Source organism: Lathyrus oleraceus, chromosome 5, assembly GCF_024323335.1.
Source record: "Lathyrus oleraceus cultivar Zhongwan6 chromosome 5, CAAS_Psat_ZW6_1.0, whole genome shotgun sequence".
In the NCBI taxonomy this organism is placed as follows: Eukaryota; Viridiplantae; Streptophyta; class Magnoliopsida; order Fabales; family Fabaceae; genus Lathyrus; species Lathyrus oleraceus.
The window spans coordinates 382,755,406-382,899,584 of NC_066583.1; the positions used below are offsets into that span (position 1 = coordinate 382,755,406).

Below are 144,179 nucleotides of genomic sequence, written 5' to 3' on the forward strand. Positions count from 1 at the left end.
ATATCCAGTAGATGCTCATCCGTGAGATCAAAGTCGGGTAGTGAATGTGTTGGTTGTGTGAAGGTGTTGGGTTGGGTGAGTTGGATTGGAGGATAGTAGACAACATCAGGGTTACATGTAGAAGTGGGTTGTGCGAATGTAGTGTTAAATATTTGGGGTTGAGATTGGGGGTTTGAGTTATCAAAGTTTGGTTGAGGAATTGTAGTGTATTGTATGGGAGGGTGTAGGTTGGTTTGTTGTTGATATTGTTGGTTGTGATAATAGTTTGTTTGAGGGAATCGAGTGTGGGGATTTTGGTGTTGGGATGAGGTGGCATAAAAGGTGTGTTGTTGTGTGGTATGGGTGTGATGGAATGTTTGCTGGGCGGATAAAGATGGTTGGGCCCCTAATTGGGATGTGTACTTCGGTGGAATGTCATGATGTAGGGGCGAGGTAGTTTGTTGGGTTGAAGAAGAGACACGTTGATGGGGATCATTCAAAAATTGTGTTGGAGCAACGTACATAAAAGGAATTTCCAAAAACCAATTCATATATTCTCTACCTGGCTTAGACTCACCAAGTACTGAGTTTCCTTATAATACTAAATGCCTTCTCTTTTTCCATTCTTTGACCACTTCTTTGTTCAAATCTTGCCAATGCGTATCCCAAGCTTGGACCATAGTTATATTATGATGTTCCCTTAGATATCTTGGTTGAGACGGGATGTGTTGTTCAAATCCAAATTGGAGTTTGACCCTATCTGTCTGATGCATCTCAACGGTAAAGAAACATATTATATATGTTGTCGCACTCCAGACTCGACTGTCACTATAATCAGGCACTGGGTATTGTATTTACGGCCTCCATATAAACTGTCATAAGTAATATAATTGTTATAATATAAATAAGAAGTTTAGATAAGTTGAAGATTGTAATGTACCATACTTACATCATTTTCTTCCATGTGTTCAATTGCAACTCGGTACCCACGTAGATGATGAGGAGGATTATTTCTATAGCGCATACCTCGTTTGCACCATCTTGCGTTTACAAAAAAATATTAATGTTATGTATAATTTACTGTGCAATCAATAAAGTGCATTCAATGAAATTGAGCACCTTAATGCATACGAATGTGATGGAACCTCGGTACTAACAGGGGCAAACAACGGTATATGTGTGAATGTCCAGACACTGAGTAATACAACACAATTTCATATGCTCTTCACTCCTTTCTGGGATGTCTTGCACATATGTCTATATAATATTGTCATTCATTGGCCGAGACACTACAAACACAAAACAATTCCTCGGTCAATGAATGTCATGGGTGATAACAATATTATTTAAAATCAATATTAATTAATTAAATCTATTAAAATAATTTTTTAGAAAATAATGACTTCATTCACTCGGCCATCCATTGGCCGAGTTCACACACGGCCAAACAATCTCTACAAGACTCGTCCAACCGATGGCCGAGTCAATACTAGCCAGAAACCTCCTTCAACAACTTGTCCATCCATTGGGCAAGAGGATACTGCAAAATAGGGCATCCTGGGAATTTAATTTCAGAGTGGGGTATATTGGGAATAAAATTTCAAAAATAGGGCAAGACAGTAAAAATTTTGAATTCTGATTATGATATATAGTTACAAAAGGTTGTGATTGATTTCTTGAATTGAGTTATAATTCATTTTGAGTAATTGTAATATTATTTAAAATCAATATTAATTAATTAAATCTATTAAAATAATTTTAAAAAAATGACTTCATTCACTCGGCCGTCCATTGTCCGAGTTCACACACGGCCAAACAATCTCTACAAGACTCGTCCAACCGATGGTCGAGTCAATACTAGCCAGAAACCTCCTTCAACAACCTGTCCATCCATTGGGCGAGAGGATACTGCAAAATAGGGCATCCTGGGAATTTAATTTCAGAGTGGGGTATATTGGGAATAAAATTTCAAAAATAGGGCAAGACAGTAAAAAAGTTTGAATTTTGATTATGATATATAGTTACAAAAGGTTGTGATTGGTTTCTTGAATTGAGTTACTATTCATTTTGAGTAATTAGTTTCATTGTTGATAAATAGCTTCTATAGCATAGCAAAATTTGAACGAATTTATTTTTACGTGATACACTATTTATCTTACTACTATTGGAGAGAGGTTTCAGTTATCTGATAATGCTGAATCTGAATGTTTAATGAAGCAACTCATGCACATGAAATATGATAATAATGGGGTGTCAGGGAGTTCATCCTTAAGATGGTTCATGTCGAAACCAAACTGAAATCCCATGACATTGACCTGAATGAGAATTTTATTGTGTCTCATGCCTTAAACTGTCTACCTGCTGAGTTCACTCAAATCAAAACTGCTTATAATGCCTTTGGTGATAAGTGAACTGTCAATAACTTCATTACCAAGTGTGTAGTTGAAGAAGAGAAATTCAAGAAGGAAATAAGTGATATATCCTTCCTAACTTTTCATGCTAAACCCCATTCTAGTAAGAATTCTTGGAAAAAAAGAAAAACACTTATAATGTTTCGTATAAATATTCTGAATTTAGGAAGTTAGGTAATGGTCAAAACCATAATACGGGAGGTCATTAGCCTGTTGATTTTAAGAAATCATTTTGGTGCTCTTGGTGTAAGGAAAAAGGGGATAAGAAAACCGATTGTCATGCTTTTAAAGCTTGGTTAGACAACAAGAACAAATCTAGAGGTAATCATTTAGCTATTGTCTGTTTTGAGTCTAACTTAGTTGACGTTTCCATTAATTCTTGGTGGTTTGAGAGTGGTTCCATAACCCATATTATTGTGTCTTTATAGGGGTTCAGAAACCAGCGGAGACCAACTCTGAGGGAAATGATCTTAGAGTCATTATGGAGGTAGTGATAGATGTTAGCTTAGTTTTAAGAACTAGTTTTAAACTTGTTTTGAAATATACATTTCATGTACCATCACTCATGATGAATTTGATTTCCGTATCTTGTTTAGATAAGTTTGAATTTTAATTTACCTTTTATGATGGGAAAAATAAATTTGATGTTAAATTCTCAAGTTGCTTATAATGATATCTTGTTGGATGGTTTATATAAGTTATCTTTGGATTGCGATATGATTTCCTCATCCTTGAATGTCGAAAGCTTCATTGTTAAAAAGTCTAAAATTTGAGAAAAATCAGCTTTGTTGTGGCACTAGCGTTTAGGCCATATCTCTAAAGAAGTAGTTGAAAGATTAATTAGAGATGATATTTTATCTTCTTTAGATTTCAATGATTTAGGACTTGTGTGAATTGCATTAGAGAAAAATTTACTAAGACCAATAAGAAAGGTTCAACTAGAGTTGTAAAGATTTTGTGAAATAAAATGAGATATCTTTTCTAGACACATTAATAAAATAAGATTTTGTCAAGAAAAAAGTTTACATTATTTGTGCATAAGAGTTAATCTCACATAAAACTAATAATATTTTACTTAATTAAAATTTATTTTTAATAATTGGTTTTTAAAAATCTTTATGGAAAATACTTTTTAAGAAAACATTGATAAGAACTTAATTCTTTTAATACTAAAATTTGCTTTTTAATTTATTACAAATAAACTAAAAATAAATTTCACTTTTATAGTAAATTTTCAGTAAAAAGGAATTTAAAACATATAGTATTAACTATTTAAAAAAACCATAAAAGATTTATAAGTTAAATAGTTAAAAAAAATATAAATAATGAAATGAAAAACCAATCTTTCTCGCAACTTTGTGAAACCCTTGTTCCACTCTTAGATTTACACAAACACCAAACCTTTTCTCCCTTCTCGATTCAAGGTCACTTTACTTCGATTTTATTCATAATTTTCTCTCGTAACTCCAAAAACTCCTCAACTCTTCATCATTTTCATTTAGTCTCATAAATTTATTATATTTACTTTTATTTTGAAGAGTCTAAAATTAGTGAGAAATAATCGAAGAAGAAGAAGAAGGATGAAATAATATTAGAGTAAGAAGACGAAGGATGGAATAATAGAAGAAAAAAAATAGTACCATCCAGTCCTTGCGGAATGAGTTTGTTTCTCTTATGGTGAGATTCCTTGAGATTATACATGACTAGAAAAATGTCAAAATTAGGGCTTTTTCATGTAATAAATAAGTGTTTATCTTTGTCGGGTGATGGAACTTAGTTATATAAGTGTTCAACGGTTATACCAGGAAGGGCATTTTACTCTTTGATTTATTAATGTAACTTTTCTTTTCCTCCATTGTCTTGATTTGTTAAGGAATTGGAAATAAAGCTGGACAAGTTTGTGGAGGTATCTGATGTTGTAAAATCTGAGGTGAATAATATTTTTTCTAAGGTAATGTCCATGTGAACTTACTTGATTGATCAACTTAGGAAACAATTCTAAAAATTTGTTTAATTGATTTTCCTTGTGAAGACTAATAATAGATTGTAACTTGCAAGCTTAATTCTTTAAATGTGTGTGGATTGTATGATTATTGTAAAGTCCTTTAAATATCAAATACATGTGATTTGTTTGCAAAGAAACAAAGAAAAAGGAGAATATGAAACTTGCTCCAACGAGGAAAGAGCATCTTTGACTCCTTTTTCTATTACTATTTTCAAATTGATAAAATTTAAAACACCAAGTAAAAATACTAAGAATAATATTAATATTTTGTTTTATTTTTTAAAATTTTAAACATTAAAAACTAATAGAATATTAAAAATGCTAGTAATAAAATTATATATTTTTGTGTTCGAATCCAGTCATGGGTATTGACTCCAAAGAAACAAAGAGAAAAGAAAAAAATGTTAGACGATAGAAAATGATCTAGAGGGGGTGAATAGATCTCAAGTTAAAAAACATTACAAAAACTGTTTGAAAAATTTAACGGCTAAAGGAAGTGACCTGAATCAAATCTTTTAAACTAAACCTCTATCGACAGGCCTGAATATACGTATATAGAATCAAGTTATGATAATGAGAGATAATTGATAAAAATAAGTTTAGTTACAATCACTTGAATGCTACACTAATAGTAAAATCTATTTCCAATGACATAATACACAAAAATGCAATTGACACAAATTATCGAACACCTGGTGTGCAATCAATTTAGTTTAGAGTTTTTATAGTTTTGTTGATTTGAAAATCCAACCATAATCTAATAAATTATGATCAACTCAATCAAACATTTTCAAAAGTTTATCAAAAAGTTTCACGAAACGTATTGATGGCGCAATCGACGAATTCAACAATTTGCAAATGAGAAGTATATATATATATATATATATATATATATATATATATATATATATATATATATATATATATATATATATATATATATAGAGAGAGAGAGAGAGAGAGAGAGAGAAAGAGAGAGAGAGAGTACACAAAAATTTGTTTAGACAATTCCCCAATCGGCCTTGCTATGAGTACGTCTGACCCCAATTCGAACTCGAATTGAGATAGTGAAAACTAACCTTACTTTGCAAAAGTCAGTTACAAGAGAAATGTAGCAATGCAACCCTACATACCTTATATTTGATGTTGATTTTAACACTTTCTCTTTTCTTCATCTGAGCTTGATCAAGTCACCCAACAATACTAATTTGATCCACCTCCCACGCTACTCCTTTCCAATAAACCCTTGTTTTTAAAAGTTTTCACTCGATCGAACCAAAATTGAGAATTTTTGTAACCTAAGATTTACCAAGCTGATCCACCGTCTCACGCTACTTCTTTGCAACAAAACGTCGTTCTTCAAAGTTGTTAATCGATCGAACCAAACTTGTGTAATCTAGTATAAAACCTAAAATCCCCAACTGATCTTGAAGGAAAACTTCAGCTTGATTTTCTTATTTGAAACCCCCAAAGATCCTCAACCCAATTTACAATTCAACAACTTAAATTGAAAGTTATCAACACTGATTCTAGATGGCATCCAAACAAAAATTGATTATGTGTAGTTTGTTTATGTGTTCACATAGAATGTAGGTTGAAGATGAAGAGAACTCTTTGATATTCATGGTTTCGTATTTTAAAATGATGCATGTATGAAGTATATATATATATATATATATATATATATATATATATATATATATATATATATATATATATATATATATATATATATATATATATATATATATATATATATATATATATATATATATGCAAGTTGGAGGCAAAAAGGAATGCAAGAGGTTTAAAAAAATGAAAAATTTCAAGATTTTTAATGCATGTGTCGACCTATGTAAGTCATGTATCGACACATTCAATGCACGTGTCGACTCATACAGGCGGCACATCAAACAAAAGCTACAGGCTTTAAAAATGACTTACATGTGTCGACTCATAACTTGTATGTGTCGACTCATAGAAGAATTTTTCTTTTATGCATCGACATAAAATGCTCTATGTGTCAACATATCAAATAAAAGCTATAACCTTTAAAAATGATCCACATGTGTCGACTCATAGCATGTATGTGTCAACACAGACCTATTTTTCACATAAAAGCCTATTTTTAATGCATGAAACCTTTTCTAAACCATGTCCAACCATGTCCAAAATGTTTTTATACTTCATAATTCTAAGATGCATATTAAGACTCAAAGGATGCAGTCCAATATACATAAACCCTAAAGTATCCTAGTTTTCACATCATATAAAATAAATCTAACGGGTAGTTGCACTCACATACTCCCCCTTTTTTATGAAGGAGAAACTTAAGACGATGTGTTTTGCGTCTTCATGAAGGCTCCCCCTGAATGTATGCATCCCAACTTCATCTTGCAGATACTTCTCCCTTTTGATAACATAAAAAAGGGACCAATCAATCCATGAAAAGTATCCATTTGCAAAGATAAAGTCATCAATAAAAAACACTCACATAAAATGATTTAAATACTGAAAATTCCTAAACACAAATAAAAGCAATTGAAGCAACAATGTAACATAGTTTCCACAAATCATGTCAAAGAAAAAATATGATAAACATGAAAGATGAAGGATACAATGCAATAAAAAACTCTTGATTTGCTTCAAAAGAGACACATTTACTTGACATATACTTTTGGTGCTCCCGAATGCTACACACACATGTGCTTTAGCAAGGCGATTATTTAGATATATCACCACTTAAACCCAAACAAAAATGTTATCATAACAATGACACACTACAAGAATTTGGGTGACATTATAACATGTTCAAGCATATTTCATGCCAAAATAGATTAACAACAACCTCACATATGTCATGTAATAACTAATAATAGATAACATGCTTATACCCAAAGAACATATTTCAAGTATGGAAGAAGAATAGAATGAAGTCACTATAAGCATATAAATTAAAATTCATCAATTGAAGTTTTTGGAAGTGAACATTCATGAAAAATTTCATACATCGAGTATATTAAGCATTTGGAATATGGAGAACATGCAAAAGTAAAAGACTTAATTTCAAAGAGAGAAAATGGAACAACATTATCTCGCATATGAATATAACGAGGATGCACTGGTATGTGATTAAACTTAAAAGGAAGGTTAGAGAAAAAGTATATCAAGTGCATGCAACAAGTCATATTTAGGCAAGAATTTTGATATCAAGTATGCCCAATTCCTTTCGAATATTGAAAAACGGTTTAGTCGCAATAGGTTTTGTAAAGATATCCGAAAGTTGATTTTTGCTATCAACATGCTCAAATATGACATCCCCTTTTTCAACATGGTCACGTAGGAAGTGGTGACGTATCTCAATATGTTTAGTGCGAGATTTTAATACCGGATTATTAGTTATATTAATAGCACTAGTGTTGTCGCACATAATAGGAATACATTATAGTTTAATATCAAAATCAAGTACTTGTTGTTTGAGCCACAATATTTGAGTATAATAACTACCAACTGCAACGTATTCCGCCTCGGCGACTGATAAAGCAACAAAATCTTGTTTCTTTCTATGCTAACTTACTAAGAAATTTTAAAACATGTGAAAAGTTCCACTAGTACTTTTCCTATCCGATTTACAACCGGAAAAATTGGAATCGGTATAACCAACCAAATTACACTTGCTTCCCTTGGAATACCAAATCCCATATTTAGATATACCATGAAGATATCTACGGATGCGATTTACGGCTTTTAAATGTGATTCCTTAGGAGTCGATTGATAACAAGCGCACATATACACGCTAAACATAATGTTTGACCTAGATGCAGGAAGATATATAAGAGATTTAATCATACCTCTATACTTCTTGACATCAAAATCCTTAACATTTTTATCTTTTTCTAAGTTTCCATTTGTGGGAATTGAAGTGTCAATTGATTTTGCATCTTCCATACATAATTTCTTCAGCAATTTATTGAAATATTTTTTTTGGCACACAAACAACTCTTCCTTAAGTTTCTTGATTTGACGACCGAGAAAGTAGTTCAACTCCCCCATGAGACTCATCTCAAACTCACCATACATTAGCTTAGAAAACTCTTTGACTAATTTCATGTTAGTGGAACCAAAGATGATATCATAAACATAAACTTGAACTAGAAGATATGTTTTCCTTGACACTTAATGAAAATTGTAGTATCTACCTTCTCTCTAGAGTATCCTTGATCGATTAAGAACTTACTAAGTCGCTTATACCAAGCCCTAGGGGCTTGTTTTAGACCATAAAAAACTCATTTTAGTTTATAAACATGATTAGGATACTCATGATTTTAAAACCGGGAGGTTATGAAACATACACTTCCTCATTAATATATCCATTAATGAAAGCACTTTTCACGTCATTTTGAAATAACTTGAAATCTTTTGAGCAAGCATAAGCTATTAAAAGACATATAGCCTCGAGGCAAGCTAATGGAAAATAAGTTTCCTCATAATCAATGCCCTCCTCTTGGTTATAACCTCGAGCCACTAGCCGGGCTATGTTCCTAGTAATCACTCTGTTTTCATCGAGTTTATTTCGAAAAACCCATTTAGTGCCAATAACTTGATGATCTCACAAATGAAGGACAAGGTCCCATACATAATTTTTTTAAACGGGTTTAATTCATCTTGCATGGTGATAAGCCAATGCTCATCAAGTAAGGCATCTTTTGCGTTTTTAGGTTCAACTTGTGAAACAAATGCAAAGTGATAACGAAATATTACTTATCATGGAGCATGTTGTCACATCTTTGGTGATGTCTTAAACTATGTTGTTGATTGGATGATCCTTGGAGGTCCTCCAATCTAAATGAAGATCGTCCACTGCATCTAGACTTTCAACCTTCTCCTTTTCATAATCGTTATCTTCTTCTCTCTCATGTTCCACCGTTTTAGACTGATCAGTTCCTTTTTCGAGTTCTTTGAGAATGTCTTATGAAGATACACCTACATCATGAAAATAAATACCTTTCCCGACATTTATCGGTTACATCTACTGACTCTTAAACAATAAGTAATATTTTGTTATAAACCCTATAAGATTTGCTCGATTGAGAGTATCCAAGGAAGATACCTTTATCGGCTTTCGCATCAAACTTTCCAAGATTATTATTTCTATTATTCAAAACAAAACATTTGCATATGAAAATGTGAAGATGCGATAAATTTGGTTTTCTACCCTTTAGAAGTTCATAAGAAGTATTGTCTAAAATATGACATATTAGTATCCTATTTAAGACATAACATGTCGTGTGTCGTGCCGTGAAAAATACAGAGTCACGATCGGATTTTATTTTTTCCAAAGGAAAGGGAAAATAGAGATAAAAAGCTCCAAGAGAATGGTCTTCGCAACCAAGATCGGATTCAAAAGTCGATTATGTAAGGGGAAGGGATTATCACTTCTCACATCTATCGTACTCGATGGGAACCACTATACTTGTATCAATGTGTATGGATGTTGTTTATCTAAATTCTACTTACTATCTTTTGATGGGATGAGAAAATAAGTTTTAAATTAGTGTGCTCGCCAAGGATTTGAACCCTTGTGCCTACGTATCCTCATTCGTGTAATAAGGAAGCCAGAGCTCCATAGTTCCGATCACAAAATGGAGTATGTTTTTTTTAATGAATAGTGTTAACATTCGCGTTCTATAATCAACTTGCTTGTATGCTAAAGCATGTGAGCTTTAAACGTTTGTTTGTTTGCGATAGAATGGATGCACTTGGATCACACTCTAGCAGTTAAATATAACTTTTATGCTCACGAATGGAGGCTTAAGATTTGTTCATGGTAGAACAGAAGTAACATGCCTTTTCTGAAAAGGAGGTTTAGCAATCCCTAAGGCAGAAAATGATTTGATTGGTTGGGGTTGATTTTAGTATGAATACAAGCCTCATACCCTTGTCTAAGCACGACCAACAATGTGAATACTTAACAGTTGAAAGGAAAATTGCATCCTAACCACTCTTTTTCATCCAAAATAGTTTTGTTTGTGAAATGGTTTAGCGTGTTTAGTCATTTCCACTTAGAGGGAGATAAGTATCTAACCCTTGGCGAAGTACGATCAACAATTAGAATACTCGGTAGTTGAGAGGATAATGACATCCTAACCATTCTTTTTTCTCTCTCAGAGCATGTGATTGAACTAGTTTTATTGTTAAGTGTTTTAAGGAGAGTTTCAAGCATTGAGCCACTAGCTAGGTATGACCGACAATCCAAGTACTTGAATATTGTGTAAAAGTACGTACATCCCATTTTTGCATTCAAGTTTATTGAGAAAAGATTTGAAAAATGAACTTGACGTTGGATCAAGGATTTAGAATTTATTGTGAAAAAGCGTGTGAAGAAATCATAGAGATAGAGATAAAGATAGATTGGGAAAAGATGGGGTAATGAAATGGATAATGATGATGAGATACTTGACATTGGATCAAGAACTCGCATTTCTTTGAAGTGAGTTTGATTTGGAAAACAACATGCCTAAAATAATAAAGTGACATGGTTTCCTCAAACAATACAAGGAAAATCATGAGTAATGATGATAATAGGAATGTAATTTGGATCAAACTTGAAGTCACAATTGTAGCGGTAAATTCATGGTCATCATGCTATGGAAAAGCAAGACATCAATAAAACCAGAGTCACCACCACGCTTTTATTGTTTCCAAGGGAAAAGGGAAAAGTACGAACAAAACCCAAAAATAAGAAGTTTTTAAATCAAAACTAATAAAATGCCAGAGATTACAGGTAAGGGGGTTGGTTACACAGAGGGAAGGTGTTAGCACCCAAAGTGTCCTAGGTACTCCTAGGGAGCCCTATTTTGTGTTCATATGTATTTTGTACAAAATGATGTTTACAAGCAAATAGAATGGGGGGGTGAGAAAAGAATTCATTAATTATATTTTTGTGTTTCACAATACCTTCGGACTTGTGCCTACGTACCAACATAAAATGAGGGATCAAAACCTCGTAGTTCGTGGTATAAATTTCAAAGTGGATGCATTGATTTTAACAAAAATTAAGTTTGAAAGGCACCAAGGCCTAAAAATGGTTTGAATGAATTAGTTCTTTTTTACTTTTAAAAAGTTTTAAGTCAAGTATAATTAAGTTTATTTACAAGTTTGATTGAGAAAAGAAGTTTTAAAAAAAATGCAATGGCATAAGGCCGAAGTTTATAATTTGCAATATGGTCAAAGTTTAGAAAAAACAAACATAAGCAAAGAATATTTTTAAAAGGAGGGAGAGATTTTGAAATTAAAGAAGTGGAGAAGAGATGAAGAGACTAATCCTAAGCACAAATTTAAAGGTTAAGAGTTGAAAAGATCTGACCAATGGGCTGCAATCCAATAGACAAGAATGTCATATAGAAACCCAAATTCTCTTGGACATTAGAATCAAGCAACAAACAATGCAAAATATATCAACTTGAAGAGCAAGGCATCAAATAAAGATATCCGCATCCAAGCTTAGCAACTCCATGATCTTCTTCAAATTTGCCTAGGCAGCAGATGAATTCCACAAGTCACAGGCTCAAAATAATAGCTTCACAATGATCATGTTACAGATGAACTCAAAGGGATCTTTAATGATGTATTAGATGAAGTTTCAAATTTCAAGCACTCGGTTTCATAAAAGTTGTCATTGGCCAAGTCCTTTGCATAGGGAATGTTGCCTAAATTCTAAGTCAAATTGTCTCAGATCAAACCAACAGTCCACACAAGATTTTTGTTCTTATTATGTACATTAATGGTAAAAGACCACACAAGCAAACAAAATTAACACAAACAAGATATATCACACAATATGGTCGATGTGGACAAAGTGAAAATGACATTAATATAAATAATTAGAAAGATATGAATAATGGAAAATGAATAAAGCTTGAATTTAAATTGCATTAAGGTAAATGACTTGAAATTAAATGTTAGTTGCTAATGAATTAGAAGTTAGTATTGCTTTTGCTTTTGCTTTTTATTTAAGACATTGTTTGGAGAACACTTAACCCACTTATCACAAGCATGGATCCTTGAACCAAGACATCTTCCAAAGGAAGGAAAAAGGCCAAGTTTCCACATAATACCATGAAAGTGGGGAGACTTACAATCTCACTAACTAGAATGCTATGCCTTTTGTGTCAAAAATTTAGCGTTATGTTAAGCAATCGTAATTGGACTTATAAAGAAGTCACAGCTATTTGAGGTCGGGCAATAGAATTTTGGTGTTAATGCATGTTAGAGACATAGTATAATGGACTGTGCTCATGAAACATACCACACACAAAAAGAATATGCAAAAGTGGTGGCCTAATCTCTCGAATGAGGTGATAATGCCTAAGTATGTGTTTGGATCGTTGGTGAGATCTAGCTTCCTTAGCTTGAGGGATAGCACCATTGTTATTACAATAGAGACCAATGGGATCCACATTGCTATGAACTATGCCAAGTTCACTAATGAACTTTTTGATCCAAACAACTTCCTTTGCTGCACTTGAGGCAGTAATATACTCGACCTCGGCTGTAGAATCAACAATTGTATCTTGCTTTGAACTTTTCCAGCTCACATCGCCACCGTTTAAGCAAAGCACATAACCAGTTTGCGATCTAAAGTCATCCTTATCTGTCTGGAAGCTAGCAACGGTGTATCCAGTTACAGCCAACTCTTCCTGAGCTACCCAATGAGCATCACCAGGATCAGATTGGTACCTACTTGTTGCACTTAAAGCATACGAGACATCTGGTCGAGTACATAACATGGCATACATGATAGATCCTATTGCAGATGCATATGGAATCTTATTCATGTGATCTCTTTCTTCCTTAGTTGAAGGGGATTGTGTTTTTGATAGACACATTCCATGTTGCATAGGTATGAATCCTTTCTTGGAATCATGCATATTAAAACGTCTCAACACTTTGTCTATGTACATACTCTGACTTAGGCCAAGAAGTTTTTGTAATCTATCTCTATAGATTTTGATTCCTAATATATAGGCTGCTTCACCTAGGTCCTTCATAGAAAAGCATTTCCCCAACCAAGACTTTACTTGTTGCAGGGTAGGGACATCATTTCCAATGAGTAATATGTCATCTACATATAATACCAGGAAAACAATCATGCTCCCACTAACCTTATTGTAGACACAAGGTTCATCTTTGTTCTTGATGAATCCATATTGTTTTATTGTTTCATCAAAATGAAGATTCCAGCTTCTGGAAGCTTGCTTCAATCCATAGATTGATCTTTGTAACTTACATATCTTTTGGGCTTCTTCTGGTATGTCAAATCCTTCAGGTTGTGTCATGTACACATCCTCAAGAAGATTCCCATTAAGGAAAGCAGTTTTGACATCCATCTGCCATATTTCATAATCATGACATGCAGCGATATCAAGTAAAATCCGAACAGATTTAAGCATTGCAACTGGTGAAAAGGTTTCATCATAGTTATCATACCCCAATTTTGTCTGGGTAAGGAAAAATCTTTCACCAGCATTCACTACCAGATGTCATAAGGCATGAACTCTATCTTAAGGCATAAGTTCTATCTTAGGGTTTCTCAGCCCTTAGTGACATCAAATCTTTAGTGACATTTTCATCTGTTGAGATCCTTAAGAAGACATCTGTTGCATTTGGCTCTTATTGCTATTACTAAAGCATGGGATGGTATGTGCATTTTGGGACTTTTTGGTTAACAAGACCCATTTTGGTTTATCCATGAGATCTCTTGGTTTTAAAAAGGGTCATTCACATAAACATGTCCATAATTAATATTGCAAAGTGTGGTCCAAATCTTTTTACATTACTAATCCAAAGTCCATTTTCTTATGGTCAATTGTTGGAAGAGATTATGGTGATGGACAACATTTAAGGTTCATTTTGGTTGAAATTGAACTTTTAATGCTTATGGTATGTGTTGTTCCTTAATAATTATTTAAGCCAATAATGAAAGGGGCAACCATTTGTAAAAAGTCCATTTTTTGCATTATGGCCTAAACCATTTTCAGATTGAGATAAAGTTTAAGCATTTTTTATTAGCACAAATAAAATATTAAGGCAAGTTTTGAATGATTAAAAAGGATTAATTACGGAAATGAATTCTAATCCAAAATGTTACAAATAATTCCCAAAGTTACATAATTATCCAAAGGCTAATACATTATCCAATACATTCCAAAAGTCCAAAGTACATCTTAAATGACTAATTTTGAAAATTAAAAGTAGTTGCATTGTTCAACAGTGTCAAGACGGAATTTCCAAAAAAGCCAGCGGCCAAAGTCATCTCTTGGGCCAAAGCACTCTAAAAATCCCAACCTCTTCTTAGAACCAACAGACATCCGCTCCCTTTTCCTCAATTGATTTTGTGACCTGCGAAGGAAGTGACAATCTAAGTTAAAAGCTTTTTCAATAAGCGCTTAAAAACTGAAGGATAATTAACAAAATGCTCAGGTTAATGTTTTGCCTAAAAGACTACCACGAACACCCAAGAATGTGTTTCGTTAACTAGTTCAAACAACAATGAAACCACAAAACAACAATCCCATGAAATTTGAGGATAAGAAAAAAGAAACCTAACAAGTTATCTCAAGACTGAATAAATTCATCATGAAAAGAACATAAATACCCAGAATAAAGGACATTGAAGAGGACAGTGAATCAAGAAACGAAAAAGAAATCAAAATAATCTTTCATCAACACAACCATCTAAAGGCGCTCAAAGTTAAAAAAGAACAGAGTAAGACGAAGGGAATTGGATTATTAGAAAGGAACTTATCTGGAAACGACCGCGGAGAAGACGTCGTCAGCGACCCACTTCCGGTCAAGTACTTCTTCTTTCTCCTTCGCTTTAAATATTTGCACCACCTTGTTCGTCTTGATAAGCCGACAAAAACCCCCATGTCAATTGCTTAAAATCTCCGTCGTTGTGGCTTCATTTGTAGACTTAGGGTTTTGACTCTGAATGTTGGTGTATATTTTCTTTTGTGTTTGTTTTGGCTTGAGGAGAAGATTTATGTGGTTTGGTTTGAAAAGAACTCTGTTTAGATTTTTGTGTATGGTTAGGGTTTTCCGATCCAAGGCTTTAGGTTAACCTTTTTTTTGGTGTTTTCGTGACCGGATCTGTGATCGCGAGGTTAGAATAGGTAGGGTTAGTGTTTGGAATTTAAGCTCTGAGGTAGAGGTTCGCCGAAGAAGAAGGCGCTGCCGCCACCGTTGACCGGCCGCCACCGTTTTCTCCGGTGGGATTTGGCTGTGGGTTGGGTCGGAAGTTGCAGAGCACATTGTTGCTCTGAGTTAGAGAGAGAGACGATTTGTTGCTCATGTAGGAATGGTATTTGCTCACATTGCTTTCATTTTTATTAGTTATTTATTTCTAAGTTGTGATGCTGTGTGTTGGGAAGAGGGAATGACAAGTGTGTCATTGGGTAATGTAATGCATCTTTATCCTTTCAGTTTTGATTCCATGTGCGTTTAAAATCTATGGCTACTTTAATTCTTTTGTCTGTTGGTTACTGTGCATGCTTATGTTAGTTTCAAGAGTATAAATCCCGTTGGCGGCCCTTCATGCGTAATGTTGCCTCACCTTGATTAATGGCTCTAGGTACTAGTAAACTCTGAAAATTATCATGACCTTTTCTTTTAATTATGGGACAGTAGTGATAATAAAATAAAATAAAGTGTCTGATAGTTTACATTGATCCAACTTCTTTAAAGCGGTCACTTTCTTTTTATGGAGCTTGGTTTTATTTCCAACTCATTTCTTGAGAAAGTAACATCTCGTGGCCTTAATAAATATCAGTGACTAATGATGATAGCTAAAGTTAAAAACAGGGACACTATACATCTTTTCTCTAGTTTTGTAAAGTGATTATAATATTCTTCCAAAGATAAAACATTGCTACAGAGCTTAATCTGTAGTTCTTGGTTTCATGAAATTTATCATATTTATAAACTATACTTAGTCGTTCTAATATCATATGATTAGTAAAATATAATAATCTAGTAATCGTAGTTAGTAGTTTGTTCAATTAAATTTTAATTAATTATCTTAATCAATTAGTATTTATATAATCAAGCCCATTTTTACTTTACTATTTATTGTTTACCTATTTCTTTATATATACATGTAAAACATATATACAGTATTATTGCTATGAAATAATAATATCTTTTCATTTTATTTACTTAACTATTATTTTAATACTTTACTCATTAATTTAAGATTAATAATTGATTTAATTTGTAGAATTTGTTTGAGCTATCATTTTGTATGTGCTTGATTAAGACTCATTTATGCAATTTTTAGGTTCATATAAATCATGTTTTAAGTTATATTTTCACAATGACTTTCATCCTTTTATCACCCTAAAGTGTTATATTAAGCCATTTAAAAATCACATGATTCTCAATCCAATATCCGGTCCCGGTTTCAAATACCTTTGTAAGTCGATCGCTTTTAGCATCGCCATCAATCTCACATAGCTTACTCTTGGGCTTTCTTACAATGAGACCTTCTCAGTTGGTAATTAATCGGATAGATGATTGGTACACTAGTAATAATCCAATTCACTCATAAATACAAACTTAAAACCCCGATTCAATGTCGAGTATTTTTATTCAAAATTAGTTAAAACGCCTAATTACGTTTATCACTTCATTTAGAAATGAAAAGGGGGATGGTTTTGAGTCTTCAACTCCTCTTCTCGATTATTTGAATACGAGTTCTCTTACTCGGTTAGTCAAATAGTTGTCATTTCTATCCACCTAAGCACAATCAAATCGAAACACTTTCATAATAAGCGAAACAAAAAGGGAGATGACTTTGAGTCTTCAATTTCTCTCCTCGATTATTTGAATACGAGTTCTCTTACTTGGTTAGTCAAATAATTGTCATTCCTCTACAAATCTCCAAACCCTGATTAAATCAAAATATTTTCACAGTAAGATAAGTGAAAAAGGAGTCGACTTTGAGTTTTCAACTTCACTCCTCAATTGGTCGAATGCGAGTTTTCTTACTCGGTCAATCAAACAATTGTCATTTTTCTGCAAACATACAACTTAATCAAATCATTTTCTTAACAGTTATACGAAAAGGGAGATGGTCTTGAGTTTTCAGTTCCTCTCCTCAAATGCTTGGATATGAGTCGTCTTACTCAGCCATTCAAGTATTTGTCGTTCATGCTAAAATACGTCAACCTTATATAGCCTTATCTTCATAAATATTCAGATGACACAGAAAGCGGTCTACAGTCTTCTATTCCCTTTCTCGATTATTAGGGTACGAGTTGTCTTACTCGATTATCCGAGTATTCGTCATCCTTCCAAAACACCTTAACTATTATCAGATCTTTCTTATAATTAAAGATGAAAAAGAAAATGGTCTAGAGTCTTCTACTCCCTTTCCCGACTGTTAGGATACGAGTTGTCTTACTCGACTATCCGAGTGATCGTCATCTAACCAAAATATCTCAACCAATCAAAACATCCAACATATTAATCCAACTTTCCATCCCTGTGTGACCCAAAACTCTTTCAGAAAGAATGCTGTTAATCCTTTCTAATGCGCACAACAAACTAGCGTTTAAGCCTCTGCCGAGAGTAGACAAGTCAATGTTTAGCCTTTAGAACGCAATCTAAATAGTTGTTCACTAAAAGACACCAACCAACCATAGTCTCCCGAACTACGAATGCTCTGATTTCCTTATTATGCCATAAGGATACGCAGGTAGGAGATTGTTGTATCTTCGCGAGCACACTAATAAAAGACCTCCCCTTTCCCTTTCTGAGGTTCTCATCCCTTTCAATTTCTAATAATTTTATAACCCAAAGATAATAAACAAACATAAATTAACACTCGAAAAGCAAATTAAAACTAAAAGGTTCCCGCTGAGTACAACGGACGTAAGGGGTGCTAATACCTTCCTCTTGCGTAATCCACTCCCGAACCCGAATATGGTTGCGACGACCATTATTCCATTTCCTAAAGGTTTTATCGATATTTTCCTATTCCTTCATTGGAATAAATAAAGTTCGGTGGCGACTCTGCTGGGGACTAGCTCCAAGCAAAAGAGAGTGAAGCCTAATTTAGTTCAGTTTCTGTATTGTGTGTTAATCTTGTTTGTTTATCTGTTATTTATTTTTATTCTGCTATTATTATTCTGTCATAATTATTATATTGTGATTTATTGACTATGTCTTATTGGGGGTTCTCTGGTTGGTGATACTTTGCGAGATAGGCTCTCCACCCGAGTCTGAGGAAAACCATAAGATTAAGTTGGTGGTTGCAGAGTGGGTGCCGACAAGGAGTCTTCCTTGTTTGGAAGAAACGAAGACCCCGCCTAGAGGAGATTTTCTTGAAATGTTATTGTCCGACGAGTTTTCGTCATGACGATAGTATTCTCAAGTTGGATCAATGACTCTAGGGACCTTTTAACCCATTATATCTGGTGGTTATGTAGTATCTACCTGAAAAGTCCCAGACTTATTGGGTTAATACGAAAGCCCTAATCAGATGAGATCCCTTGGGCGTATTACTACCTTACAGTGGTATTCCCAACATCGATCTATGACTCTGAGAACCTTGGACTCGAGAGTTGTATGACCCACTAGGAGTCTTCCTCTTTGGGACCATACGAAGGCCTCACCCAAACGAGACACTATTTAGGGATGTTATTAGCAGATGAGTTTTCATCATGACAATAACTTTTTTAAATATTGATTGATGACTTTGGGAACCTCTTACCTTTAGCATTCTCCCAAAAGGGTTTTGTTTAGTAACCAAGAATACCCACTCTCATGACCTGTATATTAACCTACATGTGACACGCATAATATCATTCATAGCATAACATTTATACTATTTTATTTCCAAGGAATCTGAGTATCATGAGTTGCAGGAATTCAAGAAACATGGAATGAAGCAAAAGAAACATTTACGCCTTCAAGTTTAAGGATCCCGATCTAAAGAACTTACGTAACTTGGTCTCTCAGATGCACCCTGTATAACGAATCAACTTTGGAAAGAGTTATGGCAATTTGCTCAGCATCCTCAATCAACAAGTGGACCATATAGCCTTAATCACTTTAGCCCAATTTTATGACCTACCTTTAAGATGCTTCACATTCTAAGACTTCCAGCTCGCACCAACGTTGGAAGAATTCGAGCGTCTTGCTAGGATTCCTATGAAGAACAAGTCACTTTTTGAAGGGACAGATGAATCTTTGCCCCTTGAGGTCATTGCTAGTGCGCTTCACATGGATGAAAAGAAAGTAGAAGCTAACTTAGAGACCAAAGGGAATACCAAAGGATTTTCACTAAGTTTTCTTTTGGAAATAGCTCATACCCTATTGAAGGCAGAAAGTTGGGATGCTTGTTACTCTGCTATTGAATTGGCCATCTATGGCGTCGTCCTGTTCCCGAATATGGATGGTTTCGTAGACATGACTGCCATTTGTGTTTTCCTTACTGGGAACCCATTACCCACTTTGTTAGCTGATGTCTATTATTACATAAGTCATAGGTATACTAAAAAGAAGGGATTGATTGCTTGTTGTGCTCCTTTATTGTATCAGTGGTTTCTAGAACATCTTCCGAAGACAGGTGCTTAGGTTGAATAGACAGATGTTAGTTGGCCTCAAAGATTGGGATCGCTCCGATCTGAAGATCTCTCTTGGTACTCCAAAGAATAAATCAACATGGATATCATATTCAATTGTGGAGATTTCCCAAATCTACCGCTTATTGGAACTCAAGGATGTGTGAATGCTAATCCAATATATCACTCAGACAACTTGGCTACCCAACGGAAGGCCCTCCAGAGGCAAATTCTTTGGAAGATTTCTTATTACTTGACTTTGGGGTTGAGAATCCTAGCTTATTCCAGCGAATCAAAAAAGCTTGGAAGAATGTCAATCGAAAAGGGAAAATTGAGTTAGGGAGAGCAAATGGGATTACAAAAGAACCATATTTTCAGTGGATAAAGGAAAGGGTGCAGATGATTAAAATGCCATTTGTCATTCGAACACCTATACCTCTTCCTGAACCTAAGCTCACCCATGTCCCTATTGAAGAAATGGAGGAACTCAAGACCACCATGGCAAAGCTAGAAAAAGAGAATGAAGAGTTGCAGATAAAGCTCCAACAAACCCTCAATGAGAAAAATAATATGAAGTGGGATCCATCAAGCTCATATCTAGGGTTTGATACCCTCAATGCAAATAGCTCAATCAAGAAACATTTCACATTGGATCTAAGCATCATATATGGATCCCCATGACCTTCACATGTCATTTTGATCAAGAATTCATCCAGAGTTTGGAGATTGTTTGCCTTGGAAACCCTAATTCATTTGGGTATCTTATGTGACTTCCTCAACAAGTTTCTTCAACATTTAATCAAATATTTAAGGGATAATTCATATTAGGAGGTCATATGAAAATTATTCCAAGATAAACATTACTCATAATGAAATTACAAAAAAAATTCATTTTGAAGTCAAAATCTAGTTTTTCTTGGAAAGTCATTTTTTATGGTGAAAGATTATAGGTCATTTTGTATGAACCCTAGTTAGGAGGTCAACTTCCAAAGACCATAACTTTCTCAATTTGTATGAGATAAAAGACATTAAAGTTTCATGATTAAATTCAAGATTTCCTTTTCAAATTTTATGTTTGGAAGAAGTTAAAATTCAACTTGCAAATGCATGTGCGAAGAGGAAAGATTATAGGTCATTTTGGGCCACTACCATTGAACAACTGATTTTTCTCAACTTCTAAAATGAATAACTCCTTCATGCCAAATCCAAATGGGGTCCACTTTGTGACCAAATTGAATATATTTGAAAGAGCTACAACGTTTATGAAGGAAGTTTTTCCATTTGAAGTCCATAACAAAATTTATTCAAGGTGGAAGAAGTGAACATATGACGTGGTACTTAGAAAATTTTCAAACATGTATGATTTTCCAAACTTCCACCTCAAAATTAATTATGAATCAAGCTTAAAATTAAAACGTTTTCAACATGAAAGTTGTTCCCCTTGATCTCACCTTTCCATAAAGTCCAAGATCACCTCATTTGGACAAAGAATGAAGGAATTGCACATGGGTGGAATGTGAGTTACCATTTGGAAGAATTTCATGATCCAATTCAATTCAACAACGCATGGCTTAATGCAACACTTTCAGCATGACCTATGCATGACTTTAGACCTTTGCAAATGATTGTTTGGGATTTGTGCACGCCCATGCTATCTCATGAAGACACTTTCTATTTTTGAACTTTGGAATGGAAGTGTGTTAACAGCACATGCATTGGCCATAAATAGAGAAGCAATATGATCAGAACTTCATCAACACCTTGCCCAAGCTTTGCCAGACCTATCCATACCCTCCAATGCATAGAACTTTTAAAGATTTCTTTTAAATCGAGCTTGAACTTCATCTTCTGTTTGGAAGTTCAAACTCCAGAAATTCACTTCCCTTTTCATCTCAATTGATTTCTGAAAGCAAGAGGAGGAGAAAGCAAGCAAATCCAGATCAAGATCAAGTGAATTTGAAGCAACTCGAAGGTAATTTTTCAGAAACTTCATCTCTTCGATTCTCTCTCAATTCTTCACCATTCTTTGTGATTTTTGGTTGGCTAAAGTCCTACCAATGTAGGCAACAAGATTGAGTTGCTTTGAGGTTAAATCGAAGCAACTCAGTTCATGATCCTCAAAATTCAAATCCTTGTATCTTTTTATATACTTGGAATTGGAGAAAATTGAGGCCAGATTCGTGCTCCTGAGCATTTTTCCTTCAAATTATTGTATTCACTTTTCATTTTTCATGAAGTTAAGCCTGAACCATACTGTTGGTGATTACCGAAGAAGATGACTGGAGTTAGGGCTCCGGTGGTGCGTTGGCAAAGTCCAAGTCATCTGATCTGATTCAAATGTTTTAATCTCAAGCGTTCATTGTGATCACCACGCGTACAACGCCTTGACCAAGGCGTATGATGGAACGTGCGCGTGTGGCCATCAGATCTGCGACCTCATTAATAAGGGAGATCTGATGGCCCTTGTTTTTTTTTGTATTTTCTGATTTTTCATTTAATCCACTTATTTTGATTAATTTATATTAATTTCATTTTTAACCCAAAAAAACATGAGACTTTCACAAAAAATATTTAAATATTTTCCTCTTCCATTTTCTGAATTAAAATTATTTTTTGGATTATATTTGATATTTTTTATGAATTAATTGTTTTTGTGCATATTTTTAATTGTTTAAAAATACTTCTGACTTTTCAAAAATCATGAAATTTTTTGTCTAAGGTCTTTTGACCTTCATTGACCTAGGATAAATCTCTTGGGCATTTATTTGGTGTTTTGAAGAGGTTTTAGGTTTTGCCCAAATTAAACTTAATTTAAATGAATTTTTAATTTGATTTTTAATTGATTAATTGTATAGAAATTATGTTGAGCCATTTTTATTGACTTGTGATGTTTGACTATGTGTTTGGGCCTTGGTCAAGTTTGATTTGACTTTTTTAAGTGAAAACCATTGGATTTAGGGGATTGATGAAATGTACATTTCATCTCCCAAAATGAATGAATGATTTTAATTTGATAAAATTCCTCCCATGACCAATTTGTGTTTCTCTCATCTCCCCCCCCCCCTCCCTTTTTCCTCTTCAATCCCTTTCTTCCCCATCCATTTTATTGACCAATGAAATCTTAACATCCTAAGGCTAATTGGTTCATTAATAACCTGGTTTTAGATGAACCAATACAAGTATGGATGAGATAGGTCCATCCTTTTGATATTTTCTTTTAGTGTGTGGTATGTTTTAGGAGTTTGGTCCATTATAACAAATCTCTAACATGTATTAGCACCTAAATTTTTATTGCTCGACCTCAGATAGTTGTGGCTTCTACATAAGTCAAATTACGATTGCTTAACATAGAGCTAAATTTTGACCCTAAAGGCATATCATTCTAGTAAGTGGGATTGTAAGTCTCCCCCCTTTCATGGTATTGTATGGAAACTTGGCCTTTTTTCTTCCTATGGAAGATGTCTTGGTTCAAGGATCCATGCTTGTGAATAGAGGGTTGAGTGTTCCCTAAAGAATGACTTAATCAATTGAAAAGCAAAACACCACTAACATCTAATCAACTAACATTTCACTAACTTGTATTCATATTGCTTTTATTTTCAAGTCATTTACTTTATACAATTTAATTTCAAGTCATTTACCATTCATTTTTCATTTACATAACATTTAATTTGTTTATGTTTATGCCATTTTCACTTTGCTCATTTGAGCCATATATTGCGATTGTATATATTTGTTTGTGTATTTTGTTTGTGTTTGTGGCCTCAGGACCTTAAAATACTTAATAAATAAAAAACCCTAAAAAGTCTTTGTGTGGAATGTTAGGTTTGATATGAGCTTTTGGACTTAGAATTAGGTAACATTCCATATGCAAAAGAACTTGGCCAATGCCAACATTTCTGAGACCAAGTTATTGTGATTTGAGCTTTCATCTGATGCAAGTATTAGGATCCACTTGAATTCATCTGCTATATGGTCTTGATGCAACAATTATTTTGGTCTCATGCTACACCTCATTCTGAGCAAAAATAAAGAAGTATTTCATCTGATACATGAGAAGACAGAGAAGACTGTTAGCTATGGATTTGTTTACTTGGATGTGGCCATCTTTATTTGATGCCTTGCTCTTCATATTGCTAAGTGTTTGCTGATTATTGCTTGATTTAAAAGTCCAAAGGGAAAGCGGGTTTTCTATATGACATTCTTGTTTCTTGGATTGCATCCCATTGGTCAGATCTTTTCAACTCTCAACTTTTAATTTTATACTTAGGATTAGTCTCTTCATCTCTTCCCACTTATTAAATTTAAAAATATCTCCCCCTTTTCAAAAACTTTCTTTGCTTGTGATTTCAAAACTTACAACTTATTTCAAATTAGAAACGTTGGCCTTATGCCATTGCTTTTTTTAACTCCCTTTCTTAAATCAAATTTGTACATAAATCTAATCATATTGACTTAAAAATTCAAAAGACAAAAAGAACTAACACTCATTCAAACTTTTGGGCCTTTTGTGCCTCTTTTAAACTTAACTTTTAATTAAAAGCAATCCACCTATTTTGAAATTGATACCACAAACTACTAGGTTTTGATCCTTCATTTTTATGTTGGTACGTAGGCACAAGTCCGAAGGTCTTGTCAAACACAAAAATATTATTAATGAATTCTTTTCTCATCACACTTTATTTGTCACAAACATCTTTTTATACAAAAAACACATACACACATAAAAAAAGACTCCCTATGAGTACCTAGGACACTTTGGATGCTAACACCTTCCCTCTATGTAACCAACCAACCCCCTTACCTGTAATCTCTGGCATTTTATTAGTTTTGATTTGAAAACTTCTTATCTTTGGGTTTTGTTTGTACTTTTCCCTTTTCGTTTGGAAACAATAAAAGTGCGGTGGTGACTCTGGTCTTATTGACGTTAAGCTTATCCCTAGCTTAATGGTCATGAATTTACCGCTACAGATGTCATTACTAATGTTGTTCCTCTATCGATGGTACCTGGCCATGCAATCCCTATAAGGAAGGCTATAACATCTACTTCAAGGAAAGGCAAACCCTTTAAAGTAAGTACCTCTTCCTCTCCATCCATGACTGCTAGAAATGTAAAAATTCTTAAACCCTCTACTGCTGTAAAGAAACCACACTCTATGACTAGCCTGTACCTTGATCACATTAATGTCAAACCTAATGTTTTTGCTTCTGAAAAATGTATTGTTATTCTGAATGTTATGTAAGATGTTGAAGCCTCTAAAACCCGTAATAGACCTAAGTTTGTTACTACTTTGAGTAAATCTAGTATGATCGTTGCGGACAGAGACGACGTAGATAAGAATATTCGTGTGCTAATCTCTCAAGTTTTTGGTATTGAACCCAAGACTGGTGTCGTGCCGGATGTCTCCACATCCTTGGCCCAACTTGATAACACTACTGAAACCCCTCTGATAAATCTGATGTCAATGTGTCTACTCTGTCTCCTAAAAAATCGAAAGACAAAGAGGAGTTTGAAGGGATAACTAGTCATTTGGCTGACAAAGATGAAAAATCTATAGAGGAAAAGGTTCAATCCACTAACATAGTGAATATAGAGTATCTGGACTCTAATGATGTTCCCATTGGTAAAAGACTGGCTCCAGTATTACCTAAAAGGTTGAAGAAAAGAAAAGGTCAAGTTTTTGAATCCTCCAGCACGCCTTCCAAATCTCTCAGGAAAAGAACTAGTGTTAACCCTACAAAAAGATAAGGCAAGGTTGTTACTCATTTTTCTAAGAAGAACTTCTATCAATTTTGATGAACAAGATTGCTATCAATCATACAATGACAAAGCAAATAAAATAATGTTTGGGAAAGAAAGAAAAGAACGATGGAGAAGAAGAAAAGTATTTTCTACAGAATTTTTCTCTCTGCCCACAACCTGTGGAAACCTTCTTTATTCACTTTGCAACTGCAGATTTCTGTGAATACAATGTTATGAGTTTATAATAAGAATAGAGATTACTCCCTCTATTTATAGATTTAGATTAGCTTACTCCCTAAAACCAAACCAAAAACTATAAAAGCCCAAAATAGTTAACACTATTAAAAATAGGTCTACGTAGAAATCATGTGTGAAGCAACATGCTTTGACACTTTGACACACTAATACAACTCGACACATCCTTGTTCTGTCGAGCAACCTGATTCGACACAAGGAATTACAATTCAACACACCACCTACTTTATCATGTCTAAGCTATCTACATTCATCATAGCTCTTAGTCTTCTAAACACTTTGACTTGCATTCCTTTCGTCACGATGTATGCAATCTGATTCTCAGTTCGGCAGTGTTCCAAATTCACCTTCACATCTGCTACTTGCTCTGAAAGATAATGAAACCTCATTTCGATGTGCTTGCTTCAACCATGTGTTGTCGAATTCTTTTCCAGATTGATAACTGACATGATGTCGATCTTCAAGGTAATTGCTCCGTGACTCTTCGTTGTTATCTCTTCGACTAGATTCACCATCCATGTTGCTTGACATGAACAAAGGGAAGCAATTATATATTCTGCTTCGTACGATAATAATTCCACAACTGGCTCCTTTCTCGAACTCCAAGAAACTGGTGCACTATCCACGTTGCTTTACATGCACAACGGGAAGCAACTATATATTCTGCTTCGCACGATAATAATACCACAACTGGCTCCTTTCTCAAAATCCAAGCAACTGGTGCACCACCTAGCATAAACACATATCCCACTAGTTTGCATTATTTTCTTTCATCAGTTGCATAAAACTAAATGTCATAGTCAAGAGTTCCTTTAAGATACCTCAGTATCCTCTTCGCTGCTGCTAGATGTGATACCTTTGGCTTCTGCATGAATCTACTCACCATACCTACATTGTATGCTAAGTCAGACCTTGTGTGACAAAGATATCAAAATGACCCAATAAGTCTTCTATATTGGGTTGGATCGACATCATCTTCATATGAATCTTTCAATAGTTGTAATCTGGGCTCAACTGGAGTCAAAGTTAGGTTGTAATCTTGCGTCTCAAATCTCTTGAGTATTTCTCCTGCATACCTTCTCTGATGCATCATCAAACCCCTACCACTCTTGTAGAATTCAATGCCAAGGAAATATGAAATGTCACCCATATCTACCATTTCGAATTCCTTGTTGAGATCACCTTTGAAGTCTTTAATCTTCTTCTTGCAGCTACCTTTTATCAATAAGTCATCGACATAGAGACATAGTATAAGAAATTAGCTTTTACTTCTTCTTACATATACTCCATGTTCATTTGTGCACTTCACAAATTCCTTCTCCCTTAGAAATCCATCTATCTTCTAGTTCCAAACTCTTGGAGCTTGTTAAGTCCATACAGGGCTTTCTGCAGCCTGTACACCTTTCTTTCTTCGCCTTGTTTCACAAACCCATCCGGTTGTGCAACATAAACTTCTTCTTTAAAGGGGCCATTCATGAATGAACATTTCAAATCCATCTGACACATCTTCTAGTTGTTCAAGTTTTTTAGACCAATAAGCAACCTGATTGTTTTGATCCTTGCAACAGGTACAAAATATTTGTCGAAGTCGATTCCTTCTTTCTGAAGAAACTCTTTTCGCCATAAGTCTCGCCTTGTGTCAAGTCATTTCTCCTTTAGGATTCAACTTCACCTTGTATACCCACTTCACATCGATTGCCTTCTTTTCTTGGGGCAATTCGATAAGTGACCAAATGTTGTTGACTTCATTTGACTTCAGTTCTTCGTTCATTGCTTTCACCCACTTCGAACCTTTTAATGCCTCAATTGTTGACTGGTTCGACATCTACATAGAAATCATAGCGTACCAGCTCACCTTCTTCATTGACCATATCATTTGATGTAATCACACGTTCTTGCAACCTTGCAGGCATGTGTCTAGTTCTTTGAGGTCTGCTTGGTCCTACTTCACCTCTGACTTATTGTCGGACTTCTCTTTCAACTTCACTAGTTGGTTCATCATATAAGATTCTCACTAAATCCTTCTTAACATTCTTAGCCCAATCCCATTCCTTAAGCTCATCTATGATCATGTCCCTGCTGATCACAACTTGCTTGTTCACTAGGTCGAACAACATGTATCCTCAAGTCGAATGATATCTTATAAGGATCAACTGACTCGACTTATCATCAAGTTTTCTTCTCAAATGACCTGGAACATGTCTATGTGTTATAGATCCAAACACCCTCAGATGACTCAAGCTAGGCTTGGCACCAGACTAATATTCTTCTGGTGTGATTCCTTCTAGCTTCTTTCTCGGACATCTGTTTAGGATATATGTTGTACTCGATACAACTTCTCACCATAATTCTTGCGTAGATGCTTTCCTTTGAATATACTTCTCACCATATTCATGATGGTTCTATTCTTCCTCTTTGTGACTCCATTCTACTGTGGAGTGTAGGGTGGCACTACCTCATGCATAATCCCTTCTTTCACATATAATGCATCAAAGTCTTTCGACACATATTCTCCACCACCATCGGTCCACATATTTTTGAGCTTTCGACCGCTTTGTCTTTCCACCATAGTTTTAAACTTGGAAAATACCTCGATCACTTCACTTTTCTTCTTTATCATGTAAGCCCATAATTTTCGACTGAAATCATCTATGAATGTAACAAAGTATCAACTACCTCCAATTGAATCCACCTGGATAGGACCACATACATCGGAGTACATGACTTTAAGAATTTCCTTTGACCTGCTTCCTGCATCCTAACTAAAGATGTTCTTGTACTGCTTCACTTGTACACATTCTTCACACACTTCGTTTGGAATGTCGATTTCTGGTAATCCTGAAACCATATTTCTTCTCTTCAAATCTATGATGTCTTTGAAATTGAGATAGCCATATCTATAATGCCATGCCCATTCATCTATGCTATTTGTTGTTGCAAGGTATTTATGCTCCATCACATTAAGCTCAATCTTGAAGGTTCTATTCCGGGACATTGGAGCCTTCAAGATCAACCTTCCATTTGAGTTGAGAACTCTCATCATCTTGTCTTCGATCGACACATTGTAATTCTTTTCGACTAATTTCCATATGGTGAGCAAATTGCTCTTCATGCCTGGTATGTATAACACATTTGAAATTAATGACCTCTTTCCATCTTTCCTCACAGTCAGAACATCACCAACACCTTAAGTTGCTAGAGTATTGTCATTTGAAAATTTCACCATGTTCTTCATTGAGGGATTTATGTTGACAAACCAATCTTTCCTTCCAGACATGTTTTATGAGAATCCTGAGTCCAAGTACCATTGGTCCTTGAATCTCTCGTCATCTATCGTCGTAACCATCAGCAACATCTCTTCTTCTTCATGTTTCCCCAACTTTGCATCAGTTTCTTGATTCTTGTGCTTTTCTGAATAATCACTAGAATAGTGACCATGCTTCTGACAATTGTAACACTGAATGTGACTCGTGTCTGGCTTTTGACCATCATATCTTCCTCTACCTACAACACCACCTCTTTGGTTGCCTTAGTTTCGAGGTTTTCTCTAATTCGACCAGTTTCCTTCTTGCTGATTTTGACCAGTCGAATTGTTGTAGCCTTCTTTTCCTCTATTTCCATTTCAACTTCATTTTCCTTTCCTTTTTTTTTGCTGATTGAGCTTGCAAAGCCACATCACTCTTCGACTTTCCTACAGCTCTTTCAGCCATTCTTTGTTCATGAGATTCAAGTGTCCTTTGAAGCTCTTCCTTTGTCAGTTTTGACAAATCTTTTGACTCTTTTATGGCTACTACCACATGGTCTAACTTTGGATCCAACGACCTCAAGATCTTTCCAACAACAGATCTTGATGTCAACACTTCTCCACATACCTTGATTTGATTCACCAGTTTCGTAACCTTAGTGAAGAAATCAGTTATGCTTTCATTGACTTCCATCTGAATTAATTCATATGTCCTTTTGTGAGTTTGTAACCTCACCTTCTCCGCGCCTCCAAAGGACTTCTCTAGAATTTCTCATGCTTCTTTTGATAACTCTACATCACTAACCTTTTCAAAGTTATCTGAATCAACACATTGATGGATTATAAATAAAGCTTTATAATCTTTCTTTTTCAATTCTTTATATGCATCCCTTTCTTGACCTGTCGCGTTGTCTGCAATGATTGTTACTCCTTCCTTCACAAGATCCCAAAGAACTTGATAACAGAAAATAAGCTTTATCTGCTTGCACCAATTCTCATAACTATTGTTCTTGAGAATCCGAGAATTCTTCGGAAAATATCCATTTGGATGATTCATTTCCGTCGTGATTTTTTCCCACAAATCGCTCAAACTGGAGCTTTAGATACCAGATGTTGGAAAATTCACCACAACCTATGGAGAATTTCTATCAATCTTGATCAACAAGATTGTTATCAACCACACAATGTCAATGAAAATAAAAGAACGATTGAGAAAGAAAGAAAAGAACGATGAAGAAGAAGAAGAATATTTTCTACATAGTTTTTATCTCTACCCACAACCTGTGGAAACCTTTTTTATTCACTTTACAACTGCAAAATCCTGTGAATACAATGTTATGAGTTCATAATAAGAATATGGGTTACTCCCTCTATTTATAGATTTAAGTTGACTTACTCCCTAAGCCAAAACCGAAAACTATAAAAGTCCAAAATAGTTAACATCACTAAAAATAAGCCTAAACCGAAATCCTGTGTGAAGCAACATGCTTTGACACTTCGACACACTAATACAACTCGACATATCATTGTTCTGTCGAACAACCTACTTCGATACAAGGAATTACAATTCCACATCCTCTATAAGAATTCCAATGAAATCTTTGAGAATTATATACATAGGGAAAATGATTGTTAAGTATTTTTTTCAATTTAAATCATATCAAGTTCTTATGATTAATTAGTATACTAGTAACTTGTTTTGACTTTAGTTATTGCATTAAATTTTAACATTTTGTAATGATTTCCTTTCTTAATATTTTAAAAGAGTAATATCATTCTAATATGCTTAGAAGTATGACAATGTATTATTATATTTAAATTATTACATAGAAATACAAATATTAAATGACAACTTCTGAAATATTTCAGCGTATACGAATCTTAATTATGAAACTAAATACAAAATCATTCCGAAATTTAAGCTATGATGACTTTAACACGTAGACATTGTTTATTAATACAAACTACTTTAAAGATTTTGAAAAACGAACAAGACGACCTATAAAATCAGAATCTTCTGTACATTTATATCTAGTCGCAGTAAAAAAGAGAATAAAATAACTTAAATAATATATGATGAAATATAATGTACGAAGTAAAGAAAGAAGTTTATTAATAATAAAAAATAAGTACCTTCAATATTCAGTGCAAGGAGAATTATGAAAATAAATATAATTATAACTGAAACAAACTTAGAAACTAGAGCCATTTATTCCTTTATGGATGTAACAAATTGTTCTTATCATTTTATAATTTATAAAGTCCTATCATCTCCTTACATCAATTAAGTAGTTTTTAGCGTTTATATATGCCTCATTGTTTTAATAATGATAGTTATTAAATATTCTTTAAGCACATTACTATACTGTTTGTCCCTTTAATATACTAAATAAACATGTCATAAAATAAAAAAATAGTTTATAACCTTGCATGAAGTGAATAGGTAAAATAAAAAATATGAATAATATTTTTAAAAGATATATTTACGAATTAGAAGTGTGTTGTTTGAAATAATTTAACTAACAGAGGTAATGTAATGTTAATTCAAAGTAAGTTGTCCTTTTTTTAAAAGGAAAATATGGTATATAAATAAAACATATAGATAATACAACCACAATACAACGACTCCTAAGAAAGGCACTAGAAATATCAAATTTGGACTTAAAATAAAAAAGAAAACAAAATACAACTACTACTAGTACAACAATCCAACCACCAAGAAGAAAGTAGAAACAGAATAAGCAGCAAGCATAGAAACACAAAAACACTAATTTTAGGAAAAATTAGATATCTCTGATATGAAAAAACATAAAAAGAGCAACAAAACCATAAAAGACGAAACAAGAATACATTCAATAAAGGTCGAAAGCACTCATCCCTCTATTAGCTTATAAATAAGATAGGGTTCTCAAGTTAGACCGACAAATCACATGAGTTTTCGACGGACCTACCAAGATATAATTTCCAAATCAATAAGATGCTCATCTCTTCCCCATTTTTGATGTCACTGAAGATGCAGAAAAAACTATTGCAACATTTCATCACATATCATATTAGCAACCGTAGTGAAAGATGTTACATATTTATGTATAAGCAAAGTTATCTCTCACTTCAATAGATAACAACCATCTCTCTCAAAACAAAATTCTAACATGTCTTCCACTCGTCTCTCTAAAAAAAATCCTAACATCTCTGTCACTCATTTCTCTCATATGGAAACCACAAACTTATGTAGCGAACTCATCTTCTTCGAAGGGTTACCTTTGTTGCATCAAATTTTAGCAAATGACTACCTTACAGGTTCGTCTTCACAGTAGTTTATGTTTCAAAATCTATTTATTATTGTATATGTTTCAATAGCTTAATTCATAATGTTTAAACTTTCTGATTATTTTAACTTGTAGGTAGGGATGATGAATGAAAAAAGTTAACGAGGATAATGCTAAAGTTAGCGCTGCAAACTTGTGTGAATTTGGTTTAATTGTTCTAGTTCTTCGACCACCCTTTTCTCTATCTCTAATTTTGTTTTCAAAGTAAATAATATTTTACAAAATGAACTAGAGATGAAAGAAAGGGATGTTGAAATACTATAAGCATTAAACCAAATTCTAACTGTTAAAGAAAAATATGCGGATAATGAGTTGAAGAATTCTTGTTTAGCATTGAAAGTGTAACTTGTTCTTCTAAATTCTAATATGACTTAATTTGTCATAATATAATGTTTTAGATCAAATTGAAAGGTTATAAGCATTTCACATAATTTATATAAACTCAGTGTATATATCAAACAGTTGTTTAGAACGATCGTCGTTAAATGTTATGCATTAAAGAATATCAAAATGGTTATTTGAAGTAACCGTTGTGATAGGTAGCACGCTACATATCTTATAATCAAGATTAGGCGAACGTGGTAGAAAGCATCATACATAGAACCGCTATTTACCTCACAACGATTGGTTAGACGTTGTGGTTTCCCTTTTCCAACCGTTATGAAGTGGATTTTACGTAGTAGTGTTTTCAAATCGATCAAATCACGATATGCCAAATCATCCTCAAACCCTTCTAGTCCTAGCATCCCCAAAGAAATGATAAACATCTAGGAAATGGTCAAAAAAATATCTAAGCAAAACTTCACACCATCTCGACCACCTGAAAATCTTGTATCAAACAAGGGATGCAACCTCGCAGGTCACAAAGATATGGGAGGAGGACTCAATGTGCAACGAGCATAAGACATGGGAAAAAGTCTCAGATGTCAAGGGGACTCCCCTCTTAAGTAAGTTTTCTCTGATTCAGATATGATCCTAAAGAAGTTGTCAAGAGAAAAAAAATAACTTTAGAGGGGGTCCAACTACACCAAATGGCCGAAAGAACTAACTCTATGGGAGATGCCTAATGACCTAGGAGAAACACGCGAGTCAAAAGATAAGAGTAGGCGGAAGACATGGAATAAACCCCACAGCTTGAGCCACGCCACCTCCATTCATTGCTCTCAACAAAATGGATGAAATCTCTAATTAAAGACGGGAGATCGCTAAAAAAATCCAACTCGTAATAAAAAAAAGGTCTCATCCACTTGAGATCCCATATCCAACTATCCTTCTCCAATCTATCGACCTCCCTAAAATTAAAAAGAGACGAGGGAATCTATGGCGAAGGGTGGAGTCTCCAACCCATATATCCTCCGAGAAGAAGGTTAGGAGACCAAAACCCATAGAGATCTTCCCACTTTCAAAGAGATGTCTTCTTGGAACCCATTTTCAAAGTAAGCTATCTAATTTGATGCATTAGTTTTGATTACTTTATGTGACCTCTCATAAGATATAGCAACTATATATGTTGGTTTTATATTGATAAACAACTCCTTAAAGCATCGTGAAGAGTTTTCTATTAGTAATATTGCATGGTTTAATGAATGGAAATGTAAGTTGCAACGACTAAATATAAAAGAAGATATTCCACAAGCTAATCCTTTGAGTTATTTTCCTAAATTTTAAGATAAACATTTTATTTAAATATTTATTTGAATAAAATGTATTTTTATATGATACATAAATGTAATTATAGAAAAAGAATAAAGTATTTGAGAGTGATAAAAATTTGACAAAAGTTGTAATAGTTTAAAAATTTCTCTTAAATTTTTTTTATGAAGACCACTTATTGATATGCTAAGTTTAAACGTTTAGATTATTTAAAATAATATTTAAAAAAATCAAAACCAAAGGGAACCCAAGGTTTAGCTTAAGTTAAGTATATAGATTAGTTAAGTATATTTTAAGTTTATGGATGAAATAAGTTGAATAAGAAACACTTGTTGATATGTTAAGTATATGGATGAAATAAGTTGAATAAAACACTCAAAAAAATATTTGTGCTGAAGATATTTGAATAATAAGCAAAAACACCAAGGTTATGGTAGTTAAAAATTAAAGAAAATACCTATGACACTACAGGAAAACATGAAATTACTCAAAAAGAACTACCCACAAGCTTTTCTCCATCGGTATAAAAGTTTGAATCGTTGATAAATCATAGGTAAAAATGTCAAAATTGAATGAAATATTTCATATTTTACTCACGTATAGGGGGCATACTCATGGCCACACCTTTGATAATCTTCTAATTATTTTCACTTTCTTTTCAATTATCTTCTAATTTATATATATACTTTAAAATAAAAAACTTATGTGTAATATTTTAATTTCTACACTAGAGTAATTTCCAATTTTTATTCCCTCTGAGAACTATATAAAGTTTTAAAATAGTCAGCTTTTCTTATTCCATGCCTTTAACCAAAAGTCTTACCTTTACTCAAAACATGCAAATTAAAAACGTATATGTCACCAAAGGATTGTTGGCGTGAGGTAACGAAGTATATACTAAAAAGCGCGCCACTGAACATGTATCTCAAATTTTTTTTTTTACTATTCATTATTTCGATCTTTAATAACAATATTTTCTATGTTCTTGAAAACGCACTATTTTTTCAAACGGTTGTCAAAATAATATATATATATATATATATATATATATATATATATATATATATATATATATATATATATATATATATATATATATATATATATATATATATATATATATATATATATATATATATATATATATATATATATATATATATATATATATATATTCTTTGAAAAAAATATAAACTTATTACTTTTCTATTCTTCAAGTATACTAGATAATTTAATAAGATATAAGATAATATCTAAATTCAAACCAGTAATGTAAAAAATAACAAAATAAAAGGCCAATATTACCTTCAATAGTCTTTTCAGGTTTGATAGTATTTCATGTTGATAACGTATTATAAAACAAAATAATATAAGAGAAAAAAGAGAAGAAAATAATGTATTGTATTATTTACATTTTAAATTTTGATTTTATGAGTCATATTTATAGGACATATATAATGAATAAAATATAAATTTGAAATCCATTCATTTATGAGCACATATATTCCCCATTTATAACACTAATTAGATTATTGGTTTTTATTCATATAATTGATTATTTTCTATCTTATTTCCTGTAACTACCATACCATGAAACAAGAGAAATAAAAATATTAAATGACAACTTATGAAATATTTTAGCAGAACATCTATGCCCAAACTTAAGTTTAAAACTAAACACAAAATCATTCATAAACTTAATCTAGGATTTTAATACGTTTACATCGTTTTTCAAAACAAATCGCTTTAAATGTTTTTGAACAATAAAGATACCAACAATCAGAATCTTCTGAACATTTATTTCTAGCCGCGGTAAAAAAAAGAGAATAAAACAACTTAAATACATATATATGATAAAATATAGTGTACGAATTAAAAAATAAAAATTATTAAAAATAAAAAATGCATACCTTGAATGTTCGGTGCAACTAGAAATATTAAAATAAATATAATCATAACAAAAACAAACTTAAAATCTAAAATCATTTATTCCTTTGTGTATTTAACAAATTGTTCTATCATTTTATAATTTATAAAGTCTGTCATCTCCTTACATCAATTATAAGAAAACGTTATTTTAATAATAATAGTTATTAAATATCCTTAAAGTACATACGTGTATAGTGTTTGTCCCTTTAACTTACTAAATAAACATGTTATTAAATAAAAAACTAGTTTATAACCTTTAGTGATATGAATGGAAATGCATATTTATTAGTAATATATGATTAACAACACCTTAAAGTATCGTGAAGAGGTTTTTATTAGTAATATTGTATGTTTTAATCTATATTTTTTCAATTTTACTAATTATTTTTTTCGTGTTTTTTAATTATTTTTAAATTTAATTTCAATCTTAATTTTTTAAAGAAAATATTACTTTTACTCCATATATCTTTTTTTCTTTAACAATCACTTGAATTATTGGTTTTCTTTAACAAATGTTATATATATATATATATATATATATATATATATATATATATATATATATATATATATATATATATATATATATATATATCTTTTAAGGTTAGATTTTCATAACAACTTTGTTTAGCTTTATTGTATAACTTGTAAAAAAAATCATTCACGGTTCAAAAGTTGAAGTTCACAAAAAACTTTAAGTTCTCCGACTATCAATCGAAATCGCTCCAACTCAATAGTGTCACTGCGGAATACTCTTGAGCATCAGCCTCATGACTCTCGCAATGGCAACCATTGATGGAATCTTCTAACCCTTGCTTGTACTATTGCCCTTTTAACTTAGGTAAATTCATTATTTATGTTATTGATTCAATGAATCAGAACATTGCTGCAAAATCAAGTAATATATTACATACATCAATAATATAGTTTAACTCTGATCTTTGTTTTCTTTGACAATAGTGTGTTCTAGTCTTTAATAGTTTTAAATTGTTGATTTTAAAATTCTATGTTATTCATTTAAGAAGTTTTTGTGAGGAAAATGGAATTGAGCATGAGTTTATTGCTCCATACACTCCTCAGCACAATGGTTTTGTTAAAGGAAGAAACATAACTTTTCTTAATATGAAAAGGAGCATGCTGAAGGAGAAGAAGCTCGCTTACACCTTGTAGGGAGAAGTTGTTGTCACTGCAACATATGTGCTCAACATGTGTCAAACTAAGAACGGGAAGGAAATTGTTCCTGTAGAAAAATGGACTGGAGATAAGAAAAATGTGAGTAATCTGAAGGTGTTTGATTCATTTTGTTACAAACATGTTCCAGATGCTAAGAGAAGGAAGTTGGATGACAGAAGCAGAGTTACGTTGCTTGTAGGGTACCACAGTACAAATGCTTATAAGATCAACTGTCTTGTCACTAATAAAGTTGAATTCAACAGAGATGCCATTATGAAAGAATCAGAAGTGTGGGGTCAGAACAAGTCTAAATCCAACTCTAGTGCAATGTTAACACCTGAGTTAACTTGTGAAGATATTTCAGATTCTGAATGAGAATCTGCCTCTAAAGGGGATTCTATTTCTGAAGATGAGTTACACTGTGAAGGTGACTCTGATGTTGAAGAAGAGTCTAAAGGTGAATTTGACTCTGAAGGTGAATCTTATTCTGATCCAAATTCTGATGATGATCCCGACTCTGGGGATAATCATGATTCTGATGGTGGTCATGCCTCTAAAGGTAGTCCAATATCTGATATTGTTCCATCATCTGAAGAAGATCCCAAACAAGTTCATAGACTATAAAGAATCAGACAAATACTAAGAAGATTTGCAGAGTTTGACATGTTGCAAGATACTGAGATAGACTCTAAAGGGGAAGTCATCCTGTGTTCCATGTTGGTATACGATGAACCAGTAAGTACTGAAGAAGTTGTCAAGGAGAAAGTGTGGCTGAAAGCCATGAAGGAAGAACTTGAGACTATAGAAAGATATAAGACTTGGGAGTTGACTGAGTTTCCAAAGCACAAGAAATCCATTACCGCAATATGGGTTTACAAGGTGAAACTAAATCCAGATAGATCAACTAGCAAACACAAAGTAAGGTTAATAGCTAAAGGATTTCTATAGAAATCTGGTTTAGACTACTATGAATTGTTTTCACTTGTAACTAGACATGAGGAAGTTTAGATATGAAATATGCCTCTGATGCATTTAGATGTGAAATATGCATTTCTTAATGATCTTTTAGAAGAGGAAGTTTATGTATCACAAACTCCTATATTTGTGAAAAAGAATCGGGGAGGGATGATGTGCAAGTTAAGTAAATCCATGTATGGACTGAAATAAGCTCTTAGAGCCTGGAATTTGAAAATTGATTCATTTTTCAAGCTTCAAGGATTCAAAAAATGTGAGATAGAGTATGCTGTATATGCTTAGCATACATATAATAACAATATGATTATGGTGTGTCTCTATGTTGATGACATATTTCTAACAAAGAGTTGTTCATAAAAGATAGTTAAATTCAAGAAGGTGTTGATGAATGAGTTTGAGATGACTGATCTAGGAAATATGACATATTTTATAGAGATGAAGATTTTGTACTCTGAGAAGAGTATAATCTTGCATCAGCTGAAGTATGAACTTTAGCTTCTGAAGATATTTGATTAGATAAACTGCAAATTTGTAGTTACACCTTGTGAGACAAACCATAAGTTGGACTCGGATTCTGAAGGTGATGATGTAGACGCTACAACTTTCAAACAGTTGGTTGGCTGTTTGAGATATTTGTGCAATATCTTACCTGGCATTTGCTATGGACTCAGAATGGTGAGTAGGTTTATAAACAAACCAAAATGGTCACATTACCAAGCTGATGTCAGGATGCCGAAGTATATTAAGGGGACTCTGAAATATGGAGTTATTTTCCCCTCTGATGTTGAATATGATTCAAAGCCGATGTGTTATTCAGACTTTGATTAGTGTGGAGACAGAGTTGACAGAATAAAAACCTCTGGATATTTCTTGGAGTATCTGTGAGGTCCTATTTCTTGGTGCTCCAAGAAGCAACCAGTTGTTGCATTGTCAACCTATGAAGTTAAGTACATTGTAGTTGCTTTGACTGCTTGTCTAGCTGTGTCGATTTTGAACTTGTTGTAGAATCTGAAGGTCAAAGTGAGCAAGCATATGCAGTCGATGATAGACAAAAAATCAACTATAAGTCTTGTCAAGAATTCAGTGTTGCATGGAAGGAGCAAACATATTTACAAGAAGTTCCACTTTTTGAGAAACCAGGTTCATAATGGAGTGTTTAAAGTTGTGCACTGTAGCATCCAAAAGCACCTGGCAGATGTGCTAACTAAAGTAATCAAGATTGAACACTTTATTCATTTTAGAGATGTAATTGGTGTTGTTTATTTTGATTAGTTGGATATGAATTAAGGGATGGTGTTAGATTATAATTTAGATTCATTTACATTTAGGTGTAATTTAGCTTACATTTGAATTTCATTTAGCTTGAGCTAGTGTATATAAACTAAAGCGAGTAAGAGATTTTAGTAAGTAACATAATTTTCATTGCAATCAATCTTTCTTTGAAAGTTTGTTATGATTCAGTTTCTCTCTTTTCTTTTCCATCTTCATCATCTTCATCTTCTTCCTTCTTGTGCACCAATATTTTCTACATTTAATTTTTCGTGAGTCTTATGCAAACTCGAGTATAAGTTTAATTGTTCAAGATATTATTACGTAGAAATTCTAAGATATTTAAAAATGCTTGAAATACTATAAAGAGAATGAATCATTCACGATTTTAGTTTGGATCCGTTCAATCTAACATTGATCACCCGCTTTAGTAGTTTAATTAGTTTGTTTTTATTCCATCTTATAAGCAAAATTAAAATTTGCTGACACGCATAAACATAGATAAAGCTTAACAATTTGACACAGGTTTTTATTTATAAATATTTTTCTTATGCATCAGGGAAAGGAAAATAATGTTTGAATTTGGGATCTCATGCAAACTACTTAAACACATCACTATTAACCTTATCCTTGCGGCTTGGCATATTTTGTAAATTCATGACACGGTATGTTTTAACGACTAAGTGATATTTAAGATGAACATTTTTTGTTTGTAATCTAATCAATCTCTGAATTGAATTGTCTAAAATACATATAATCATGATTTTTAATAGTTTAGAGCAATTAAATGGTTTTTAAAAATGTAGATCAATTGGTTAGACATAACCTCTTTCTTGATTCCATCTCTAAAGCTACTTTTCCTAATTAGTGCGGTTTCACAAGTATCCTTATTACCCATTTTAGGAGTACATGGTTATATATAGATTGGACAAGTCTATTGTATTTATACACATAATATGATGCAGTTTTTTTATCTTTATCATAAATGTAATATCCTTAATAGGGGTAGTTGAGCTGAAGGTTCGCCGTAATTCAATAGTCATAGAAAAAGCAAGTAGCACAAAATTTGTATTAGAAGCAAGTTCATTTAATAGTTTATATTTCAGAGTTAGAATTATTCCTTTTAAAGTTGTCAATGGTCCATCATTTATAAAATTTTGGTGTGCAAATTCTGGATGTCGTATACGATGTCACGACACCAGGGTCAGCACATAGTCACAAACAAATAATAATAGGATTTAAATAAATGCACGAAAGAAAAGAATACAAGCAGTTGTTAATCCAGTTCGGTGAAACGTCACCTACATCTAGGGGCTACCAAGCTAGGAAGGAAATCCACTAACACAAAATTAGTTTGAAGTTTTAAATAACATCGAGTTTTACAAACTTCTCACCTAATTTCTACTCGTGGACGTTTCTATCTAAGACTCTCCTAGATATGAGACCCCTCTCATTTTCCTTCAATCATACAACAAAGACAACAACTTATAACATAAAACAAAATTCACTCTTACTTAAAAGCTTTTGAGTGATTGACAGTTACTACTCAATAAACCAGGTCCAACTCATGTATCGAGGAGATACTCGAATGGATCACACAATTCAAATACATTAAACCCTAACACAAACAATATTCAACATTGCTTCAATGCCTTCTTAGGTTTAGAAACGATCTATAAGTAGCATTTGAACCACATGGGCTTCAGGTTGTATTTATAGCAGATCGAAGGACTTTACATAATTTTCTGCATATTTGATTTCAATCAGATCAGATGTTTTCTAAAATGTTTCGACATTTTTACTTCGTAAACAAGTAAAGGAAAAACAATCTTTTTTCTTTTCAAAAAATGCTCTACTTCACTCACATATTCTGTGAACTAAATCTTCATTGTATTTTCAGATGTCTCATAAAAGGAAACAAATATTTCAAGATACTAAAATAGGTCATACTCCAATATTGAACCAACATGTCAGGACATATTGTTCAACATATATCTAGAATACTTGTTTTACTCTTTAGTCAAGATGTCAAGACATTTTTATTGAAATAATTAACACCGGCAACCCACTCGAAACTAGTCTATCATCATAGGAAAAAAATGCTCCCCCTGAGTAGCAGAACCAGTGGTAAGAGCTACTCCCCCTCCATACGTGCTTCCCCTCAGTGGGCAAGAGACAAGGCATGGCTAATAAACAAACAAAAACAACTACATAACTAATCAATCACAACCACATCACAATAACTACTCCCCATTTTTAGCCAAAAAGTTGACAAACACAACCAAACATGAGACTTAGCAGAGTAATCAAAAGATAGGTTACATACCAAGAGCACTATAAAATGCATAAATATTCAACGCATAGCCCACAAAAAAAAACATAAGTGCAATTAACTCACAGAAGAACCAGAGCTCGAGTGCTTCAGTCCTCATCACTGCTGATACTTTCGTCATCATCACTTGCATCAATACCTTCTTCATTTGCATCTTCTTCACCTTCTCCATCACCTTTCAAATCTCCTTCTTCTTCAGACAAGGACTTTATCAAAATTTCAAGCCTACTATTCCTCTCACTACAAATTTTAATAGTTTCATCCAAGGTCGTGCATGTATCTTTTAGATCAGCAATGATGCATGTTCTAGTAGTAGGCCTGGAGGATGTATGGCCAGATGTCATGACAATGTCTGGAACATGTTTCCCAGTGAACAACCTATAATATAATGAGAGAGGAGGGTCTATTTTTGAGATACCATTATAAATGATCAAAATACTTGGGTGTTGACTCAGAATAACACCACAGATCAATGAGGAAAAAACTATTGGCATCTTCACAACATAAGAGGCAACATGCTTCATAGTTTGATCAAAGACATAAGACCCAAAATCAAAATTTGACTTGGTCCCTACAATATAAATGAACTTACCCAATCCTGTAGCAATGTTGGAAGTGTGATTAATTGACACCCAATTAGCAGCTTCAATTCTATGAAGTACAACATACTTCACACTCAAAGCACTTATTGATAGCTTCCCTTTCCTTGGCCATTCCTTTACTAGTTTAACGGTAATCTATCTGCAGGTAACATTTTCAGAGACTTCCATTTCAGTTTGTTCTTCTTCATTCATGCCCAAAAACCTATTTATGATTTCAGGAGAAAAATCCACACACCTTCCTCTAGCATACACTTTTCTAAACTCCTTGCTCATTTTGTTATCACATTCCTTAGAGATATTCACAATAAAAATTTTAACAAGCATTTCATAACACTTGCAAAAGCCAGTTAGATTTTTCATTAATCCAACCTCTTGAATCAGACTCATCCCCTCTTTGCATTCAAAATCATCTTTGCCGGTTCCCTTTCCAGTTCTAATCTTATTTGATAAACAAATTTCTATTTTTCAACATTCTCCACAGAGTGAAAGGAAATGTTGTCAATTGAAACTTCGGGAATATTTGTTGGAATCTTCTTCCCATAAGCTTTCTTTTTGGCAGTAGAAACGATGTCCTGAACATTGTGTTCGACATCTTGGTCAAATTCACTAGACTTAGAAGGAACTTCCTTCCTCTTAAGAGATTTCTTCTTAGAAACAGGAGTAACAACCTTGCTTCATCTTTTTGTAGGGTTAACACTAGTTCTTTTCTTAAGATATTTGGAAGGCGTGTTGAAGGATTCAAAAGCTTGACCTTTTCTTTTCTTCAAACTTTTAGCTATCCCTGGAGCCAGTCTTTGACCAATGGGATATCATCAGAGTCCATATCCTCTATATTCACTATGTTAGTGGATTGATCCTTTTCCTCTATAGAGTTTTCATCTTTGTCAGTCAGATCACCAATTATCCCTTCAGACTCCTCCTTGTCTTTCGATTTTTTGGGAGAGAGAGTAGACACATTGACATCAGATTTATCCAGAGGGGTTTCAGTAGTAATATCAGGTTGGGCCAAGGACGTAGAGACATCCGGCACGACACTAGCCTTGGGTTCAATACCATAAACTTGAGAGATAAGCACATGAATATTCTCATCTACGTCGTCTCTGTCCGCAACGATCATGATATATTTACTCAAAGAAGTAACAAACTTAGGTCTATTACTGGTTTCAGAGGCTTCAACATCTTCCATAACATTTGGCATGACATGACATTCTTCAGAAGGACCAACATTAGGTTTGACATTAATGGGATCAAGGTACATGCTAGTCATAGAGTGGGGTTTCTTTACAGTGGTAGAGGGTTTAAGAATTTTTACATTTCTAGAAGTCATGGATGGAGAGGAAGAGGTACTTACTTTAGAGGGCTTGCCTTTCCTTGAAGCATATGTTCTAGCCTTCCTTATAGGGGTTGCATGGCCAGGAACCATCGAGAGGGGAACAACATCAGTAATGACATCAAAGAGATCTATCTTAGTACCGACATCTTTAGGGTTCGATTGCTCCTTGGTGTGCTTGTTGAGAGTTGAGACAGAAGTTTGAGACATTTTAGAGATTTGAGGTATGGACTTCAAAGAGAAGATAAAGAGATGAGAGTGACTAAGATTAAGGTTGATATATATATATATATATATATATATATATATATATATATATATATATATATATAAATATATATATATATATATATATATATATATATATATATATATATATATATATATACAGAGAGAGAGAGAGAGAGTAAAAGAGATAGCGCGAATGATGTTGATATAGTAGCTAGGTTGGCGCGTTGGGAAAAAAGGAAGTTTTATAATGATATTCCTGTAGTTTTGTGCACCATTAAATGGAGGGAAGAGAAAATTTGATCTCCATATCTCCATATCAATAATTTCTATAATTCTTCAAGCATTCAAATGCCCAATTCACCCATTAATTTATCAAATTGATTTGCATCTAAAGCTTTAGTGAAAATATCTTCCAGTTGCTTCTTAGTGTTACATGCTCAAGAGTAACAATTTTGTCTTCAACAAGATCCCTGATAAAATGATGATAAATATCTATATGCTTAGTTATGATGTGCTGAATAGGATTCTTGGATATGTTGATAACATTTAGGTTGTCACAATATAATGTCATGACATCTTACTGGACATTGTATTCCTCTAACATTTGTTGCATCCAAATTAATTGAGAATAGCTGATTCCTGCTGCAATATATTCAGCCTCAACCATAGATAAAGACACACTATTTTGTTTCTTGCTGAACAAAGATATAAGATTATTTCTCAAGAAGAAACATCCTCCAGAAGTGTTTTTTCTATCATCAACACTACTTGGCCAATCTGCATCACAGTATCCTATAAGCAAGGAATTTGCATTATGAGAATACAACATTCCATAGTCACTAGTTCCATTGATGTACTTCAGGATCCTTTTCAATTGAGTAATATGACTCATTTTGGATTCAGACTGATACCTTACGCATACTCCTACAACAATTTTAATGTCAGGTCTGCTAGCTGTAAGATACAGCAAGCTAACAATCATACTCTTGTGTAGACTTTGATCCATATTTACACATTTTTCATCTTTAGTCAATTTCAAGTGGGTTGGTGCATGTGTCCTTTTATGACTAGCATTTTCTATGCCAAATTTCTTTACTATACTCTTAACATACTTGCTTTAAGAGATAAATATAGTGTCATCCATTTGTTTGACTTGGAGCCAAAGAAAGTAAGTCAACTCACCAACCAGACTTATTTCAAATTCAAATTGCATCTGCCTGATAAAATGTTGGACCATCTGGTTCGACATCCCTCCAAACACAATGTCATTAACATATATTTGAGCTATTATGAGTTTACCATGCTCTTCTTTAATAAATAATGTCTAGTATGTTCCTCTTTTCCTATATCCATTTTTGACAAGGAACTCAGTGAGCCTTTCATACCAGGCCCTATGTCCTTGCTTTAATCCATATAGAGCTTTCCATATTTTGTAAACATGATCTGGAAAGTTAGGATCTATGAACCCCTTGGGTGGTTCAACATATACTTCTTCATTCAAGTAACCTTTTAAGAAGGAAATTTTCACATCCAATTGAAATAGCTTAAATTTAAGAAAGAACACAAGCAGTTGTTAACCAAGTTGGGTGCAATGTCACCTACATCTGGGGACTACCAATCCAGGAAGGAAATCCACTATTACAAAATTAGTTCGAAGTTCTAAACAATCTCAGGTTTTACAAACTTTTCACCTAATCTCTACCCGTGGACGTTTCTATCTAAGACTCTCCTTGATATGAGACCCCTCTCACTTCCCTTAATCATACAACAGAGACAACAACTTATAACAAAAAACATAATTCCCTCTTGCTTAAAATCTTTTGAGGGATTGAGAGTTACTAGTCAATAAACAAGGTCCAACTCAAGTATCGAGGATATACTCTAATGGCTCACATAATTCAAATACATTAAACCCTAACACAGACAATATTCAATGTTTCTTCGATGCCTTCTTAGGTTTAAAATTGATCTATAAATAACATTTGAATGACAAGGCCTATGCACAATATTCTGCAAATTTGATTTCAATCAGATCAGATGTTTCCTAAAATATTTTGACATCTTTACTTTGTAAACAAATCAAGGCAAAACAGTCTTTTTGCTTTTTAGAAAACCTTCTACTTGACTCACATTTTTCGCGAACTAAATATTCATTGTATCTTCAGATATCTCATAAAAGAAAACAAATCTTTCAAGATACTAAAATAGGTCATACTCCAATGTTGAACCAACATGTCAGGATATCTTGTTCAACATCTGACTAGAATACTTGTTTTTCCAAAATATAGCGGGTCACTACATACCAGACTTAAAAATCTAATAAGTGTTTTGAATATGACAAGGTAAAAAGGTTAACGATCTCATATATTGCACTCCTTGTAAGCTTCAACTAGCTGCAAAGGAAACATCTATTAAGAAAGTTGTGGCAAAATAAAAAAGGTATCTTTTGAATCAATTTTTGATAAGTTTCCTTTATGTGTATTCATTCTTTGATCATTTAAAATAATCTATTATTAGAAAGGTATATTCATTTTTGCAAGTGTATGAAATATTGGATGCCACATTTTTTTTTTGATTTGGCGGACTTTTAGTACTCTTTTTTGTATGAAATTAAAAATGTGAGTGTAACTTTTTATGTGAAAGGTTTCGTCATGCACCAGCTTCTAGACATGTATAAATGCATTCGAAAAAAGTGTAAAATGTTTGTTAGATTAGATTTTCACATTGAAGAAACTATTTGATACATTTGACTTGTAGCGCACCAATGATGCATTATTTCTTCCATAGTTAAAAGAATATTGCTTTCATATACATACAACTATTAGGAGTATAACATAACATATGAAAAATGAATGGATATAAGCCTCTAACGTCTTAAAAGCAAATTCTGAATAGAAAAGGAACCAAGAGTTGTATACCATAGAAGTTACAATCAATTTTAAAGAGTATCTTCAATGATTGTTTAATTTATTATTTGTGGGATCAAACTACCTGATAACAATTTTGAAGACAGTAAGCTCTAGATATTAGCTTTAAGGGATCTTGGAGTTACAATAGAACTGGAAATTTGTTCCCATTGAGCATGGATGTAAAATAGACTTCTTTCTGACCCGAGTGGACATGCATATGAATTTTTAGAAGGCGTCGAAGAGTTTATAAACTTTGCTTGTCAGCAAAAAGAGTATGTGAAGGATGGTGTAATAAGATATCCATGTAAGATGTGTAAAAATGTGGACCACCTCACTCCAGATGAAGCAAACACTCACATTCACCCCAAATGATATATGCTTTCTGAAATAGTCATATATGAAACTCAAAAGTACCACTTTTGATGGTTGGTATTATTGTCTCACATCAAAAGTCTCACATTAAACTTATGTGTTTTATTGATGTTGTTACTGTTATTGTTACTGTATTATAATTATTTGATAAAGGTACCAGTGAATCTCAATAGTATCCATAGGTCATAATTCGACGAACTTTAGCTTTCCTTTTACCTTGAATAGAGGTTGATGCTCTCATTTCCGTACTGTCATGGCATTAGACAAGGTTCAGTCTCATGTCATTATTCAGTGTGTTTGTTTAAATAAGTTGAATTCTGGACTTTTTTTTAATGTCTTCCTCTGTTTTGACATTTTATTTTTAATACACCTCACTCTGAAATTAAATTTCTAGGATATCCTTTTTTTCAGTATCCTCTCGTTTAGTGGATGAACGAGTTGTTGAAGGAGGTTTCTGGCAGTATGAACTCCGCCAATGGTTGACTGAGTTAATGAAGGAATAATTTTTTTTTTAATTTAAATATATTTTTAGTATTATTAATAAAAAAAATTATAATAATTTCTGGCAGTATGAACTCCGTCAATGGTTGACCGCCAATGCTTTTATAATGATTTTATTACTTAAATAATATAAATTATATTTTTTTTCTAATAATTTTTTTATAAATTAAATTTTGTTTTAATAATAAAATTATAATTATATTAATTAATCATATAAATAATTGTAAGAAATAATAAATTTTTTATTGATTTACATGGAAAAAATACATTTTATTTGTTATAGTGACTGTCTGTTCCACATCTTGTGCCTACTTTTTTGCATTTTCCCTTGCCTAAGTCTTCAGCTCTTTGTCTTGGGGGATATGGAGATGAGTCGGAAGACAAATCTTGATATTGATCTTGTTGTTGATTTTGGTGTTGCTGTGATGTACTGGGACGCATTTCCATACCGTCGAAATCTTAAATGGAAAAAGAAGGGATATCCAGTAGATGCTCATTCGTGAGATCAAAGTCGGGTAGTGAATGTGTTAGTTGTGTGAAGGTGTTGGGTTGGGTGAGTTGGATTGGAGGATAGTAGACAACATCAGGGTTGAATGTAGAAATGGGTTGTGCGAATGTAGTGTTAAATATTTGGGGTTGAGATTGGGGGTTTGAGTTATCAAAGTTTGGTTGAGGAATTGGAGTGTATTGTATGGGAGGGCGTAGGTTGATTTGTTGTTGATATTGTTGGTTGTAATAGTAGTTTGTTTGAGGGAATCGAGTGTGGGGATTTTGGTGTTGGGATGAGGTGGCATAAAAGGTGTGTTATTGTGTGGTATGGGTGTGATGGTATGTTTGCTGGGCGGATAAAGATGGTTGGGCCCCTAATTGGGATGTGTACTTCGGTGGAATGTCATGATGTAGGGGCGAGGTAGTTTGTTGGGTTGAAGAAGAGACACGTTGATGGGGATCGTTCAAAAATTGTGTTGGAGCAACGTACATAAAAGGAATTGCCAAAAACCAATTCATATATTCTCTACCTGGCTTAGACTCACCAAGTACTGAGTTTCCTTATAATACTAAATGCCTTCTCTTTTTCCATTATTTGACCACTTCTTTGTTTAAATCTTGCCAATGCGTATCCCAAGCTTGGACCATAGTTAGATTATGATGTTCCCTTAGATATCTTGGCTGAGACGGGATGTGTTGTTCAAATCCAAATTGGAGTTTGACCTTATCTGTCTGATGCATCTCAACGGTAAAGAAACATATTATATATGTTGTCGCACTCCAGACTCGACTGTCACTATAATCAGGCACTGGGTATTGTATTTACGGCCTCCATATAAACTGTCATAAGTAATATAATTGTTATAATATAAATAAGAAGTTTAGATAAGTTGAAGATTGTAATGTACCATACTTACATCATTTTCTTCCATGTGTTCAATTGCAACTCGGTACCCACGTAGATGATGAGGAGGATTATTTCTATAACGCATACCTTGTTTACACCATCTTGCGTTTACAAAAAAATATTAATGTTATGTATAATTTACTGTGAGAACAATAAAGTGCATTCAATGAAATTGAGCACCTTAATGCATACGGATGTGATGGAACCTCGGTACTAACAGGGGCAAACAACGGTATGTGTGTGAATGTCCAGACACTGAGTAATACAACACAATTTCATATGCTCTTCACTCCTTTCTGGGATGTCTTGCACATATGTCTATATAATATTGTCATTCATTGGCCGAGACACTACAAACACAAAACAATTCCTCGGTCAATGAATGTCATGGGTGATAACAATATTATTTAAAATCAATATAAATTAATTAAATCTATTAAAATAATTTTTAAAAAAATAATGACTTCATTCACCCGGCCATCCATTGGCCGAGTTCACACACGGCCAAACAATCTCTACAAGACTCGTCCAACCGATGGCCGAGTCAATACTAGCTAGAAACCTCCTTCAACAACTTGTCCATCCATTGGGCAAGAGGATACTGAAAAATAGGGCATCCTGGGAATTTAATTTCAGAGTGGGGTATATTGGGAATAAAATTTCAAAAATAGGGCAAGACAGTAAAAAAGTCTAAATTCTGATTATGATATATAGTTACAAAAGGTTGTGATAGATTTCTTGAATTGAGTTATAATTCATTTTGAGTAATTGTAATATTATTTAAAATCAATATTAATTAATTAAATCTAATAAAATAATTTTAAAAAAAATGACTTCATTCACTCGGCCGTCCATTGTCCGAGTTCACACACGGCCAAACAATCTCTACAAGACTCGTCCAACCGATGGTCGAGTCAATACTAGCCAAAAACCTCCTTTAACAACCTGTCCATCCATTGGGCGAGAGGATACTGCAAAATAGGAAATCCTGGGAATTTAATTTCAGAGTGGGGTATATTTGGAATAAAATTTCAAAAACAGGGCAAGACAGTAAAAAAGTTTGAATTTTGATTATGATATATAGTTACAAAAGGTTGTGATTGGTTTCTTGAATTGAGTTATAATTCATTTTGAGTAATTGTTTTCATTGTTGATAAATAACTTCTATAGCATAGCAAAATTTGAACGAATTTATTTTTACGTGATACACTGTTTATCTTACTACTATTGGAGAAAGGTTTCAGTTATCTGATAATGCTGAATCTGAATGTTTAATGAAGCAACTCATGCACATGAAATATGATAATAATGGGGTGTCAGGGAGTTCATCCTTAAGATGGTTCATGTCGAAACCAAACTGAAATCCCATGACATTGACCTGAATGAGAATTTTATTGTGTCTCATGCCTTAAACTGTCTACTTGCTGAGTTCACTCAAATCAAAACTGCTTATAATGCCTTTGGTGATAAGTGAACTGTCAATAACTTCATTACCAAGTGTGTAGTTGAAGAAGAGAAATTCAAGAAGGAAATAAGTGATATATCCTTCCTAACTTTTCATACTAAACCCCATTCTAGTAAGAATTCTTGGAAAAATAAGAAAAACACTTATAATGTTTCATATAGATATTCTGAATTTAGGAAGTTAGGTAATGGTCAAAACCATAATATGGGAGGTCATTAGCCTGTTGATTTTAAGAAATCATTTTGGTGCTTTTGGTGTAAGGAAAAGGGGGATAAGAAAACTGATTGTCATGCTTTTAAAGCTTGGTTAGACAACAAGAACAAATCTAGAGGTAATCATTTAGCTTTTGTCTGTTTTGAGTCTAACTTAGTTGACGTTTCCATTAATTCTTGGTGTCTTGATAATGGTTCCATAACCCATATTGTTGTGTCTTTATAGGGGTTCAGAAACCAGCGGAGACCAACTCTAAGGGAAATGATCTTGGAGTCATTATGGAGGTAGTGATAGATGTTAGCTTAGTTTTAAGAACTAGTTTTAAACTTGTTTTGAAATATACATTTCATGTACCATCACTTATGATGAATTTGATTTCCTTATCTTGTTTAGATAAGTTTGAATTTTGATTTACCTTTTATGATGGAAAAATAAATTTGATGTTAAATTCTCAAGTTGCTTGTAATGATATCTTGTTGGATGGTTTATATAAGTTATCTTTGGATTGCGATATGTTTTCCTCATCCTTGTTTGTCGAAAGCTTCATTGCTAAAAGGTCTAAAATTTGAGAAAAATCATCTTTGTTGTGGCACTAGCGTTTAGGCCATATCTCTAAAGAAGTAGTTGAAAGATTAATTAGAGATGATATTTTACCTTCTTTAGATTTCAATGATTTAGAACTTGTGTGAATTGAATTAGAGAAAAATTTACTAAGACCAATAAGAAAGGTTCAACTAGAGTTGTAAAGATTTTGTGAAATAAAATGAGATATCTTTTTTGGACACATTAATAAAATTAGATTTTGTCAAGAAAAAAGTTTACATTATTTGTGCATAAGAGTTAATCTCACATAAAACTAATATTTTACTTAATTAAAATTTATTTTTAATAATTGGTTTTTAAAAATCTTTATGGAAAATACTTTTTAAGAAAACATTGATAAGAACTTAATTTTTTTAATACTAAAATTTGCTTTTTAATTTATTACAAATAAATTAAAAATAAATTTCACTTTTATAGTAAATTTTCAGTAAAAAAGAATTTAAAACATATAGTATTAACTATTTAAAAAAACCATAAAAGATTTATAAGTTAAATAGTTAAACAAAATATAAATAATGAAATGAAAAACCAATATTTCTCGCAACTTTGTGAAACCCTTGTTCCCACTCTTAGATTTACACAAACACCAAACCTTTTCTCCCTACTCGATTCAAGGTCACTTTACTTCGATTTTATTCATAATTTTCTCTCATAACTCCAAAAACTCCTCAACTCTTCATCATTTTCATTTAGTCTCATAAATTTATTATATTAACTTTTATTTTGAAGAGTCTCAAATTAGTGAGAAATAATCGAAGAAGAAGAAGAAGGATGAAATAATATTAGAGTAAGAAGAAGAAGGATGGAATAGTAGAAAAAAATAATAGTACCATCCAATCCTTGTGGAATGAGTTTGTTTCTCTTCAGGTGAGATTCCTTGAGATTATACATGACTAGAAAAATGTCAAAATTAGGGCTTTTCCATGTAATAAATAAGTGTTTATCTTTGTCGGGTGATGGAACTTAGTTATATAAGTGTTCAATGGTTATGCCAGGAAGGGCATTTTACTCTTTGATTTATTAATGTATCTTTTCTTTTCCTCCCTTGTCTTGATTTGTTAAGGAATTGGAAATAAAGCTGGACAAGTTTGTGGAGGTATCCGATGTTGTAAAATCTGAGGTGAATAATATTTTTTCTAAGGTAATGTCCATGTGAACTTACTTGATTGATCAACTTAGGAAACAATTCTAAAAATTTGTTTAGTTGATTTTCCTTGTGAAGACTAATAATAGGTTGTAACTTGCAAGCTTAATTCTTTAAATGTGTATGGATTGTATGATTATTGTAAAGTCCTTTAAATATCAAATACATGTGATTTGTTTGCAAAGAAACAAAGAAAAAGGAGAATATGAAACTTGCTCCAACGAGGAAAGAGCATCTTTGACTCCTTTTTCTATTACTATTTTCAAATTGATAAAATTTAAAACACCAAGTAAAAATACTAAGAATAATATTAATATTTTGTTTTATTTTTTCAAATTTTAAACATTAAAAACTAATAGAATATTAAAAATGCTAGTAATAAAATTATATATTTTTGTGTTCGAATCCAGTCATGGGTATTGACTCCAAAGAAACAAAGAGAAAAGAGAAAAATGTTAGACGATAGAAAACGATCTAGAGGGGGTGAATAGATCTCAAGTTAAAAAACATTACAAAAACTGTTTGAAAAATTTAACGGCTAAAGGAAGTGACCTGAATAAAATCTTTTAAACTAAACCGCTATCGACAGGCCTGAATATACGTATATAGAATCAAGTTATGATAATGAGAGATAATTGATAAAAATAAGTTTAGTTACAATCACTTGAATGCTACACTAATAGTAAAATCTATTTCCAATGACATAATACACAAAAATGCAATTGAGATAAATTATCGAACACCTGGTGTGCAATCAAGTTAGTTTAGAGTTTTTATAGTTTTGTTGATTTGAAAATCCAACCATAATTTAATAAATTATGATCAACTCAATCAAACATTTTCAAAAGGTTATCAAAAAGTTTCACGAAACGTATTGATGGCGCAATCGACGAATTCAACAATTTGCAAATGAGAAGTATATATATATATATATATATATATATATATATATATATATATATATATATATATATATATATATATATATATATATATATATATATATATATATAGAGAGAGAGAGAGAGAGAGAGAGAGAGAGAGAGAGAGAGAGAGTACACAAAAATTTATTTAGACAATTCCCCAATCGGCCTTGCTATGAGTACGTCTGACCCCAATTCGAACTCGAATTGAGATAGTGAAAATTAACCTTACTTTGCAAAAGTCAGTTACAAAAGAAATATAGCAATGCAACCCTACAAACCTTATGTTTGATGTTGATTTTAACACTTTCTCTTTTCTTCATCTGAGTTTGATCAAGTCACCCAACAATACCAATTTGATCCACCTCCCACGCCACTCCTTTCCAATAAACCCTTGTTTTTAAAAGCTTTCACTCGATCGAACCAAAATTGAGAATTTTTGTAACCTAAGATTTACCAAGATGATCCACCGTCTCACGTTACTCCTTTGCAACAAAACGTCGTTCTTCAAAGTTGTTAATCGATCGAACCAAACTTGTGTAATCTAGTATAAAACCTAAAATCCCCAACTGATCTTGAAGGAAAACTTCAGCTTGATTTTCTTATTTGAAACCCCCAAAGATCCTTAACCCAATTAACAATTCAACAACCTAAATTGGACGTTATCAACACTGATTCTAGATGGCATCCAAACAAAAATTGATTATGTGTAGTTTGTTTATGTGTTCACATAGAATGTAGGTTGAAGATGAAGGGAACTCTTTGATATTCATGGTTTCGTATTTTAAAATGATGCATGTATGAAGTATATATATATATATATATATATATATATATATATATATATATGTGCAAGTTGGAGGCAAAAAAGAATGCAAGAGGTTTAAAAAACTAAAAAATTTCAAGATTTTTAATGCATGTGTCGACCTATGTAAGTCATGTATCGACACATTCAATGCACGTGTCGACTCATACAGGCGGCACATCAAACAAAAGCTACAGGCTTTAAAAATGACTTACATGTGTCGACTCATAACTTGTATGTGTCGACTCATAGAAGAGTTTTTATTTTATGCATCGACATAAAATGCTCTATGTGTCAACATATCAAATAAAAGCTATAACCTTTAAAAATGATCCACATGTGTCGACTCATAGCATGTATGTGTCGACACAGACCTATTTTTCACATAAAAGCCTATTTTTAATGCACGAAACCTTTTCTAAACCATGTCCAACCATGTCCAAAATGTTTTTATACTTCATAATTCTAAGATGCATATTAAGACTCAAAGGATGCAGTCCAATATACATAAACCCTAAAGTATCCTAGTTTTCACATCATATAAAATAAATCTAACGGGTAGTTACACTCACATACTCCCCCTATTTTATGAAGGAGAAACTTAAGACGATGTGTTTTGTGTCTTCATGAAGGCTCCCCCTGAATGTATGCATCCCAACTTCATCTTGCAGATACTTCTCCCTTTTAATAACATAAAAAAGGGACCAATCAATCAATGAAAAGTATCCTATATCACACATATACTAATATAACACACATAGGCATTTGCAAAGATAAAGTCATCAATAAAAAAACACTCACATAAAATGATGTAAATACTGAAAATTCCTAAACACAAATAAAAGCAATTGAAGCAACAATGTAACATAGTTTCCATAAATCATGTCAAAGAAAAAATATGATAAACATGAAAGATAAAGGATACAATGCAATAAAAAACTCTTGAGTTTCTTCAAAAGAGACACATTTACTTGACATATACTTTTGGTGCTCCCGAATGCTACACACACATGTGCTTTAGCAAGGCGATTATTTAGATATATCACCACTCAAGTCCAAACAAAAATGTTATCATAACAATGACACACTACAAGAATTTTGGTGACATTATAACATGTTCAAGCATATTTCATGCCGGAATAGATTAACAACAACCTCACATATGTCATGTAATAACTAATAATAGATAACATGCTTATACCCAAAGAACGTATTTCAAGTATGGAAGAAGAATAGAATGAAGTCACTATAAGCATATAAATTAAAATTCATCAATTGAAGTTTTTGGAAGTGAACATTCATGAAAAATTTCATACATCGAGTATATTAAGCATTTGGAATATGGAGAACATGCAAAAGTAAAAGACTTAATTTCAAAGAGAGAAAATGGAACAACATTATCTCGCATATGAATATAACGAGGATGCACTGGTATGTGATTAAACTTAAAAGGAAGGTTAGAGAAAAAGTATATAAAGTGCATGCAACAAATCATATTTAAACATAATGTTCGACCTAGATGCAGTAAGATATATAAAAGATTTAATCATACCTCTATACTTCTTGACATCAAAATCCTTAACATTTTTATCTTTTTCTAAGTTTCCATTTGTGGGCATTGAAGTGTTAATTGATTTTGCATCTTCCATACATAATTTCTTCAGCAATTTATTGAAATATTTTGTTTGGCACACAAACAACTCTTCCTTAAGTTTCTTGATTAGAAGACCGAGAAAGTAGTTCAACTCCCCCATGAGACTCATCTCAAACTCACCCTACATTAGCTTAGAAAACTCTTTGACTAATTTCATGTTAGTGGAACCAAAGATGATATCATAAACATAAACTTGAACTAGAAAAGTATGTTTTCCTTGACGCTTAATGAAAATTATAGTATCTACCTTCTCTCTAGAGTATCCTTGATCGATTAAGAACTTACTAAGTCGCTTATACCAATCCCTAGGGGCTTGTTTTAGACCATAAAAAACTCATTTTAGTTTATAAACATGATTAGGATACTCATGATTTTAAAATCGGGAGGTTATGAAACATACACTTCCTCATTAATATATCCATTAATGAAAGCACTTTTCACGTCATTTTGAAATAACTTGAAATCTTTTGAGCAAGCATAAGCTTGTAAAAGACATATAGCCTCGAGGCAAGCTAATGGAAAATAAGTTTCCTCATAATCAATGCCCTCCTCTTAGTTATAACCTCGAGCCACTAGCCGGGCTATGTGTCGCAACCTGAAAAAATACAGTGCGCGAAAAAAACAACCGGCGAAAGAAAATGACAGAAGAGTCGCCACCGTGCGTTATTCATCCCAAAGGAGGGAAAGGAAACGCTCGATGTAAACCTGAAAAGAGGAAAGGAAAAGATAGGGTCTCGCAACCAAATCTTGGGTTCGGGAGTCGGTTATACGAAGGGAAGGTATTAGCACCCCTACGCATCCGTAGTACTCTACGGGATCCACTTTTGTGGTTCTTGTCTAAAGGGTGTGAGTTTACCTAATGTGTTTATTAACTAAAAAAAAGTTAAGAGAAATGACTCGCGCGGATGTCGCATCCACTGCATACGTATCTCATCTGAATATGAGAATCAGAGTCTTCGTAGCTCGGCTGACCTATGGGTTGGGGGGATGTGTTCTCGCTAAGACATCGCGTCTTATGCCTACGTATCTCATCTAGAATGAGAATCAGAGCAAGCCGTAGTTCGGCTAACTACGGGGTTATGGATTGGGTTTTGGACGAACAATGTTACTACGCAATCTACCGGATGCTCGACCTTTGGAGACTTACTCGCCTGTAGTAGAAGGAGATAACATGTTGCTTTGGGTTTTAGGGTTTGTTCGCGTTGTAGGAACGCGCATGCAAAAAGGAAGTCTTAGGCGAAGGAACAATGCTACCTTAATTGGCATGCAAACGGGAGACTATCCGAAGCCTCGTGTCCTATGGGGAAGCGATCACACCACACAAAACATGTATTTTAAAGTAAAATGCCACCAAGGGGCTCAAACATTGCCTCCTATCGAGGTCTTCCAGCCAGGAAAGCGATAAAGTACGAGAAAGGGAAAAAATTACCACACGGATAAAGATCCGAAGTTACAGCAATTAAAGGGTTAACAACCCTGAGATCTCTCCAGCTAGATCATCAAAGAAAATCAGTCAATACGAGTAATCAGAATAAACCTCCGCATGGTATCCCTGCAAGAGTATGTGAGTCCTCACAAAAACTCGACAAAAGGTTAGACAAACAAAATGAAATCCAGGGAAAACAAGGCCAGGGCAACACAAAGACAGATTAGAACAAAACAAAACAAAAAGAGCGAATGCTGTCATGTTCGCGACTGCTTCGCCTAGTGAAAGCTTAGCGAAGCTTCGCTGCATGCTCGCCTAGCGAGGCGGCTAGCGAGCGCCTGCGGGTTTTGGATTCCTCCTTGATAACAGTTCGATCTCTATGATCCGAAACCCTGTGGTATCTATCTCATAAACGAAAATGATTAAAACATTCAAGGTATTGTTACACATTCATACCTATTCGAACCCGTGGGCAAAACCTGATATTACCTCGTACATTCATAATATTCAAATTCAAGGCGTAAAGTAATAGGAACAAAGGCATACCTGATGAGAGAGACTAATTAGGATTGAATGGTATGGCTGGATCTGCAAAGTAACACTAGGGTTTGTGTGAGGCGGAGTGAACTTCTTAGAGCTGCCTGAAGGTTTCTGCAGAGTAGTTCCTAGGTCTCTTTCTTCAATCTCTGGTCTTTTGTTCAGCCAGTGTTCAGTGTTTATTTCATTGACCACTCTGGTATTTATAGACCAAATTTCGCAGCTTGTGGGCTTTGAATGAGGACAGCTCAAGCCCAAAAATTTTCTAATATTTTCTGAAATGCGCGCCCTTCGCCTAGCGAAGGATCTGCTCGCCTAGCGAGCATGGAAGTACTTTTCGCTAGGCGAAGCATCTGCTCGCCTAGCGAGCATGACAGCTCAGTAGCAGATTCTTGCTTCTTCAGACTTGGTGATTTGCACGGTGAATGGGTCCCATTTGGACCTGTTGGTAGTACCTCAAGTCTTTTCCTTGTGTTGACTGATCGTCTAAGTAGAGCCCACAAAGTGTCCTGGATGATGCCCGAGCTTCTTGGAGCTAATTCCGATTGACATGATGCAATGTGGTATGAAATGCTAAATGACCTAAAAAGTGAATGCATGAATGAGGAGGGCAAATTTTGGGGTGTTACAGCTGCCCCTATTCAATCAACTGGAGACCCGGAAAGAAGATGGCAGCGACTTTCGTACTTTCGAGGTATCAAGGGATTGAATACAATAAAGCCCAAAAATTTGCACTGAAGTGAAGTGAAGTAACAATGCCTATCAGGATCGGCAAAGAAGTGGTCCCGAGGGAAGAGTCCGTCTGGTACGGTGAAAGGCCGTCTGAATACCGACAAGGAATGTTGAACTGGATACCAAAATAAATGGTAACACAGAAATAACCACGGCCTGAATGCCGCTCATCAGTCTGAATACTGGAAAGGACTTTGATCTGAACATCGGTTGATATGAGATTATTGATATCGGTCTGAACACCGAGAGGCTGGCCTGAATGCCACAAGCTGCGTCGACCTGAACATCGGAAACTTCTTCGATCTGAACATCGGAAGATTGGCCTGAATGCCACTTCGATTTGAATATCGGAAATTGGCCTGAATGCCACTTCGGTCTGAATACCGGAAAATCTGGCCTGAATGCCACTTCGGTCTGAATACCGGAAATCCGACCTGAATGCCACTTCGGTCTGGATACCGGAAAACTGGCCTGAACGCCACTTCGGTCTGGATACCGGAAATCTGGCCTGAATGCCACTTCGGTCTGGATACCGGAAAACTGGCCTGAACGCCACTTCGGTCTGGATACCGGAAAACTTCATGCCCGTCAGCATCGGCAGAAATAGGGAACGATAATAGAGGCGGCGCATGGGCCAATGACACTTCCTGGGGATAATCAAGGTTAGTCATGAACAATCTTCAGTCTGAGTACTGGAAACAACTTCTAGCTTATCACTTGAGATACCGAGAATGTTTTATGCTTACATGCGTATGTCTGAATTTTTCAATGGCGTAATGCTCCATGAAAATGGAAATGCTACGCGATTTGGAAGGATGCAATGCAATATGATTCTACATGCAGGGATGCGAAATGCTAGGTAGAATGCCAAGCTGAGGCAGGGGGATCTGCTGGGGAAATGATCACCATCTTCTGGACCCTGGCAAGGCTGCTGGAGATGCACAACGCAAAGAAATATGTGGGGAAATGACCCACCACACGGTGTTCTAGCAATGACGAAATGCCGAGATTCAGACTGGGGAGAGAACGACACTGAAAACCTACTGTTGGGGAAAGCGATAGTGGTTCTGGCAACCACGATCTACGAGAGATGACTCAGCAGGGGAAGCAAACACTAATACGGTACCGAGGTTCTGATTCAAAGAAAGAGACCATGGATCTGGCATTGGGATTATCGATCTGGCATCGAATTCTGAGGAGCAGCCGCTTCTGCCGGGAAGACACAGTCTGGCACTGTCAACTCCGCTAGGGACATATGGTCTGGCACTGTCAACTCCGCTGGGGAGTGTATGTCCTGAAACAAACGCTTGGGGAAGTACAGTGGTGAGAACCTGCTGGGGATTGAAGAATCCAACACTCTGATCAGCTCTGCAGGGATAAGACACCGGATTCGTCTGTTGGCGACTTCACTAGGGAAGATATTCACGATCATCTGCAGGGGATTTTAAGGAAATGCCCCGAGGGTATCTGTTCTGAATAGACGATCCAAAGCACTTAAAATTTACAGCAATTTTAAATGTTTATTAAGCATGTACCTGTAAAGCCCTTATGTGTCATGATGCAATGTTTATCAAAAATTCGGACGTCATTTTTGCTAACAAAACAGTAAAATGAAAATGAAAACAGAGATATACTGAGTAACATGATTTTATTGATTGAATGGCCTCTGAATAGGCATTTACATCAGGAAGCAATCCCTGGAAAGAGGTAATCGCAAAAAGATAAAAACAGAAATTAATCTAATGGCAATGTGAAATGGATTTCTATTGGGTTCCAATTCTGCTATGACTTGCCCGTCTTCAAGATCCTCCAGATGATCAGCCTTCTGAAAAGGTGATTGGACTATTTCCTACCTTTCGAAAATTTCCAGTCATCGACATGAGATGAGATTCAGAACTAACTCAGAACGCAGTCATTCGCTTAACCCCTAACTTTTGCCTGGATCGCCCTTTTCGGGTTTTCAATCCACCGGGATACCCATTTTTGCCTAAGTTGCCTTTTCAGGTTTTCAACTTACCGGATGTACGATCTTTTTAATTTTTTAATCCCTAATTTTTGCCCGAACCTTTTCATTTTCTTGGTTCGTCGGGATGCCCATTTTTGCCTGGACTATTCTTTTTACTGTCCAGCGGGTCTATTTTATGAACTGCGTCTGAGTTCACAGGGGAAGTGAAGCTTTCACCATCCATAGTTGCAAGCATTAAGGCCCCACCATCAAAAGCCTTGGTGACAATATACGGTCCATCATAGTTAGGAGTCCACTTGCCCCTGTGATCGGTCTGAGGAGGAAGGATCCTTTTCAACACTAAATCTCCGACTTGGAAACAACGAGGACGCACTTTCTGATCAAAGGCTCTCTTCATCCGACTTTGATACAACTGCCCATGACAAATGGCTGCCATTCGCTTCTCTTCGATAAAGCTCAACTCATCGAACCTTGTCCGAATCCATTCGGCTTCGTCTAACTTGACATCCAACAGGACTCTTAGAGAAGGAATCTCCACTTCAACAGGTAGGACTGCTTCTATACCATACACCAGGGAGTAAGGGGTTGCCCCAATCGACGTACGTATTGAAGTACGGTACCCATGCAAGGCGAAGGATAGCATCTCATGCCAATCTCTGTACGTGACGACCATCTTCTGCACAATCTTCTTTATGTTCATATTTGCCGCCTCAACAGCGCCGTTCATCTTAGGGCGGTAAGGGGAAGAATTGTGATGCTGAATATTGAAGTTCTGGCACAACTCCTTCATCATTTTGTTGTTGAGGTTAGAACCATTATCAGTAATGATTCTTTCGGGAATCCCATAGCGACAAATGATTTCTTTCTTGATGAAACGGGAAACCACATGTCTGGTGACATTCGCGAACGACGCTGCTTCGACCCACTTGGTGAAATAGTTGATGTCAACAAGGATGAAGCGATGCCCATTGGAAGCTGTCGGCTCAATCTTTCCAATCATGTCAATGCCCCACATAGCAAACGGCCACGGCGAAGTAATCACATTCAGAGGATTTGGCGGCACATGCACCTTATCAGCATAAATCTGGCATTTATGACACTTCCGAGCATATTTGAAGCAATCTGATTCCATGGTCATCCAATAATAACCCGCTCTCAACAATTTCTTAGCCATTGCATGTCCGCCGTCATGAGTACCTAAGGAACCTTCATGAACTTCTTGCATTAACATGTCCGCTTCGTGTCTGTCCACGCATCTGAGCAAAACCATGTCGAAGTTCCTCTTATACAGCACATTGTGTTTGTTCAAGAAGAAATTGCCTGCCAATCTTCTCAAAGTCTTTCTGTCATTGTTGGATGCCCCTGCAGGGTACTCTTGATTCTTCAGAAATCACTTGATATCGTGATACCAGGGCTTGTCATCGACTACCAGTTCAGCAGCAAACACATACGCAGCCCTGTCAAGGCGCATCACATCGATCCTGGGAGCATGGTTCCAATGAGTTACCTTGATCATGGAGGATAGAGTAGCAAGTGCGTCTGCCATCTGGTTCTCATCACGAGGTATATGATACAATTTTACTATTGTGAAGAAAGTCAACAGTCTTCTCGTGTAATCTCTGTAGGGGACCAGAGTGGGCTGAAGAGTATTCCAATCACCATTCACTTGATTGATCACCAGAGCTGAATCTCCGAAGATGTCCAGAGTCTTGATTCTCAAATCAATGGCTTGCTCAATACCCAAAATACAGGCCTCGTACTCAGCTTCGTTATTTGTGCACTCAAAAGTCAAACGAGCGGTGTAAGGTATGTGGGCACCTTTCGGAGTTGTAATGACAACACCAATTCCACTTCCTCTGGCGTTGACAGCCCCATCAAACAACAAAGTCCACTTTTCGTTTGGATCAGGTCCCTCCTCAACAACTGGCTCTTCACAGTCTTTCATCTTAAGGAACATGATGTCTTCATCTGGAAAATCAAACTTCATCGGCTCATAATCATCAATCGGCTGCTGAGCAAGATAGTCTGACAGAATACTCCCTTTGATGGCTTTCTGGGATGTATACTGGATATCGTACTCTGTCAGTACCATTTGCCAACGAGCCACCCTTCCGGTGAGAGCTGGCTTCTCGAATATGTATTTGACTGGATCCATCTTAGAAATCAACAAGGTAGTATGGTTCAACATATACTGCCTCAGTCGGCGAGCAGCCCAGGCCAAAGCACAACAAGTTTTCTCAAGCTGCGAATATTTGATTTCACAGTCGGTAAACTTTTTGCTAAGGTAGTATATGGCATGCTCTTTTCAACCAGACTCGTCATGCTGTCCCAATACACACCCCATCGAGTTCTCGGTCACTAACAGGTACATTATCAGAGGTCTCCTAGGAACTGGAGGTATAAGGATTGGAGGTTTCTGTAGATACTCTTTTATCTTCTCGAAAGCCCTTTGACAATCTTCATTCCACCTGATAGCCTGATCTTTCCTCAGCAATTTGAAAATTGGCTCACACGTGGTTGTTAGGTGAGAGATGAACCTTGCAATGTAGTTCAACCTCCCTAAGAAACTACGGACTTGCTTCTCTGTTCTTGGCTCAGGCATTTCTTGTATTGCTTTCACTTTGTCAGGATCCACCTCAATCCCTTTTCCGCTAACAATAAAACCCAGCAATTTTCCCGATCTCACCCCGAAAGTGCACTTGTTCGGATTTACTCTCAGTTTGAATTTCCTCAAACGCTCAAACAGTTTCTGCAGATTCACCAAATGTTCTTCTTCTGTCTGAGATTTGGCAATCATATCGTCCACATAAACCTCGATTTCATGGTGAATCATATCATGGAACAGAGTCACCATAGCTCGTTGATATGTTGCTCCGGCATTTTTCAGACCAAACGGCATCACCTTGTAGCAGAAGGTGCCCCATGGGGTTATGAAAGTTGTCTTTTCCATGTCCTCTGGTGCCATCTTGATTTGGTTATAGCCAGAAAAGCCATCCATGAAGGAGAATACCGAGAACTGAGCTGTGTTATCCACCAAAACATCGATGTGAGGTAATGGGAAATCATCTTTAGGGCTAGCTCTGTTCAGATCCCGGTAGTCGACACACATCCGTACCTTTCCATCCTTCTTAGGTACTGGGACGATGTTTGCAACCCATGGCGGATAATTGGTGACTGCTACAAAACCCTGCATCCAACTGCTTTTACACTTCTTCCTTTATCTTGACAGCCATCTCTGGTCTTGTTCTTCTGAGCTTCTGCTTGACCGGAGGACAACCTTCTTTGAGAGGCAAGCGGTGTACCACGATGTCTGTGTCCAGCCCAGGCATGTCCTGATAAGACCAGGCGAAGATGTCAACGTATTCTTGCAGCAATTCAATCATCCCTTTCTTCACATCATCTCCCAAAGCAGCCCCTATCTTGATTTCTCTCTTGGCGTCCTCGGTGCCGAGATTAATCACTTTAGTAGGCTCTTGATACGGTTGAATGACCCTTTCTTCCTGTTTTAATAACCTGGTAAGTTCTTCAGGGAGTTCACAGTCTTCATCGCCCTCTTCTTCAGCTTGAAAGATTGGATTTTCAAAGTCGAAACGAGCCGTAGCAGAAACGTTATCAATAGGATCCGGTGATGTGCATTTGCATGAGTGATGGTATGTGCTTATGAGTGTGAACAAGAAGTGAAAACCAAACAAAACATTGCCATTTTTTTATTTTGAAAAACTGCAAAAATAGAAAGACAGGGAACGAAATATTTGAATGCAAAAGTACGTCCTTTATTTATGATAAAAATGCAAGTGTCACATAGATGAGCCCTACAATGAGTCATTACGCCCTGGGCGGAACGTAAGACTTGGATATGCATGAATAAACAAAGAAAATTACTCTTCAAGAAGAGTGACTTGGATAATCTCTTCAGAAGACCAATTGTTGATGACTTCACCCGGGATCCTCGGACGCACCCAGTTGTCAATGTCACAATCACTATCCCCATCTTCTTCGTTGACCGCAGAGACCTGACCATACTGAATGATGTCAGCACTGGAGAAAGTGATCGGCCCCTGAAGTGTTGTAGAAGTCAAAACTGGCTGATACCCAGTCCCGAACTTATCTTCTTTCACTGGAAATTCCAACAGACGCCCCCAACCGGGAGCAACACCTGCATCTACCACGGCCCGTGCCTGCTTAAAGGATGAGATAGAGGCACCCGCCTTAACCTCTTCCATCGGAGCTGCATCCTTAACTTGAACTGACTCAAAGGCCTGACACAGAGTCTCATGAATTTCACCTTCTACTTCTACATACTTGAATGTAGACAGGTTACTGACCAGGATGTCCTCCTCACCACAGACGGTGATAATTCGTCCGTTGGCCGGAAACTTAATCTTCTGATGTAGAGTTGAAGAGACTGCCCCAGCATTATGGATTCAAGGACGACCCAGCAAGCAACTGTAGGAAGGACTGATATCCATCACATAGAAGACAGTGTTGACGGTTTGTGATCCAATCAGAATTGGCAATTCTACCTCTCCAAACACCGATCTCTTAGAACCATCGAAGGCTCTCACAATAAGATCTGAAGGTTTCAAGACCAAACCCTCTACTTCTAACCTCGACAGGGCTCTCTTGGGTAGCACATTGAGAGAGGAGCCTGTATCCACCAGAACATGCGATAGCACGGTGTCTCTGCATTCCATCGAGATGTGCAGAGCCTTGTTATGATTGCGTCCGGCTGGTGTCAAGTCAGAATCGGTAAAACCCAACCCGTTGCTTGCATGCACATTGGCGACGATCCCTCCTAGCTTTTGTGATTTCTTGTTTATTGGGTGTTCATGCTTTTGTACATTTATTTACTTACTTGCTTGCCTTCATCTGTTGTATCTGTTGGAGTTGTTGTTTGTTTGTTGGGATGGGATATTCTACGAGAGATAAGCCCATTACCCAGGCTTGAGTGTACACACAGGTTTTAGAGTGGATGATCATGAGGCTTGCGTGTCATGTTGCTACGTTAAGTCGTTCGTGAAGAACCACACCCAGACGAGGTTTCTTTTGGATATATTATGTCCTACGGATGTTCCGTAACGACATGATGTTCCTTTAGAAATCGTCGACTCTGGTGACCATTTCTCGAGAACTCAGTCAAGGCCTCTCCTCCGAGACGTGATTATGTTAGCTCTGGTGGGCGCATTCTCGCTGATCAATCCGAGGACCCCGAGACTGGGAACTTGCTTTAGGATGTCCTGTTGAGGGGAGTCAGTGGAGGTCTTTTATCCCGTAATAATGTCAAACCTTCAGTGGTAAACGTATTATTCGCGACTGAAGGGCTGAAGTTGACGAACTTCTGTTCTTAGAACCTACTAGTGAGGGGCGGGCTAAATTCAGGAAACCTTAACCTCCAACCAACCCGGTTTTCTAGAGCAGAGCTTTGATCTTGTATTATATTCCTCAGTGGTTTTCTCTTCAGACAGTGTAACCCGACAGATGTTCGAGCAGATACAGCAATCCTGATTGACATGCCACTGCATTGCATTCACATCATCACATCATTTGCATTCATATCATTTAACACATGTTTATCCATTTCAAAGGGGTCTAAATCTTCTTCTTGATTCCAGTCGGAGTTTTTCTGGTTCTCTTAAGATGGATATTGGCAGAAAGAGACTTGTCGCCTACAAGTTTCCGGTGGTCTGTCTGGAGCCCATCCAACGGTTGATGCAGTTAATGGATCCTGGTTCTCTAGAAGGATTCCGAGAGGATTACGGTCTGATTCTAAGTTTCGTCACGGTTCTCTCCAAAGATCAACATGACGCTCTATTCACACTGCTACAGATCTATGACCCTCCACTGAGATGTTTCACTTTCCCGGATTATATTTTGGTCCCTACTCTGGAGGAGATTGCCAGTTTTCTCAGAGTTCCTATCAGGTCACAGTTATTGTTCTACAGTTCTGAATTTCTGCCCGATCTCAGCATGGTTGCTTCAACCACATATTTGAAGGAATCAGTCTTGAAGGATAATATGTGTCAGAAGGGAGAAGTTAGTGGTTTTCATCTGAGTTTCTTACTGGGAGAAGCAAAGAAGAAGCTGGAAGACGGTAACCAGAGGGGTTTCAATGCTGTGTTGGCTCTTTGTGTGTATGGGATTGTCTTGTTCCCTAATGTTGCCAAATTTGTGGACATAGACGTAATACGCCTCTTCGTGTTGAGAAATCCAGTACCGACCTTGCTAGGAGATTTCTTTCATTCAGTGCACCACAGAAATAAGAATAGAAAAGGGGGTTTGTTGAATTGTTGTGTGCCTTTGTTTTATAAGTGGTTCAATTCTCACCTACCTAAATCAGGAGTGTTCGTTAATGTCAAGGACTCGTTGAGTTGGTCGAAGAGATTGATGGGGTTGAGAGCTGAAGATATTTCTTGGTGGTCCGACCGGAGCTTGCTTCGGGCAGATATTATTCATAGTTGTGGGAACTTCCCAAATGTTCCGTTGGTAGGAAGAAGAGGGGGAATCAACTATAATCCCCAGTGGAGTCGCCAGCTGTTGCAACCTGAAAAAATACAGTGCGCGAAAAAAACAACCGGCGAAAGAAAATGACAGAAGAGTCGCCACCGTGCGTTATTCATCCCAAAGGAGGGAAAGGAAACGCTCGAAGTAAACCTGAAAAGAGGAAAGGAAAAGACAGGGTCTCGCAACCAAATCTTGGGTTCGGGAGTCGGTTATGCGAAGGGAAGGTATTATCACCCCTACGCATCCGTAGTACTCTACGGGATCCACTTTTGTGGTTCTTGTCTAAAGGGTGTGAGTTTACCTAATGTGTTTATTAACTAAAAAAAAGGTTAAGAGAAATGACTCGCGCGGATGTCGCATCCACTGCATACGTATCTCATCTGAATATGAGAATCAGAGTCTTCGTAGCTCGGCTGACCTATGGGTTGGGGGGATGTGTGCTCGCTAAGACATCGCGTCTTATGCCTACGTATCTCATCTAGAATGAGAATCAGAGCAAGCCGTAGTTTGGCTAACTACGGGGTTATGGATTGGGTTTTGGACGAACAATGTTACTACGCAATCTACCGGATGCTCGACCTTTGGAGACTTACTCGCCTGTAGTAGAAGGAGATAACATGTTGCTTTGGGTTTTAGGGTTTGTTCGCGTTGTAGGAACGCGCATGCAAAAAGGAAGTCTTAGGCGAAGGAACAGTGCTACCTTAATTGGCATGCAAACGGGAGACTATCCGAAGCCTCGTGTCCTATGGGGAAGCGATCACACCATACAAAACATGTATCTTAAAGTAAAATGCCACCAAGGGGCTCAAACATTGCCTCCTATTGAGGTCTTCCAGCTAGGAAAGCGATAAAGTACGAGAAAGGGAAAAACTTACCACACGGATAAAGATCCGAAGTTACAGCAATTAAAGAGTTAACAACCCTGAGATCTCTCCAGCTAGATCATCAAAGAAAATCAGTCAATACGAGTAATCAGAATAAACCTCCGCATGGTATCCCTGCAAGAGTATGTGAGTCCTCACAAAAACTCGACAAAAGGTTAGACAAACAAAATGAAATCCAGGGAAAACAAGGCCAGGGCAACACAAAGACAGATTAGAACAAAACAAAACAAAAAGAGCGAATGCTGTCATATTTGCGACTGCTTCGCCTAGCGAAAGCTTAGCGAAGCTTCGCTGCGTGCTCGCCTAGCGAGGCGGCTAGCGAGCGCCTGCGGGTTTTGGATTCCTCCTTGATAACAGTTCGATCTCTATGATCCGAAACGCTGTGGTATCCATCTCATAAACGAAAATGATTAAAATATTCAAGGTATTGTTACACATTCATATCTATTCGAACCCATGGGCAAAACCTGATATTACCTCGTACATTCATAATATTCAAATTCAAGGCGTAAAGTAATAGGAACAAAGGCATACCTGATGAGAGAGACTAATTAGGATTGAATGGTACGGCTGGATCTGCAAAGTAACACTAGGGTTTGTGTGAGGCGGAGTGAACTTCTCAGAGCTGCCTGAAGGTTTCTGCAGAGTAGTTCCTAGGTGTCTTTCTTCAGTCTCTGGTCTTTTGTTCAGCTAGTGTTCAGTGTTTATTTCATTGACCACTCTGGTATTTATAGACCAAATTTCGCAGCTTGTGGGCTTTGAATGAGGACAGCTCAAGCCCAAAATTTTTCTAATATTTTCTGAAATGCGCGCCCTTCGCCTAGCTAGCATGGCAGTACTTTTTGCTAGGCGAAGCATCTGCTCGCCTAGCGAGCATGACAGCTCAGCAGCAGGTTCTTGCTTCTTCAGACTTGGTGATTTGCACGGTGAATGGGTCCCATTTGGACCTGTTGGTAGTACCTCAAGTCTTTTCCTTGTGTTGACTGATCGTCTAAGTAGAGCCCACAAAGTGTCCTGGATGATGCCCGAGCTTCTTGGAGCTAATTCCGATTGACATGATGCAATGTGGTATGAAATGCTAAATGACCTAAAAAGTGAATGCATGAATGAGGAGGGCAAATTTTGGGGTGTTACACTATGTTCCAAGTTATCACTCTATTTTCATCGAGTTTATTTCTAAAAACCCACTTAGTGCCAATAACTTGATGATATCACAAATGAAGGACAAGGTCCCATACATAATTTTTTAAAATGGGTTTAATTCATCTTGCATGGTGATAAGCCAATGCTCATCAAGTAAGGCATCTTTTGCGTTTTTAGGTTCAACTTGTGAAACAAATGCAAAGTGATAACGAAATTTACTTATCATGGAGCATGTTGTCACATCTTTGGTGATGTCTTAAAGTATGTTATTGATTGGATGATCCTTGGAGGTCCTCCAATCTAAATGAAGATCGTCCACTGCATCTAGACTTTCAACCTTTTCCTTTTCATAATCGTTATCTTCTTCTCTCTCATGTTCCACCGTTTTAGACTGATCAGTTCCTTTTTCGGGTTCTTTGAGAATGTCTTATGAAGATACACCTACATCATGAAAATAAATACATTTCCCGAAATTTATCGGTTACATCTACTGACTCTTAAACAATAAGTAATCTTTTGTTATAAACCCTATAAGATTTGCTCGATTGAGAGTATCCAAGGAAGATACCTTTATCGGCTTTCGCATCAAACTTTCCAAGATTATTATTTCTATTATTCAAAATAAAACATTTGCATATGAAAATGTGAAGATACGATAAATTTGGTTTTCTACCCTTTGGAAGTTCATAAGGAGTATTGTCTAAAATATGACATATTAGTATCCTATTTAAGACATAACATGTCGTGTGTCGTGCCGTGAAAAATACAGAGTCACGATCGGATTTTATTTTTTCCAAAGGAAAGGGAAAATAGCGATAAAAAACTCCAAGAGAATGGTCTTCGCAACCAAGATCAGATTCGAAAGTCGGTTATGTAAGGGGAGGGATTATCACTTCTCACATCCATCGTACTCGATGGGAACCATTATACTTGTATCAATGTGTATGGATGTTGTTTATCTAAATTCTACTTACTATAGGTTGATGAGATGAGAAAATAAGTTTTAAATTAGTGTGCTCGCCAAGGATTTGAACCCTTGTGCCTACGTATCCTCATTCGTGTAATAAGGAAGACAGAGCTCCATAGTTCCGATCACAAAATGGAGTATGTTTTTTTAATGAATAGTTTTAACATTCGCGTTCTACAATCAACTTGCTTGTATGCTAAAGCATGTGAGCTTTAAATGTTTGTTTGTTTGCGATAGAATGGATGCACTTGGATCACACTCTAGCAGTTAAATATAACTTTTATGCTCACGCATGGAGGCTTAATATTTGTTCATGGTAGAATAGAAGTAACATGCCTTTTCTGAAAAGGAGTTTTAGCAATCCCTAAGGCAGAAAATGATTTGATTGGTTGGGGTTGATTTTAGTATGAATACAAGCATCATACCCTTGTCTAAGCACGACCAACAATGTGAATACTTAACAGTTGAAAGGAAAATTGCATCCTAACCACTCTTTTTCATCCAAGATAGTTTCGTTTGTGAAATGGTTTAGCTTGTTTAGTCATTTCCACTTAGAGGGAGATAAGTATCTAACCCTTGGCGAAGTACGATCAATAATCAGAATACTCGGTAGTTGAGAGGATAATGACATCCTAACCATTCTTTTTTCTCTCTCAGAGCATGTGATTGAACTAGTTTTATTATTAAGTGTTTTAAGGAGAGTGTCAAGCATTGAGCCACTAGCTAGGTATGACCGACAATCCAAGTACTTGAAGTGAGTTTGATTTGGAAAACACTTGATATTGGATCAAGTGTGCATTTTATCTTTTGAAAAGTTTATTTTTATCGTTTAATTTTATTTTTTTAGTTAGCATTCATGGAAAGAATTACGAGAATTTAAACCTAAGCGATTACACTTTCATGGGAATGGCAGAGATTTGACCCATAATTAGGGGATGGTACCAAACAATACAAGGGATAAGAATGGATACCATATAAGTTACAATCCAAGCACCATGCCTAAAATAATCAAGTGACATGGTTTCCTCAAACAATACAAGGAAAATCATGAGTAATGATGATAATAGGAATGTAACTTGGATCAAACTTGAATTCACAATTGTAGCGGTAAATTCATGATCATCATGCTATGGAAAAGCAAGACATCAATAAAACCAGAGTCGCCACCACGCTTTTATTGTTTCCAAGGGAAAAGGGAAAAGTACGAACAAAACCCAAAAATAAGAAGTTTTTAAATCAAAACTAATAAAATGCCAGAGATTACAGGTAAGGGGGTTGGTTACACAGAGGGAAGGTGTTAGCACCTAAAGTGTCCTAGGTACTCCTAGGGAGCCCTTTTTTGTGTGCATATGTATTTTGTACAAAATGATGTTTACAAGCAAATAGAATGGGGGGGGGGGGGGGGGGGGGGTGAGAAAAGAATTCATTAATTATATTTTTGTGTTTCACAATACCTTCGGACTTGTGCCTACGTACTAACATAAAATGAGGGATCAAAACCTTGTAGTTCGTGGTATAAATTTCAAAGTGGATGCATTGATTTTAACAAAAATTAAGTTTGAAAGGCACCAAGGCCTAAAAATGGTTTGATTGAGTTAGTTCTTTTTGACTTTTAAAAAGTTTTAAGTCAAGTATAATTAAGTTTATTTACAAGTTTGATTGAGAAAAGAAGTTTTAAAGAAAATGCAATGGCATAAGGCCAAAGTTTATAATTTGCAATATGGTCAAAGTTTAGAAAAAACAAACATAAGCAAATAATATTTTTAAAAGGAGGGAGAGATTTTGAAATTAAAGAAGTGGAGAGAGATGAAGAGACTAATCCTAAGCACAAATTTAAAAGTTAAGAGTTGAAAAGATCTGACCAATGGGCTGCAATCCAATAGACAAGAATGTCATATAGAAACCCAAATTTCCCTTGGACATTAGAATCAAGCAACAAACAATGCACAATATATTAACTTGAAGAGCAAGGCATCAAATAAAGATAGCCGCATCCAAGCTTAGCAACACCATGATCTTCTTCAAATTTGCCTAGGCAGCAAATGAATTCCACAAGTCACAGGCTTAAAATAACAGCTTCACAATGATCATGTTACAGATGAACTCAAAGGGATCTTTAATGATGTATCAGATGATGTTTCAAATTTCAAGCACTCGGTTTCATAGAAGTTGTCATTGGCCAAGTCCTTTGCATAGGGAATGTTGCCTAAATTCTAAGTCAAATTGTCTCAGATCAAACCAACAGTCCGCACAAGATTTTTGTTAGGGTTTTTGTTCTTATTATGTACATTAATGGTAAAAGACCACACAAGCAAACAAAATATACACAAACAAGATATATCACACAATATGGTCGATGTGGACAAAGTGAAAATGACATTAATATAAATAATTAGAAAGATATGAATAATGGAAAATGAATAAAGCTTGAATTTAAATTGAATTAAGGTAAATGACTTGAAATTAAATGTTAGTTGTTAATGAATTAGAAGTTAGTATTGCTTTTGCTTTTGCTTTTTATTTAAGACATTGTTTGGAGAACACTCAACCCACTTATCACAAGCATGGATCCTTGAACTAAGACATCTTCCAAAGGAAGGAAAAAAGGCCAAGTTTCCACATAATACCATGAAAGAGGGGAGACTTACAATCTCACTAACTAGAATGCTATGCCTTTTGTGTCAAAAATTTAGCACTATGTTAAGCAATCGTAATTGGACTTATAAAGAAGTCACAACTATTTGAGGTCGAGCAATAGAATTTTGATGTTAATGCATGTTAGAGACATAGTATAATGGACTATGCTCATGAAACATACCACACACAAAAAGAATATGCAAAAGTGGTGGCCTAATCTCTCGAATGAGGTGATAACGCCTAAGTATGTGTTTGGATCGTTGGTGAGATCTAGGTTCCTTAGCTTGTGCGATAGCACCATTGTTATTACAATAGAGACCAATGGGATCCACATTGCTATGAACTATGCCAAGTTCACTAATGAACTTTTTGATCCAAACAACTTCCTTTGCTGCACTTGAGGCAGTAATATACTCGACCTCGGCTGTAGAATCAGCAACTGTATCTTGCTTTGAACTTTTCCAGCTCACATCGCCACCATTTAAGCAAAGCACATAACCAGTTTGCAATCTAAAGTCATCCTTATCTGTCTGGAAGCTAGCATCGATGTATCCAGTTACAGCCAGCTCTTTCTGACCTCCATATATCAAGAATGAGTCCTTAGTCCTTCTCAAATACTTAAGGATATTCTTGACAGCTACTCAATGAGTATCACCAGGATTAGATTGGTACCTACTTGTTGCACTTAAAGCATACGAGACATCTGGTCGAGTACATAACATGGCATACATGATAGATCCTATTGCAAATGCATATGGAATCTTATTCATGCGATCCCTTTCTTCCTTAGTTGAAGAGGATTTTGTTTTTGATAGATACATGCCATGTTGCATAGGTATGAATCCTTTCTTGGAATCATGCATATTAAAGCGTCTCAGCACTTTGTCTATGTACATACTCTGACTTAGGCCAAGCAGTTTTTGTGATCTATCTCTATAGATTTTGATTCCTAATATATAGGCTGCTTCACCTAGGTCCTTCATAGAAAAGCATTTCCCCAACCAAGACTTTACTTGTTGCAGGGTAGGGACATCATTTCCAATGAGTAATATGTCATCTACATATAATACCAGGAAAACAATCATGCTCCCACTAGCCTTATTGTAGACACAAGGTTCATCTTCGTTATTGATGAATCCATATTGTTTTACTGTTTCATCAAAATGAAGATTCCAGCTTCTGGAAGCTTGCTTCAATCCATAGATTGATCTTTGTAACTTGCATATCTTTTGGGCTTCTTCTGCTATGTCAAATCCTTCAGGTTGTGTCATGTACACATCCTCAAGAAGATTCCCATTAAGGAAAGCAGTTTTGACATCCATCTGCCATATTTCATAATCATGATATGCAGCGATAGCAAGTAAAATCCGAACAGATTTAAGCATTGCAACTGGTGAAAAGGTTTCATCATAGTTGTCATACCCCAATTTTGTCCGGGTAAGGAAAAATCTTTCACCAGCATTCACTACCAGATGTCATAAGGCATGAACTCTATCTTAAGGCATAAGTTCTATCTTAGGGTTTCTCAGCCCTTAGTGACATCAAATCTTTAGTGACATTTTCATCTGTTGAGATCCTTAAGAAGACATCTGTTGCATTTGGCTCTTATTGCTATTACTAAAGCATGGGATGGTATGTGCATTTTGGGACTTTTTGGTTAACAAGACCCATTTTGGTTTATCCATGAGATCTCTTGGTTTTAAAAAGGGTCATTCACATAAACATGTCCATAATTAATATTGCAAAGTGTGGTCCAAATCTTTTTACATTACTAATCCAAAGTCCATTTTCTTATAAGTAAGCATTAAGACCCATGATTATTTTTTTTGTCATCACTTGTTATTAGCTCATTTTCACATCCTAAATGTTTATGCCAAAATCTCAATCCTTCATAAATATCAAAATTCAAGGTGCACTTTTTAAAACATGTATTTGTTTTAAGCTAAGGTTAATTGTTGGAAGAGATTATGGTGATGGACAACGTTTAAGGTTCATTTTGGTTGAAATTGAACTTTTAATGCTTATGGTATGTGTTGTTCCTTAATAATTATTTAAGCCAATAATGAAAGGGGCAACCATTTGTGAAAAGTCCATTTTTTGCATTATGGCCCAAACCATTTTCAGATTAAGATGAAGTTTAAGCATTTTTTATTAGCACAAATAAAATATTAAGGTAAGTTTTGAATGATTAAAAAGGATTAATTACGGAAATGAATTCTAATCCAAAATGTTACAAATAATTCCCAAAGTTACATAATTATCCAAAGGCTAATACATTATCCAATACCTTCCAAAAGTCCAAAGTACATCTTAAATGACTAATTTTGAAAATTAAAAGTTGCTGTATTGTCCAGCAGTGTGAAGATGGAATTTCCAAAAAAGCCAGCGGCCAAAGTCATCTCTTGGGCCAAAGCACTCTAAAAATTCCAACCTCTTCTTAGAACCAACAGACATCCGCTCCCTTTTCCTCAATTGATTTTGTGACCTGCGAAGGAAGTAAGTTAAAAGCTTTTTCAATAAGCGCTTAAAAACTGAAGGATAATTAACAAAACGCTCAGGTTAATGTTTTGCCTAAAAGACTACCACGAACACCCAAGAATGCGTTCTGTTAACTAGTTCAAACAACAATGAAACCACAAAACAACAATCCCATGAAATCTGGGGATAAGAAAAAAGAAACCTAACAAGTTATCTCAAGATTGAATAAATTCATCAATAAAAGAACATAAATACCCAGAACAAAGGACATTGAAGAGGACAGTGAATCAAGAAACGAAAAAGAAATCAAAATAATCTTTCATCAACACAACCATCTAAAGGCGCTCAAAGTTAAAAAAGAACAGAGTAAGACGAAGGGAGTTGGATTATTAGAAAGGAACTTATCTAGAAACGACCGCGGAGAAGACGTCGCCGGCGACCCACTTCCGGTCAAGTACTTCTTCTTTCTCCTTCGCTTTAAATATTTGCACCACCTCGTTCGTCTTGATAAGCCGACCAAAACCCCCATGTCAATTGCTTAAAATCCCCGTCGTTGTGGCTTCATTTGTAGACATGGGGTTTTGACTCTGAATGTTGGTGTATATTTGCTTTTGTGTTTGTTTTGGCTTGAGGAGAAGATTTATGTGGTTTGGTTTGAAAAGAACTCTGTTTAGATTTTTGTGTATGGTTAGGATTTTCCAATCCAAGGCTTTAGGTTAACCTTTTGGTGTTTTCGTGATCGGATCTGTGATCGCGAGGTTAGAATAGGTAGGGTTAGTGTTTGGAATTTAAGCTCTGAGGTAGAGGTTCGCCGGAGAAGAAGGCGGCGCCGCCGCTGTTGGCCGGCCGCCACCGTCTTCTCCGGTGGGATTTGGCTGTGGGTTGGGTCGGAAGTTGCAGAGCACATTGTTGCTCTGGGTTAGAGAGAGAGACGATTTGTTGCTCATGTAGGAATGGTATTTGCTCACATTGCTTTAATTTTTATTAGTTATTTATTTCTAAGTTGTGATGTTGTGTGTTGGGAAGAGGGAATGACAAGTGTGTCATTGGGTAATGTAATACATCTTTATACTTTCAGTTTTGATTCCATGTGCGTTTAAAATCTATGGCTACTTTAATTCTTTTGTCTGTTGGTTACTGTGCATGCTTATGTTAGTTTCAAGAGTATAAATCCCGTTGGCGGCCCTTCATGCGTAATGTTGCCTCACCTTGATTAATGGCTCTAGATACTAGTAAACTCTGAAAATTATCATGACCTTTTCTTTTAATTATGGTACAATAGTGATAATAAAATAAAATAAAGTGTCTCATAGTTTACATTGATCCAACTTCTTTAAAGCGGTCACTTTCTTTTTATGGAGCTTGGTTTTATTTCCAACTCATTTCTTGAGAAAGTAACATCTCGTGGCCTTGATAAATATCAGTGACTAATGATGATAGCTAAAGTTAAAAACAGGGACACTATACATCTTTTCTCTAGTTTTGTAAAGTGATTATAATATTCTTCCAAAGATAAAACATTGCTACAAAGCTTAATCTGTAGTTCTTGGTTTCATGAAATTTATCATATTTATAAACTATACTTAGTCGTTCTAATATCATATGATTAGTAAAATATAATAATCTAGTAATCGTAATTAGTAGTTTGTTCAATTAAATTTTAATTAATTATCTTAATCAATTAGTATTTATATAATCAAGCCCATTTTTACTTTACTATTTATTGTTTACCTATTTCTTTATATATACATGTAAAACATATATACAGTATTATTGCTATGAAATAATAATATCTTTCCATTTTATTTGCTTAACTATTATTTTAACACTTTACTCATTAATTTAAGATTAATAATTGATTTAATTTGTAGAATTTGTTTGAGCTATCATTTTGTATGTGCTTGATTTAGACTCATTTATGCAATTTTTAGGTTCATATAAATCATGTTTTAAGTTATATTTTCACAATGACTTTCATCCTTTTATCACCCTAAAATTTTATATTAAGCCATTTAAAAATCACATGATTCTCGATCCAATATCGAGTCCCGGTTTCAAATACCTTTGTAAGTCGATCGCTTTTAGCCTCACCATCAATCTCACATAGCTTACTCTTGGGCTTTCTTACAATGAGACATTTTCGGTTGGTAATTAATCGGATAGATGATGGGTACACTAGTAATAATCCAATTCACTCATAAATACAAACTTAAAACCCCGATACAATGTCGAGTATTTTTATTCAAAATTAATTAAAACGCCTAATTACGTTTATCACTTCATTTAGAAATGAAAAGGGGGATGGTTTTGAGTCTTCAACTCCTCTCCTCGATTATTTGAATACGAGTTCTCTAACTCGGTTAGTCAAATAGTTGTCATTTCTATCCACCTAAGCACAAACAAATCAAAACACTTTCATAATAAGCGAAACGAAAAGGGAGATGACTTTGAGTCTTCAATTTCTCTCCTCGATTATTTGAATACGAGTTCTCTTACTTGGTTAGTCAAATAATTGTCATTCCTCTACAAATCTCCAAACCTCGATTAAATCAAAATATTTTCACAGTAAGATAAGTGAAAAAGGAGTCGACTTTGAGTTTTCAACTTCACTCCTCAATTGGTCGAATGCGAGTTTTCTTACTCGGTCAATCAAACAATTGTCATTTTTCCGCAAACATACAACTTAATCAAATCATTTTCTTAACAGTTATACGAAAAGGGAGATGGTCTTGAGTTTTTAGTTCCTCTCCTCAAATGCTTGGATATGAGTCGTCTTACTCAGCCATTCAAGTATTTGTCGTTCATGCTAAAATACGTCAACCTTATATAGCCTTATCTTCATAAATATTCAGATGACACAGAAAGCGGTCTACAGTCTTCTTTTCCTTTTCTCGATTATTAGGATACGAGTTGTCTTACTCGATTATCTGAGTATTCGTCATCCTTCCAAAACACCTTAACTATTATCAGATCTTTCCTATAATTAAAGATGAAAAAGAAAGTGGTCTAGAGTCTTCTACTCCCTTTCCCGACTGTTAGGATACGAGTTGTCTTACTCGACTATCCGAGTGATCATCATCTAACCAAAAATATCTCAACCAATCAAAACATCCAACATATTAATCCAACTTTCCATCCCTGTGTGACCCAAAACTCTTTCAGAAAGAACGTTGTTAATCCTTTCTAATGCGCACAACAAACTAGCGTTTAAGCCTCCGCCGAGAGTAGACAAGTCAACGTTTAGCCTTTAGAACGCAATCTAAACAGTTGTTCACTAAAAGACACCAACCAACCATAGTCTCCCGAACTACGAATGCTCTGATTTCCTTATTATGCCATAAGGATACGTAGGTAGGAGATTGTTGTATCTTCGCGAGCACACTAATAAAAGACCTCCCCTTTCCCTTTCTGAGGTTCTCATCCATTTCAATTTCTAATAATTTTATAATCCAAAGATAACAAACAAACATAAATTAACACTCGAAAAGCAAATTAAAACTAAAAGGTTCCCGCATAGTACATTGGACGTAAGGGGTGCTAATACCTTCCTCTTGTGTAATCTACTCCCGAACCCGAATATGGTTGCGACGACCATTATTCCATTTCCTAAAGGTTTTATCGATATCTTCCTATTCCTTCATTGGAATAAATAAAGTTTGGTGGCGACTCTGTTCGAACATAATTTTTCCGCGACCATCGCAAGGAATCGTATTTTTTGAGATGCGACAGATGGCGACTCTGCTGGGGACTAGCTCCAAGCAAAAGAGAGTGAAGCCTAATTTAGTTCAGTTTCTGTATTGTGTGTTAATCTTGTTTGTTTATCTGTTATTTATTTTATTCTGCTATTATTATTCTGTCATAATTATTATATTGTGATTTATTAACTATGTCTTATTGGGGGTTCTCTGGTTGGTGATACTTTGCGAGATAGGCTCTCCACCCGAGTCTGAAGAAAACCATAAGATTAAGTTGGTGGTTGCATAGTGGGTGCCCACAAGGAGTCTTCCTTGTTGGGAAGAAACGAAGACCCCGCCTAGAGGAGATTCTCTTGAAATGTTATTGTCCGATGAGTTTGCGTCACGACGATAGTATTCTCAAGTTGGATCAATGACTCTAGGGACCTTTTAACCCATTATATCTGGTGGTTATGTAGTATCTACCTGAAAAGTCCCAGACTTATTGGGTTAATACGAAAGCCCCAATCAGATGAGATCCCTTGGGCGTATTACTACCTTATAGTGGTATTCCCAACCTCGATCTATGACTCTGAGAACCTTATTAGAACCTTGGACTCGAGAGTTGTATGGACCCACTAGGAGTCTTCCTCTTTGGGACCATACGAAGGCCTCACCCAAACGAGACTCTGTTTATGGATGTTATTAGCAGATGAGTTTTCATCATGACAATAACTTTTTTAAATTTTGATTGATGACTTTAGGAACCTCTTACCTTTAGCATTCTCCCAAAAGGGTTTTGTTTAGTAACCAAGAATACCCACTCTCATGACCTGTATATTAACCTACATGTGACACACATAATATCATTCATAGCATAACATTCATACTATTTTATTTCCAAGGAATCTGAGTATCATGAGTTACAGGAATTCAAGAAACATGGAATCAAGCAAAAGAAACATTTACTCCTTCAAGTTTAAGGATCCCGATCTAAAGAACTTACGTAACTTGGTCTCTTAGATGCACCATGTATACAGAATCAACTTTGGAAAGAGTTATGGCAATTTGCTCAGCATCCTCAATCAACAAGTGGACCATATAGCCTTAATCACTTTAGCCCAATTTTATGACTTACCTTTAAGATGCTTCACATTCTAAGACTTCCAGCTAGCACCAAAGTTGGAAGAATTTGAGCGTCTTGCTAGGATTCCTATGAAGAACAAGTCACTTTTTGAAGGGACAGATGAATCTTTGCCCCTTGAGGTCATTGCTAGTGCGCTTCACATGGATGAAAAGGAAGTAGAAGCTAACTTAGAGACCAAAGGGAATACCAAAGGATTTTCACTAAGTTTTCTTTTGGAAAGAGCTCATACCCTATTGAAGGCAAAAAGTTGGGATGCTTGTTACTCTGCTATTGCATTGGCCATCTATGGCGTCGTCCTGTTCCCGAATATGGATGGTTTCGTAGACATGACTGCCATTTGTGTTTTCCTTACTGGGAACCCAATACCTTCTTTGTTAGCTGATGTCTATTATTACATAAGTCATAGGTATACTAAGAAGAAGGGATTGATTGCTTGTTGTGCTCCTTTATTATATCAGTGGTTTCTAGAACATCTTCCGAAGACAGGTGCTTGGGTTGAACAGATAGATGTTAGTTGGCCTCAAAGATTGGGATCGCTCCGATCTGAAGATCTCTCTTGGTACTCCAAAGAATACATCAACATGGATATCATATTTAGTTGTGGAGATTTCCCAAATCTACCGCTTATTGGAACTCAAGGATGTGTGAATGCTAATCCAATTCTATCACTCAGACAACTTGGCTACCCAATGAAAGGCCCTCCAAAGGCAAATTCTTTGGAAGATTTCTTGTTACTTGACTTTGGGGTTGAGAATCATAGCTTATTCCAGCGAATCAAAGAAGCTTGGAAGAATGTCAATCGAAAAGGGAAAACTAAGTTAGGGAGAGCAAATGGGATTACAAAAGAATCATATTTTCAGTGGATAAAGGAAAGGGTGCAGATGATTAAAATGCCATTTGTCATTCGGACACCTATACCTCTTCCTGAACCTAAGCTCACCCATGTCCCTATTGAATAAATGGAGGAACTCAAGACCACCATGGCAGAGCTAGAAAAAGAGAATGAAGAGCTGCAGATAAAGCTCCAACAAACCCTCAATGAGAAAAATAATATGAAGTGGGATCCATCAAGCTCATATCTAGGGTTTGATACCCTCAATGCAAATAAATCAATCAAGAAACATTTCACATTGGATCTAAGCATCATATATGGATCCCCATGACCTTTACATGTCATTTTGATCAAGAATTCATCCAGAGTTTGGAGATTGTTTGCCTTGGAAACCCTAATTCATTTGGGTATCTTATGTGACTTCCTCAACAAGTTTCTTCAACATTTAATCAAATATTTAAGGGATAATTCATATTAAATCATATTACACATATATGATCCTCCATGATTCCCAAAGATCAAGATAATGTTAGGTTAGCAAGATAGTTCATGGTAGTTGACCAGAGAAAGTCAACTACTCAAAACAGGGGTTCCTTAAACCCTATCTCCTACACGTTTTGTCATATGAAAATTATTCCAAGAGAAACATTACTCATAATGAAATTACAAACAACTTTCATTTTGAAGTCAAAATCTAGTTTTTCTTGGAAAGTCATTTTTTATGGTGAAAGATTATAGGTCATTTTGTATGAACCCTAGTTAGGAGGTCAACTTCCAAAGACCATAACTTTCTCAATTTGTATGAGATAAAAGACATTAAAGTTTCATGATTAAATTCAATATTTCCTTTTCAAATTTTATGTTTGGAAGAAGTTAAAATTCAACTTGCAAATGCATGTGCGAAGAGGAAAGATTATAGGTCATTTTGGGCCACTACCATTGAACAACTGATTTTCCTCAAATTCTAAAATGCATAACTCATTCATGCCAAATCCAAATGGGGTTCATTTTGTGACCAAATTAAATATATTTGAAAGAGATACAATGTTGATGAAGGAAGTTTTTCCATTTGAAGTCCATAACAAAATTTATTCAAGGTGGAAGAAGTGAACATATGACGTGGTACTTAGAAAATTTTCAAACATGTTTGATTTTCCAAACTTCCACCTCAAAATTAATCATGAATCAAGCTTAAAATTAAAAAGTTTTCAATATGAAAGTTGTTCCCCTTGATCTCACCTTTCCATAAAGTCCAAGATAACCTCATTTGGACAAAGAATGAAGGACTTGCACATGGGTGGAATGTGAGTTACCATTTGGAATAATTTCATGATCCAATTCAATTCAACAACGCATGGCTTAATGCAACACTTTCAGCATGACCTATGCATGACTTTGGACCTTTGCAAATGATTGTTTGGGATTTGTGCACGCCCATGCTATCTCATGAAGAAACTTTCTATTTTTGAACTTTGGAATGGAAGTGTGTTAATAGCACATGCACTGGCCATAAATAGAGAAGCAATATGATCAGAACTTCATCAACACCTTGCCCAAGCTTTGCCAGACCTATCCATACCCTCCATTGCATAGAACTTTTAAAGATTTCTTTTAAAATCGAGCTTGAACTTCATCTTCTGTTTGGAAGTTCAAACTCCAGAAATTCACTTCCCTTTTCATCTCAATTGGTTTCTGAAAGCCAGAGGAAGAGAAAGCAAGCAAATCCAGATCAAGATCAAGTGAATTTGAAGTAACTCGAAGGTGACTTTTCAGAAACTTCATCTCTTCGATTCTCTCTCTCAATTCTTCATCATTCTTTGTGATTTTTGGTTGGCTGAAGTCCTACCAATGTAGGCAACAAGATTGAGTTGCTTTGAGGTTAAATCGAAGCAACTCAGTTCATGATCCTCAAAATTCAAATCCTTGTATCTTTTTATATACTTGGAATTAGAGAAAATTGAGGCCACATTCGTGCTCCTGAGCATTTTTCATTCAAATTATTGTATTCACTTTTCATTTTTCATGAAGTTAAGCCTGAACCATACTGTTGGTGATTACCGGAGAAGATGACTGGAGCTAGGGCTCCGGTGGTGCGTTGGCAAAGTCCAAGTCATCTGATCTGATTCAAATGTTTTAATCTCAAGCGTTCATTGTGATCACCACGCGTACAACGCATCTGATGGCCCTTGTTTTTTTTTTGTATTTTCTGATTTTTCATTTAATCCACTTATTTTGATTAATTCATATTAATTTCATTTTTAACCCAAAAAATATGGGACTTTCACAAAAAATCTTTAAATGTTTTCCTCTTCCATTTTCTGAGTTAAAATTATTTTTTGGATTAATTTTGATATTTTTTATGAATTAATTGTTTTTGTGCATATTTTTAATTGTTTAAAAATACTTCTGACTTTTCAAAAATCATGAAATTTTTTGTCTAAGGTCTTTTGACCTTCATTGACCTAGGATAAATTCTCTTGGGCATTTATTTGGTGTTTTGAAGAGGTTTTAGGTTTTGCCCAAATTAAACTTAATTTAAATGAATTTTTAATTTGATTTTTAATTGATTAATTGTATAGAAATTATGTTGAGCCATTTTTATTGACGTGTGATGTTTGACTATGTGTTTGGGCCTTGGTCAAGTTTGATTTGACTTTTGTTAAGTGAAAACCATTGGATTTAGGGGATTGATGAAATGTATATTTCATCTCCCAAAATGAATGAATGATTTTAATTTGATAAAATTCCTCCCATGATCAATTTGTGTTTCTCTCATCTCCCCCCTCCCTCCCTTTTTCCTCTTCAATCCCTTTCTTCCCCATCCATTTTATTGACAAATGAAATCTTAACATCCTAAGGCTAATTGGTTCATCAATAACCTGGTTTTAGATGAACCAATACAAGTATGGATGAGATAGGTCCATCCTTTTGATCTTTTCTTTTAGTGTGTGGTATGTTTTAGGAGTTTGGTCTATTATACCAAATCTCTAACATGTATTAGCATCTAAATTTTTATTGCTCGACCTCAAATAGTTGTGGCTTCTACATAAGTCAAATTATGATTGCTTAACATAGAGCTAAATTTTGACCCTAAAGGCATATCATTCTAGTAAGTGGGATTGTAAGTCTCCCCCTTTCATGGTATTGTATGGAAATTTGGACTTTTTTCTTCCTATGGAAGATGTCTTGGTTCAAGGATCCATGCTTGTGAATAGAGGGTTGAGTGTTCCCCAAAGAATGACTTAATCAATTAAAAAGCAAAACACCACTAACATCTAATCAACTAACATTTCACTAACTTGTATTCATATTGCTTTTATTTTCAAGTCATTTACTTTATACAATTTAATTTCAAGTCATTTACCATTCATTTTTCATTTACATAACATTTAATTTGTTTATGTTTAGGCCATTTTCACTTTGCTCATTTGAGCCATATATTGCGATTGTATATATTTGTTTGTGTATTTTGTTTGTGTTTGTGGCCTCAGGACCTTAAAATACTTAATAAATAAATAAAAACCCTAAAAAGTGTTTGTGTGGACTGTTAGGTTTGATATGAGCTTTTGGACTTAGAATTAGGCAACATTCCATATGCAAAATAACTTGGCCAATGCCAACATTTCTGAGACCAAGTTATTGTGATTTAAGCTTTCATCTGATGCAAGTATTATGATCCACTTGAATTCATCTGCTACATGGTCTTGATGCAACAATTATTTTGGTCTCATACTACACCTCATTCTGAGCAAAAATAAAGAAGTATTTCATCTGATACATGAGAAGACAAAGAAGACTGTTAGCTATGGATTTGTTTACTTGGATGTGGCCATCTTTATTTGATGCCTTGCTCTTCATATTTCTAAGTGTTTGCTAATTATTGCTTGATTCAAAAGTCCAAAGGGAAAGCAGGTTTTCTATATGACATTCTTGTTTGTTAGATTGCATCACATTGGTCAGATCTTTTCAACTCTCAACTTTTAATTTTATGCTTAGGATTAGTCTCTTCATCTCTTCCCACTTATTAAATTTAAAAATATCTCCCCCTTTTCAAAAAATTTCTTTGCTTGTGATTTCAAAACTTACAACTTATTTCAAATTAGAAACTTTGGCCTTATGCCATTGCTTTTTTTAACTCCCTTTCTTAAATCAAATTTGTAAATAAATCTAATCATATTGACTTAAAAATTAAAAAGACAAAAAGAACAAACACTCATTCAAACTTTTGGGCCTTTTGTGCCTCTTTTAAACTTAACTTTTAATTAAAAGCAATCCACTTATTTTGAAATTGATACCACAAACTACGAGGTTTTGATCCCTCATTTTTATGTTGGTACGTAGGCACACGTCTGAAGGTCTTGTCAAACACAAAAATATTATTAATGAATTCTCTTCTAATCACACTTTATTTGTTACAAACATCTTTTTATACAAAAAACACATACACACATAAAAAAGGACTCCCTATGAGTACCTAGGACACTTTGGATACTAACACCTTCCCTCTATGTAACCAACCCCCTTACCTGTAATCTCTGGAATTTTATTAGTTTTGATTTGAAAACTTCTTATCTTTGGGTTTTGTTTGTACTTTTCCCTTTTCCTTTGGAAACAATAAAAGTGCGGTGGCGACTCTGGTCTTATTGACGTTAAGCTTATCCCTAGCTTAATGGTCATGAATTTACCGCTACAGATGTCATTACTAATGTTGTTCCTCTATCGATGGTACCTGGCCATGCAATCCCTATAAGGAAGGCTATAACATCTACTTCAAGGAAAGGCAAACCCTTTAAAGTAAGTACCTCTTCCTCTCCATCCATGACTGCTAGAAATGTAAAAATTCTTAAACCCTCTACTGCTGTAAAGAAACCACACTCTATGACTAGCCTATACCTTGATCATATTAATGTCAAACCTAATGTTTTTGCTTCTGAAAAATGTATTGTTATTCCAAATGTTATGTAAGATGTTGAAGCCTCTAAAACCCGTAATAGACCTAAGTTTGTTACTACTTTGAGTAAATCTAGTATGATCGTTGCGGACAGAGACGACGTAGATAAGAATATTCGAGTGCTGATCTCTCAAGTTTTTGGTATTGAACCCAAGACTGGTGTCGTGCCGGATGTCTCCACATCCTTGGCCCAACCTGATAACACTAATGAAACCCCTCTGATAAATCTGATGTCAATGTGTCTACTCTGTCTCCTAAAAAATCGAAAGACAAAGAGGAGTTTGAAGGGATAACTAGTGATTTGGCTGACAAAGATGAAAAATCTATAGAGGAAAAGGTTCAATCCACTAACATAGTGAATATAAAGTATCTGGACTCTAATGATGTTCCCATTGGTAAAAGACTAGCTCCAGTAATACCTAAAAGGTTGAAGAAAAGAAAAGGTCAAGTTTTTGAATCCTCCAGCACACCTTCCAAATCTCTCAGGAAAAGAACTAGTGTTAACCCTACAAAAAGATAAGGCAAGGTTGTTACTCATTTTTCTAAGAAGAACTTCTATCAATTTTGATGAACAAGATTGCTATCAATCATACAATGACAAATCAAATAAAATAATGTTTGGGAAAGAAAGAAAATAACGATGGGGAAGAAGAAAAATATTTTCTCCAGAATTTTTCTCTCTGCCCACAACCTGTGGAAACCTTCTTTATTCACTTTGCAACTGCAGATTTCTGTGAATACAATGTTATGAGTTTATAATAAGAATAGAGATTACTCCCTCTATTTATAGATTTAGATTAGCTTACTCCCTAAAACCAAACCCAAAACTATAAAAGCCCAAAATAGTTAACACTATTAAAAATAGGTCTAAGTAGAAATCCTGTGTGAAGCAACATGCTTTGACACTTTGACACACTAATACAACTCGACACATCCTTGTTCTGTCGAGCAACCTGATTCGACACAAGGAATTACAATTCAACACACCACCTAATTTATCATGTCTAAGCTATCTACATTCATCATAGCTCTTAGTCTTCTAAACACTTCGACTTGCATTCCTTTCGTCACGATGTATGCAATCTGATTCTCAGTTCGGCAGTGTTCCAAATTCACCTTCACATTTGCTACTTGCTCTGAAAGATAATGAAACCTCATTCGATGTGCTTGCTTCGACCATGTGTTGTCGAATTCTTTTCCAGATTGATAACTGACATGATGTCGATCTTCATGGTAATTGCTCCGTGACTCTTCATTGTTATCTCTTCGACTAGATTCACCATCCATGTTGCTTGACATGCATAAAGGGAAGCAATTATGTATTCTGCTTCGCACGATAATAATTCCACAACTGGCTCCTTTCTCGAACTCCAAGCAACTGGTGCACCATCCACGTTGCTTTACATGCACAAAGGGAAGCAATTATGTATTCTGCTTCGCACGATAATAATACCACAACTGGCTCCTTTCTCAAAATCCAAGAAACTGGTGCACCACCTAGCATAAACACATATCCCACTAGTTTGCATTATTTTCTTTCATCAGTTGCATGAAACTAAATGTCATAGTCAAGAGTTCCTTTAAGATACCTCAGTATCCTCTTCGCTGCTGCTAGATGTGATACCTTTGGCTTCTGCATGAATCTACTCACCATACCTACATTGTATGCTAAGTCAGACCTTGTGTGACAAAGATATCGAAATGACCCAATAAGTCTTCTATATTGGGTTGGATCGACATCATCTTCATATGAATCTTTCAATAGTTGTAATCTGGGCTCAACTGGAGTCAAAGTTAGGTTATAATCTTGCGTCTGAAATCTCTTGAGTATTTCTCCTGCATACCTTCTTTGATGCATCATCAAACCCCTACCACTCTTGTAGAATTCAATGCCAAGGAAATATGAAATGTCACCCATATCTACCATTTCGAATTCCTTGTTGAGATCACCTTTGAAGTCTTTGATCTTCTTCTTGCAGCTACCTTTTATCAATAAGTCATCGACATAGAGACATAGTATAAGAAATTAGCTTTTACTTCTTCTTACATATACTCCATGTTCAGTTGTGCACTTCACAAATTCCTTCTCCCTTAGAAATCCATCTATCTTCTTGTTCCAAACTCTTGGAGCTTGTTAAGTCCGTACAGGGCTTTCTACAGCCTGTACACCTTTCTTTCTTCACCTTGTTTCACAAACCCATCCGGTTGTGCAACATAAACTTCTTCTTTAAAGGGGCCATTCATGAATGAACATTTCAAATCCATCTGACACATCTTCTAGTTGTTCAAGTTTGTTACACCAACAAGCAACCTGATTGTTTCGATCCTTGCAACAGGTGCAAAATATTTGTCAAAGTCGATTCCTTCTTTCTGAAGAAACTCTTTTCACCATAGGTCTCGCCTTTTGTCAAGTCCCTTCTCCTTTAGGATTCAACTTCAACTTGTATACCCACTTCACATCGATTGCCTTCTTTTCTTGGGGTAATTCGATAAGTGACCAAATGTTGTTGACTTCATTTGACTTCAGTTCTTCGTTCATTGCTTTCACCCACTTCGAACCTTTCAATGCCTCAACTGTTGACTGGTTCGACATCTACATAGAAATCATAGTGTACCAGCTCACCTTCTTCATTGACCATATCATTTGATGTAATCACACGTTCTTGCAAACTTGCAGGCATGTGTCTATTTCTTTGAGGTCTTCTTGGGCCTACTTCACCTCTGACTTATTGTCGGACTTCTCTTTCAACTTCACTAGCTGGTTCATCACATAAGATTCTCACTAAATCCTTCTTAACATTCTTAGCCCAATCCCATTCCTTAAGCTCATCTATGATCATGTCCCTGCTGATCACAACTTGCTTGTTCACTAGGTCGAACAACATGTATCCTCAAGTCGAATGATATCTTATAAGGATCAACTGACTCGACTTATCATCAAGTTTTCTTCTCAACTAACCTAGAACATGTCTATATGTTATAGATCCAAACACCCTCAGATGACTCAAGCTAGGCTTGGCACCAGACTAATATTCTTCTGGTGTGATTCCTTCTAGCTTCTTTCTCGGACATATGTTCATGATATATGTTGCACTCGATACAACTTCTCACCATAATTCTTGCGTAGATGCTTTCCTTTGAATATACTTCTCACCATATTCATGATGGTTCTATTCTTCCTCTCTGTGACTCCATTCTGCTGTGGAGTGTAGGGTGGCACTACCTCATGCATAATCCCTTCTTTCACATATAATGCATCAAAGTCTTTCAACACATATTCTCCACCACCATCAGTCCATATATTTTTGAGCTTTCGACCGCTTTGTCTTTCCACCATAGTTTTAAACTTGGAAAATACCTCGATCACTTCACTTTTCTTCTTTATCATGTAAGCCCATAATTTTTGACTGAAATCATCTATGAATGTAACAAAGTATCAACTACCTCCAATTGAATCCACCTAGATAGGACCACATACATCGGAGTACATGACTTCAAGAATTTCCTTTGACCTGCTTCCTGCATCCTTACTGAAGATGTTCTTGTACTGTTTCACTTGTACACATTCTTCACACACTTCGTTTGGAATGTCGATTTCTAGTAATCCTGAAACCATATTTCTTCTCTTCAAATCTATGATGTCTTTGAAATTGAGATAGCCATATCTATAATGACATGCCCATTCATCTCTAATATTTGTTGTTGCAAGGTATTTATGCTCCATCACATTAAGCTCAATCTTGAAGGTTCTATTCCGGGACATTGGAGCGTTCAAGATCAACCTTCCATTTGAGTTGAGAACTCTCATCATCTTGTCTTTGATCGACATATTGTAATTCTTTTCGACTAATTTCCATATGGTGAGCAAATTGCTCTTCATGCCTGGTATGTATAACACATTTGAAATTAATGACCTCTTTCCATCTTTCCTCACAGTCAAAACATCACCAACACCTTAAGAAGCTAGAGTATTGTCATTTGCAAATTTCACCATGTTCTTCATTGATGGATTTATGTTGACAAACCAATCTTTCCTTCCAGACATGTTTTATGAGCATCCTGAGTCCAAGTACCATTGGTCCTTGAATCTCTCGTCATCTATCGTCGTAACCATCAGCAACATCTCTTCTTCTTCATGTTTCCCCAACTTTGCATCAGTTTCTTGATTCTTGTGCTTTTCTGAATAATCACTAGAATAATGACCATGCTTCTGACAATTGTAACACTGAATGTGACTCTTGTCTGGCTTTCGACCATCATATCTTCCTCTACCTACAACACCACCTCTTTGGTTGCCTTAGTTTCGAGGTTTTCTCTAATTCGACCAGTTTCCTTCTTGCTGATTTTGACCAGTCGAATTGTTGTAGCCTTCTTTTCCTCTATTGCCATTTCAACTTCATTTTCCTTTCCTTTCTTTTGCTGATTGAGCCTGTGTTGAAACAGGGTTGGTATGTCGGGTTTTTGTTATCGTCTCCACAGGGATTGTGAGATATCGCCGCCGTTCAATAGTTGTTTTAATTCTTAACTTAAAGTAACAAGGGGGGTTTTGGTTTTTAGTCACAGTATCTTGCATAAAAGAGTAAGAAAATGCGGTAAAAGTTTTGGTTTTTCTTTTTGAGAAATATTGTCAAAGTTAGGGTTCGACGATCACTTTGCATGCATATGTTCGATCAACAAAACTCATAAACTCCTTTAGATGATAAACCATTTCACAAAGTCCTTCCAATCTGTTTATCTCTAACACACATTGTGGGTTTTCCCATTTTGATCCATTGTTGATCTCTCACACAATCTATCAAAATGGCCACTTTTTGGTTCAACTTTATGGTGAACAAAATCATTCATTACTATCTCTAGCTAACAAACAAGATTGGATGAAAACCTAGGTAAAGAGTTGGTAAACATCTCTCGATCATAAACCAACACAAAGAGTTATCAATAAAACAAAGTTTTCACCATATATTCATCATTAAAGAGTTTACAAATGAAGATCATCTCATATACACACAAAGCTTATGATCATCTACATCTAACCTTGACAAAATGAAGGACTTAGCTACTCATTTTCATGGTAGCTTGTACAACAAGTTTCGGTTGAAGGTTGATCAACATCCAAGTCGAAGAATCGAGATTGGATGGGAATCCACCTTCTTTTTGTAGAATATTGTTAAGAGATGAAGAAAATATGAAAAATGGGTTTCTAGGTTACAAAAAGTGATCCCAAGAAATGCTGAAAAATATCTAAGTCTAAAAGTTGTATCTTCCAAAAAGTAGCCCCTGCTACTTATAGTTTTACCAAACACCAATTGGAGCTTTAAAAGCGGTACGGTATGCCCATAACGCTTCATCCAATTTTTGTGACCACTCTTTTTTCGAATTTGACATGGTTTTTTCAAGAATTCTCTTAATCTCACGATTAGAGACTTCGGCTTGACCATTAGCTTGTGGGTGATACGGAGTCGCCACTCTATGTGATACACCGTAATGTTTTAAAATGCTTTCTAACGGTGCATTACAAAAGTGTGACCCTCCGTCACTAATCAACACTCGGGGGGTTCCGAAACGGGAGAATATGTTTTTCTTCAAAAAAATTATTACCGTTTTCGCATCCGCGAGGTGAGGCAATCGCCTCAACCCACTTAGAAACGTAATCAACCGCCACAAGCATATACTCGTTACCATAAGAGGGTGGGAATGGTCCTACAATATCGATACCCCAACAATCAAATACTTCAACCTCTTGGATGTTTTGGAGAGGCATCTCGTCTCTCTTACCAATCCCACCACTTCTCTGGCAACTATCACAACTTTGCGCATGGGCATGTGCGTCTTTGAAAATAGTGGGCCAATAAAATCCTGACTGAAGGACTTTAGTGGTCGTTCTTACCCCATTATAGTGTCCGCCGTAAGGCGAGTTGTGACAATGCCAGAGAATGCTTTGCGTCTCATCGCCGGTAACACACCTTCTCAAAAGGTTGTCACCACCCAACTTAAACAAATATGGGTCATCCCATACGTAGTACTTGGCATCCGAGAGAAATTTCCTTTTTTGGTTCAAAGTTAGGTCGGGAGGCACCAAACCACTAGCCTTGTGGTTCGCAAAGTCTGCAAACCACGACCTAACTTGAATTTTGAAAAGTTTTTCATCAGGAAACTCTTCCCGGATTTCCTTCTCTGAAGCGGTAACCTCCACATTAACTAAGCGAGATAAATGATACGCCACCAAATTTTCCGATCCTTTCTTGTCTTTGATTTCAACATCAAATTCTTGCAACAAGAGGATCCAACGGATGAGCCTTTGCTTCGAGTCCGGTTTGGTGAGAAAATATTTAATCGTTGAGTGGTCGGTATACACTACGACTTTGGACCCTATAAGATAAGACCTAAACTTTTCAAGCGCATACACTATCGCAAGTAATTCTTTTTCAGTGGTGGCATAGTTAATTTGAGCCTCATTAAGAACTTTACTTGCGTAATGTATCGCATGAAAAATTTTCTCTTTTCTTTGGCCTAATACCGCTCCGATTGCATAGTCGCTCGCATCACACATGAGCTCAAAATTTAAATTCCAATTTGGAGCGACTATAATTGGAGCGGTAACCAATTTTTCCTTTAAAATTTCAAAAGCTTGTAAACACTCATCAGTTAAAATAAATACCTGGTCCTTAGCTAGCAAATTACTCAAAGGCTTAGCTACCTTTGAGAAGTCTTTGATAAAGCGCCGATAGAAACCGACATGCCCCAGAAAGCTTCGGATTCCCTTCACATTCACCGGAGGAGGTAACTTTTCAATCACTTCAACTTTAGCACGATCAACTTCAAGCCCTCTTGAAGAGACTTTATGGCCAAGCACTATCCCCTCGGTCACCATGAAGTGGCACTTCTCCCAATTAAGCACAAGATTGGTCTTCACACATCTTTCAAGAACCGTTTCCAAGTTTGTCAAGCATAGACTAAAGGAACCACCAAATACTGAGAAGTCATCCATAAAGACTTCCATTGTTTTCTCGATAAGGTCGGCAAAAATAGCTTTCACACATCTTTGGAAAGTCGTCGGTGCATTGCACAACCCAAAGGGCATTTTACGGTATGCGAAAATTCCAAAGGGACATGTGAAAGCCGTCTTTTCATGATCGGCCGGGTCAACCGCAATTTGGTTATACCCGGAATAGCCATCTAAGAAACAATAGTATTGTTGCCCCGAAAGTCTTTCTAGCATTTGATCCATGAACGGGAGTGGAAAGTGGTCTTTTCGAGTTGTGGTATTCAACCGCCTATAATCAATGCAGATACGCCACCCTGTGGCAACTTTGGTCGGGATCAACTCATCTTTTTCATTTCGAATCACGGTAATGCCACCTTTCTTCGGAACCACATGCACGGGACTAACCCATGGGCTATCCGAAATCGGGTAAATCATTCCCGCATCCAACAACTTAACAACCTCCTTTCTAACAACTTCCTTCATAGTAGGATTTAAGCGGCGTTGTGGTTGAGCTACCGGCTTAAAATCCTCTTCCATTAAGATCTTGTGCATGCAATAGGAAGGACTAATTCCTTTGATATCGGAAAGAGTCCAACCCATGGCTTCTTGATTCTTTTTCAACACATTGATCAAACGGGCTTCTTCATTCTTTGTTAAAAGGTTGCTTATGATAACCGGCTTTGCTTCGGTCTCGTCGAGGAAGGCATACTTCAAAGTGGAAGGTAAAATTTTCAATTCAATTGGCGATTTTTCTTCATTAACCTCCTTCTTCAAGTCTTCCTTCTCAACTTCCCACGGATGCAACTCTTCTAGACTATCAAGTTCCCTTAGGCATTCATCAAGAGCTTGCTCTTCTTCAACTGTGAAAACTTCAAATGAGTCATCAAGAGCTAACTCTATAGGAGATATCTCATGAATATGCTTAGAAACCTCAAAAGTTGCCTCTTCGATCACATCAATGCGAAAGCTATCACTTCTATCCTTTGAATGCTTCATGGCTTCGAATAGATCGAAAGTAACTTCTTCATTTTGGACCCTTACCTTCATCAAACCGTCATCAACGTCAATCATCATGTGTGCGGTTTTCATGAACGGTCGGCCAAGAATAAGCGGAGCATCGTCGTCCTCTTCCATATCAATCACAATGAAATCAACCGGGAAGAAAAATTTGCCAACTTCTACCAAAACATCTTGGGCTACGCCATGAGGATGGGTAGTCAACTTATCGGCCAATTGCAACGTCATCCGGATGGCCTTCATTTCAATGTTGCCAAGCCTCTTCACAATAGACAATGGTATTAGATTAATGCTTGACCCCAAATCAATTAGTCCTTTTCCGACATAGACATCACCAATTTTAACTGGCAGAGTAACTCGGCCTGGGTCAACCTCTTTTTTTGGAAGCGTCCTTTGAATGATTGCACTACAGCTCGCATCTAGGACAATGGTCTCCGGTTCCGTGTACCTCCGCTTTTTAGTAAGTATGTCTTTCATGAATTTTGCATACTTAGGCATTTGCTCCAATGCTTCGGCAAACGGAATGTTCACTTGCAGTTGTTTGAAAATATCCATGAACCAGGCGTAATGCCGTTCATTCTCCCTCTTAGATGGAGCATGTGGATACGGAAGGTTTTGGATTGGAGTATCGCTCACTAACTCCTTTCCTTTAGCAACTCTAGAACTCCTCGCTCTTTTCTTTTTCACTCCCTCCACCATCACTTCATCATTCTTATTCTTTTCGACTTCCACACTTTCTTTATTTTCAACTTCACCATTTTTTTCATTCTTTTCAACTTCTTCCTCACTCCACTCCCCAACTTCACCATCAATACTATCCTCTATTATTTTCTCCTCATCATTTTTTTCTTCCTCTCTTTTTTCACTCTCATCTCTTTTTTTATTCTCACTAATCAACTCCCTTCCACTTCTCGTCGTTATCGCTTTACAATGCTCTTTAGGATTCGTTTGCGTGTTCGCCGAAAAAGATGGACCGGGTTGTTGTTCCGCTAGTTGTTTAGCAAGTTGACCGACTTGAGTTTTGAGATTTTTGATTGCTGCATCGTTACTCTTTTGATTAGCCATTGACATTTGCATAAATTGTGTCAATGTCTCTTCTAACTTTGAAGTCACGACCGGCGGTTGTTGAGGTTGGTAAGGATTTTGGGGAGGGTTTTGACGACTAGAAGAACCACCCCCATAACCTTGGTTATGGTAATAGTTACCCCTTGGTTGGAACCCTTGATTCCCTTGAAAGTGTTGTTGATTTGGAGGATGTGGTTGATACGGTTGTTGTGGTTGTTGCCTCGGTTGGTAGTCTCGTTGGTTTGCCATGTAATTCACTTCTTCGAACCCGGGAGGTGGACAAAATCCGGTGTCATGCTCACCTTTGCAAAGCTCACAACAAGCTATTTGTTTAGCTTTTGAAGGCTCTCTCAACTCTTTTATTTGTTGAGTTAAGAGTTCAACTTTTTGTGAAATGAGTTTGTTTTGGGAAAGAATAGCATCGTTCGTCCCAAGTTCAAGCACTTCCGGTTTCTTCAAAGAGTTGCCTCTACTTTGACTTTGGAGGTCATTTAGAGCCATTCTGTTGATGATATCAGTAGCTTCTTCGGCGCTTTTAGACAATAAAGAACCACCCGAGGTAGCATCCAACAAAGTCTTGCAATTTGGTTGGAGGCCATTCTTGAAAATGTGGATTTGCGTCAATTCGTCAAAACCATGCCCTTTGCACATCCGAAGCATGGATTTAAATCTTTCCCATGCCTCATTCAATGATTCGTTAGTCCCTTGTGAAAACACGGAGATTGTCGTTTTGGATTCCATGAAACGGTTGTGGGAGAAAAATCTTTCAATGAACTTCTCTTCCAACACGTTCCAATCCGTCATGATTGCAGGTGTTTGATCCAAGTACCAATCTTTGGCTTTGCCGAGCAAAGCATGAGGAAATAGTCTTTTGAACAACGGTAGCTTTTGAGCTTGATCAACTCCGACCGCCAATGCTATCTCGTAAAATTTGGTAAGAAAAGCAAAGGGGTCTTCATGGTCCATTCCGGTGAATGGACTTCCATATAGCAAATTAAGAGTTCCCGTCTTCATCTCGGCTTGCCTTCTCGTGTGGTTGGCAAACTGAGCAGTATTCCTTGGACTGTTGACACATGGTGTGGAAATGGGCGGTGGTTGTGGTGGTTGATCCATGATAGGTGTGAAAGGTGGTGGATGTGTTGTAGAAGAACTTTCTCCTTGTTCTTGTTGTTGTCGAGCTAGTTGCCTCCTTCGTCTTGTTCTGCTATTCAGTCTCCTTGCAGTTCTTTCGATCTCGGGATCAAAAAGAAGTTGGTCCTCAGGAACCTGCCCTCGCATAAAACGAAAGCTGCAAACTAAACCAAACAATTTAACAAGCACAAGTCAAAAATTCAAGAGTTAAAAAAAATTAAGCAACTATTCCGATGCTCGCAATATCGATTCACTATCCCCGGCAACGGCGCCATTTTGTTGAAACAGGGTTGGTATGTCGGGTTTTTGTTATCGTCTCCACAGGGATTGTGAGATATCGCCGCCGTTCGACAGTTGTTTTAATTCTTAACTTAAAGTAACAAGGGGGGTTTTGGTTTTTAGTCACGGTATCTTGCATAAAAGAGTAAGAAAATGCGGTAAAAGTTTTGGTTTTTCTTTTTGAGAAATATTGTCAAAGTTAGGGTTCGACGATCACTTTGCATGCATATGTTCGATCAACAAAACTCATAAACTCCTTTAGATGATAAACTATTTCACAAAGTCCTCCCAATGTGTTTATCTCTAACACACATTGTGGGTTTTCCCATTTTGATCCATTGTTGATCTCTCACACAATCTATCAAAATGACAACTTTTTGGTTCAACTTTATGGTGAACAAAATCATTCATTACTATCTCTAGCTAACAAACAAGATTGGATGAAAACCTAGGTAAAGAGTTGGTAAACATCTCTCGATCATAAACCAACACAAAGAGTTATCAATAAAACAAAGTTTTCACCATATATTCATCATTAAAGAGTTTACAAATGAAGATCATCTCATATACACACAAAGCTTATGATCATCTACATCTAACCTTGATAAAATGAAGGACTTAGCTACTCATTTTCATGGTAGCTTGTACAACAAGTTTCGGTTGAAGGTTGATCAACATCCAAGTCGAAGAATTGAGATTGGATGGGAATCCACCTTCTTTTTGTAGAATATTGTTAAGAGATGAAGAAAATATGAAAAATGGGTTTCTAGGTTACAAAAAGTGATCCCAAGAAATGTTGAAAAATATCTAAGTCTAAAAGTTGTATCTTCCAAAAAGTAGCCCCTGCTGAAATTCTAGTTATCAGACTTTGGATGTCACACGGGTTGTTATGACATCCAATTCTGCACAGACAGGAATTATGCAGAACTTAAAGGTAAGTGCAGTAAATAACACAAGTAATTGTTTACCCAGTTCAGTCCAACATGACCTACATCTGGGGGCTACCAAGCCAGGGAGGAAATCCACTATTAGTAGTATCAATTCAAAGCTAAACTCACCCGTTTACAACTTATCACTTAATCCCTACCCAATGCAATTTCAATCTTAAACTAAGATCAGAGTTCCTACTCACTCCCCCTCAATCACCTCAGTGATTACTATCTTTAAACAATATTAAAGACAAGTTGAAGTCACACTTCAAACAACTCTTGATTGTGCTTCACAGCTTTAATCAAGATACACAGCACTCACGCTTAAAAGCTTTGAGCGACACAACACTTACAACTCAATGAACACCCTATGCCACAGCAATCATCTACTTGATAATGGCTTAGCTTACAAGTTACGTCTCATACAAGACTCACAAAAATACAGCAGTGAAGTATGATGGACACATAAAATCTTCACGCCTCAAAATCCCCGAAACTGAATGAAGGAACGCCTTCCTTTTTATATTGCAGTACCTGGGCTTTTGCACCTGTATTCTCCTGAATTTAAGGTTACACGAGTTCCCATAAATTCAACATTTAGGTTACTAACAAATAGGCTATTTGTTAGGTTCATTAAATGTAACTTGGTTGTTGGTTTCCTGGTTTTTCTCTAAGCTATTGACTTCCTGAAGAATAGCCCAAGAAAAGCTGAAACAGAAAACTGAACAACCTACAATTTAGCTCGACATCAAGGTCCATATGCTGAGTCTGTTATACCAGAAAACAGACTGTACAATTTTGCTGACCTGTACATGATCAAAATGACCATACTACAGTGACAACTTACATTAATAAATGTTAAAGTGTCCAACTTAACATTTACACATTTGGCCTTAAGTTAGTTCTGTTATTCTCTTGAAGAACAAAACAAGTTACATGCTGAAGTATAGCAGAACACCACTCTGTCTAATGTTCAGTAGCTGCTGTCAGTGATGAATGTCATAACATCCAATTTGACATTCAGTCAGTAGGCCTTATGCCAGGTCTGGTCCTTCCTTGATAACCAGACTGGAAATAAATACTAAGTTCTAACAGAACACCAGCTGTTCTATTTCTTAGTATCTGTTGACAGGTATGAATGTCACAGCATCCAGTTTGACATTCAATAAATCCTGTGTTAGCTAATCCTGCAGTAACTACTCAAGTGTGTCATGACATCAGTCAAGACATCAGAGTACAGTTAGATATTCTAACCTACAATGTAGTCACACATACATACTATGTCATGACATCAGTCAAGACATTTGTAACCAGCTAGTGTTTTACCATATAATGCAGCCAATTAAACACCTACAAACTCCCCCTTTGGCAAATTTTTGGCTAAAACACTTTGATCCCCATAACAGAGTTCATAGCAGCGGAATCACACAACTAGCAGGAAATAAACCTAGCTAATATACTCAGAGTGGCAGCACACTGACACATATGGAAGTTAAATAAAACTTCACAAAGCAGCACACATACAGAAGTTAAATCTAAAATCTAAACTTCAACACACAGCAACTGCAGGGGAGGATCTTCGAATCTGTCAAGAGCCATCTGTTGTCTGGGGTATCACCTGTTACTCCCCCTTTTTGTCAAAAATGTTGCCAAAGTCAACAACATAAACAGAAAAAAAATGACAGACATACAGACTTGGTTTTACTTCACAGTTTCAACCAAGTTAGTACCCACTTGATCTTGCTTCACAGCTTTGATCAAGTAATCACCCACTTTTGCTTTACTGTAGGTACCACCATATCAGATGCCATGATTTTGTTTCTGACATCCAGAACCACTCCTGCATGAACAACATCCTTGAACTCCTGCAGGTACATTGGCCTTCTCACAGAAGGGTGTCTCCTTACCCTCTTGTAGCCACACTTGTTGCAAGTAGCATAGCTGTGATCTGTTGACCAATCAGAGCATAGTACCAATTGTTTAATAGGCAGAGATATTAAACAATACATCCCAAACATCAGTGGTTGCTATAAGGTCTCAGAGAGACATATTCCCAGTTTGCTCCTTAAGTTTTCAAACTGAGTAGCATCCAGAGCCTTTGTAAATATGTCAGCCAGTTGAAGGTCTGTGGCTACATGTACCAAGGTGATCACCTTGTCTTCCACCAGATCTCTGATGAAGTGGTGCCTAATGTCAATGTGTTTGGTCCTGCTGTGTTGGATGGGATTCTTGGAGATATTGATGGCACTGAGATTATCACAGAACAATGTCATAACATTTTGAGTGACATTGTACTCAGTGAGCATCTGTTTCATCCAAACCAGTTGGGAACAACTGCTTCCAGCAGCTATGTATTCAGCCTCTGCAGTGGATAAAGAAACACAATTCTGCTTCTTGCTGAACCAAGATATGAGATTGTCTCCTAAGAAGAAACATCCACCTGATGTGCTTTTTTTGTCATCAGCACTCCCAGCCCAGTCAGCATCACAGTACCCAGATAGGACAGGTTCAGACCCATGTGAATACAGCATCCCATAGTCACAAGTCCCATTGATGTACTTGAGAATCCTTTTGACTTGATTCAAGTGGCTCACTTTAGGCTCTGCTTGGTATCTAGCACATACTCCAACTGCATAAGAAATGTCAGGTCTACTTGCAGTTAGGTAAAGTAGGCTTCCTATCATGCTTCTATACAAGCATTGATCAACACCAGGTCCTCCATCATCTTTGGTTAACTTCAGATGAGTAGGTGCAGGAGTCCTCTTGTGCCTAGCATTATCCATACCAAACTTCTTAACTATGTTCTTGGCATACTTGCTTTGGGAGAGAAACATATAGTCCTCCATTTGGTTTACTTGCATTCCAAGGAAATAGGTCAGTTCTCCAACTAGACTTATTTCAAACTCAGATTGCATCTGGTGAACAAATTGTTGAACCATTTGTTCTGACATTCCACCAAAGACTATATCATCCACGTAGATTTGAGCAATCATGATTTTGCCGTCTTCATCCTTCACAAACAAGGTTTTATCTATTCCACCTTTTCTGTATCCATTTGAGGTCAGAAATTCGGTCAACCTTTCATACCATGCTCTAGGTGCTTGTTTCAACCCATACAAGGCTTTCCTTAACTTGTATACATGCTTAGGTTGGTTAGGATCACAGAACCCTTTAGGTTGTTCCACAAAGACTTCTTCATTCAAGTAGCCATTCAAGAATGCACTCTTCACGTCCATTTGGAATAGTTTAAACTTCAGGATGCATGATACCCCTAACAGCAATCTGATGGACTCAAGCCTAGCCACAGGAGCAAATGTCTCATCAAAATCTACCCCTTCAACTTGAGTGTATCCTTGAGCCACTAGTCTTGCCTTGTTCCTAGTAATTACTCCTTTCTCATCAGATTTGTTTTTGTAGATCCACTTGGTACCAATGATGTTGGTCCCTTCAGGTCTTGGAACTAGCTCCCATACTTCATTCCTTTTGAACTGCTCAAGTTCCTCTTGCATGGCAATGATCTAGTATTCATCAGTCACGGCTTCTTTCACATTTTTTGGTTCAACCTTGGATACAAAGCAGGAATTTGAGCTTATTCCCCGTGACCTGGTAGTCACACCACTATTGGGATCCCCTATGATAAGATCCTTAGGGTGGTCTTTCTGAATTCTGATAGATGGCGCTTTGGTGGTTGCATCTACTTCACATTCAGGAGGAGGTTCCTCTACTTCTTCAGACTTGACAGGAATGTCAGCTGAACTGTCAAGGAATGTTTCAACATCCTCCATGACATCGGTTCCTTCCTCTTTATCGTCCACAATAACATTTATGGATTCCATCAGGACATTGGTCCTGTAGTTGAACACTCTGTAGGCTCTGCTGTTAGTTGAGTATCCCAGAAATATGCCCTCATCACTTTTCGGATCTAGCTTTCTTCTCTGTTCACGATCTGTGAGAATGTAGCATTTACTTCCAAAGATATGAAAGTACTTCACAGTGGGTTTTCTGCCTTTCCATATTTCATACAGAGTGGAGGAGGTTCCTTTTCTCAAGGTGACTCTGTTGTGAACATAACACGCAGTATTCATTGCTTCAGCCCAAAAGTGCATGGGGAGCTTCTTTGCATGAATCATTGCTCTGGCAGATTCTTGAATAGTTCTATTTTTTCTTTCAACTATCCCATTCTGCTGGGGAGTTATAAGGGAGGAGAACTCATGACTTATTCCTTCAGACGAGCAAAACTCATCAAACTTGGAGTTCTTGAACTCCGTACCATGATCACTCCTAATTCAGACCACACAACTGTCCTTTTCCCTTTGAAGTCTGATGCACAGGTCTTTGAAGACATTGAATGTATCTGACTTCTCTCTGATGAAGCTTATCCACGTGTATCTGGAATGGTCATCAACCACCACGTAGGCATATCTCTTCCCACCAAGACTTTCAACCTGCATAGGTCCCATTAAGTCCATATGCAACAGTTCCAGAACTCTGGAAGTTGTAGGATGTCCCAGCTTCGGATGTGACATCTTGGTTTGCTTGCCCACTTGGCATTCACCACAGACTCTTCCTTCATCAATAAGCAGCTTTGGGATCCCTCTGACTGCTTCCTTGGATATAATCTTCTTCATTCCCCTTAAGTGGAGATGTCCAAGACGTCTATGCCACATCTTCACTTCCTGTTCTTCCTTGGTTGAGGAGCATATTGTAGAAAAGTTAGAGACTTCAGGTTCCCACAGATAACAGTTATCTTTGGACCTGGTTCCTCTCATAACTTCCTGATTGTCACCATTAGCCACAATGCAAAGTTCCTTAGTAAACTGAACATGAAACCCTTGATCACACAGCTGACTTATGCTGATGAGGTTTGCAGTTAGTCCTCTTACTAACAGCACATTATTCAGTTTTGGAACTCCAGAGCAGTCCAGCTTACCCACACCTTTTATTTTACCTTTGGCACCATCACCAAAGGTCACATAGCTGGTAGTGTGAGGTTGAATATCCACCAGAAGATTTTCCATACCAGTCATATGTCTTGAGCATCCACTGTCAAAGTACCAGTCTTCTCTGTTAGAGGCCCTTAGAGTAGTGTATGCTATCCTAGCATACCATTGTTGCTTCTTGATGGGAACATAGCGCTTATATGGTTTATGCTTAGGCCTGACATGCGTGGCTTGGTTAGGGAAACCATGAATCCAGTAGCAGAAGGCTTTTATATGACCAAGCCTACCACAGTGGTGACACCTCCACTCCTGGTATTTCCTCTTTTGATGATCATTCATCCTAGTTCCTCGATGTTGAGACATTGGCTTTGACTTCCGCTTGAACTTCTGAACTTTTGCCTTTGGGCGTTTGTGTTCAGCTGAGGATCTTTTCCCAAATCCTAGGCCAGATTTGGTTCCAGACTGCTGTCCCACCTTTAGTATCTCTTCCAAGATGTCAGTTCCCTTATTCATCATTCTGATGGATTTGGTCATCTGATTCAGCTTGGAGGTCACCAGGGCTATCTCACCATTTAGACCCTCTATGATAGACAGTTGCTTCTGTCTCTCATCTTCCAGTTCCTTGATGAGGTTCTTCTGTTTTTCTCATTGTGCACGCACTTCTGCACTGGTGGTACACAGCTTCTTATAGGCTGCAGCAAGTTCATCAAAGGTCAGTTCATCTGCACTTGAGTCATCATCAGAGGCACAAACACTGGTTAGTGCAGTGACATATTTGGCAGATTCTCCTTCAGATTCACTTTCAGAATCTCCTTCAGACCATGTGATAGTTAGCCCCTTCTGTTTCATCTTGAGATAAGTAGGACATTCAGCTCTGACGTGTCCATACCCTTCACAACCATGACACTGGATTCCCTTGCCTTGGTTGAACTTTTCTTCAGAAGTTGATCTTTTCCTGATGTCAGATGGGATGTTCTTGACATTAGGTCTCCCTCTTTGATCAATCTTCTTCACAAACCTGTTGAACTGTCTCCCAAGCATGGCTAAGGCTTCTGATATACTTTCATCACCTTCAGTATATCCTGCTTCTGACTCCTCTTCAGCATTAGATACAAAAGCTATGCTTTTGTTCTTCTTTTCAGCATTCTCACACAAGCCCATTTCAAAGGTTTGGAGAGAACCAATGAGCTCATCCACCTTCATATTGCAGATGTCCTATGCCTCCTCTATGGCTGTGACCTTCATAGCAAATCTCTTTGGCAAGGACCTGAGAATCTTTCTTACAAGTTTCTCTTCAGCCATTTTCTCACCTAGTCCACCAGAGGTGTTTGCAATTTCAAGAATATTCATGTGAAAGTCATGAATAGTCTCATCCTCTTTCATCCTCAGATTTTCAAACTTGGTGGTCAGCATCTGAAGTTTGGACATCTTCACCTTGGAAGTACCTTCATGAGTTACCTTGAGGGTATCCCAAACTTCCTTAGCTAGTTCACAGTGGTGTACCAGCCTGAAGATGTTCTTACTGATTCCATTGAACAATGCATCCAAGGCCTTGGAATTTCCAAGAGCTAATGCCTCTTGCTCCTTGTCCCACTCTTCTTCAGGAATCTGCACACTGACTCCATCTTCACCTGTTCTCATTGGATGTTCCCATCCTTTGTTGACAGCTCTCCAGACTTTGCTGTCTAGAGACCTTAAGAATGCTATCATACGAGGCTTCCAGTCATCATAATTAGAGCCATCCAACATGGGTGGTCTGTTTGAGTGTCCTAAATCCTTGTCCATGGTACTAGAAAGTAACTTCCCTAGATCTCACCCAGAAATTCACAGGCAGGGTGCCTGCTCTGATGCCAATTGAAATTCTAGTTATCAGACTTTGGATGTCACACGGGTTGTTATGACATCCAATTCTGCACAGACAGGAATTATGCAGATCTTAAAGGTAAGTGCAGTAAATAACACAAGTAATTGTTTACCCAGTTCAGTCCAACATGACCTAAATCTGGGGGCTACCAAGCCAGGGAGGAAATCCACTATTAGTAGTATCAATTCAAAGCTAAACTCACCCGTTTACAACTTATCACTTAATCCCTACCCAATGCAATTTCAATCTTAAACTAAGATCAGAGTTCCTACTCACTCCCCCTCAATCACCTCAGTGATTACTATCTTTAAACAATATTAAAGACAAGTTGAAGTCACACTTCAAACAACTCTTAATTGTGCTTCACAGCTTTAATCAAGATACACAGCACTCACGCTTAAAAGCTTTGAGCGACACAACACTTACAACTCAATGAACACCCTATGCCACAACAATCATCTACTTGATAATGGCTTGGCTTACAAGTTACGTCTAATACAAGACTCACAAAAATACATCAGTGAAGTATGATGGACACATAAAATCTTCACGCCTCAAAATCCCCGAAACTGAATGAAGGAACGCCTTCCTTTTTATATTGCAGTACCTGGGCTTTTGCACCTGTATTCTCCTGAATTTAAGGTCACACGAGTTCCTATAAATTCAACATTTAGGTTACTAACAAATAGGCTATTTGTTAGGTTCATTAAATGTAACTTGGTTATTGGTTTCCTGGTTTTTCTCTAAGCTGTTGACTTCCTGAAGAATAGCCCAAGAAAAGCTGAAACAAAAAACTGAACAACCTACAATTTAGCATATGCTGTCAGGGATGAATGTCACAACATTCAGCTCGACATCAAGGTCCATATGCTGAGTCTGTTTTACCAGAAAATAGACTGTACAATTTTGTTGACCTGTACATGATCAAAATGACCATACTACAGTGACAGCTTACATTAATAAATGTTAAAGTGTCCAACTTAACATTTACACATTTGGCCTTAAGTTAGTTCTGTTATTCTCTTGAAGAACAAAACAAGTTACATGCTGAAGTATAGCAGAACACCACTCTGTCTAATGTTCAGTAGCTGCTGTCAGTGATGAATGTCATAACATCCAATTTGACATTCAGTCAGTAGGCCTTATGCCAGGTCTGGTCCTTCCTTGATAACCAGACTGGAAATAAATACTAAGTTCTAACAGAACACCAGCTGTTCTATTTCTTAGTATCTGTTGACAGGTATGAATGTCACAGCATCTAGTTTGACATTCAATAAATCCTGTGTTAGCTAATCCTGCAGTAACTACTCAAGTGTGTCATGACATCAGTCAAGACATCAGAGTACAGTTAGATATTCTAACCTACAATGTAGTCACACATACATACTATGTCATGACATCAGTCAAGACATTTGTAACCAGCTAGTGTTTTACCATATAATGCAGCCAATTAAACACCTACACCTGCTACTTATAGTACTGCTGTCTGAGCTGTCATGCTCGCTAGGTGAGCAGAATGGTTCGCCTAGCAAGCCCCAAAATAGGCCACCAGAAGTGCCTGCGCCCAGAAAAATATCTAAGTCCAGATTGCATGTTCGCTAGGCGAAGAAACCTTTGCTAGGAGAAGCCCACGCTTCCTCCTTCGCTCCAGCGAGTTTAAATGGTTTTGCTACTGGAATTGCTCGCTGGGAGCTCGCTAGTGGCTCGCCTAGCAAATAAGTGCTAGTTATGCTTTTGACCAAGTCTGGGAGCGTTCGCTACTACCTTCGCCACAGCGAGTTTGCTGACTTTGCTACTGTAAAATTCTGGGGATGTTCGCTGGCAGCTCGCTGGGTGCTCGCCTAGCGAGCACTTCGCTACAACACTCGCCTAGCGAGCATGCTGATGAATGCTTCCTTTCTTGGTCCCTTTGCCATCATTCATGTGCCTTTGTTTTCTATTCTTTCATGCCTAATTTTTGCACAATAACACACAAATTAAAGGTACCAAGATCATTTAACATTGTATTGCAAATCATCAAAGGCAAAGGCGGTTTCGAACACTTTAATGATAAAAAGGAGTGAAAGATACCCATATTTGATAGCTCAAATAAGCACTTTTGGGCATCTAACAGCCTGCAAAGCCACATCACTCTTCGACTTTCCTACAACTCTTTCAGCCATTCTTTGTTCATGAGATTCAAGTGTCCTTTGAAGCTCTTTCTTTGTCAGTTTTGACCAATCTTTTGACTCTTTTATGGCTACTACCACGTGGTCTAACTTTGGATTCAACGACCTCAAGATCTTTCCAACAACAGATCTTGATGTCAACACTTCTCCACATACCTTGATTTGATTCACCAGTTTCGTAACCTTAGTGAAGAAATCAATTATGCTTTCATTGACTTCCATCTGAATTAATTCATATGTCCTTTTGTGAGTTTGTAACCTCACCTTCTCCGCGCCTCCAAAGGACTTCTATAGAATTTCTCATGCTTCTTTTGATGACTCTACATCACTAACCTTTTCAAAGTTATATGAATCAACACATTGATGGATTATAAATAGAGCTTTATAATCTTTCTTTTTCAATTCTTTATATGCATCCCTTTCTTGACCCGTCGCGTTGTCTGCAATGATTGTTACTCCTTCCTTCACAAGATGCCAAAGAACTTGATAATATAAAATAAGCTTTATCTGCTTGCACCAATTCTCATAACTATTGTTCTTGAGAATCAGAGGATTCGTCGAAAAATGTCCATTTGGATGATTCATTTCCATCGTGATTTTTTCCCACGAATCGCTCAAACCGGAGCTTTAGATACCAGATGTTGGAAAATTCACCACAACCTATGGAGAATTTCTATCAATCTTGATGAACAAGATTGTTATCAACCACACAATGTCAATGAAAATAAAAGAACGATTGAGAAAGAAAGAAAAGAACGATGAAGAAGAAGAAAAATATTTTCTACATAGTTTTTATCTCTACCCACAATCTGTGGAAACCTTTTTTATTCAATTTACAACTTCAAAATTCTGTGAATACAATGTTATGAGTTCATAATAAGAATATGGGTTACTCCCTCTATTTATAGATTTAAGTTGACTTACTCCCTAAGTCAAAACCGAAAACTATAAAAGTCCAAAATAGTTAACATCACTAAAAATAAGCCTAAGCCGAAATCCTATGTGAAGCAACATGCTTCGACACTTCGACACACTAACACAACTCGACATATCATTGTTCTGTCGAACAACCTGCTTCGATACAAGGAATTACAATTCCACATCCTCTATAAGAATTCCAATGAAATCTTTGAGAATTATATACATAGGGAAAATGATTATTAAGTATTTTTTTCAATTTAAATCATATCAAGTTCTTATGATTAGTTAGTATACTAGTAACTTGTTTTGACGTTAGTTATTGCATTAAATTTTAACATTTTGTAATGATTTCCTTTCTTAATATTTTAAAAGAGTAATATCATTCTAATATGCTTAGAAGTATGACAATGTATTATTATATTTAAATTATTACATAGAAATACAAATATTAAATGACAATTTCTGAAATATTTCAGCGTATATAAATCTTAATTATGAAACTAAATAAAAAATCATTCCGAAATTTAAGCTATGATGACTTTAACACGTAGACACCGTTTATTAATACAAACTACTTTAAAGATTTTGAAAAACGAACAAGACGACCTATAAAATCAGAATCTTCTGTACATTTATATCTAGTCGCTGTAAAAAAGAGAATAAAACAACTTAAATAATATATGATGAAATATAATGTACGAATTAAAGAAAGAAGTTTATTAATAATAAAAAATAAGTACCTTCAATATTCAGTGCAAGGAGAATTATGAAAATAAATATAATTATAACTGAAACAAACTTAGAAACTAGAGCCATTTATTCCTTTATGGATGTAACAATTGTTCTTATCATTTTATAATTTATAAAGTCCTATCATCTCCTTACATCAATTAAGTAGTTTTTAGCGTTTATATATGCCTCATTGTTTTAATAATGATAGTTATTAAATATTCTTTAAGCACATTACTATACTGTTTGTCCCTTTAATATACTAAATAAACATGTCATAAAATAAAAAAATAGTTTATAACCTTCCATGAAGTGAATAGGTAAAATAAAAAATATGAATAATATTTTTAAAAGATATATTTACGAATTAGAAGTGTGTTGTTTGAAATAATTTAACTAACAGAGGTAATGTAATGTTAATTCAAAGTAAGTTGTCCTTTTTTTAAAGGAAAATATGGTATATAAATAAAATATATAGATAATACAACCACAATACAACGACTCCTAAGAAAGGCACTAGAAATATCAAATTTGGGCTTAAAATAAAAAAGAAAACAAAATACAACTACTACTAGTACAACAATCCAACCACCAAGAAGAAAGTACAAACAGAATAAGCAGCAAGCATAGAAACACAAAAACACTAGTTTTAGGCAAAATTAGATATTTCCAATATGAAAAAACATAAAAAGAGCAACAAAACCATAAAAGACGAAACAAGAGTACATTCAATGAAGGTCGAAAACACTCATCCCTCTATTAGCTTATAAATAAGATAGGGTTCTCAAGTTAGACCGACAAATCACATGAGTTTTCGACGGACCTACTAAGATATAAATTTCCAAATCAAGAAGATGCTCATATCTTCCCCATTTTTGATGTCACCGAAGATGCAGAAAAAACTATTGCAACATTTCATCACATATCATATTAGCAACCGTAGTGAAAGATGTTACATATTTATGTATAAGCAAAGTTATCTCTCACTTCAATAGATAACAACCATCTCTCTCAAAACAAAATTCTAACATGTCTTCCACTCGTCTCTCTAAAAAAAATCCTAACATCTCTGTCACTCATTTCTCTCATATGGAAACCACAAACTTATGTAGCGAACTCATCTTCTTCGAAGGGTTACCTTTGTTGCATCAAATTTTAGCAAATGACTACCTTACAGGTTCGTCTTCACAGTAGTTTATGTTTCAAAATCTATTTATTATTGTATATGTTTCAATAGCTTATTTCATAATGTTTAAACTTTCTGATTATTTTAACTTGTAGGTAGGGATGATGAATGAAAAAAGTTAACGAGGATAATGCTAAAGTGAGCGCTGCAAACTTGTGTGAATTTGGTTTAATTGTTCTAGTTCTTCGACCACCCTTTTCTCTATCTCTAATTTTGTTTGCAAAGTAAATAATATTTTACAAAATGAACTAGAGATGAAAGAAGGGGATGTTGAAATACTATAAGCATTAAACCAAATTCTAACTGTTAAAGAGAAATATGCGGATAATGAGTTGAAGAATTCTTGTTTAGCACTGAAAGTGTGACTTGTTCTTCTAAATTCTAATATGACTTAATTTGTCATATTATAATGTTTTAGATCAAATTGAAAGGTTATAAGCATTTCACATAATTTATATAAACTCAGTGTATATATCAAACAGTTGTTTAGAACGATCGTCGTTAAATGTTAGGCATTAAAGAATATCAAAATGGTTGTTTGAAGTAACCGTTGTGATAGGTAGCACGCTACATATCTTATAATCAAGATCAGGCGAACGTGGTAGAAAGCATCATACATAGAACCACTATTTACCTCATAACGATTGGTTAGACGTTGTGGTTTCCCTTTTCCAACCGTTATGAAGTGGATTTTACGTAGTAGTGTTTTCAAATCGATCAAATCACGACATGCCAAATCATCCTCAAACCCTTCTAGTCCTAGCATCCCCAAAGAAATGATAAACATCTAGGAAATGGTCAAAAAAATATCTAAGCAAAACTTCACACCATCTCGACCACCTGAAAATCTTGTATCAAACAAGGGATGCAACCTCGCAGGTCACAAAGATATGGGAGGAGGACTCAATGTGCAACGAGCATAAGACATGGGAAAAAGTCTCAGATGTCAAGGGGACTCCCCTCTTAAGTAAGTTTTCTCTGATTCAGATATGATCCTAAAGAAGTTGTCAAGAGAAAAAAAATAACTTTAGAGGGGGTCCAACTACACCAAATGGCCGAAAGAACTAACTCTATGGGAGATGCCTAATGACCTAGGAGAAACACGCGAGCCAAAAGATAAGAGTAGGTGGAAGACATGGAATAAACCCCACAGCTTGAGCCACGCCACCTCCATTCATTGCTCTCAACAAAATGGATGAAATCTCTAATTAAAGACGGGAGATCGCTAAAAAATCCAACTCGTAATAAAAAAAAGGTCTCATCCACTTGAGATCCCATATCCAACTATCCTTCTCCAATCTATCGACCTCCCCAAAATTAAAAAGAGGCGAGGGAATCTATGGCGAAGGATGGAGTCTCCAACCCATATATCCTCCGAGAAAGAGGTTAGGAGACCAAAACCCATAGAGATCTTCCCACTTTCAAAGAGATGTCTTCTTGGAACCCATTTTCAAAGTAAGCTATCTAATTTGATGCATTAGTTTTGATTACTTTATGTGACCTCTCATAAGATATAACAACTATATATGTTGGTTTTATATTGATAAACAACTCCTAAAAGTATCGTGAAGAGTTTTCTATTAGTAATATTGCATGTTTTAATGAATGGAAATGCAAGTTGCAACGGCTAAATATAAGAGAAGATATTCCACAAGCTAATCCTTTGAGTTATTTTCCTAAATTTTAAGATAAATATTTTATTTAAATATTTTTATTTGAATAAAATGTATTTTTATATGATACATAAATGTAATTATAGAAAAAGAATAAAGTATTTGAGAGTGATAAAAATTTGACAAAAGTTGTAATAGTAGTTTAAAAATTTCTCTTAATTTTTTTTTATGAAGACCACTTATTGATATGCTAAGTTTAAACGTTTAGATTATTTAAAATAATATTTAAAAAAATCAAAACCAAAGGGAACCCAAGGTTTAGCTTAAGTTAAGTATATAGATTAGTTAAGTATATCTTAAGTTTATGGATGAAATAAGTTGAATAAGAAACACTTGTTGATATGTTAAGTATATGGATGAAATAAGTTGAATAAAACACCCAAAAAAAATATTTGTGCTGATTAAATATTGAAGATGTTAGAATAATAAACAAAAACACCAAGGTTTATGGTAGTTAAAAATTAAAGAAAATACCTATGACACTACAGGAAAACATGAAATTACTCAAAAAGAACCATCCACTAGCTTTTCTCCATCAGTATAGAAGTTTGAATCGTTGACAAATCATAGGTAAAAATGTCAAAATTGAATTAAATATTTCATATTTTACTCACGTATACGGGGCATACTCATGGCCACACCTTTGATAATCATATAATTTGTCTTTTACAAATTATTTTCACTTTCCTTTCAATTATCTTCTAATTTATATATATACTTTAAAATAAAAAACTTATGTGTGATATTTTAATTTCTACACTAGAGTAATTTCCAATTTTTATTTCCTCTGAGAACTATATAAAGTTTTAAAATAGTCAGCTTTTCTTATTCCATGCCTTTAACCAAAAGTCAGTCTTACCTTTACTCAAAACATGCAAATTAAAAATGTATATGTCACCAAAGGATTGTTGGCGTGAGGTAACGAAGTATATACTAAAAAGCGCGCCACTGAACATGTATCTCAAATTTTTTTGTTACTATTCATTATTTCGATCTTTAATAACAATATTTTCTATGTTCTTGAAAACACACTATTTTTTCAAACGGTTGTCAAAATATTATATATATATATATATATATATATATATATATATATATATATATATATATATATATATATATATATATATATATATATATATATATATATATATATATATATATATATATATATATATATATATATATATATATATATATATATTCTTTGAAAAAAATATAAACTTATTATTTTTCTATTCTTCAAGTATACTAGATAATTTAATAAGATATAAGATAATATCTAAATCCAAACCAGTAATGTAAAAAATAACAAAACAAAGTGTTATAAAACAAAATAATATAAGAGAAAAAAGAGAAGAAAATAATGTATTGTATTATTTACATTTTAAATTTTGATTTTATGAGTCATATTTATAGGACATATATAATGAATAAAATATAAATTTGAAATTCATTCATTTATGAGCACATATATTCCCCATTTATAACACTAATTAGATTATTAGTTTTATTCACATAATTGATTATTTTCTATCTTATTTCCTTTAACTACCATACCATGAAACAAGAGAAATAAAAATATTTAAATTAATAAATAAAAATACAAATATTAAATGACAACTTATGAAATATTTTAGCAGAACATCTATGCTCAAACTTAAGTTTAAAACTAAACACAAAATCATTCCGAAACTTAACCTAGGATTTTAACACGTTTACATTTTCTGTCAACACAAATCGCTTTAAATGTTCTTGAACAATAAAGATACCAACAATCAGAATCTTCTGAACATTTATTTTTAGCCGCTGTAAAAAAAAGAGAATAAAACAACTTAAATATATATATATATATATATATATATATATATATATATATATATATATATATATATATATATATATATATATATATATATATATATATATATATGATAAAATATAGTGTACGAATTAAAAAATAAAAATTATTAAAAATAAAAAATGCATACCTTGAATGTTCGGTGCAACTAGAAATATTAAAATAAATATAATCATAACAAAAACAAACTTAAAAACTAAAATCATTTATTCCTTTGTGTATTTAACAAATTGTTCTATCATTTTATAATTTATAAAGTCTGTCATCTCCTTACTTCAATTATAAGAAAACGTTATTTTAATAATAATAGTTATTAAATATCCTTAAAGTACATACGTGTATAGTGTTTGTCCCTTTAACTTACTAAATAAACATGTTATTAAATAAAAAACTAGTTTATAACCTTTAGTGATATGAATGGAAATGCATATTTATTAGTAATATATGATTAACAACACCTTAAAGTATCGTGAAGAGGTTTTTATTAGTAATATTGTATGTTTTAATTAATGGAAATGCATGTTACAACGACACTGAAATTTCATGAGAAGTTATGTCCAACCTAATCGTTTGAGTTATCTTCCTAAATTATAAGATAACCATTTTATTTATATATTTAGTTGGATAAAATGTATATTTTACATGTACATAAATGTAATTAAAGAAACAGAATATAGTATTTGAGAGAGAGAGAGAAATTTGTCATCTCTAACGATACTTTAAATAATTATATAATCTTAAAACATTTTTAAGATACGTTATTGTCTTGCGAAAGTTTATATAGAAAACATTGTAGGGCATAACTGCGAACTTTGTTGCGATTTTATTGAATAAAATAGTTTTATATTTTCTGCATAACACTTTTTCGCAACGAATTCTAATTTTTCCTATTAGTTTTGTAAATGAATATAATTTTTTTTGTAGAATTATCTTTTCCAAAAAAATCCCCAAGAATACCAAATATAACTTTTTTTAATTAATAAATAAATAAATTTTTCTAAAAACATATTATAGATTTAACTTTTTTCTAAAAATAATAATAGTCCTTGTTTAAATTTTTACAAAAATTATTTTTTATTGATTTTTTAATTTTAAATTCCAGCTTTTTTCTTTAATATAATTTTAATACATATTAGTTTCATTTACTATATATTTTGAAATATTTATAAATTTGACTGGAATTTTTAATCTCTATTTTTTCAATTTTACTAATTATTTTTTTTCGTGTTTTTTAATTATTTTTAAATTTAATTTCAATCTTAATTTTTTAAAGAAAATATTACTTTTACTCCATATATCTTTTTTTCTTTAACAATCACTTGAATTATTGGTTTTCTTTAACAAATGTTATATATATATATATATATATATATATATATATATATATATATATATATATATATATATATATATATATATATATATATATATATATATATATATATATATATATATATATATATATATATATATATATATATATATATATATCTTTTAAGGTTAGTTTTTCATAACAACTTTGTTTAGCTTTATTGTATAACTTGTGAAAAAAATTCATTCACGGTTCAAAAGTCGAAGTTAACAAAAAACTTTAAGTTCTCCGTCTATCAATCGAAATCGCTCCAACTCAATAGTGTCACTGCGGAATCACTCTTGAGCATCAGTCTCATGACTCTCGCAATGGCAACCATTGATGGAATCTTCTAACCCTTGCTTGTACTTTTGCCCTTTTAACTTAGGTAAATTCATTATTTATGTTATTGATTCAATGAATCAGAACATTGCTGCAAAATCAAGTAATATATTACATACATCAATAGTATAGTTTAACTCTAATCTTTGTTTTCTTTGGGAATAGTGTGTTCTAGTCTTTAATAGTTTTAAATTGTTGATTTTAAAATTCTATGTTATTCATTTAAGAAGGTTTTGTGAGGAAAATGGAATTGAGCATGAGTTTATTGCTCCATACACTCCTCAGCACAATGGTTTTGTTAAAGGAAGAAACATAACTTTTCTTGATATGAAAAGGAGCATGCTGAAGGAGAAGAAGCTCGCTTACACCTTGTAGGGAGAAGTTGTTGTCACTACAACATATGTGCTCAACATGTGTCCAACTAAGAACGGGAAGGAAATTGTTCCTGTAGAAAAGTGGACTGGAGATAAGAAAAATGTGAGTAATCTGAAGGTGTTTGATTCATTTTGTTACAAACATGTTCCAGATGCTAAGAGAAGGAAGTTGGATGACAGAAGCAGAGTTACGTTGCTTGTAGGATACCACAGTACAAATGCTTATAAGATCAACTGTCTTGTCACTAATAAAGTTGAATTCAACAGAGATGCCATTGTGAAAGAATCAGAAGTGTGGGATCGGAACAAGTCTAAATCCAACTCTAGTGCAATGTTAACACCTGAGTTAACTTGTGAAGATATTTCAGATTCTGAATGAGAATCTGCCTCTAAAGGGGATTCTATTTTTGAAGATGAGTTACACTGTGAAGGTGACTCTGATGCTGAAGAAGAGTCTAAAGGTGAATTTGACTCTGAAGGTGAATCTTATTCTGATCCAAATTCGGATGATGATCCCGACTCTGGGGATAATCATGATTTTGATGGTGGTCATGCCTCTGAAGGTAGTCCAATATCTGATATTGTTCCATCATCTGAAGAAGATCCCAAACAAGTTCATAGACTATAAAGAATCAGACAAATACTAAGAAGATTTGCAGAGTTTGACATGTTGCAAGATACTGAGATAGACTCTAAAGGGGAAGTCATTCTGTGTTCCATGTTGGTATACGATGAACCAGTAAGTACTGAAGAAGTTGTAAAGAAGAAAGTGTGGCTGAAAGCCATGAAAGAAGAACTTGAGACTATAGAAAGATATAAGACTTGGGAGTTGACTTAGTTTCCAAAGCACAAGAAATCCATTACCGTAATATGGGTTTACAAGGTGAAACTAAATCCAGATAGATTAACTAGCAAAGACAAAGCAAGGTTAATAGCTAAAGGATTTCTATAGAAATCTGGTTTAGACTACTATGAATTGTTTTCACTTGTAACTAGACATGAGGAAGTTTAGATGTGAAATATGCCTCTGATAGGAGTTGGCCTCTGATACATTTAGATGTGAAATATGCATTTCTTAATGGTCCTTTAGAAGAGGAAGTTTATGTATCACAAACTCCTAGATTTGTGAAAAAGAATCAGGAAGGGATGATGTGCAAGTTAAGTAAATCCATGTATGGACTGAAATAAGCTCTTAGAGCCTGGAATTTAAAAATTGATTCATTTTTCAAGCTTTAAGGATTCAAAAAATGTGAGATAGAATATGGTGTATATGCTTAGCATACATATAATAACAATATGATTATGGTGTGTCTCTATGTTGATGATATCTTGCTAACAAGGAGTTGTTCATAAGAGATAGTTAAATTCAAGAAGGTGTTGATGAATGAGTTTGAGATGACTGATCTAGGAAATATGACATATTTTATAGAGATGGAGATTTTGTACTCTGAGAAGAGTATAATCTTGCATCAGCTGAAGTATGAACTTTAGCTTCTGAAGAGATTTGATTAGATAAACTGCAAATTTATAGTTACACCTTGTGAGACAAACCATAAGTTGGACTCGGATTCTGAAGGTGATGATGTAGACGCTACAACTTTCAAACAGTTGGTTGGCTGTTTGAGATATTTGTGCAATATCTTACCTGACATTTGCTATGGACTCAGAATGGTGAGTAGGTTTATAAACAAACCAAAATGGTCACATTACCAAGCTGATGTCAGGATACTGAAGTATATTAAGAGGATTCTGAAATATGGAGTTATTTTCCCCTCTGATGTTGAATATGATTCAAAGCCGGTGTGTTATTCAGACTTTGAATAGTGTAGAGACAGAGTTGATAGAATAAAAACCTCTGGATATTTCTTGGAGTATCTGTGAGGTCCTATTTCTTGGTGTCCCAAGAAGCAACCAGTTGTTGCATTGTCAACCTATGAAGCTAAGTACATTGTAGTTGCTTTGACTGCTTGTCTAGCTGTGTGGATTTTGAACTTGTTGTAGAATCTGAAGGTCAAAGTGAGCAAGCATGTGCAGTCGATGATTGACAAAAAATCAACTATAAGTCATGTCAAGAATTCAGTGTTGCATGGAAGGAGAAAACATATTTACAAGAAGTTCCACTTTTTGAGAAACCAGGTTCATAATGGAGTGTTTGAAGTTGTGCATTGTAGCATCCAAAAGTAGTTGACAGATGTGCTGACTAAAGTAATCAAGATTGAACACTTTATTCATTTTAGAGATATAATTGGTGTTGTTTATTTTGATTAGTTAGATATGAATTAAGGGATGATGTTAGATTATAATTTAGATTCATTTACATTTATGTGTAATTTAGCTTACATTTGAATTTCATTTAGCTTGAGCTAGTGTATATAAACTAAAGCGAGTTAGAGATTTTAGTAAGTAACATAATTTTCATTGCAATCAATTTTTCTTTGAAAGTTTGTTATGATTCAGTTTCTCTCTTTTCTTTTCCATCTTCATCATATTCATCTTCTTCCTTCTTGTGCACCAATATTTTCTACATTCAATTTTTCGTGAGTCTTATGCAAACTCTAATATAAGTTTAATTGTCCAAGATATTTTTAAGTAGAAATTCTAAAATATTTAAAAATGCTTGAAATATTATAAAGAGAATGAATCATTCACGATTTTAGTTTAGGTCCGTTCAATCTAACATTGATCACCCGCTTTAGTAGTTTAATTAGTTTGTTTTTATTCCATCTTATAAGCAAAATTAAAATTTGCTGACACGCATAAACATAGATAAAGCATAGTCTGCTTAACAATTTGACACAGGTTTTTATTTATAAATATTTTTCTTATGCATCAGGAAAGGAAAATAATGTTTGAATTTGGGATCTCATGCAAACTACTTAAACACATCACTATTAATCTTATCCTTGCGGCTTGGCATATTTTGTAAATTCATGACATTGTATGTTACTAAGTGATATTTAAGATGAACATTTTTTGTTTGTAATCTAATCAATCTCTGAATTGAATTGTCTAAAATACATATAATCATGATTTTTAATAGTCTATAGCAATTAAATGGTTTTTAAAAATGTAGATCAACTGGTTAGACAGAAACTCTTTCTTGATTCCATCTCTAAAGCTACTTTTCCTAATTAGTGCGGTTTCACAAGTATCCTTATTACCCATTTTAAGAGTACATGGTTATATATAGATTGGACAAGTCTATTGTATTTATACACATAATATTATGCAGTTTTTTTATCTTTATCATAAATGTAATATCCTAAATAGGGATAGTTGAGCAGAAGGTTCGCCGTAATTCAATAGTCATAGAAAAAGCAAGTAGCACAAAATTTGTATTAGAAGCAAGTTCATTTAATAGTTTATATTTTAGAGTTAGAATTATTCCTTTTAAAGTTGTCAATGGTCCATCATTTATGAAATTCTGGTGTGCAAATTCTGGATGTCGTATACGATGTCACGACACCAGGGTCAACACATAGTCACACCACAAATAATAATAGGATTTAAATAAATGCACGAAAGAAAAGAATACAAGCAGTTGTTAATCCAGTTCGGTGCAACGTCACCTACATTTCGGGGCTATCAAGTTAGGAAGGAAATCCACTAACACAAAATTAGTTTGAAGTTTTAAATAACCTCGAATTTTACAAACTTCTCACCTAATTTCTACTCGTGGACGTTTCTATCTAAGACTCTCCTAGATATGAGACCCCTCTCATTTCCCTTAAATCATACATCAGAGACAACAACTTATAACAGAAAACAAAATTCACTCTTACTTAAAAGCTTTTGAGGGATTGACAATTACTACTCAATAAACCAGGTCCAACTCATGTATCGAGGAGATACTCGAATGGATCACACAATTTAAATACACTCAACCTTAACAGAGACAATATTCAGCATTCCTTCGATGCCTTCTTAGGTTTAGAAACGATCTATAAATAGCATTTGAACGACATAAGCTTCAGGCTGTATTCATAGCAAATCCAAGAACTCTACATAATCTTCTGCATATTTGATTTCAATCAGATCAGATGTTTCCTAAAATGTTTTGACATCTCTACTTCGTAAACAAGTCAAGGAAAAATAGTCTTTTCTCTTTTTAAAAAACGCTATACTTAACTCACATATTTTGTGAACTAAATCTTCATCGTATTTTCAGATGTTTCATAAAAGGAAACATCTTTTTCAAGATACTAAAACAGGTCATACTTCAATATTAAACCAACATGTCAGGACATATTGTTCAACATATGACTAGAATACTTGTTTTTCTCTTTAGTCAAGATGTCAAGATATTTTTCCTGACATAATTAACATTGACAACCCACTCAAAACTAGTCTATCATCATAGGGATAAAATGCTCCCCCTGAGTAGCAGAACCAAGGGTAAGAGCTACTCCCCCTCCATACGTGCTTCCCCTCAGTGGGCAAGAGACAAGGCATGGCTAATAAACAAACAAGCACAACTACATAACTAATCAATCACAACCACATCACAATAACTACTCCCCCTTTTTAGCCAAAAAAATTGACAAACACAACCAAACATGAGAGTTAGCAGAGCAATCAAAAGATAAGTTACATACCAAGAGCTCTATAAAATGCATAAATATTCAACGCATAACCCACAAAAAAAACATAAGTGAAATTAACACACAAAAGATCCAGAGCTCGAGTGCTTCAGTCATCATCACTGATGATACTTTCGTCATCATCACTTGCATCAATACCTTCTTCATTTGCATCTTCTTCACCTTCTCCATCACCTTTAAAATCTCCTTCTTCTTCAAACAAGGCCTTTATCAAAATTTCAAGCCTACTATTCCTCTCACTATAAATTTTAATAGTTTCATCCAAGGTCGTGCATGTATCTTTTAGATTAGCAAGGATGCATGTTCTAGTAGTAGGCCTGGAATATGTATGGTCAGATGACATGACAATGCCTGGAACATGTTTCCCAGTGAACAACCTATAATATAATGAGAGAAAAGGGTCTCTTTTGTATATACTATTAGAAATGATCAAAATACTTGGGTGTTGACTCAGAATAACACCACAGATCAATGAGGGAAAAACTATTGGCATCTTCACAATATAAGAGGCAACATACTTCATAGTTTGATCAAATACATAAGATCCAAAATCAAAATTTGACTTGGTCCCTACAATATAAATGAACTTACCCAATCCTGTAGCAATGTTGGAAGTGTGATTAGTTGACATCCAATTAGCAACTTCAATTCTATGAAGTACAACATACTTCACACTCAAAGCACTTATTGACAACTTCCCTTTCCTTGGCCATTCCTTTACTAGTTTAGCGGTAATCTCTCTGCAGGAAACATTGTCAGAGATTTCCATTTTAGTTTGTTCTTCTTCATTTATGCCCAAAAACCTATTTATGATTTCAAGAGAAAAATCCACACATCTTCCTCTGACAAACACTTTTCTAAACTCCTTGCTCATTTTATTATCACATTCCTTAGAGATATTCATAATAAAATTTTTAACAAGCATTTCATAACACTTGCCAAAGTCAGTTACGTTTTTCATTAATCCATCCTTTTGAATCAAAATCATCCCCTCTTTTCATTCAAAATCATCTTTGCCCGGTTCCCTTTCCAGTGCTAATCTTCTTTGATAAACAAATTTCTATTTTTCAACATTGTCCACAGAGTGAAAGCAAATGTTGTCAATTGGAACTTCAGGAATATTTGCTGGAATCTTCTTCCCAGAAGCTTGCTTTTTGGCAGTAGAAATGATGTCCTGAACATTGTGTTCGACATCTTGGTCAGATTCACTAGACTTAGAAGGAACTTCCTTCCTCTTAAGAGATTTCTTCTTAGAAACATGAGTAACAACCTTGCTTCATCTTTTTGTAGAGTTAACACTAGTTCTTTTCCAAAGAGATTTTGAAGGCGTGTTGGAGGATTCAAAAGCTTGACCTTTTCTTTTCTTCAAACTTTTAGCTATCCCTGGAGCCAGTCTTTGACCAATGGGCACATCATCATAGTCCATATCCTCTATATTCACTATGTCAGTAGATTGATCCTTTTCCTCTATAGAGTTTTCATCTTTTCCAGCCAGATCACCAGTTATCCCTTCAGACTCCTCCTTGTCTTTCGATTTTTTAGGAGAGAGAGTATACACATTGACATCAAATTTATCTAGAGGGGTTTCAGTAGTGTTATCAGGTTGGGCCAAGGATGTGGAGACATCCGGCACGACACCAGTCTTGGGTTCAATACCAGAAACTTGAGAGATAAGCACACGATTATTTTTATCTATGTCGTCTCTGTCCGCAATGACCATGCTATATTTACTCAAAGTAGTAACAAATTTAGGTCTATTACTGGTTTCATAGGCTTCAACATCTTCCATAGCATGACAAGACATTCTTCAGAAGGACCAACATTAGGTTTGACATTAATGGGATCAAGGTACATGCTAGTCATAGAGTGGGGTTTCTTTACAGCAGTATAGGGTTTAAGAATTTTTACATTTCTAGCAGTCATGAATGGAGAGAAAGAGGTACTTACTTTAGAGGGCTTATCTTTCCTTGAAGTAAATGTTCTAGCCTTCCTTATAGGGGTTGCATGGCCAGGAACCATCGAGAGGGGAACAACATCAGTAATGACATCAAAGAGATCTATATTAGTACCGAAATCATAAGGGTTCGATTGCTCGTTGGTGTGCTTGCTGGGATTGAGATAGAAGGTTGAGACATTTTGGAGATTTGAGGTATGGACTTCAAAGAGAAGATAGAGAGATGAGAGTGACTAAGATTAAGGTTGAGAGAGAGAGAGATAGAGTAAAGGAGGTAACGCGAATGATGTTGATATAGTAGCTAGGATGACACGTTGGGAAAAAAGGAAGGTTTGTAATGGTATTCCTTTAGTTTTGTGCACCATTAAATGGAGGGAAGAGAAAATTTGATTTCCATATCTCCATATCAATAATTGTTATAATTCGTCAAGCATTCAAATGCCCAATTCACCCCTTAATTTATCAAATTGATTTGCATCTAAAGCTTTAGTGAAAATATCTTCCAGTTGCTTCATAGTGTTACATGCTCAAGAGTAACAATTTTATCTTCAACAAGATCCCTGATAAAATGATGATGAATATCTATATGCTTAGTTATGATGTGCTGAATAGGATTCTTGGATATATTGATAATACTTAGGTTGTCACAATATAATGTCATGACATCTTACTGGACATTGTATTCCCCTAACATTTGTTTCATCCAAATTAATTGAGAACAGATGCTTCCTGCTGCAATATATTCAGCCTCAACCATAGATAAAGACACACTATTTTGTTTCTTGCTGAACAGAGATATAAGATTATTTCTCAAGAAGAAACATCCTCCAGAAGTGTTTTTTCTATCATCAACACTACTTGTCCAATCTGCACCACAATATCCTATAAGCAAGGAATTTGCATTATGAGAATACAACATTCCATAGTCACTAGTTCCATTGATGTACTTCAGGATCCTTTTCAATTGAGTAATATGACTCATTTTGGATTTAGACTGATACCTTGCACATACTCCTACAACAAACCTAATGCCAAGTCTGCTAGCTGTAAGATACAGCAAGCTACCAATCATACTCCTGTACATACTTTGATGCATATTTACACATTTTTCATCTTTAGTCAATTTCATGTGGGTTTGTGCATGTGTCCTTTTATGACTAGAATTTTCGATTCCAAACTTCTTTACTATACTCTTAACATACTTTCTTTGAGAGATAAAGATAGTGTCATCCCTTTGTTTGACTTGGAGCCAAAGAAAGTAAGTTAACTCACCAATCAGACTTATTTCAAATTCAGATTGCATCTGCATGATAAAATGTTGGACCATCTGGTTTGACATCCCTCCAAACACAATGTCATTGACATATATTTGAGCTATTATGAGTTTACCATGCTCTTCTTTAACAAATAATGTCTATTATGTTCCTCTTTTCCTGTATCCATTTTTGACAAGGAACTCAGTGAGCCTTTCATACCAAACCCTAGGTGCTTGCTTTAATCCATAGAGAGCTTTCCATAGTTCGTAAACATGATCTAGAAAGTTAGGATCTATGAACCTCTTGGGTTGTTCAACATATATTCTTCATTCAAGTAACCTTTTAGGAAGGAAATTTTCACATCCATTTGAAATATCTTAAATTTAAGAAAGAACACAAGTAGTTGTTAACCCAATTCGGTACAACGTCACCTATCATTGAGGACTACCAAGCCAGGAAGGAAATCCACTATTACAGAATTAGTTTGAAGTTCTAAACAATCTCAGGTTTTACAAGCTTTTCACTTAATCTCTACCCGTGGACGTTTCTATCTAAGACTCTCTTTGATATGAGACCCCTATCACTTCCCTTAATCATACAACAGAGACAACAACTTATAACAAAAAACACAATTCCCTCTTGCTTAAAATCTTTTAAGGGAATGAGAGTTACTACTCAATAAACAAGGTCCAACTCAAGTATAGAGGATATACTCTAATGGCTCACACAATTCAAATACATTAAACCCTAACACAGACAATATTCAGCGTTGCTTCGATGCCTTCTTAGGTTTAGAAACGATCTATAAATAGCATTTGAATGACATGGGCTTCGGGCTTGATTCATAGCAGATCCAAGGTCTATGCACAATCTTCTGCAAATTTGATTTCAACCAGATTAGATGTTTCCTAAAATGTTTTGACATCTTTACTTTGTAAACAAATCAAGGCAAAACAATCTTTTGCTTTTTAGAAAACCTTCTACTTGACTCACATTTTTCGTGAACTAAATATTCATCGTCTCTTCAGATATCTCATAAAAGAAAACAAATCTTTCAAGATACCAAACAGGTCATACTCCAATGTTGAACCAACATGTCAGGACATCTTATTCAATATCTGACTAGAATACTTGTTTTTCCAAAATACGGTCAGTCACTACAATACCAACAATCTAATATTTATTTCGTTACACGTGAGTGTTTTGAATATGAAAGGGTGTAAAGGTTGACGATCTCATATATTGCACTCCTTGTAAGCTTCAACTAGCTGCAAAGGAAACATCTATTAAGAAAGTTGTGGCAAAATAAAAAAAGGTATCTTTTGAATCAATTTTTGATAAGTTTTCTTTGTGTGTGTTCGTTCTTTGATCATTTAAAATAATCTATTATTAGAAAGGTATATGATCATTTATGAAGCTTCTATATTCATTTTTGAAAATGCATGAAATATGGATGCCACATTTTTTTTATTTGGCGGACTTTTAGTACTCTTTTTTGTATGAAATTAAAAATGTGAGTGTAACTTTTTATGTGAAAGGTTTCGTCATGCACCAGCTTCTAGACATGTATAAATGCATTCGAAAAAAGTGTAAAATGTTTGTTAGATTAGATTTTCACATTGAAGAAACTATTTGATACATTTGACTTGTAGCGCACCAAAGATGCATTATTTCTTCCATAGTTAAAAGAATATTGCTTTCATATACATACAACTATTAAGAGTATAACATAACATATGAAAAATGAATGGATATAAGCCTATAACGTCTTAAAAGAAAATTCTGAATAGAAAAGGAACCAAGAGTTGTATACCATAGAAGTTACAATCAATTTTAAAGAGTATCTTCAATGATTGTTTAATTTATTATTTGTGGGATCAAACTACCCCATAACAATTTTGAAGACAGTAAGCTCTAGATATTAGCTTTAAGGGATCTTGGAGTTACAATAAAACTGGAAATTTGTTCCCATTGAACATGGATGTAAAATAGGCTTCTTTCTGACCCGAGTGGACATGCATATGAATTTTTAGAAGGCGTCGAAGAGTTTATAAACTTTGCTTGTCAACAAAAAGAGTATGTGAAGGATGGTGTAATAAGATGTCCATGTAAGATGTGTAAAAATGAGGACCACCTCACTCCAGATGAAGCAAACACTCACATTCACCCCAAATGATATATGCTTTCTAAAATAGTCATATATGAAACTCAAAAGTACCACTTTTGATGGTCGGTATTATTGTCAATCTCTCGCATCAAACTTATGTGTCTTATTGATGTTGTTACTGTTATTGTTACTGTATTATAATTATTTGATAAAGGTACCAGTGAATCTCAATAGTCTCATGTCATTATTCAGTGTGTTTGTTTAAATAAGTTGAATTCTGGACTTTTTCACTGTCTTCCTCTGTTTTGAAATTTTATTTTTAATATATCTCACTCTGAAATTAAATTTCTAGGATATCCTATTTTTTAGTATCCTCTCGTTCAATGGATGGACGAGTTGTTGAAGGAGGCTTCTGGCCGTATGAACTCCGCCAATGGTTGACCGAGTTAATAATGGAACAATTTTTTTTATTTAAATACATTTTTAGTATTATTAATAAATGCTTTTATAATAATTTTATTATTTAAATAATATAAATTATATTTTTTTCTAATATTTTTTTTATAAATTAATTAATTTTTTAATAATAAAATTATAATTATATTAATTAAGCATATAAATAATTGTAAGAAATAATAAAAAATTTATTGATTTACATGGAAAAAATACATTTTATTTGTTATAGTGACTATCTGTTCCACATCTTGTGCCTACTTTTTTGCGTTTTCCCTTTCCCAAGTCTTCAGCTCTTTGTCTTGGGGGATATGGAGATGAGTCGGAAGACAGATCTTGACGTTGATCTTGTTGTTGATTTTGGTGCCGCTGTGATGTACTGGGACGCATTTCCATACCGTCGAAATCTTGAATGGAAAAAGAAGGGATATCCAGTAGATGCTCATCCGTGAGATCAAAGTCGGGTAGTGAATGTGTTGATTGTATGAAGGTGTTGGGTTGAGTGTGTTGGATTGGAGGATAGTAGACAACATCAGGGTTGAATGTAGAAGTGGGTTGTGTGAATGTAGTGTTAAATATTTGGGGTTGAGATTGGGGGTTTGATTTATCAAAGTTTGGTTGAGGAATTGGAGTGTATTGTATGGGAGAGCGTAGGTTGGTTTGTTGTTGATACTGTTGGTTGTAATAGTAGTTTGTTTGAGGGAATCGAGTGTGGGGATTTTGGTGTTGGGATGAGGTGGCACAAAAGGTGTGTTGTTGTGTGGTATGGGTGTGATGGTATGTTTGTTGGGCGGATTAAGATGGTTGGGCCCCTAATTGGGATGTGTACGTCGGTGGAATGTCATGATGTAGGGGCGAGGTAGTTTGTTAGGTTGAAGAAGAGACACGTTGATGGAGATCGTTCAAAAATTGTGTTGGAGCAACGTACATAAAAGGAATTGCCAAAAACCAATTCATATATTCTCTACCTGGCTTAGACTCACCAAGTACCGAGTTTCCTTGTAATACCAAATGCCTTCTCTTTTTCCATTCTTTGACCACTTCTTTGTTCAAATCTTTCCAATGCGTATCCCAAGCTTGGACCATAGTTATATTATGATGTTCCCTTAGATATCTTGGCTGAGACGGGATGTGTTGTTCAAATCCAAATTGGAGTTTGACCCTATCTGTCTGATGCATCTCAACGGTAAAGAAACATATTATATATGTTGTCGCACTCCAGACTCGACTGTCACTATAATCAGGCATTGGGTATTGTATTTACGGCCTCCATATAAATTGGCATAAGTAATATAATTGTTATAATATAAATAAGAAGTTTAAATAAGTTGAAGATTGTAATGTACCATACTTACATCATTTTCTTCCATGTGTTCAATTGCAACTCGGTACCCACGTAGATGATGAGGAGGGTTATTTCTATAATACATACCTCGTTTGCACCATCTTGCGTTTACAAAAAAATATTAATGTTATGTATAATTTACTGTGAGAATAATAAAATGCATTCAATGAAATTGAGCACCTTAATGCATACGGATGTGATGGAACCTCAGTACTAACAGGGGCAAACAACGATATATGTGTGAATGTCCAGACACTGAGTAATACAACACAATTTCATATGCTCTTCACTCCTTTCTGGGATGTCTTGCACATATGTCTATATAATATTTTCATTCATTGGCCGAGACACTACAAACACAAAACAATTCCTCGGTCAATGAATGTCATGGGTGATAACAATATTATTTAAAATCAATATTAATTAATTAAATCTATTAAAATAATTTAAAAAATAAAAAAAATAATGACTTCATTCACTCGACCATCCATTTAGCCGAGTTCACACACGGCCAAACAATCTCTACAAGACTCGTCCAACCAATGGCCGAGTCAATACTAGCCAGAAACCTCCTTCAACAACCTGTCCATCCATTGGGCGAGAGGATACTGAAAAATAGGGCATCCTGGGAATTTAATTTCAGAGTGGGGTATATTGGAAATAAAATTTCAAAAACAGGATAAGACAGTAAAAAAGTTTGAATTCTGATTATGATATATAGTTACAAAAGGTTGTGATAGATTTCTTGAATTGAGTTATAATTCATTTTGAGTAATTGTTTTCATTGTTGATAAATAGCTTCTATAGCATAGCAAAATTTGAACGAATTTATTTTTATGTGATACACTATTTATCTTACTACTATTGGAGAGAGGTTTCAGTTATATGATAATGTTGAATCTGAATGTTTAATGAAGCAACTCATGCACATGAAATATGATAATAATGGGGTGTCAGGGAGTTCATCCTTAAGATGGTTCATGTCCAAACCAAACTGAAATCCAATGACATTGACCTGAATGAGAATTTTATTGTGTCTCATGCCTTAAACTGTCTACCTGTTGAGTTCACTCAAATCAAAATTGCTTATAATGCCTTTGGTGATAAGTGAACTGTCAATAACTTCATTACCAAGTGTGTAGTTGAAGAAGAGAAATTCAAGAAGGAAATAAGTGATATATCCTTCCTAACTTTTCATGCTAAACCCCATTCTAGTAAGAATTCTTGGAAAAATAAGAAAAACACTTATAATGTTTCGTATAGATATTCTGAATTTAGGAAGTTAGGTAATGGTCAAAACCATAATATGGGAGGTCATAAGCCTGTTGATTTTAAGAAATCATTTTAGTGCTTTTGGTGTAAGGAAAAGGGGGATAAGAAAACTGATTGTCATGCTTTTAAAGCTTGGTTAGACAACAAGAACAAATCTAGAGGTAATCATTTAGCTTTTGTCTGTTTTGAGTCTAACTTAGTTGACGTTTCCATTAATTCTTGGTGGCTTGATAGTGGTTCCATAACCCATATTGTTGTGTCTTTATAGGGGTTCAGAAACCAGCGGAGACCAACTCTGAGGGAAATGATCTTGGAGTCATTATGGAGGTAGTGATAGATGTTAGCTTAGTTTTAAGAACTAGTTTTAAACTTGTTTTGAAATATACATTTCATGTACCATCGCTTATGATGAATTTGATTTTTGTATCTTGTTTAGATAAGTTTGAATTTTAATTTACCTTGTATGATGGAAAAATAAATTTGATGTTAAATTCTCAAGTTGTTTGTAATGATATCTTGTTGGATGGTTTATATAAGTTATCTTTGAATGTTGAAAGCTTCATTGCTAAAAGGTCTAAAATTTGAGAAAAATCATCTTTGTTGTGGCACTAGCGTTTAGGCCATATCTCTAAAGAAGTAGTTGAAAGATTAATTAGAGATGATATTTTACCTTCCTTAGATTTCAATGATTTAGGACTTGTGTGAATTGCATTAGAGAAAAATTTACTAAGACCAATAAAAAAGGTTCAACTAGAGTTGTAAAGATTTTGTGAAATAAAATGAGATATCTTTTCTGGACACAGTAATAAAATTAGATTTTGTCAAGAAAAAAGTTTACATTATTTGTGCATAAGAGTTAATCTCACATAAAACTAATAATATTTTACTTAATTAAAATTTATTTTTAATAATTGGTTTTTAAAAATCTTTATGCAAAATACTTTTTAAGAAAACATTGATAAGAACTTAGTTTTTATAATATTAAAATTTGTTTTTTAATTTATTACAAATAAACTAAAAATAAATTTCACTTTTATAGTAAATTTTCAGTAAAAAGGAATTTAAAACATATAGTATTAACTATTTAAAAAAACCATAAAAGATTTATAAGTTAAATAGTTAAAAAAATATATAAATAATGAAATGAAAAACCAATCTTTCTCGCAACTTGGTGAAACCCTTGTTCCCACTCTTAGATTTACGCAAACACCAAACTTTTTCTCCCTTCTCGATTCAAGGTCACTTTACTTCGATTTTATTCATAATTTTCTTTCATAACTCCAAAAACTCCCCAACTCTTCATCATTTTCATCTAGTCTCATAAATTTATTATATTTACTTTTATTTTGAAGAGTCTCAAATTAGTGAGAAATAATCGAAGAAGAAGAAGAAGGATGAAATACTATTAGAGTAAGAAGAAGAAGGATGGAATAATAGAAAAAAAAATAGTACCATCCAATCCTTGCAGAATGAGTTTGTTTCTCTTCAGGTGAGATTCCTTGAGATTATACATGACTGGAAAAATGTCAAAATTAGGGCTTTTCCATGTAATAAATAAGTGTTTATCTTTGTCGGGTGATGGAACTTAGTTATATAAGTGTTCAATGGTTATAACAGGAAGGGCATTTTACTCTTTAATTTATTAATGTATCTTTTCTTTTCCTCCCTTGTCTTGATTTGTTAAGGAATTGGAAATAAAGTTGGACAAGTTTGTGGAGGTATCTGATGTTGTAAAATCTGATGTGAATAATATTTTTTCTAAGGTAATGTCCATGTGAACTTACTTGATTGATCAACTTAGGAAACAATTCTAAAAATTTGTTTAGTTGATTTTCCTTGTGAAGACTAATAATAGGTTGCAACTTCCAAGCTTAATTCTTTAAATGTGTGTGGATTGTACGATTATTGTAAAGTCCTTTAAATATCAAATACATGTGATTTGTTTGCAAAGAAACAAAGAAAAAGGAGAATATGAAACTTGCTCCAACGAGGAAAGAGAATCTTTGACTCATTTTTCTATTACTATTTTCAAATTGATAAAATTTAAAACACCAAGTAAAAATACTAAGAATAATATTAATATTTTTTTTTCTTCAAATTTTAAACATTAAAAACTAATAGAATATTAAAAATTCTAGTAATAAAATTATACATTTTTGTGTTCGAATTCAGTCATGGGTATTGACTCCAAAGAAACAAAGAGAAAAGAGAAAAATATTAGACGATAGACAACGATCTAGAGGGGGTGAATAGATCTCAAGTTAAAAAATATTACAAAAACTGTTTGAAAAATTTAACGGCTAACGGAAGTGACCTGAATCAAATCTTTTAAACTAAACCGCTATCGACAGGCCTGAATATACGTATATAGAATCAAGTTATGATAATGAGAAATAATTGATAAAAATAGTTTTAGTTACAATTACTTGAATGCTACACTAATAGTAAAATCTATTTCCAATGACATAATACACAAAAATGCAATTGAGATAAATTATCGAACACCTGGTATGCAATCAATTTAGTTTAGAGTTTTTATAGTTTTGTTGATTTGAAAATCCAACCATAATCTAATAAATTGTGATCAACTCAATCAATAATTTGCAAATGAGAAGTAATATATATATATATATATATATATATATATATATATATATATATATATATATATATATATATATATATATATATATATATATATATATATATATATATAGAGAGAGAGAGAGAGAGAGAGATAGATAGATAGATAGATAGATAGATAGATAGATAGATATAGAGAGAGAGAGAGAGGGAGTACACAAAAATTTGTTTAGACAGTTCCCCAATCGGCCTTGCTATGAGTACGTCTGGCCCCAATTCGAACTCGAATTGAGATAGTGAAAATTAACCTTACTTTGCAAAAGTCAGTTACAAGAGAAATGTAGCAATGCAACCCTACAAACCTTATGTTTGATGTTGATTTTAACACTTTCTCTTTTCTTCATTTGAGCTTGGTCAAGTCACCCAACAATACCAATTTGATCCACCATCTCACACTACTCATTTCCAATAAACCCTTGTTTTTAAAAGCTTCCACTCGATCGAACCAAAATTGAGAATTTTTGTAACCTAAGATTTACCAAGATTATCCACCGTCTCACGCTACTCCTTTGCAAGAAAACACCATTCTTCAAAGTTGTTAATCGTTCGAACCAAACTTGTGTAATCTAGTATAAAACCCCAAATTCGCAACTCATCTTGAAGGAAAACTTCAGCTTGATTTTCTTATTTGAAACCCCCAAAGATCCTCAACCCAATTTACAATTCAACAACCTAAATTGGACGTTATCAACACTGATTCTAGATGACATCCAAACAAAAATTGATTATGTGTAGTTTGTTTATGTGTTCACATAGAATGTAAGTTGAAGATGAAGAGAACTCTTTGATATTCATGGTTTCGTATTTTAAAATGATGCATGTATGAAGTATATATATATATATATATATATATATATATATATATATATATATATATATATATATATATATATATATATATGCAAGTTGGAGGCAAAAAGGAATGCAAGAGGTTTAAAAGAATGAAAAAAATTCAAGATTTTTAATGCATGTGTTGACTCATACAGGCGGCACATCAAACAAAAGCTACAGGCTTTAAAAATGACTTACACGTGTCGACTCATAACTTGTATGTGTCGACTCATAGAAGAATTTTTCTTTTATGCATCGACCTAAAATGCTCTACGTTTCAACATATCAAATAAAAACTACAACCTTTAAAAATGATCCACATGTTTCGACTCATAGCATGTATGTGTCGACACAAACCTATTTTTCACATAAAAACCTATTTTTAATGCATGAAACCTTTTCTAAACCATGTCCAACCATGTCCAAAATGTTTTTATACTTCATAATTCTAAGATGCATATTAAGACTCAAAGGATGCAGTCTAATATACATAAACCCTAAAGTATCCTAGTTTTCACATCATATAAAATAAATCTAACGGGTAGTTGCACTCACATACTCCCCCTTTTTTATGAAGATGAAACTTAAGACTATGTGTTTTGTGTCTTCATGAAGGCTCCCCCTGAATGTATGCATCCCAACTTCATCTTGCAGATACTTCTCCCTTTTGATAACATCAAAAAGAGACCTATCAATCCATGAAAAGTATCCTATATCACACATATACTAATATAACACACATAGGCGTTTGCAAAGATAAAGTCATCAATAAAACAACACTCACATAAAATGATATAAATACTGAAAATTCCTAAACACAAATAAAAGCAATTGAAGCAACAATGTAACATAGTTTCCACAAATCATGTCAAAGAAAAAATATGATAAACATGAAAGATGAAGGATACAAAGCAGTCAAAAACTCTTGAGTTGCTTCAAAAGAGACACATTTACTTGACATATACTTTTGGTTCTCCCGAATGCTACACACATATGTGCTTTAGCAAGGCGATTATTTAGATTTATCACCACTCAAACCCAAACACAATTTTTATCATAACAATGACACACTACAAGATTTTTGGTGACATTATAACATGTTCAAGCATATTTCATGCCAGAATAGATTAACAACAACCTCACATATGTCATGTAATAACTAATAATATATAACATGCTTATACCCAAAGAACATATTTCAAGTATGGAAGAAGAATAGAATGAAGTCACTATAAGCATAGAAATTAAAATTCATCAATTGAAATTTTTGGAAGTGAACATTCATGAAAAATTTCATATATCAAGTATATCAAGCATTTGGAATATGGGGAACATGCAAAAGTAAAAGACTTAATTTCAAAGAGAGAAAATGGAACAACATTATCTCGCATATGAATATAAGGAGGATGCACTGGTATGTGATTAAACTTAAAAGGAAGGTTAGAGAAAAAGTATATAAAGTGCATGCAACAAATCATATTTATGCAAGAATTTTGATATCAAGTATGCCCAATTCCTTTCGAATATTGAAAAACGGTTTAGTCGCAATAGGTTTTGTAAAGATATCCGCAAGTTGATTTTTGCTATCAACATGCTCAAATACGACATCCCCTTTTTCAACATGGTCACGTAGGAAGTGGTGACGTATCTCAATATGTTTAGTGCGAGATTTTAATACTGGATTGTTGGTTATATTAATATCACTAGTGTTGTCACACATAATAGGAATACATTGTAGTTTAATATCAAAATCAAGTACTTGTTGTTTGAGCCACAATATTTGAGCATAATAACTACCGACTGCAACGTATTCCGCCTCGGCGGTTGATAAAGCAACAAAATCTTGTTTCTTTCTATGCCAACTTACTAAGAAATTTTAAAACATGTGAAAAGTTCCACTAGTACTTTTCCTATCCGATTTACAACCGGCAAAATTGGAATCGGTATAACCAACCAAATTACACTTGCTTCCTTTGGAATACCAAATCCCATATTTAGATATACCATGAAGATATCTACGGATGCGCTTTATGGCTTTTAAATGTGATTCCTTAGGAGCCGATTGATAACGAGCGCACATACACACGCTAAACATAATGTTCGACCTAGATGCAGTAAGATATATATGAGATTTAATCATACCTCTATACTTCTTGACATCAACATCCTTAACATTTTCATCTTTTTCTAAGTTTCCATTTGTTGGCATTGAAGTGTCAATTGATTTTGCATCTTCCATACATAATTTCTTCAGCAATTTGTTGAAATATTTTGTTTGACACACAAACAACTCTTCCTTAAGTTTCTTGATTTGAAGACCGAGAAAGTAGTTCAACTCCCCCATGAGACTCATCTCAAACTCACCCTACATTAGCTTAGAAAACTCTTTGACTAATTTCATGTTAGTGGAACCAAAGATGATATCATAAACATAAACTTGAACTAGAAGAGTATGCTTTCCTTGACGCTTAATGAAAATTGTAGTATCTACCTTCTCTCTAGAGTATCCTTGATCGATTAAGAACTTACTAAGTCACTTATACCAAGCCCTAGGGGCTTGTTTTAGTCCATAAAAAACTCATTTGAGTTTATAAACATGATTAGGATACTCATGCTTTTTAAAACCGGGAGGTTATGAAACATACACTTCCTCATTAATATATCCATTAATGGAAGCACTTTTCACGTCATTTTGAAATAACTTGAAATCTTTTGAGCAAGCATAAGCTAGTAAAAGACGTATAGCCTCGAGGCAAGCTACTGGAAAATAAGTTTCCTCATAATCAATGCCCCCCTCTTGGTTATAACCTCGAGCCACTAGCCGGGCTATGTACCTAGTTATCACTCTGTTTTCATCGAGTTTATTTCTAAAAACCCATTTAGTGCCAATAACTTGATGATCTCACAAATGAAGGACAAGGTCCCATACATAATTTTTTAAAACGGGTTTAATTCATCTTGCATGGTGATAAGCCAATGCTCATCAAGTAAGGCATCTTTTGCATTTTTAGGTTCAACTTGTGAAACAAATGCAAAGTGATAACGAAATTTACTTATCATGGAGCATGTTGTCACACCTTTTGTGATGTCTTAAAGTATGTTGTTTATTGGATGATCCTTGGAGGTTCTCCAATCTAAATGAAGATCGTCCACTACATCTAGACTTTCAACCTTCTCCTTTTCATAATCGTTATCTTCTTCTCTCTCATGTTCCACTGTTTTAGACTGATCAGTTCCTTTTTCAGGTTCTTTGAGAATGTCTTGTGAAGATACACCTACATCATGAAAATAAATACCTTTCCAGAAATTTATCGGTTACATGTACTGACTCTTAAACAATAAGTAATCTTTTGTTATAAACCCTATAAGATTTGCTCGATTGAGAGTATCCAAGGAAGATACCTTTATCAGTTTTAGCATCAGACTTTCCAAGATTATTATTTCTATTATTCAAAACAAAACATTTGCATATGAAAATGTGAAGATGCGATAAATTTGGTTTTCTACCCTTCAGAAGTTCATAAGGAGTATTGTCTAAAATATGACATATTAGTATCCTATTTAAGACATAACATGTTGTGTGTCGTGCCATGAAAAATACAGAGTCACGATCGGATTTTATTTATTCCAAAGGAAAGGGAAAATAGCGATAAAAAACTCCAAGAGAATGGTCTTCGCAACCAAGATCGGATTCGAAAGTCGGTTGTGTAAGGGGAAGAGATTATCACTTCTCACATCCATCGTACTCGATGGGAAGCACTATACTTGTATCAATGTGAATGGATGTTGCTTATCTAAATTCTACTTACTATCGGTTGATGATATGAGAAAATAAGTTTTAAATTAGTGTGCTCGCCAAGGATTTGAACCCTTGTGCCTCTGTATCCTCATTCGTGTAATAAGGAAGCCAGAGCTCCGTAGTTCCGATCACAAAATGGAGTATGTTTTTTTTAATGAATAGTGTTAACATTCGCGTTCTACAATCAACTTGCTTTTATGCTAAAGCATGGGAGCTTTAAACGTTTGTTTGTTTGCGATAGAATGGATGCACTTGGATCACATTCTAGCAGTTAAATATAACTTTTATGCTCACGCGTGGAGGCTTAAGATTTGTTCATGGTAGAACAGAAGTAACATGCCTTTTCTGAAAAGGAGGTTTAGCAATCCCTAAGGCAGAAAATGATTTGATTGGTTGGGGGTTGATTTTAGTGTGGATACAAGCATCATACCTTTGTCTAAGCACGACCAACAATGTGAATACTTAACAGTTGAAAGGAAAATTGCATCCTAACCACTCTTTTTCATCCAAAATAGTTTTGTTTGTGTAATGGTTTGGCGTGTTTAGTCATTTCCACTTAGAGGGAGACAAGTATCTAACCCTTGGCTAAGTACGATCAACAATCAGAATACGGGGAGTTGAGAGGATAATGACATCCTAACCATTCTATTTCTCTCTCAGAGCATGTGATTGAACTAGTTTTATTGTTAAGTGTTTTAAGGAGGAAGTCAAGCATCAGGCCACTAGCTAGGTATGACCGACAATCCAAGTACTTGAATATTGTGTAAAAGTACGTACACCCCATTTTTGCATTCAAGTTTATTGAGAAAAGATTTGAAAAATGAACTTGACGTTGGATCAAGGGTTTATAATTTATTGTGAAAAAGTGTGTGAAGAAATCATAGAGATATAGATAAAGATAGATTGGGAAAAGATGGGGTAATGAAATGGATAATGATGATGAGATACTTGACATTGGATAAAGAACTCACATTTCTTTGAAGTGAGTTTGATTTGGAAAACACTTGATATTGGATCAAGTGTGAATTTTATCTTTTGAAAAGTTTCTTTTTATCATTTAATTTTATTTTTTTAGTTAGCATTCATGGAAAGAATTACAAGAATTTAAACTTAAGCGATTACACTTTCATGGGAATGGCAGAGATTTGACCTATAATTGGGGGATGGTACCAAACAATATAAGGGATAAGAATGGATACCATATAAGTTACAATCCAAGCACCATGCCTAAAATAATCAAGTGACATGGTTTCCTCAAACAATACAAGGAAAATTATGAGTAATGATGATAATAGGAATGTAACTGGGATCAAACTTGAAGTCACAATTGTAGCGGTAAATTCATGATCATCATGCTATGGAAAAGCAAGACATCAATAAAACCAAAGTCGCCATCGCGCTTTTATTGTTTCCAAGGGAAAATGGAAAAGTACGAACAAAACCCAAAAATAAGAAGTTTTCAAATCAAAACTAATAAAATGTCAGAGATTACAGGTAAGGGGGTTGGTTACACAGAGGGAAGGTGTTAGCACCCAAAGTGTCCTAGGTACTCCTAGGGAGCCCTTTTTTGTGTGCATATGTATTTTGTGCAAAATGATGTTTACAAGCAAATAGAATGGGGGGGGGGGGGGTGAGAAAAGAATTCATTAATTATATTTTTGTGTTTGACAATACCTTTGGACTTGTGCCTACATACCAACATAAAATGAGGGATCAAAACCTCGTAGTTTGTGGTATAAATTTCAAAGTGGATGCATTGATTTTAACAAAATTAAGTTTGAAAGGCACCAAGGCCTAAAAATGTTTTGAATGAGTTAGTTCTTTTTGGCTTTTAAAAAGTTTTAAGTCAAGTATAATTAAGTTTATTTACAAGTTTGATTGAGAATAGAAGTTTTAAAAAAAATGCAATGGCATAAGGCCAAAGTTTCTAATTTGCAATATGGTCAAAGTTTAGAAAAAACAAACATAAGCAAATAATATTTTTAAAAGGAGGGAGAGATTTTTAAATTAAAGAAGTGGAGAAGAGATGAAGAGACTAATCCTAAGCACAAATTTAAAAGTTAAGAGTTGAAAAGATCTGACCAATGGGCTGCAATCCAATAGACAAGAATGTCATATAGAAACCCCAATTCCCTTGGACATTAGAATCAAGTAACAAATAATGCACAATATATCAACTTCAAGAGCAAGGCATCAAATAAAGATAGCCGCATCCAAGCTTAGCAACTCCATGATCTTCTTCAAATTTGCCTATGTAGCAGATGAATTCCACAAGTCACAGGCTCAAAATAAGAACTTCACAATGATCATGTTGCAGATGAACTCAAAGGGATCTTCAATGATGTATCAGATGAAGTTTCAAATTTCAAGCACTCGGTTTAATAAAAGTTATCATTGGCCAAGTCCTTTGCATAGGGAATGTTGCCTAAATTCTAAGTCCAATTGTCTCAGATCAAACCAACAGTCCACACAAGATATTTTTTAGGGTTTTTGTTCTTATTATGTACATTAATGGTCAAAGACCACACAAGAAAACAAAATATACACAAACAAGATAGATCACACAATATGGTTGATATGGACAAAGTGAAAATGACATTAATATAAACAATTAGAATGGTATGAATAATGGCAAATGAATAAATCTTGAATTTAAATTGCATTAAGGTAAATGACTTGAAATTAAATGTTAGTTGTTAATGAATTATAAGTTAGTATTGCTTTTGCTTTTGCTTTTTATTTAAGTCATTCTTTGGAGAACACTCAACCCACTTATCACAAGCATGGATCCTTGAACCAAGACATCTTCCAAAGGAAGGAGAAAAGGCCAAGTTTCCATATAATACCATGAAATAGGGGAAAGTTACAATCTCACTAACTAGAATGCTATGCCTTTTGTGTCAAAAATTTAGCGCTATGTTAAGCAATCGTAATTGGACTTATGTAGAAGTCACAACTATTTGAGGTCGGGCAATAAAATTTTGGTGTTAATGCATGTTAGAGACATAGTATAATGGACTGTACTCATGAAACATACCACACACAAAAAGAATATGAAAAAGTGGTGGCCTAATCTCATCCATACTTATGTTAATTTTATAATCAACTAGCCTTAGGATATAGAGATATCATAGGTCAAATGAAATGGATGCATAAAGAAGGGGAATTAGATGAAGAGGGAAGGGAATGGATCAAAACTCAAATTGGACAAGGTAGGACCTTTACCAAATTAAGATCATTCATTCATTTTGGGAGATGGAATGTACATTCCATCAATCCCCTAAATCCAATGATCTTTGTTAGTTGAGTAGCGCCTAAGAGGGGGGTGAATTAGGATCTTTGAACACTTTTTCCGGTTTATGAAAAACTTTGTTCTTTCTTTTCTGGTTATGTTAAGCGATGAACGGTAAAGTGCGGAAAGATAAAGAACACGAAGAAATATCCTGGTTCCCCTCACAGATCGAGAGTACTCCAGTCCCCTTTTAACATGAAATAGATTTCACTATCTGTTATGACTTGTGCACGACATACACAATCTCCAAGAACAACCTCTTGTGATTCACCAAGTTGATATGAGAACAATCCTCTCAAACTCAACTCTCTTGCTTCCAACAATCCTGGACAGCAAGGTGTTTACAAAACACACAATCTTATTTTTCAACAATTCTAAAAATAAGATATGGATTACAACAATGGATTGGATGTAAAGTTTGTAGTATAATGATCACTCACAGTGATATATCAATTTTCTTGATCTTCTCTTCCAATGAAAATAATTCACAACACAAATATATTAGATTGCTCAAGAATTTTTTATTTTGAATGATATGAAAATATGCAGAAAAATCTTGAATGAAGATTTAAAACAATAAGTGTGAATTCTAAAAATTCTAAGAGATTGATTGGAAGAGGTGAAATTTGAATTTAAAAAATCATGTATTTATATGCACATAACACCTCAAATGAAACATGGTAATGTTCTGAAAGAATCATGAACAATTGTCAAAGATGAAATGAAAAGATTCCATGAAATGGTGCATGAAGAGGTGTATGAACAGCCACTGATTTTTCAGAAACGCACAGTGGTAAATCGATTTACATAATGGGTAAATCGATTACCCTGTTGCAACGTTTAAAATTTTTCAAAATCTTTCAGTGGTAAATCGATTTACCTAGCTAAAAAACTTAAATTTTCGCTTCTGGAAAAGTAATGCTCCATTGGTAAATCGATTTCCCTAAGTGGTAAATCGATTTACCTAAGTGAAAAAATTAATTTTTGCTTTTAAAAAAATATGTAAGCTTCAGTGGTAAATCAATTTTCCTTATAGGTAAATCGATTTACCCAGTTTGAAAATGAAAAATATGATTCTAAGACATTTTCCATGCACTATGAAATGTTATGTAATATCCATATGAATACTTGAGCATCTAAGACTTTAGTGAAGGTAAGTATTCTCATTATACCTTCTTGAAGTGAAAAGCTTAACTTCTTGAATCAAGATGCTTTATCATAGAATAAAATCTTTGTCTTCTTGTTGCTTGGAGTTTTGTCTTCATCAAAAACATTCATCATAGAGAAGTTTGACTTCACATTCTCCCCCTTTTTTATGATGACAAATAATCCTCTTTGATACGTGCAATTTTCGGAAACGAAACTTTCTCCCCCTGAGATGTATAACTCCCCCTATATTTGAGAACCTTATGATCATGTTGACTTGATCATCTTGAAGGAGATTTGTATCATTTGTACCTTAGGAAATTCACAAGCATACAAGCATAATTCATAACACCTTTCTCCCCCTTTGACATTATCAAAAAGAAGGGAAAGATGGGTGAAAGATAACCACATGACAAATATAAAATAGAATATACAACATGACTAGTAAAAGAAAAACAGCCTCATGCATTCCAAAATTGAAATCATAAACAATGCAAACAAATAAAGATGTGGTACCAAGTACCTTACACCAAAATAGTTCAAATATTAGACATAATTAAAACATAATGAAACCAAATATGCAATTAGAAACCTATAACAAGAATAATACACACAAACAGAAAAAGACTAAGGTTGGTTCATGTTATTGTTGGTGTTGTTGGTGTTGTTGCCTTGGTAAGGAAATTGTTGTTGAATGGGCGTAAATATAGGAGCGGGAGCAGCTGGATTATTTGGATCATATGCAGGGATATTGAGATGTGAGTAGAGATAAGAGAAGTGTTGATTCATGTCGGTTTGAAGAAGGTTTATGCGGTTGGTGGTGGCTTCATGATTTAGTGTAATTTGATTATTTGCTGAAATCCATTGGTCATTGATGGATGCGTTAAGGTTGGCAAATTGAGATGTCATGAAATTGAAGAGGTCTTGATTAATTAAACCACTTGGAGGAGGAACATTTGGAGGAGGTACCTCTTCACCACCATTTCCTTCTTGAGGAATCTCTTTATTTTCTTCATTATTGCCACCAATAAACATAACCGACTTAGTTTCCGAATTATACCGATAACACATCCGCTTGTCCACATTCTTGATAGAGATTTTGTGACTTCTTGTATCCATAAGACAAAACTCAACATCATTAAAGTCAACATTAAAATACTCCATAATACGAGTGATGAACCAAGCATAAGGAAGAGACTTAAGCTTGTTGGTGTGAGTCATCAAATGGTGAAGAATAAGACGTGACCAATTAAGCGAAATGTCATTCTTTACAGCATACAATGCTTGCATCTCCATATCGGTAACAATACAATGATTTGAATTTCTAGGAAGTATAACATAAGCCAAGAAATAATGAAGCAACCTATCATTGATGAAAAAATTTCCAGCACTCCAAAAATCTTTTGGTGGTTCTTCCCCACCATGAGATTCAACCCTTTTTTACATGATATTCACCTTCTGATATCCTACTTGAGCCAAAATAAAATTCTCTTTTATTATAATCATTCCATACTTCATCCTCCGGATCATATAACATGTGACCACCCGAGGGAATGTCCAAAATTTGACCAAGTCTCTTAGGGGTCAAGGTAATCTTTTTCCCTCTAACATGTGAAAAAAAAATTCCATTCTCAATGCACATGTTGCATTAAAACATTCTCACTAAATCTGGATAGTAGGGTCCAGAAGAAGTTATGAGAGCCCCTAAACCTAGAGAAATTAATTTATCTTTAAAATTAAAGCATTCTTTAGGAAAGGAAGAGAGATCACCGAATTTTGGAGTTTGAACAATCTTCTTTTGATAAAACTTTTGATACCTCTCCAATTCCTCCGAGGTGTGATCTTTGAAGAAATGTTGAACATCCATGGATGACGATGAAGCTTTTTCTTTCCCTTTTCCAGCAGTTCCAGCTTTCCTCTTAAGTTTTGATGCCATGAGTAAAGATTAGGAGATGATGGAGATAAGCTTTAATGAAGGTTTTGGGTGATTTGGAGAAGATGAAATTTTTGAGGTGAGAGCACCAAGGGGGCAGATTCTGGCTGCTAGGTTAAAGTGAGATTTTGTGAGGAAAAATTTGCTTTTAAATGGGAGAGAGAAGGGATGTGATTGGACCAACCAAAGTAGAAGAAAAGAAAAAAATCTGAACACGCAGGGGTAAATCGATTTACCCCATAGGTAAGTCGATTACCATATGGCCAGAAAGCACAAAAAGTGAAAAGTTCCAGGCGTAAATTGATTTACATCATGGGTAAATCGATTTACCTAGTTCAAAATATGCCAAACACGAAAAAGCAATGCTACTGTTTTATGGGTAAATCGATTTACAACATGGGTAAATCGATTTACTCAGTGCCAAATACAAAAACCAGTGCTACTATTTTATGTGTAAATCGATTTACATCATGAGTAAATCGATTTACTCAGTGAAAAAAGCTAAAAAAACACATATTTTTAACAAAGATTCATGCAAGAGACACCCAATGAATCATGTAAAAGAAAGGAGTAGAAGTGGAGATCCATGAAGTAAATTGAAAATGTAAATAGATGAGTTGGAAATGTATGTGCACCTTTGATTATTGATATGTTTTTGCCAAATTATATGTCACATTCATCTAGAATCCCTAGTTCCCTTCGAATTTTGTAAAATGGTTCTCGCACCAAAGGTTTTGTGAAGTTGTCGGCAAGTTGATTATGAATATCCATAAATGTGACTTCGACATCTCCTTGAAGCACATGATCACGAAGAAAGTGATATCGAATATCAATATTTTTGGTTCTTGAGTGCATGACCGGACTTTGTAATGTTTATCGCACTTGTGTTGTCACAAAGAAGAGGAATGCATCCAAGATCGAGTCCGTAATCACGAAGTTGTTGCTTAAGCCAAAGTATTTGAGCGCAACAGCTACCTGCGACGATGTATTTTGCTTCGGCGGTCCTTAGAGCAACACATGCTTGTTTCTTGCAAGCCCACTAAACTAATGCATTTCCAAGGATGTGGCATGTACCACTATTACTTTTTCTATCAGTTTTACATCCTGCATAGTCAGTGTCAGAATAACCAACCAATTTGCAAATACTACCTTTAGGATACCATAGGCCGACATTTGTTGTTCCCTTGAGATATTTCATGATTCTCTTAACAGCGGTGAGATGTGATTCTTTTGGATTGGCTTGAAAACGAGCACAAAGACACACATTGAACATAATATCAGGACGGTTTGCCGTCAAATAATGTAAGGAACCAATCATACCTTGATATTTTGTTATATCAATTGAAACACGTGATTCATCTTGATCAACATAAGTTCTGGATCCCATCGGAGTAGACATTACCTTGCAACTATCCATGTCGAATCTTCTTAACAACTCTTTGCAGTACTTTGATTGATTGATGAAGATGCCATCCTTCAGTTGCTTAATTTGAAGTCCAAGAATAATTCATTTTACCCATCATGGACATCTCAGATTCTCCTTGCATCATCGATGAAAATTCTTCACACATGTCTTTGTTTGTTTAGCCGAATATGATGTCGTCAACGTAGACTTGAACCAATAAAGTGTTACCTTTAATCTTCTTAATAAACAAGGTTTTGTCGATCTTACCTTTTTCAAATCCCTTTTCACAAAGAAAGTTGCTGAGAAGATCATACCATGCTCTAGGTGCTTGCTTTAGGCCATAAAGAGCTTTCCTCAATTTGAAAACATGTGAAGGTTTTTTGAAGTCTTCAAAGCCCGAGGGTTGTTTGACATAGACTTCTTCATTGATGTAGCCATTCAAGAATGCACTCTTGACATCCATTTGAAATAATTGAAAATTTAATGAACATGCATAAGCAAGTAATAAACGAATAGCTTCTAACCTTGCAACCGGAGCAGATGTTTCTTCAAAGTCAATGCCTTCCTCTTGATTGTATCCTTTGGCCACCAATCTAGCTTTGTTTCGAACAATTATACCATTCTCATCAAGCTTGTTCTTAAACACCCATCTAGTACCTATGATGTGTTTATCACTTGGCCTAGGGACAAGTTCCCAAACTTGATTCCTTTCGAATTGGTTTAACTCTTCTTGCATAGCAATTATCCATTGGTCGTCACCTAAGGCTTCATCAACTTTGGAAGGTTCAATTTGTGAGACAAAAGCCATATTTAAGTATGCATCTTTGAGATTTAATCTTGTTGCAATGCCTTGGCTAATATCACCAATGACTTTATCAGTTGGATGATCCCGATGAGTCCTCCATTCCTTAGGTAGATCATTATCATTTGTTTTTTGCCCATCTTGATGTTTTGGTTGATCACCATTGTTTCCACTTGAAGTATCTATTTGAGGAACTTCTACAATATCATCATCATCATCATCATCACACAAAATAATATCCTCTTTGGAGGGGTTAGATTCATCGAAATTAACATGCATAGATTCTTCAATTTTTAAAGTTAATTTATTATATATTCTAAAAGCTTTACTAGTAAGAGAGTATCCAAGAAATATACCTTCGTCGGACTTCTCGTCAAACTTACCTAAATTGTCTTTGTCATTGTTTATGACAAAGCATTTGCACCCAAAAATGCGAAAGTAAGATATGTTTGGTTTCCTTCCTTTGAAGAGTTCATAGGGAGTCTTTTTCAGGATAGGTCCAATGATAATTCTATTACTTACATAGTATGTCGTGCTTACCACATCCGCCCAAAAATACTTTGGAAGATTTGAGTCGC

The 144,179-nt window shown here is 35.0% G+C and overlaps 3 protein-coding genes and 1 long non-coding RNA gene across 4 annotated transcripts; 2 read left to right on the forward strand and 2 right to left on the reverse strand.

Moving 5' to 3' along the window:
- The first annotated feature begins 14,496 nt into the window (after positions 1–14,496).
- On the forward strand, positions 14,497–76,470 carry LOC127084950 (uncharacterized). The gene is made up of 2 exons (XR_007788845.1): positions 14,497–15,513; positions 76,059–76,470. It is a non-coding gene; the product is annotated as an uncharacterized LOC127084950 (long non-coding RNA).
- A 3,762-nt stretch (positions 76,471–80,232) lies between these two features.
- Positions 80,233–114,763, forward strand: LOC127080873 (uncharacterized). The gene is made up of 2 exons (XM_051021164.1): positions 80,233–81,039; positions 114,554–114,763. The coding sequence occupies exons 1-2, from the start codon at positions 80,233–80,235 to the stop codon at positions 114,761–114,763; spliced, it is 1,017 nt and encodes a 338-aa protein (XP_050877121.1).
- A 4,688-nt stretch (positions 114,764–119,451) lies between these two features.
- Positions 119,452–120,132, reverse strand: LOC127080874 (uncharacterized). The gene has a single exon (XM_051021165.1). The coding sequence runs from the start codon at positions 120,130–120,132 to the stop codon at positions 119,452–119,454; it is 681 nt and encodes a 226-aa protein (XP_050877122.1).
- Positions 120,133–133,100: 12,968 nt separating this feature from the next.
- LOC127080875 (uncharacterized mitochondrial protein AtMg00810-like) lies at positions 133,101–133,568 on the reverse strand. Its single transcript, XM_051021166.1, has one exon. The coding sequence runs from the start codon at positions 133,566–133,568 to the stop codon at positions 133,101–133,103; it is 468 nt and encodes a 155-aa protein (XP_050877123.1).
- Between the last annotated feature and the right edge of the window lie 10,611 nt (positions 133,569–144,179).

Bases quoted from the DNA above. Each gene is read 5' to 3' on its own strand.
- LOC127080873 (XM_051021164.1), top strand. From the start codon at position 80,233: ATGAAGAACAAGTCACTTTTTGAAGGGACAGATGAATCTTTGCCCCTT. The intron at 81,040-114,553 runs GTGCAGATGATT...CTTTGGGAATAG, and splicing joins TTCAGTGGATAAAGGAAAGG to TGTGTTCTAGTCTTTAATAG.
- LOC127080874 (XM_051021165.1), bottom strand. From the start codon at position 120,132: ATGGAAATCTCTGACAATGTTTCCTGCAGAGAGATTACCGCTAAACTA.
- LOC127080875 (XM_051021166.1), bottom strand. From the start codon at position 133,568: ATGGGGGAGTTGAACTACTTTCTCGGTCTTCAAATCAAGAAACTTAAG.